Genomic DNA, 144,179 nt, shown 5'->3' with positions numbered 1-144,179 from the left:
AGGAGCATTCGGTCATCTCTGCCTCAGGCGGAATAAACTGTATAAGAACTCTCTGGGCAAAGCAGAATTTGTGAGCAGGGGAGACTGAACAGGGGACACTCTGAACAGGGACACTCTGAACAGGGGACACTCTGACATTTGGGGTCAGGTCCGTGCGTTCACCCAGCGCCGATCCCGGGTTCGACGCTGCCCTTGGCTGGGGTGGTTTTTGACGATCCAAATTCGGTCTCGCTGACAATTTCATAAATCATTGCTAAATTTTCTTATCATTTGGCTCTCGATTTGGTCATTTACAACACTCAGTGCAACCAGAAATGTTGGATCTGTCTACACCAGGTGAGAATTAAACTAAATCCTTCCTGAAAATGTCAGACTTCCCACATTATGTGTTGGCCTGCCACAAACACTCCAGCTGACACCAACCCAGGGGATTTAACACACCAGACTCAGAATTAACTCCCAAACCTAACACAGATTTTTGTGTGAGACCCTGAGAGGAGGCTTCACTTCACCTCTGCATGCCCTCTATCTCAACAGAGGAAAGGCCATGAACCATTTGGAAATAGTTGTCAGCTCTCTGTATTGCCCAGAATATCATTTCCTTGAACTGTTAAACACATGTTTCTGTAGTGGATTCATAAATAATATTATGAAATAGTCAAACCACTAAAAACTTTTGGATCCCAAAGTTAAAAGCAGGAAGTCTGGACTATGTGAGTTATAGTTACACTCACCTGCTTTGGTGTTACCATTTTCTTTGATTTTTAGCACAAAAAAAAAATTACTAGGATTTTCCTTTAGAGATAAGTTTCCAAAAAATAATATTAAAAACAATCATAAACTTTCTGTTGAGCTCCAGTTTCTTGCAAACCTGTTGAACAGCCCAGGTGTGCTTCAAATTGGATGCAGCTTTCTCAGGAAAGGTCATGAACCTTGGTAATACCTTTATAACCATTCCAGCTTTAGAATGATTTCTGGGGAAAATCAAGTGCCTAAAGGCTAAACTACATCCTGTCTCAAAGCTCCCACGTTAAGGTCATATTTAGAGGGTATAAATTAGCTGTGTCTGTTAGTAGCTCTCTGACCTTAAGCCTTAAATGTAAAATCCTGTAGTTTTTGGCTTCAAGTGAATTAGAAAAACACAAAGCAGGTAGTTAAGTGGATAAAATGACAGAGCAGCAACAGCACACAGATGTTGTTATGTTCCTGCAAAGACTGTCCTTTGCACCCTCTAAGCTGTCTTTTCTGCTCATTCCCCAAAATATGCATTCTATTTAACATTAAAATGAGAGCTGGTAGTGCTGGGTATCTTTGCCCATCTGTTTCTCCTCTGAAGTGCTCAGTATTTTAGGAAACTAATAAAAATAACAGAGTGGTAAGAGCCAAGTTTTTTGCCGAAGGGACTCGTTGTTTTGTGGCTGTGCTGGGAGAACTGGCCCCTTCCCAGCAAGGTGCACATCAAAGTTCACCCTGGGCTGGGTTGTGACAATGCCTGGGAGCTGTAGAGGCAATAAAGCTGCTGGATCAGCCTGCAGAGAGCTTGGGGCCAAGGCTGTGTGCAGGGAGCTCCTCCTGAACGCTGCTCTTTGAAGTCTTTGCAGATGATGTGTCTCAAACTGCCTCTGGGACTGATCCACTGAAATCACTCAGAGCTTTTTCCATTTCCTCCATCCTCTTTTTAAGCTGTAAACACATGGCCCAGTGTCTCCTTGGGGGATGGAGGGAAGGGTTTGGCCTCTTCTGAGCTGTTGCTGTCCTCTCACCTCCACACCTGAAGGTGCCTGTGACAGAGGGTCCAGCTGCTGGCTGAGGTTGTTTCTGCTCCAGGCTGAAACCTTGCATGTTCCCAGTTGTGGTTCTTCTCTCTGGCTTCTCCCTGAACTTCTGCTCCTGGCTCTGCTGCTTCCCTCCCCTCTCCACCCAGAGCTGTGTTATCACCTCGCTGACTTCTTCCCAACCCCGGCAAACTCGTCCTCTAAGCACCAAGAGGAGGAGAGCAGATGAGGAGGATGGAGGTGATGAAGGATGGCATCAATTGGTTCCCTGGGTGCCTGTGAGGAGCAGCAGGCACCATCAAGGATGTCCTGCTCACTGTCCTCTTGCAATTCTCTCCAAACCCATGTTTAAGAGCTTGACCCTCAGCCCTGTCTGTAATTTCCTCCTGAGGAGGAGGAGGAGGAGGAGGAGGGGCAGGCACTGATCTCTTCTTTCTGGTGACGGTGACAGGACCCAAGAGAATGGTCAAGAGTTGTGTCAGGGGAGTTTTGGGTTGGATATCAGGAAAAGGTTCTTTCCCCAGAGTATGGTGGGCACTGAAGAGGCTCCCCAGGGAATGGGCACAGCCCTGAGGCTGCCAGAGCTCCAGGAGCTTTTGGACAACACTCCCAGGGATGCACAGGGTGGGATTATTGGAATCCTGGCCCTCCTGGGCAGGGCCAGGAGCTGGACTCGACCTTCTGGCCCCCTTCCAGCTCAGGATTCCACGATTCTGTGCTATCTCCAGCACTAAAGAGCCCAGCGTGGACACTCCATGACTTGGAGCAGGTCAAGTTTGGTAGGTGGAGCTGTTCCCAGTGGCCCTTCAGGGGAGCAGAGGTGCACTTGAGTGGATGCTTCAAATACCTGATGAACCTGCAGGAATGTAGGACTCAGCCTCAGCACAGTCTCATCCAAAGGTCACCAGAGCCACTGGAAAGTCAGACCTGAACCACAGCTGGGGGAGTTTTGCCAAAAGCCAGAGCTGTGCAGCAAATCAAGATGGCTTATTCTGATCTCTGCCATTCCCATCTTGCTGCTTCCATTAACACCATTTCCTCCCCTCTTTTCCCCACTCCTTCCTCTCCTCTTTCAGGATAAAAACGAGCCTGCCAGACAATGCATTCACAAGTTAACACAGTGCAACAGACTGTGACTACATTAGGAGCAGCTCCCAGGCAGGTTTTACATCCAGGCTCCAGGGAAGGAGCAGTGAAATGGGAGGATGGAGCTTGGCACTGCTCTGAAGCTGAGCAGCTTCAGCTATAAAAAGAAGCCTTTTACACAGATACATAAAATGAAATAGCATCTGAAAGCCTCTCTGCTCTTGGAGAGAAAAGGAAGCAGCAGCACATGAGCACCAAGCTGGGCACCTGGATTGGATGGAGATGTGCAGAAAAAAGATGTCCCAAGGCCAGGGCTGCAGTGCTGTGCCTCAAACCAGCCCTGCAGAGGGTGCACTCAGGCTCCATGGGGGTTTATCTGGGCAGGAGGGGTCCCAGGTCTGGCTTGCTCCTTGTGGGCAGGGGCCTCCCACATGGCTTTCCCCCTCTGTGGGTTTGGGAGCTGTTTTAGGTTGAAATGTGAGCATGTAACTGTTTACTGCACTGCTCTAAGCAATTTAATGACCTGTGGAAACTCTTTGTGCAAGCTCCAGCTCCAGCACTGGTGACATTGCCCAAAACCACTCATTTTGTTTGAGGATCCTGGGCCAGGGCTTTGAGTGCAGAGGCTCTGGGAGTGTGAGCAGCAGACAGGGCTTGTCACCCATCAGCCATCACCTGTCACTGCTGAGCATCTGTCATTCCCTGCTGCCCTGGGTCACAGCCCAGCAGCTCCTGGGAGCAGCCTCTCTCACACAGAATGCCTGCAGTTTGTTTTGAGACTTCAGTCCCTCACTCCTTGGCTGAAATGATGATTTTTTTCTTTTTGTTCTGGGGTAAAAAACCAGGGGCCTTGCTGCTTGAGCTTTTCTCTGCCATCCAACACTCGATCTTGCTGTTTTGTGTTCAAATAACCTCTTAAAGACTTTGCTCTTTCTTTTGGAACTTGTAGTTCTGGGTTGCAATCAGGTCACCTCTCAATCATCTTTCTGACAAACTGAAGAGACTGAGCTCATTAAATCACTCACCAAAAGTGCTTTCCCCAGCATCTAATAATCCTATATGTTGCTTCTCCTCCCTGATTAATTTATCCATATGCTGACACCAAAATATATCATGTGGGTTGTGGGAACTCAGCACATCACTCCGGATGTCCAGAGTTACCGAGAGAACCCTTGGGGGGGCTTGGAAATCCTGGAATGTTGCCAGGAGCGTTTGGTGGCTTGATTTTGATCCATCCACAGAAGTGACAGCAGTTTGAGGACATGAGAATCACTTGGGAGTGAAAGGTGTAAAAAAGACACATTTATAGGGTGAAATATAGGTTTTAGGGTTTTTGGTACAGGGGGGTTATGGAGACAAGATGGAGGGATCAGGGTGTGTCTCGTCCTTCTTCTTTCTTCTTCTTGTCATCCATCTTCTGTGGTGATGTTGGCACTTGGGGATTGGTCCATGGTGAAGGTGCACTTGCCAACATGGGTGAAAAGTATTGGGAAATAAAGGTAAATATCATGTACGTAGATTTTAGTATAAAAAGACATGACCGCCCTGTGGGTGGTCACGAGTGCCCTTGGCTGCCTTGCAGATCAGACCTCTGCTGGGCAGACAGAAAATTTTGTAGATAAGAAACAATAAACAATCTGAAGATCGAAAAACTGAAGAGTCCAGACTCGTCCTTTGAAATGCGGGCTGCCCCAGAACCACCCTACCCGTGTCGGGGCAGAGACAGACAGATGGACCGGACAGTGGGTCTGACCAGTGCTCCCAGTTAAGGTTTTGGTTTTTAACCAACTCCTCTTCTCCCCAAACACCTAAAAATTTAATCAGACACCTCCTCCAAACTGGGGTATTTTCAGGGTCCCCAGGACAAAGGAGGAATTGATGAATCTGACTCCATGTTCTTAGAAGGCTGATTTATTATTTTATGATATTATATTAAAGAATGCTCTACTAAAACTATACTAAAGAATAGAGAAAGGATACAGACAGAAGGCTTAACAAGATAATGACTAAAAACTCGTGTCTTCTTCCAGAGTCCTGGCACAACTGGCTGTGATTGGTCATTAAGTTAAAACAATTCACATGAAATCAAACAGTCACCTGTTGGATAAACAATCTCCAGACCACATTCCAAAGCAGCAAAACACAGGAGAAGCAAATGAGATAATTATTGTTTTCCTTTTTCCCTGAGGCTTCTCAGCTTCCCAGGAGAAGAAATCCTGGCGAAGGGATTTTTCCAGGAAATATGACAGTGACACCAAACCACACAAACAACTGTGACTACCAGGGCAGACTGAACTGCTCAGATTTACACCCACAAGATTGTCCTCAGAGTCATTGTTTCCAAAACACTCTCTATTCTCCAAGAATTACCTGCATTCTTAGAGGCAGCAGATTGCATTTGTCTGCAATAGAAAGACCATTTGCAGAAGCCTCCCTGACAAGCAGGCAGAATTGCCCCCCTCTAAATGTCTTGTCTTCATTATTATTTATAGGTGCTTCATCATTTTGGCACCCAGAAATTTTATAGGCTGTGATTGCATATTTACTTTGGGATCATTAATGACCCTGTGATAGTGCTGGGCTCAGAGCCAATCTTGTAAAGTGCCAGTAAAGCATCTCAAAAAGTCATTTCATTAGCTGCAGGGATGCTGTTGCCCTTGTTCTTAATCATTTGAAAGTGTTTCTATGGATAAGAATATCTATTCACATGATCTATTGCTCATTATTGCCCCAAATATTGCTCAATATTAATTAAAAGCATTTGAAAGATGCTTTGGAGTATTTATACACAAATCTTTCCAATTTTCCTTGATCAAGTGTCCAACAGACCCATGTTCAATAAAGCCACACTGGCACATGGGATAATTGAATTGTGCCTTCATTAATCAAATCCCATATCAGCTTTTCCATAATTCTGCCCAGGGCTGGAAATCCAATAAACTGGCATGTAGTTAACCAGATTATTTGATACTTAAACTTCTAAAATTAGGTCCTTGCTGAGTTCTCAAAAGATCCTGTGACACATCCCATTGAATCCCCCCCAAAAAAAGTGACATTTCCAATTGTTTGGGCTTAATCCACTCTCAGAGATGCTCTGACACAGGGGCTCTGTCCAGCTGAGCTGCAGTGGAGCTGCTGAGATTGAATAAATAATGAATAGTTGAATAAAAGATGCTCCCAGCTCCACTTGAACACCTTAACACAAACCTAATTTTGTTTATTTACCTATATAATTCTATATTCTGCTCATCACCATAGCAACCAGAATAGGATATCCCCTCAGAATACCACAAGTAACTGCATTTGGAAAGAACCTTTCCTCTGGAAATGTCCCTGCTTAGCTTTGCATTAATCCCCCATGGCCACTCACTTCACACTAACACTGCAAGCTCAAGGAAGCACAAATGTGTGAACTCACAGCCACAGAAGAGGTTTCAAGAAATATCTGGTGCTTACCACTTGAATTTATGGATGAGTTAGCCCTCTTCTCTCACTGTGAACAGTTTTGTCTCACAGCTTCAGGGAGCTCCGCTCACAGCCCAGGATTTGCACACTCCCTCTCATGAGAGCAGAAACACATCTTGGGAAATTAAAAATGTTTGTCACCTCCTTTCTTGATTGGTTTTTGGTGTTTTTTTTCCTTTTTTCTTTTTTTTCCCTTTTTTTGTGTTTTTTTATTTTTTAACAGAAAAATTTCATCTCTGTAGATTAAATCCAGAGCTAGAGACAGTACAAAAAAAGAGTTATACTACTATAATTGAATTTCACTCTCCTTAAATCCAGGGTTTGTAGTGTGCTCTATTAGGGTCCTGGGCTCTGCTATTTCAAGGCCATTAATGCCAAGATTGTCACAGAATAGTTTGGGTTGAAAGGGACCTGAAAGTTAATCCAGTTCCAAATCCCTTCCATGGGGGTTGGTTCACTATCCCAGGCTGCTCCCAACCCTGTCCAGCCTGGCCTTGGACATTTCCAGGGATGGGGCAGCCACAGCTTCTCTGGGAAACCTGTGCCAGGGCCTCACCCTCCTCTGGGTAAAGAACTTCTTCCTAAAATCCAACCTAAATCTCTCCTCTTTTAGTTTAAAACTGTTCCCCCTCATCCTGTCATTATCTGCCTCTGTAAAAAGCTGCTCTCCTGCTTTTTATGAGCCCTTTTTAGGCACTGGAAGGCCACAGTAATCTCTCCCAGGAGCCTTCTCTTCTCCAGGCTGAACATCCCCAACTCTCTCAGCCTGTCCCCAGAGCAGAGGTGCTCCAGCTCTCAGAGCATCACAAGGACTGAGCATCCTCAGAAGCCACTACACCCCAAAACCCAGGTGAAAACCAAGAGTGGCTAAAAGTCAAGGCTTAGGAAAAAGGGAAGAGGGAAAAAACTTTTTTTGGAACATATTGTTGTAAGAGCTGTAATGAGGGATGCAGGACTCCAGGCAGCTCTTCCAAATGCAGCTTATTGCATCCCAGGTGTTACAGCAGCCCAGGGTGTGGGTGACAGAGCTGTGCCCACAGGTGCCAGCTCCAGCTGCAGGCAGCCCTGCAGACCCTTTGGTTTTGGTTACAATGCATTCTATACTTTCCTTTGATGAGCATCTTCATACAGAAGAACCAATCTATCCCTTAACTTTTACCTATAGCCTGTCATAACTACTATAATTACCATATTCATGTTTCTATTCTCCAATCACTAAAAGTCAGTGGATTACAGTTTAAGCTAGAAGTTGTTTTTCAGTTTTCTTGCAGTGGAAAATTCTGAGACCTTTTTTCTACTTGCAACATTTGCTGACTTGTTTGCCTGTGCTGTTTTTCTGCTTGGTAAAAACATCTTGTTTGAGGTGGGTTTATCCTTTGCTCTAAGCCATAAAACCCCTTCTAACTAACACAGCCTTTGCCTCCTTGGTTATCCAGTGAGACTGGCTCAGCAATTCTTTTCTTCTATATCAAAACTTGCTTTCATTTCTATTCCTTCATCAGATTCTACATTCAAAAATCTTTCTGCCAAGCACACATATCTGTGAGACTTTCTTGTCAAACTTTCATCCTTCCCAACATATTGTTTCTAAAATTCTTGATTCAAACTGCAGGTTTTAATGTAGCCTCTGGCTAATTCAAAAATCAGCAGGTAACCTTTCAGTGCCTCTGAAGGGAGGCAGACAGCACACACATTGCTGGAGTCACAATCTGGATGGGAATCCAGGAAAGGCTCAGTGAGGCCCTACACTTCTCTCTATCAAACACTGAGAAATGCATTTGATCCTACTTAAAGAGGCAGAACTGAAAGTCATCCTCTCACCCCTCCCCAGTCTAGACACAGCTGGCACAGCCACATCCACCAGGAGGAGAAGACAAATCCTCAGCTAAGCCCAAACACTGGACCAGGATTCTCAGCCAAGGTGCTTCATGGTAGAATTTCAGTTCCTGACATCTGTAAAATCTGGATAAAGAGCCTTCCACACTGTGTGCCAAAGCTGTGAGGATTAGGCAAGCTCTGAGCCATGCCCTGCAGACACCTTGCCCTTGCTCCAGAGCTTACACAGCCTTTGGTCCTGCTTGCTGTACCTCTCCAGCAAGCAGTCATATAAATAAATGTCAGGCTGCATGACTGCATGATTATACAGAGCAGGAAGAAGGCACAAAAGCTCTCAGTAAAAGGAACACTTTAAATAATTTGTATTAGCTGGAGTGCAGTGAAATATTAAACTGAAAGAAATGGCCTTTAGAAGTTGTAATCTTGCCCTTGGTGCCAGTCCCTGTGGGTAAGAACACTCTGTACCCTGGTCTGGATTTTGATTTCTGGGCAAACTGCTGGTTCTTCAGCCCAGCCCAGGCCAGTGACCTCCTGCCAAAGGTGGTCCTGGAAAAGGACAGATCTTTGTGCAGTTCAGAAATCCAGATTAACAGCTTGGTTCATAGAATCACAGAATGGCTTGGGTTGGCAATGACCTTAAAGATCATCTCATTCCAACCCCCACAAACTGAACATGTGACCTCAACATTGTTTTGTAAGTTTTGAACAACTGTGAACATGGCTTAGAGTTCTGAACACTGTAACAATGGCCAAAATGAGACATCCAGCACCATGTGCCATCATTTGGTCAGGAAAAATACTCCAGGTCCTTATTCCTGAGCTTGGAAAGAGAGTTCCACACTTGCCATATTGTGACCCCATTTTTTCCAGCATGTTTTTTTCCTCAACAACATCTATAAGCTAGAATAAGTTGTTATAACGGTTCTACATAATAAAAGAGCACTACAAAGGGAAATAATGGGAAAATAAGAGAAGTTTGGGGAATAAAGGATTAAAAAGATGGCTATTAAAGAAGAGGGCTTGCAAGAAGGATTCCAGATGAAATATGCACAGAAAGCAGAGGGATAAGGTGAGGACAGGAGGCCAGAGCTGCTATGGGGAGGGGACCAGCTGAGGCCCTGGCACAAGACCCACTGCTGACATGTGTCAGCATTAACAACCACTTTGTAGAACAAGCACCAGAGGGCATCTCCTGGGTTCTGCCTGGTTCATTCCCATCAGCAGGGCACTTTTCCTGTCAGTGTTTCTGCCTGTAACAGCCAAACCCTCCTGCTTAATTAGTTCCATGCAGCACCACCATGGACAGAGCCACCTGCCCCCCTGGCTGTGGCCCAGCTGGGTGAGAGCTGATTTCACTGTGGGCACATTTCCATGCCAGCACTGACACCCTCCTCCTAGCACTGCTTTCCACCCAGAGACTGCCAGCTCCCTCTGCCAGTGGTCATTCCCAGCAGCAGCAGCCACAGGCTGATGTCCCCTCTCTCTCCTTTGGGGACAGGTGGCTCCATCAGAGCAGCTCTCCATCCCAAAGTGACACATTGGATGGTGATGGGAGCAGCCTGGCACAGGAGGCACTTGGTGGCTGTTCCTCAAGGCTGGCAGGCACTGCCCACTGCCCCAAGCCTGCTCCTGCAGGCAGACCAGCTCGGGGGCTGTCCCCAGCAGTGCCACTGTGCCACACGTGGCTGGGATGGCTGAGCACCTCTTCCCCCTGCAGCAGCAGCAGCAGGGCCTATTTTGTGTCTATTTCCTGGCTCAAATCTTTCTGTTTGTTAGGTTTGGCTCGATGCCACGCTCAGCTGAAGAGCCAAAAAGCCAAGGGCAGAGGGCTGCTGGTTCACCTCTGGTAGATGGGAACTGGGGTTACTCTTGGCAGCTCAACTGAGGCTGATGGGAAGAAAAAAATGGGACCTGGTTGCCACAAGGCAGGGCCCTGCAGGTTCTGGTGATGGGGTTAATTGGGGTTACCTGAGCTTGGCTTTAATCAGCACCAGGAACATATTGTTTTCAGGATTGTTTTGCTGAAGTGTATTTAGAAATGCCGTGGTGGGTTTTGATTATGGTCAGAGCAACTGACAATGGGTTTACATTTATGGGTTCCATAAACGAGTCCAAAAAAACCCCCCAACAACAATGAAACAATCTGATCTCTTCCATGTCATCTCAAATTTGCACTGGAAGTACAGAACTGCACAAAATACACAAGTCTGATGTAAGAAAAGAGTCTGACAAAGTTAGGGATTTTAAATCTTTTGGAGTTTCTTAATTTCAAGATCTCTAGTCCCCAGAGTTGATCAGTCTTTTCCTGCCTTTTGTATAAATTTTAGAAACACAGCAAATATTTAAGGTACACATGCAGTAGTCGCCTGTTGAAGTTTTGTAGGCGTTCACACGCTATGAGAAAGAAATGAAAATGTCATTTAACTTTTATAAGCTGTCTTTTTATCAGACCTCAAAGGCAGCCCTCAAGCAAAGGGCACCATCTTTTGATTTGCACAGGTCAGAAACTGCAGCACCATTGATTTGTGCAGCATCTCCCACCTTGCTCCTGGAAGAGCCACGACCACAAAGGGGGACTGTGGGGTTGAATTTATTGCTTTAACATCACCCAATGTGGCCCCTCAGACACCTCCTGGGTACAAAACTGTCATGGACACATTTTATGAAAAATCCTTATGCTGGGATTTTTTCTCCTGAGAAGCTGAGAGGCCTCAGGAACAAAATGTAAACAATGGTTATCTGCTGCTGTGGAATGCAACAGGTGCATATGTGATTGGGCTTGTGTGGTTGTTTTTAATTAATGGCCAATCACAGTCCAGCTGTCTCAGGCTCTCTGGTCAGTCACAAGATTTTATTATTATTCCATTCCTTTCTATTCCTTGCAAGCCTGCTGATGAAACCCTTTCTTCTATTCTTTTACTATAGTCTTAGTATATCAATATAATATAATATAATATAATATAATATAATATAATATAATATAATATAATATAATATAATATAATATAATATAATATAATATAATATAATATAATATAATATAATATAATATAATATAATATAATATATATCAGCCTTCTGAAACATGGAGTCAAGATTCTCATCTCTTCCCTCGTCCTGGTACCCCTGTGAACACCACCACACAAAACCTGTACCCAGCTTCTATCAATGCTGATTTAGATCTTAGCTGATGGAAGCCAGGATTTGTGCACCATTGATTTGTGCAGCATCTCCCACCTTGCTCCTGGAAGAGCCACGACCACAAAGGGGGACTGTGGGGTTGAATTTATTGCTTTAACATCACCCATGGTGGGTGAGGTGGCCCCTCAGACACCTCCTGGGCACAAAACCTGTACCCCAGCCTCTATCAAACCTGATTTGGGTCTTAGCTGATGGAAGCAGCTCCCCAAAACCCAGTGGAGCCATATCTAGGTTTGCCAGATGAAGATCAGCTCCTGTATATTTCATGCTAATGTATCCCTGCAATTCACCACGTCTGTTCTAAGTGTTCCTTAATCTTTTATTATTTCTACGTCAAGGACTGAAGAATTTTTCTGGCTTTGTATAATTTCTCAGACGTCTGAGAACACCAAAACATTCAGTTTTAATTCCTCTTTCTAATGGATAAGTATTTAAACTTGTTCCTGATCAGCCAGCCTTACTTTGAGGGCCAATCTCTGAATAAGGAGACTGTGACAGGAAGGAGCTCTGCCATCTAAGTGCCACAGATGCCTCTGGGCAGATTTAGACTTAATGACAGACAAACCCAGCTCCAGCCAAATCCATGGCAGGCTGTTTTCATCTCAGCAATCAGCAGGAATGAAATCCCACCGGAATCTGGGGTGGGGGTGTGGCACTGTGATATTTTATGAAAAACTCCTTTGCCAGGATTTTTCTCCTGAGAAGCTGAGAAGCCTCAGAAAAGAAATGTAAACAATGATTATCTGATTGCTTGGAATGTGGTTTGGGGGTTGCTCACCAACAGGTGCATCTTTGATTGGTTCCATGTGAAATTTTTTTAATTAATGCCCAATCCCAGTCCAGCTGTGTCAGACTCTCTGAGTCTGTCACGGGTTTTTATTATTCATTCCTTTCTAGCCTTCTGATGTCTCCTTTCTCTTTCTTTAGTATAGTTTTAATATATCATTTTCTTTTAATACAATATAATATCATAAAATAATAAATCAGCCTTCTGAGAACTTGGAGTCAAATTCTCATCTCTCACCTCATCCTGGGGACCTCAACAACCCTGCAACAATCGGTGACCACAGGGGTGGGACTGGATTTTTTCACTCTTGAAGAAGAAAGAGGTGAAAAGCCCAGAATATTGAAGTCACTTGGGAGTTAAGGTCCACCTTCCAGCAGGCACCTTTATGATCTTTTCCCCTCAAGTTCTAGGTCTAAAACTCCTGTGTGGAAGTGGCAGATCCTGGGACAGGTGGCAGGGACTTGTGTCAGTATGCAGTGGAGATGTGGGGGGAGAATAAACGATCTTTAGTCCCTCAGAGAATCTTGGACTCCACATTAATGCTGGAAATGGGGACTGGCCCCAGCAGGCCCTTATGTGTTAGAAAATTCCTCGTGTGACCCCAGGAGCCTGAACCACACAGGCAGCCCTGTCAGAACCTGCTTGCCCACAGTTCCAGACTCCCCATAACTCAGGGGGTTGTTTTCTGGGTTATCTTTTGCAATTTCATTCTGATATAGTGGCCCAGAGGGCTGATCTAACATCTCCTATGTGGGTACCCTGAAGGAAGCACAGTCCTGAGGGGACACATACAGAAAACAGGCTTAAAAATGTGATTTTCATGAGGTCCCCATTTCTCCTGCCTATGGCAAATTATGCAATATTGCAGGCATTACTCACATTTCACAATTCAACAAATTCAATGAATTTTGATATTGTCAATCTCCTCAGTGCTTTGATTTATGATTAATGGCATTAAAGCCCATGGTAGGGGGGTTGGAACCAGATCCACCCTGGCTAATGAAAGTGTACCACGATCCACTGGGTTTTAGCATTCTGATTTATTCTCCAGGTTGGTTTGATCCCTCCATAAATTCCATGTTCAGTCAAGGCACTGGGCAGCAGTTGCCAGAGGAAGCCTGTGCTTATCAACCCGCTCCTCCATGAGCTCAGCAGATATTGTTTTCAGCTGGAAAAATCTGAATTGTTTCCAAAGGTTTTCCTTCCTGAAATACCAGAAGTTTAAAAAGTTTAATTTGCTGGGCAAGCTCAGCTTTCCCAAATCTATCCATTTCCCTTCTGCAGGTCTTCCCTCTCTCTCACAGGACAAGAAAGCTTAACCCAGAAAGCAGATTCACCCCAGGCAAAGTGGGCTGTGGGAGCAACTGGGAGGTGTAGTTAAAAAATGGTGAGTGGTTCAGATGTGCACAGTGGAAATGAGCATTGTGATACAGCCAAATAAATAACAGTAATAGTAGAAATGATAACAACAACAGCAATAATAATAATAATGAAATAATGAAATAAATTACTCTTCCTTTTCCTCCAGATGTTTTACAAATGAGCTTGCCCGTAGCTGGAAGCAATTTCCCTCTATCTCTGATTCCTCATGCCAACATTACCTCCTGGTTTTCCGGATATATTGGATTTTCTACCATCTGTCACAGGACAGCATCAGGACTTTGCCTTGGGCTGCCCACGTGTGTTAGGTAAACCCTGCACACCCAGAGAGATGCCAGAGTGATGGAGGAGAAGCTGGACCCAGCCCAGTACCAATTATTCCTTTGGAGATGGAGATGGAGATTGATTTCACCTCGCTTCAGCCACCTTTGAACGCACACGTCACCAAGATATTTTCAGAAAAATCCCCTTTGCCCAGGATTTTCTCCTGGGAAGCTGACAAGCCTCAGAGAGGAATGAAAACAAGAATCACCTGATTGCTGCTCCTGTGTTTGCTGCTTTGGAATGTGGCTTGGACATTGTTTACCAACAGGTGAATGTTTGATGGGTTCCATGTGAATTGTTTTTAATTAATGACCAATCACCATCAGCCGTGTCAGACTGAGGAGTCAGGAGCTTTCATTATCATTCTTGTTAAACCTTCTGATGTATCCTTTCTCTTCCTTTAGTATAGCTTTAGATAATATAATATAATATAATATAATATAATATAATATAATATAATATAATATAATATAATATAATATAATATAATATAATATAATATAATATAATATAATATAATATAATATAATATAATATAATATAATATAATATAATATCAGCATTCTGAGAACATGGAGTCAAATTCTCATCTCTTCCCTCATCCTGGGGACCCTCACAAACACCACACACACATCTCAGGATTTGACAGGTGCAGTGACAGCAAGTGATGCTCAGGTAAAATGCTGCCTGCTTTGGGAAGGCTGTGCAAAGTTATTATTCCTTTCCATGTGGCACACAACTTCTGGAATGCTGTGTGTGTCCTCCTGCACAAGGAAGATGTTGAGAAATTTGAGTGAGGGACATGAAGGTGGTTTGGGGTCTACCAGCCTGGGGGATGTGATGCATGAGGAGAGCCTGGAAGAGTTTTTTCAGCCTAGAGAAGGCCAAGGGGGATCTCAATGACATCCTTTAACTCTCAAGTTGGGGAAAATAGAGATGAGGAGCCAAACTGCTGAGCAGGGCACAGCAGATGGACACAAAACAGCAGCTACAGGGTGAGAGGAGGCAAACTCCCAGCTGAAAAATGAAAACTGGTTTTGCCATGACAACAGAAGCAACAGAGCCTCTGAGAGGCTGTGAAACCCCACAGAATCATGGATTGGTTGGGATCAGCAGGGATTTCCCAAGACCTTCCAGCCCAAACCCTTTAATTTTAAAGCAGTGACAACAGGTTGCCCAGGACCATGTTCAGATGGGTTTTGAATATTTGAAAAGACAGAGGCTCCACAACCTCTCGAGCCAATGTATTCCAATGTTCAACCAGCAATCCATCACTGGAGATTTTCAGGACTGGACTAAAACCTTGAGCAGCCTGGTCTGGGATAGAAACCAGGACTGCCCTGGGCAAGATTTTGGGAACAGACACTCTAAGGGTCACCTCCAACCCAAAGAGTTTCATGATTTTCCAAATTATGCCCACAGATAACCACAAAGCTCCAGCTTTATGAATTCAAGAGTCCATTAGATAAGACAGACTCCAGCTAAAATAAAATAAGGCTATTTTTATTGCTATGAAAAACCACAAAATGCAGAGTTAGGGGGTTCCTCTACACTCATTCCTGACAGAAACAGATCAAGAATTAACTCATTTTCCCAAATTTTGCTCCAGCAACTTCCCCGTCATCACCTTGATTCTTAACTTTCCATCCTACTTTTTGTACCAGCGTAAGTTCATGAACGCCAACTTCCCATGTGCCTTTCAGCCATAAGTGCACAGCATTATTTTTTTAAAACCAGAAATGGATGAGAAATATGTGCAAAGTAAGAGAATAATGCAGAGCAGACAGCTGGGGTCCTGCATCTGACGTGTGTCCCACTGTGAGAAACCACCTGGAGGGGAACATGACCTTAAGTTTGTGCATCTAACCAGGGTAAGGCTGGGTGAACATCTGGGTTTGGACTCACCATGACCCAAAACCACTGTAAAATGGGATTGCTGGGAAAGATTATTGTCACAGACATATTTTATGGAAAATCCTTTTGTTAGGATTTTTTTCTCCTAAGAAGCTGAGGAGCCTCAGAGGAAAAGAAAAACAATGATTGTCTGCTGCTGTGGAATGCAACAGGTGCATCTTTGATTGGTCTCATGTGGTTGTTTTTAGTTAATGACCAATCACAGTCCAGCTGTCTCAGACTCTGGTCAGTCACAAGATTTGATTCCATTCCTTTCTATTCCTTTCAAGCCTTCTGATGAAATCCTTCCTTCTATTCTTTTAGTAAGTTTTAATATATCATTTTCTTTTAATATAATATATGTCACAAAATAATCAATCAGCCTTCTGAAACATGGAGTCAAGGTTCTCATCTCTTCTCTCATCCTGGGACCCCTGCAAACACCACCACAGATTATGGTGAGTCTGAACCATGAAAAAGCTACTTAAAAACTGTTACTTTTGTCCCTGCTGCCAGCTGCTCTTGGAAGAGTGGCCCAGGTGGCCACAGCTGCCTTGTTTGTGTCAGTACCAGGCCATTTCCCTAGGAACACTGATAGAGCCAGTCCTTGAATTATTGACTGTTTCCTTCCAGAACAGTTGGGTTGGAAGGTTAAAGACTCACTTGTTCCACCCCCTGCCATGGCAGGGACACCTCCCACTGTCCCAGGCTGCTCCAAGCCCTGTCCAGCCTGGCCTTGGACACTTCCAGGGGATCCAGGGACAGCCACAGCTTCTCTGTCCCACCACCTTCACACTGAGGAATCTCCTCCTAACCCCTCATCTAAACCTCTTCTCTTAGTGTAAATCCTTCCCCCATCCCTCCATGCCCTTGTCCCAGGTCCCTCTCCAGCTCTCCTGGAGTTCCTTCAGGCACTTAAAAGAGCTCCAAGGTCTCCCTGGACCCTTCTATTCCTCAGGCTAAATCCTCCCAACTCTCTCAGCCTGTCCTTGTAGAAAGGTGGAGCTAATATTCCAATTTTTTCTGAGTAATTTTAAAACAAGGACAAGAAATTACACTGACCCCACACATTGTTAGAGCCATGAATGCACTCACTCCTCGAGAATAAGCAATTTTAAAAAGACATATTTAGGTAGCTACTTAGGAGAGAATAGAAATGAAATTCAGAGAAGCTCATTATCACAAGTATATTGACACTAAGGCAAAATTATACACATCTGCTGAAGGCAAAGCCATTGCATTGATTCTTTTTCCATTTTCTAGGTATTTAGCAGCTATTTAACCTGCCTTGCTGAGAGGATGATACCTGGAATTTGCATCATTTCTGTGTCTGTCCAGTACAGTTTGTGGTAGGACTGATTTTTCAGCACCAAGAGGTAACACTGGGCCTTCAGTAAGTGCCTCAACAGCTGCTCTTAGAGCTACTTAGAAATTTCTGTGCAATAAATAGCACATTTTCCCTGAAAGCAAAAGCCTCATCATTTCCATGCTCATTCAGCCTGAAGGTTTTCCACCCATGCTGGTCAGTTTTACACCCAGCACTGGCGCCCTGAGTTACCTGGCAAAACCCCTTTCGAAGCAAAAAAGTTGGTAACAACTGAAATATTTAAAAAGATACAAAAAAACAACAACCACTGCTGGCTGAAGGTCCCTTCCAAAGTGTGCTGCAAAATTAAACACTTCCAGGGAAGGATGAAAATATCCATTAATTCTCCTAATTATGTCAGCATCAGGGGTCCTGCTGAGATGGGGCTTTGTTGCTGGCGTTGCTGTAGCATCCTTTGGAGATGGTGCCAAAAGAAAAGAGTGAAGGAGAGCAAGACAGGGACAGTTATTCTTGTTTTATACTGGGAGACTGAAGGGGCAAAATGATTAAAAAGCTTCTGCAAAGGGTCACCAAAAAATCTTTCAGGCTGAGAACAGAGTCCAGACATCTTTGGTCTCTTCAGAGAGTACCAAACAGCTACAGGTTGTTTGTCCTTGGCACCGACCTGGTAAAGCTTTTTTTTCCTCTATTTTTGCTCAAGTCAGACAGAAAATTCCCTCTTGTACAGCCTGAAGCCTCCATATAATAGGTGGAAGTGTCTGACAGCAGCCACAACACACAGACTGCTCCTCATCAACAGCATCACTACCCCAGTGCTGCTTCCCACACCAGCCACAGCCTCATCCCAAAGTCCTCTCTTTGCACCCACCCTGGGACCCTCTGCGTTTTTAAGAGCCCTGGAATAGCAGAGGAAGCATTTGTAACTGGTTTGTAACTGATTTGGTGCTAATCCCACCCTTAAATGGGAGCTGCAATTGTATTAGTGCTGGTGATTTCCTCTCCTCTTTGCAGTCATTGTTCACCACACAGCCTGGAATTTGATCTTCCAAATTCAATCAGAAATTGGCCACCAATTCATACTTGCAAAAACTACTGGGTTCCCCCCTTCCTCCTTTTTTTTTTTTCTTTTAATGCAACCTGAGAGCTATCTCATCTCACAGCAGCAAAATTGTATGCTGAAATTTGAGTTATAACAACCAATTTCCTCAGAACTGCACTGAAAATCTGATTATTTCTCCCTCATCAGAACGGTTTGAGCAACTATATTCAGAAAAATACCTCAATGCAGACCCAGGCATTCATTTTCTACATCTCTACTCAAAAGTGACACAGCAGCCCTGGAGCAGAATGAGGGCTCATGTGGCATCCAGAAAACCCTGTTTGGCCAAATTAACATCTCACTTGACCACATCCCACCATAAACTGGATTGTCTGAAAGTGATACCACGAGCACCTCCTATTTATTATGTGGGTATGATAATACTCAAACCAAGAGACAAAATATTCAGAAAACACACAGTTCTCCAACAGAAATGTCAGACTTGGGGATGAAACAGTTGAAGGAATTGAAGAAATGAGACATGTTAAGGAGCCTGTGAAAAATACCAATCACTTGTTTTAAAATTTTAAAAGTTTAATAGTAATAAAATAGTTATAAAAATAGGAATAACAATTAGAACAATAAGAATTTGGACAATAAGAGTTAGGATAATAAAGGACAATGAAAAGCAAAGAATTATGGATGTCTGGGTGCTTTCCTCTGCCACAGAAACACATTTTGCTAACAAAGGGTTAACCCTTAAAAGCAGTAGCCTGTTGCATATTCATATATCTCATACATGATGCAAATAAATATTCCTTTCAAACTACAAATTTTTCTGTTAATTGTCAACTTCCCCCCTCATTTTGTAAATCAATCCCCTTGGTCCCCACAAAATCTGGGTTTTCCCAATAAGGAGGCAATAATTCTTCTCTTGAGATCTTGGTGACTTGTTCCTGTTATCTCTGTGTGAAGAATTTCTTGATTATCTTATTCCATACTTTGATCTAGTTACAAAAAGTATCTTACATCACATAGTTTCTATTTTAATATTATGCTATAGCCTAAAAACTATATTTACCACACTACTTAAAAGAGATTAATACAGCATAACTTTCTAACATAACTCATATAGTATTCATTTTAATATTTGCAAAGAGCCAATCATATAATATGCATTTTTCACAGAACCTAACCCCAAATAATCCTCAATTTTTAAAAAAAGTCATTCCTGCCTCTCAAAACAACGTTGAGCATAAAAAGCATTGAAAGAAAAAACATTACAGCCAAAGAAAATTGCAGCAAGGGTGATGAAGCCTGATGTTTTAAAACATTAAAAAAACATGATTTCCCTAATTCCTGAGTTCCCAGGTACAAGCTTTTTACGTTTATGCCAAAACTGATGGCAGTCATGCCTCACACAAAAGAAATAATTGAGAGGATGAAATGGTTCCACTCCAAGTGGCTGCTTTCAGTGCAGTGCTTGAAAACAAAACGAGATCCATCGAGACAAAGCAGCAAAATTATTGCACGGTGATGGGAGAGCATCCAAGTTGTTGTTTGCTGTTCAAAACTCCAGTGCCAATAATGGAATGCAAACATGACATTCTGAGTGAGGCTTTCCATGCTCCACAGCAGCATTCCCACTGCCAGGCCCTTTCCCTGTGGCTGGGTTGAGGTGCTGCTTTGTGGGGTTTTTGGGGTCCCCTGTGGCAGGAAGGAAATGATGAATCTGAATCCATGTTCTCAGAAGGCATATTATATTATATTATATTATATTATATTATATTATATTATATTATATTATATTATATTATATTATATTATATTATATTATATTATATTATATTATATTATATTATATTATATTATATTATATTATATCATATCATATATCATATCATATCATATCATATTATTATGCCATACTAAAACTATACTAAAGAATAGAGAAAGGATACTTACAGAAGGCTTAACAAGATACTAATTAAAAACTTGTGATTCTCTCCAGAGCCTTGACACAGCTGGACAGTGATTGGTCATTAAGTCAAAACAATTCACATGCTGGATAAACAATCTCCAAACCACGTTCCAAAACAGCAAAACACAGGAGAAGCAATCAGATAATTATTGTTTTCATTTTTCCCCTGAGGCTTCTCAGCTTCCCAGGAGAAGACATCCTGGCAAAGGGATTTTTCAGAAAATATGATGGTGACACTGCTGTTCTGTTTGTTGGGAGGCTGGGATGCACAATGGGTTTTTCTGCAGGAGGGTACTACAGTTGATGCAGTTGATGCCTTAGGAATTTTTTGGTGGTTTTTTTTTTGTATTGTACTTTTGTGTTTTTTTTTTTTTAATTTTATTTTTCAGATCTTGTACTGCTTTAGGATATAGCTCTAAAACTCCATAGCCTGTCAGCTGCTGTTCTCTCATTTTATTCAGACAAAACAAGTCCTCTCTGGATCTGAAACTCAAGGACTGTCTCAGGCCCTGAGAGATGTAAATGGCAGTGAACTGGGGGGAGAAAACTTGGAGTAAATTATGGGGGTTTTTGAAAGAGTTTTGAATGAGTTAGGGATGGGACCTCTGAGTTGTTTTTGATAATGTGATTTATTTTTCCTATCTTCTACACAGACAGGAAGGGTGAATTTGGTCACATCTTTACCCCATGGTTCAGAAGGGCACAAGACCCTTAGTTACAAGATCTTTAAAGGATTTATTCACCAATAAAACACTTCCAATAAGGATATTTGTGGTTTTGACCCAATACTTAAATATTTTGCCTCATGGACTTATGCTGCAGGGTAAGCTTTCTTAGCCAATCATGTTATGACACACAAACTTACAGTATTGCATTCTAAACTCTTTGTTTACCTTTATAACTACTTTTATCTTTTTTCTATATCTTAAACTCTAAACCTCAAAACTTTCCTCTCCTTAGCTTAACATGTCTCTGCTTTAAACTATAAATCCACATTCTCACTTCTGTCACCTAATTTTGGAAGCCTTTTCCAAGGTCTCTGATCAAATCCTGGGTTTAATTCTAAGCTTTGGCTTACAGGAAGGCCTAAAATTCTGAGATTTTGGATTCCAACAGTAAATAACTTCATTTACTGAAGCAGTAATTGGAGGATTAACCCCTGGTATGTAAATGGCCTAAATTTATAATTGTGTGAAAAACTTGTGACCATTGTCCATCCTGGGTGTAGCCCCTCTTGGGACTGTCCAAGGTGAACTTATTGAAGGTTCACTTTTATTCACTTTTATTCTCCTAATCTTGTCCAGCCTCTGTTTCAGGTACCCCCTCCAAGCCCCCCAAACCCCTCTGCCAGGGCACTGTGGGGCACAACCACCCACCCCAGAGACCACCCACCCTCCCCAAGGCTGCAGCTCAGTCTTGGCACCACATCCAGCTTGTGACAGCCCACCCAAGAATGCCCTCCTGGCAGGACATCCCAAAGGGCATAACCCACAGGGACAATTTCCTTCTAGCAGGAACATCCCAAAGGGCACAACCCACAGGGACAATTCCCTCCTGGCAGGAACATCCCAAAGGGCACAAACCAGAGGGACAATTCCCTCCTGGCAGCACATCCCAAAGGGCACAACCCACAGGGACCATTCCCTCCTGGCAGCACATCCCAAAGGGCATAAACCAGAGGGACAATTCCCTCGTGGGAGCACATCCCAAAGGACACAGCCCAGGGGGACAATTCCCTCCTGGCAGGACATCCCAGAGGGCACAACCCACAGGGACAATTCCCTCCTGGCAGGAACATCCCAAAGGGCATAATCCAGAGGGACAATTCCCTCCTGGCAGGAACATCCCAAAGGGCATAACCCACAGGGACAATTCCCTCCTGGGAGCACATCCCAAAGGGCATAACCCACAGGGACCATTCCCTCCTGGCAGGAACATCCCAAAGGGCATAACCCAGAGGGACAATTCCCTCCTGGCAGCACATCCCAAAGGGCATAACCCACAGGGACCATTCCCTCCTGGCAGGAACATCCCAAAGGGCACAACCCACAGGGACCATTCCCTCCTGGCAGGAACATCCCAAAGGACATAACCCAGAGGGACAATTCCCTCCTGGCAGGATATCCCAAAGGACATAACCCAGAGGGACAATTCCCTCCTGGCAGGAACATCCCAAAGGGCATAACCCAGAGGGACAATTCCCTCCTGGCAGGAACATCCCAAAGGGCACAACCCACAGGGACAATTCCCTCCTGGCAGGATATCCCAAAGGGCATAACCCAGAGGGACAATTTCTCCAGGCCCCACAGCCACCAGTGACAAGGGCAGATGGAGATGGGTTATTTTGAGCTCACAGAGGCCAGCTCAGGTGATTAATTCTTCTCCTTTGCACATGGGTGCATTCACACCCCTGTTAGTGGGAAAAACAACCTGATGCTGCCACTGGAGGGGAACAGATCTTTTGTGAAGCCTGCCCAGGCTCCCAGAGACTGGAGAGAGCAGAAAACTGATGGGTTTGGGGAAATGGAGGCACCCACATTTCCTTTCCCAAGTGGTGCCTGGCTGAGAGCAGAGCAGGGTGGAAGAGCTCAAAAAACCCCCATGCTAGGGCAGGACGGCAAACAGAGGGAGAAAGAGGCCAACAAACTGTGCAGGGCAGCCTGTGATGCCTGCAGCTCCTCAGCAGGGCTGATCTTTCTGCATCCTGCCCAGGCTCCAGGGAATGAAATGCTGCAGTGTCCATTCCATTCTGCTCCAGCAAGCTGCAGAAACTTAATTTAATAGATTTCTCTTTCTGCCCCTGCCTTTCCCACTTTGTTCTCACTGAGAAGTTATCACAAGGGCAAGGGAGGGTTATCCACAGAATGACGTTCTCATGCAGCCTTGAGAACTGTTCCACCAGGGAACCCAAATCCCACAATTTCTAGTCCACTGTGCCATGCCACAGTTTGAGAGGGTGATAAAGAAGTGCAGATCTCAAGTCTAAGTATTTTGTGTTTCTGTTAGTGCATCTGAGGCTGGTTTATTCTTATTTTTATTTTTTCTTTTCAATTGACTCACTTTCCACCTCGTCCAGCTCCCCTTGTGCTCTCTGTGCTCAGATGGGGCAGGCAATCCCAGTCTGGGCAGTTTTCACACCAAAGAACCACACATCAAGAATGAGAACACAGTTCCTGAGGCTCACACTGGTTTTTGTGTCAGGCAGCTCCTGCAGCTTCTCACCAGGGCACAGATTGGAAATTCTCCAATGTCCCAGTCTCAATTATTATTAAAAAGTAGTAGAGAGAAAGCAAATTCTGATAATGGAGTCAGGAGAGCAGAAAAATTAGCTGCTCTGAGTGATTTATCATCTCAGACCACTGATGTAATCCTTCCCAAATTCAATTACAGCTAATTAAAAACAATTCTCTCATCTGACTTGATCACTTGTGGTTCCAAGTTCCAGTTCAATCCTGCTGTAACAGCGACCATCAAATCAAACACTGCAAGGTCTGCTCCTGATGCAGCCAGGGCTAGACCAGAGCACCCTGAGCTGGCAGCCTGCTGGTAAATGGGCTGGAGCAAAGAAAGATGGAATTACAGTCCTGAGCATCCTTTTGCTCTTCCTGTGCCCCCAGCTGAGGTCAGATTGCCTGGGAGAAGCAGCACTCCAGAAACTGCTGCTGCACTTCACACAAAATTGTGGTGTTGGGAGGTCCCCAGGATGAGGGGAAAGAGGAGAATTTGACTCCAAGTTCTCAGAAGGCTGATATATTATATTATATTATATTATATTATATTATATTATATTATATTATATTATATTATATTATATTATATTATATTATATTATATTATATTATATTATATTATATTATATTATATTATATTATATTATATTATATACGAAAACTATACTAAAGAAAGAGAAAAGGATATATCAGAAGGCTAGAAAAGAATGATAACAAAAACCTGTGACAGACTCAGAAAGCTGACACAGCTGGGCTGGGATTGGTCATTAAGTCAACACAATTCACATGGAACCAATCAAAGATGCACCTGTTGGTGAGCAACCTCCAGACCACATTCCAAGGCAATCAGATAATTATTGTTTACATTTCTTTTCTGAGGCTTCTCAGCTTCTCAGGAGAAAAATCCTGGGCAAAGAAGATTTTTCAGAAAATATCGCAGTGACACACAACTTCACACGGAATCACATCATCCCATTTGTAAATGAGTGCTGCTCTGCAAAGGGTTTTAAAAGCCAGGAATTCCTCTCCCCTGCATTCAGTGGGATCATGTTGGAACCCTGGCTGCTGAGAATTTCAGATTTCTGTGCTGCCAGGCACTTACCCTCAAGAGAACACTGCATTGACCTGAGGCTGTGGAGAAGCTTCCAGAATGGAATGACAGAACTGGGATTGTGGGTGTGGAGTTTGGATAGAAGTGTGTGATATCACAGGGTGGGAAGCTCAGAGTTTAAGGGTTTAGAATATAGTAAATATAAAAAACAAGATAAAAGTTTTAGAGTAGAAGCTAATCTTTCTTCTTCACCTTCTTCTTGAGTTTAAGTAGTATTGTATTATTAAATAAAAAAATCCACATTACCAGTCATGAGTAGTTAGTTATATGAGTTAAAAGTAAAAATAATTTGCGTCATTTCTTCATTAAACAGTTTATCCTTAAAAAGCTTTGTAAAGAAAGAAATATAACTCCATTTTTAATTTATTAGAGTGAAGTACACTAGAACTCACAGTTTGTGAGGCTGTAATATAAACAAAAACTAATAAACATCTAAATCCAAACAAAAAATACTGTCTCATGTGGCACTCATATTTTCTGAAGAAATCCCTTCGCTCAGGATTTTGCTCCTGGGAAGCTGAGAAGCCTCAGAGAAAAGGAAAACAATTCTTATCTCATTTGCTTCTGCTGTGTTTTGCTGCTTTGGAATGTGTTTGGAGATTGTTTACCAACAGGTGATTGTTCCATTGGTGTCATGTGAATTGTTCTGACTCATTGGCCAATCAGTGCCAAGCTGTGTTGGGATTCTGGAAGGAGTCATGAGTTTTTCATTAGTGTCTTTTTAGCCTTCTGTCTGTATCCTTTCTGTATTCTTTAGTATAGTTAATATAGCATTCTTTAATATAATATAGTATCTTAAAATAATAAATTAACCTTCTAAGAACATGGAGTCAGATTCAACATTCCTTCCTTCACACATTTAATCCCGACCTTAACAAAAAAAGAAACAAAGAATCCACCAGATCAGATCTCACCCTGGAATTAGACATCCATGTTCTGCACAGCAACTCAGGAAGCAGCTACAAGTTATAAAGCACCTTCCTCTGATTCCTGCCTGTGGCCATAAGTGTTTAACTCCTGGGAGTCTCTATTAGCAATTCTTTTATTGTGTTATGTGGGTAATAAACCAACTACTCACTGGCTTTTAGTGACAAGAGCAACTAGAGGACTTGGAGCAGCAAAACAAAGCTGCTGTTGGCTTTCAAGCTGCCAAGATCAACACAAGGCAGAACAGCAGTGACAGGAAATAAATCATGGAAGGGCACGGTTCAGGAGGGAAAACAAGATCGTGGTGTTTTCACCCTCAAGCCAAGCAAGACCTGCTAATGACTGACCTTATTAAAATATTGGAAAATGGATGTTTCATCCTACAGGCTTCAGGAAAAATGCCACTGATTGTTTTATGGGTGTATCAGGGCACAGAAATGCTGCTCAGAAATGTGATTTTCCCAGGAGGAGTCACTGTACTCTGACATACCTTCTTGAAAGGATCAGAATATGCTGCTAAGAAGACAACCAGAGTGGATCTCCAATGCAAGGAAATAACACTTCACAGGGGGAATTTCCTCTGGCTGTTGCAGAGAACAATTAAGCCATGTTGCACATGATGTAATTATACACATTTTTACCACCTTTTGTGTCTTAATCACTATTACAGTATGCTTGGCAAGGCAACACTCAGCAGCTCACAATCACAGCCTTTGACTGCATTATTTCATTCATTAAATGATGAAAGCAGCCAAGGCAAGCTGCAAACACAGGCTCTGGTTTCTGGTTTCCAAGCACACCCAGCTGACTGGAGGGGCAGGACTCTTTACTCATTTTAAATGAATTGCCCTCAATTAGGCTGCACAGCATCTTTTTGGCACACTTCTACTACAGCTGAGAAAATGCAAGTATCAGTCCCTGGGTAGAGGCTTTCTTCATTTTTATGGGGTGGTTTTTTTCGTGTTTTGAGATGAGAAGAGGAGGTTCCTGCCCACTCTCAACATGCTCTGTTTACTTCATCCCAAAGGAGAAACAGAAGTAGTTTGCAAGATTATTAAAAAATAAATAAATTAATTAAAAAAAAAAATTCATTGTGATTTTTGCACCTTCCATCTGTTGTCCTGCTCCAAGCAAGGCTCAGCTTTGAACCTCTCTCAGCCCTGGCAGAGCTCTGCTGTCAGGGCCCCTCTGGGTTCCTCTCCCACACAGGATCTCCTGAGGCTGGAAATGGAGTTGGTCTTCTGCACCCACACTGGGGACAGCACCTCTCACAGATTTTCAGAAAGGATACTTACAGAACTTGGAGGAATGCTAAGGATTTCAGGTCTCTTTCCTGCATCATCTTCCAAATCATGTCATCCTAATAAGGATATCAATGATTAACAGATAGGAAATGGGGAAAAAAAACCAACCCCCAAAAAAACATTAACAAGACAGATGGAGAAGGGCTTTTAACAAGGACATTGGAAAATGGCTTTTAACTGAAGTAGGCAGGTTTAGATTTTGGGAAGAAATTCTTCCCTGTCAGGGTGGGAAGGTCCTGGCACAGAGAAGCTGTGGCTGCCCCTGGATCCCTGGAAGTGTCCAAGGCCAGGATGGACAGGGCTTGGAGCACCCTGGGATAGTGGGAGGTGTCCCTGCCATGGCAGGAGGGTGGAACTGGGTGAATTTAAGGTCTTTTCCAACCCAAACCATTCTATGATTAAGAAAACATTACCTTTCCCAAATTATATTAAAAATATTGTTGTATAAATTATAGAGTAAAATAGAATAGAACAGAATAGAATAGTTTCAGGTGAAAGTGATTTACAGTGATCATCTAATCCATCTTCCTGACCAAAACTCATGTTAAGGTCATTGTCCAAATGCTTCTGAAACCCTGACAGTCTTGGAATGCCAACAACCTCTCTAGGAAGCCTAATCCAGTGTTTGACAACCCTCTCAGTAAAGAAACTCTTCCTCCTGTTCCATCTAAGCCTCCCCTGGCACAGCTTTCCATGAGAAATTGTTACTTTTTCACTAAAGGAATCATAATTCTCTCAAGCACTTGACAGCCCCTGGCACATAAGGCCAGATCAGCTTTTCTCCTGGAATCAGACTCATTCCTCCATCTTCACTTTGCTGTCAATTTATTGTGGTGATGAAAAAAAAGGCAATGGAAAGAAATTCAGTCAATGCCAGTGCGATACATAAAGCATCCTAAAAATGAGTCTGAGCCAGAAATATTTTATTTCTGCAGCACAGTGAAGGAGAAGGTGACACCTGGCTGCATCTTGCCTACAAAGAAGATACAATCATCTTACCAAGAGCCCTGGCAGTGGTGAGGTCACCAGCTTGGTGATATTACAAATATCAAAATGACATCTTTTCATGTTTTAGGGAGCAACCCCAGCTGACACCTGATTTGTGACCTTGGAAACAGGAATTAAAAAAGAGCCCACAGCTTCTTAATAGTTTTTTACACCTCTCCACCATTTTGGTTGTTCAGCAGTTTCACCTTTCCCTCTTTTTGCATATCCAGGTAAGAGCAGGTGCTCTCATTTTATATTTCACCCCCAAACCAGCTGTTTCTCCCACTTTCCACATCCTCAAGTACAGCAAATGCAGGGCCACCGACGAGGGGAGAGAATGATGCACCTGACTCCATGTTCTCAGAAGGCTAATTTATTACTTTATTGTACTATATTATATGAAAGAATACTATATTAAACTATACTAAAGAATACAGAAAGGATACTTACAGAAGGCTAAAAGGATAATAATGCAAACTCCTGACTCTTTCCAGAGTCCCAACACAACTTGGCCCTGATTGGCCAAAGAGTGAAAACAACTCCCAGCAGAATCCAATGAAACAATCACCTGTGGGTAAACAATTTCCAAACACATTCCAGATGTGAGCACAACACAGGAGAAGCAAATGAGATAAGAATTGTTTTCCTTTTCTCTGAGGCTTCTCAGCTTCCCAGGAGAAAAATCCTGGGCGAAGGGATTTTTTCAGTGAATGTGAATGCCACACTCAAGTCTTCATGTAAAGCTTCCTCTGCTCCTCCCAGAAGATATTTTCCTAGCAGAAAATTGAGTCACAAAATTATTCCACTCTTGGTTCCAAAGTGTGCTTCAGTATGGTATAAATTCACTTCCCAGTAAACACAGAGGGCACCATCACTGATGTAAACTACAAATGTTTAGACTCAGTTTGATTCTGAGATTGATTGCCAAAACAGAGAGATGCTTGTAAATAAGAAAATTTAACAAATGCTTCTTAATAAATAGTTAGGGGGGAAAATATCTGCAGTTACTGGCCTGTTAACACTCTACAAGTGATTGATTATGGACTTATGATAATGGTAGTTCATTTTAAGAGCCTCCACAGGGATGTAAATCAGCTTTAATTAAAAGATGATATGAAAAAACACTTGTTGAAATATGAGTTTGTGAATAAAATTCAGTGATAAATTACATGGCTGATTTAATTGGAAAGAAAGCGCTCTGCCACACTTAATTCAGCTCTCTTTATTTTCACATAAATGTATGCACTGAAAGCATCTTAAGGGTAACTCTGGTATGATTTAAGGAAAGAGAAGTCTCAGTCTGTGTCTCAGCAGTGGCACTCAGACAATATGGGGTGATTTAAAGGACTTAAAGTGGGGCTGGGGAAGCACATCTAAAATACAGCAGTGTGTTCTGAAGGATTCTCACTTTAGCAATGGCACAGAATTTCCAAAAGGCAACTCTTCTGTTTAAACATTTGGCCTTTAGGAAGTCTGAAAACACCAAGAGGTGTTTTTGGTGGATTTTTTCCCTTTAATCCTAATCTTCCATCTGTGCTAAATGCAGGCACACCAGGGAGCAACCCCGGGCTCTCAGAGAAGCCCCTGGTGAATGGGCAGCTGAAAACCCTCTCAGTAGAGAAATTCTTCCTCCTGCTCCATCTAAGCCTCCCCTGGCACAGCTTTCCACGAGAAATTGTTACTTTTCCACCAAAAGAATCATAATTCTCTCAAGCACTTGACAGTCCTTGGCACATATGGCCAGAGTAGCTTTTCTCGTGGAATCATTTCAAGATGTAAATTGGAGGACACACGATACACAGACCTGTCTCTACTGATCACAGAAATCCTGGAATGAACCAAACCCAGCCTTCACTCCCAAAGGAGCTGATTTGTGCCTCTGCTGGAGGGCCTGGGAATTAACCAGCATGGTCAACAACAGATCAGAGAAAGCAGGGAGCCAAGCTGGTTGACAGAGCAGACTTGTCCCTCATTAGTATAGCAGACTCTGGAGTGATTTTATCCACAAAAAAGTAAATAAGACCATCAGGGATTGAGTGGCCCTGTTGTAACAGGAAGGATTCTTGTTTTTTGAAATATGTTCAATACCTATTTTCTGCAAGTCAATCCTCCTGGGATAACTGGGCATCTAGGACCTGTCATTTTGCCATCCATATATTTCATACTAAACACAATTTTTCAGTTCGTTCTGTTCTGAGTCTGATACCCCAAAAATATTCCTGAGAAAGTATGCAGTCCAATAATGTGGGTAAATAAATCTTTACATGTTTGGGCAGGACTGTTTTTGTGCTTGATTTCTATTGCCATAGCAATTTGCAGTGGGATGGTTGGTACTGAAAAAAACACCGGCTCAGCAGAGGAGCCACCACAGGAAATGGCAATAAAAGAGCTGCAATGTCAGTATCTAAAAGTAAAAACATATAAGGACCTTGTATCAAATTGGTGTCACAGCCTGAGAGAGTTCAAGGAGTGCTTGAAAATGCTCTCAGGCACAGGCTGGGATTGTTGGGGTGTCTGTCAGGGACAGGAGCTGGGCTCAGTGATCCTGATGGATCCCTTGCAACTCTGCTTATTCTGGGATTCTTACTTTAGCAGCAGGCTTAGAGTCTTCCTTTAGGTTCTCCAGAGCAGCTGTGGCTGTCCCTGGATCCCTGGAAGTGTCCAAGGCCAGGCTGGATGGGCCTTGGAGCAGCCTGGGAGAGTGGAAGGTGTCCCTGCCCATGGCAGGGGGTTGGAATTGTGATCTTTCCAGTCCCTTGCAACTCAAACCGTTACAGGATTTTATAATTTATTTTACTTGCTGTGGAAATAGTTGCATCTGGGCCTTTATGCTCAAAAAGCAGAAAAAGCCATTTGGAGTTCACCTTTTGGAGGAAAATGCATGTTTTGGAGTGCCAAGAGGAAAAAATCTTGATGTTCTTTTTAGACTAGATCCACCCAGGTGTGGTCTAGTGAAAGGTGTCCCTGCCCCCGGCAGAGGGAGGAAGGAGATGCTCTTCATGGTCCTTCCAACCCAAACCATCCTGGGATTCCTTTAGTTTTCAGTGGAATATCCTCTATAGTTGTTTAATCATTTGGTCTGACCAAAGATGGGTAAGGAAATTCAAATGTCAGCCAAGAAGGTTCAATTTCATTGATTTTCACTCCTCTTGAGCAGGACAGTAAGCTCCAGCTGCTCAGTTAGCACAGTGTGTCTCACTGGATCCCAACTATTCTTCCAGGCTTCCATTTCCAGGAAATGGGGAGACTGGCACCTCCAGGAAGTGCCTCATCCCAAATTTCTGAGGTCCTACCCTGGAACAGATGGCACAAATCCCTCACCAGATCCCACCTTCCTCCTGCACTGGCAAGGCAACCCAGCTCAGCCACTCAGAAATTCAGCACCTTGTTCCAAGCCAGATGGTTCCTGTTGCAGGAAGAAACCCAACCCAGCTCCCAAAGTCACCTGAGGAATTTGGGATGTCCTCAACCCACTGGATTCACTTTTCAGGGAGAATGCAGCACCTGCATGTCACAGACATATTTCGCTAGGATTTTTCTCCTGAGGAGCTCAGAAGCCTCAGAAAAGAAATGTAAACAATAACAATCTGATGGCTGTGGAATGTGGTCTGGAGCTGGTTTACCAACAGGTGCATCTTTGATTGGTCTCATGTGAATTGTTTTTAATAATGACCAATCACAGGTCCAGCTGTGTCGAGCCTGTGAGCAGTCACAAGATTTTATTCTCATTCCTTTCTTTTCTAGCCTTCTGATGTATGCTTTTCTCTTTCTTTAGTATAGTTTTAATATATCATTTTCTTTCAATATAATATATATCATAAAATAATAAATCAGCCTTCTGAAACATGGAGTCAAGATTCTCATCTCTCCCCTCGTCCTGGGAGCCCACAAACACCACCACACCTGCACAGTTCTTAGATCTTGCCTTCAGGGTCTCTTGGAATAAAAGCCCTCTTGATTTGGTTTTGGTACAGATCTTGTGGACATGCAGAAAATCCCATTATTAGTTCTCCCAGCATGCCCATGGAAAATGGATTCTGAAGTGATTGAACACAATAAAATTATGACTCTGTTAAACCCACCTGGCTCCAGGATCCCTTTTGGTGTGTTGAAAGCAGTGCTAAAGACAGTGAGAAATTTAGCTGGGGGCTGATTTCATTGCAAGGGGAACAAAATGCCACATGTAGGGAGTAACTGGGACCCCTTGCACATCAGGAAGGAACAGAGAAGCCAAAACCCTGCTGTTTGATTTACAGCAGCCATTTTGACATTTTACAGTTGGGAGGAGAGTCAGAAAAATGCTTGAGCAGAATGTAACAATGGCAAGAGACAAATTTCCTATAATTTTGTATTTTACTATTTTGTTTTCCAATAAATGCACTTATTCTAGAGTATCCTACTGTTTAGAGAGCCCAAAAATGCTGCCAGTCAAAATGAAAGAGGACAGAGTGGATCAAATTCAACCCAGGGTCGATACTGCTGGAACAAGAAGTTGTTTTGAATTACTAGAAGTGGAGAGAAAAATAGAAAAAAACCCCAAGAAGTTGGTTGGAAATTGAATTCAGCTGGTTGATAAAGGGTTCATCAAGGTCTTTAAATCATTATTGTGGATCTCCTTACTTGTGTCCTCCCACTTGTCCTACACTTCTCTGTGTACTGAGGGGTTTTAAGTTCCAAGCATCTCCAGGTCCCTGTGCTGCTTCCCTGGGCTGGCTGGGCCAGAATCTAAACTGATTCTTCCCCAGTGCCCAGCTGAACTTCAGTCCAGCTAAACTGTATTTTTCAGACATTATTCAAACACTTCCAGCAAGACTTTCCTTTTCAAGACCTGATTTAAATCAAGAAATCTTTGGTTTTGGTAGTGTTGCATCATAAAATCAGGCAATTAATCTTGTAAATCTGTCAGGGCTCTAAGTAATTATCTAATTTAGAGCAGTTAAAATAAAAAAGGCAGGAAAATTCTGCTCTCTGAGGTGTGTTGCTTAGAGGAATTAACCTGGGGGACAGGGACGAGCTGATGAAATCTGTTCCATGGGGTGAGTTGGGTCAGCAGGGAAATATCCATGAATATGTGGCCAACTTGAAATGAGTGATCCTTTGGCTGCAGTCACCCTCCTTTCCCGTCCCATTTGCACCAAATTAGAAAGATCATTGCAAGGAATCAAATTCCTGCCTTCAACTGTCTAGACGAAGGTTATGGGGAAGACAAAACCAGACTGAAAGGACAAGAGGCAATGGACACAAACTGCACCAAGGGGAATTTGGGGAGGAATAAGCAACAGCTTGTTTTTCAATGTGAGGCTGGGGCAGCACTGGGACAGGTGCCTGGAATGTCTGTGGAATCCCTGTCCTTGAGGATTTTCAGCACTCTGCTAATAAACTAACTCAGGGCACATGATCTGACTGGGAAGTGCATCCTGCTGGAAACCAAGGCTGGACCAGGGAGCTCCAGAGATCCCTTCCAGCCTAAAAGGCTTTGTCTTTCTAACAAGCAGAGATACAGCTCTGTAGTACTGTAATTCTGCAATTCTGAAATTAATTCTATAATCCTTACAACCTTGTGAAGCAGAGGCAAGGTTGATCCAAGCAAGACCCTTCACCATGTCAAGCTGAAACCACAGAAAGAGAATCTCTCCTGCTGGGACTGTGGAAATCCTTCAGCATCTGAAGCTGACCAGAATTTATCAAAGCCATGGGTAGAGCAGGTCTTCAGTGACATTTTCAGAGAATCACAGAATGGTTTGGGTTGGAAGGGACCTGAAAGATGATCTTGTTCCACCCCCTGCCATGGGCAGGGACATCTCCCACTATCCCAGGTGCTCCAACCTGCTCTTGGACACATCCAGGGATGGGGCAGCCACAGCTTCTCTGGGCAACTGTGCCAGGGCTTCACCACCCTGTCAGGAAAGAATTTCTTCCTAATAGTTCTTCCTAATATCTCTTCATAATATCCTCATCTAACCCTGCACTCCTTCAGCTTAAAGCCATTCCCCCTTGTCCTGTCCCTACATGCCCCTGTGAAATTTTAGGCTTCAGTACCATGCTTTCAAATAACTGGAAAAAAAAGGAAAAATAACTACAAACATTTTAGAGCAACTTGCACATGCAATCACCCTTCTCCTCATTCCCCCTCTCTGTGGGGTGTTCGGTCAACAACTCCTGGGCTCAAATCTTGCTGCAAAACCAGCACCTGACATCAGTGAGAGCTTGTCTTTGACAGTAAAGCTGCTGCTGCTGCTGCTGCAGGAAGCTGCCTTTTCACCCATCCATCAGGGCAGCACCAGCCCTGCAGCTCCACACTGGCAGCCACATATATTCCAAAGCATCCCTATTTTTCACAAAGCAGATGCACGGATTCCCAGCCAGCTCTACTTGAGAGAGTCCCTATACCTCCCTCCATCTGCTCCCCAAGCCTACACAGGCAACAAACTGTGCAGCCTTGTATGAGGAGCTTGGCTTGGTGACTCCCCAGAAAAGAAAAAAAAAAAAAAAAAAAGAAAAAAGAAAAAAAAAAAAAAAAAAAAAAAAACCTCCTCCACTTCAGCTAGTTTGAGTATCTATAATTAGCTTCCCTCAAAAAAAACATGAACATAAGACCGTAGATATTTTTGATAAAGCTTGAGTGATGATCCTAAGGACAGCACAGGAATATCGTAGAGCCACAAATGTTTCAAAGCTTCCTTCTGGATGTTTGTAATTTAGAACAGGCTTCTAATATGGAAGGCATGCCTTCAATAGGAAGGGAAACAGGATGAGAAATGTTTGCTAGGGCTGCTGGGAAGGCAGGACACAATTTCCATTGGAATTTTACCTTTCCATTCCCCCCAGTGAAAAATTTTAATGTTCCTCCAGAAGAGCAAATTCCAATACCTTTGATGGCTGGGCAGACCTTAAGGTCTTCATTCAAATGAGATGAAAATGTGAAGTAGGAACAGCCCTCAGGCACAATACATTTTAAATCCAAATTTTAAATACCTCTGAATTTTGAAAGAGGTTCAAGGTCCAGGGACAGTCTGTTACAGGAGGGAAGAACAAAACTGACATTGGAGACAACACAAGTTTGATATCATAGAGGATGAATGCTCTTATCAGCCAATTAACATTTTAATTGTAGGTTAATTGTAGGGGAAACATTTTGGCCTTGCTTCTTCTCCAGAATCTCCATTAGAAATAATTTTTACTTTCCCTTGCAATTTCACTGTACCTAATTTCAATTGGATGTTCCTGTTGCAATCAATCCATTTCCCAATCCAAAACCACTCCCATGAATGTTTTCACTGAACAATCCTGTACCACAAACAAAACCTCCCCACACATCTGGAAGGGGGAAGCAGAGGCTCTAACAATTAGACATTATCATTAAACAACACCACACACATGAGAGCAGTTGTTCAAAAAAAGGAAGAGCATTGTTAGAGGGGAATAAACACCCCAGGAAACAGAGCAATCAAAAGAAGTGACACTCATGCTAGCAACACCTGTGACCTTACAGTCATGCTGGAGTAAATAGAGATTTTCTCATGCATAAACATTAGGAGGGAAACGTGCCTCAATAAATAAAGGATTAAACTTTGAGAACACCCACAAACAATAGAAGAAAACAAAGAGGCCACAGGCACCTCTGTGGAAGCTCGCGAGCAGCGTTGTTCTCCTGCACTCACAGTTTGCTCCTGGGAAGCCTCTGTCACTGGAAGCTTCAGCTCCATGAGGATTTGTCCCTCTTAAAAGGTGGGGAAAGTGACTGGTGACATGGTAACATCCAAACAAGGTACCTCTTCTTGAGGCTCACCTGTGCAGCAAAACCCGCCTGACCCAGGCTGGTGCAAGAGAGATGAGGACAAGATGTGAATTCTACTCCAGCTCAAGTAATGTGCTCTTCGTGGGTCTCATTAAACTCACTCCTTACTCAAATTCTCTGAATCTTTGTTTTTAAGGCATGGATGGAGGTCCTCACCACCAGAACTGTTGTTAAGAAGAGAGTGTCCAATGGAAATGAGGGGTGTTGGGTACCATTAAAATTTGAGAAGATAAGCAAGGTTTGGCCAGGCCTGTGCACTGCAGATTTTCTTGCTCCTTCTTTTGAAACATCCAATACCACAGAAACATAGAATCAAAGAATGGTTTGGGTTGGAAAGAACATTAAAAATTACCTAGTTCCAATTCCACTGTCCAGAGCAGGGACACCCACTAGACCAGACCTGGGTAGATCCAGTTTAAACCCCAAGATTTCATCCTCTTGGTACTCCAAAACATGGATTTAAGTCCAAAAGTTGAACTTCAAACCTGCAGTAAGGTCTGGGTCAGTTAATCTAATTCTGAGTCAAACATATTTTAGAAGACCCTGTGGGAACTTGCCATTCTCCAGGGTTGGGGTGCAAATATAGAGAAAAATTGCCTTGTTTTTGATGGCAGTAATGCTGAGGGCTGAAAAAATGGCCAGGACAACAAACCACAAAATGTTTTTTCTTAAAAATATCTACATACACATGATCACATACACAAGGCCTGCACATTTATGTCTGACTTCAGCCTTGTTTCTCAATCCAAACATTAACCATTGTCAATTATTTTGTAGTTCTGCATCTCTCAATAAACTGAAATCACACAGCCTGGGTACCTAACCCAAACAAGTTTGTAAATTTGTTTGTAAGCTGCTGGGCTGGAAATCATTCAAATTACTGTGTAACAAAAGGCTGGGATTCCTGCAGGAGCCTGGGACAGATAGACTTTAGCTTGGCTCTCAGCAAACATCCAGGCATTCCTTTTTTTAGCAGAAGCACTCATAAGAAATTAGTTTGGAGTTCTCAGGGGTGCATATTTGAGGCTCCAGAGAGGATCTGTACACACACAAGAATGTGATTCATGCCAGAGCTGCTCATTCAATCAAGGAAACGGAAATGCTGCTACTGCTTGTGGTTCATTTACCCAAATGCTCCCAAATACCACAAAGGAAATTTAGAATAGTTGGGACCACTGTGACAGGGAAGATATTCCAAAAATTCATGATCAAAATTGTAATATTGCAGTAAAACTCCTGTGCTGTTCTCAGAGTGGAATAAATAAACAAAAAGTTGTGTTAAGTGGGTTCCCAACACCTGCAACTGTTTCTGGTAAGAAAAAAAAATTGGATAAGCAGCAGATGAAGATCTGTAAAATCAGCATTTTGTTAATTCACTACTGAGAAAATTGTTTAATTATTGTATTAAATTACATTTTAACTTTAACTAGCCACAAATTTGCTATGATATGGAGTAAAAGGCAATACTCTGTTGCAAGGTTCTCTTTTATTTACAGTTAGGAGAACATGAGTAGGTTCAGCTCTCCAAAAAAGCCTCTGGAAAAATGAAAGCATGAATCAGGAGCTCTCCCTAGTGTTTCAATATCATACTGCAGTGAGGAGCTAAAAAACCCTTCATATTTTACTTGATGCTTCCATAAATAATGTCAGCTGTGCACCTCATCTGTATAAAAGCCAAAAAATTCCTTGCCTAAGCTCTGATGTCTTTCCTTTAGTATTTCACAAAAGCTTCCTCATCTCACATTTCACAACAAAATGGACATACTCCAGTGTTTTGATGCATATTTTGGTGTCAATTAATTAATACCAAATCTCTGAATTATGGTTTATTTTGTAGGCTCCAAGGACAGCAGTATTTACCATGGCCAATCCTTAGCAAATTGACAGTGAGGATTTTACTCTAAGACACAAGACAGAAGAAAGGAGAGGGGGGAAAAGCAACAGCTAAAAATCTGAAGCATTTCATGTGGAATTTATACAAAATTCTCAATTAATTCATGACCTGGTTTTTAGAAATGAGTCCATTTACATAAATACAGCCTACATGCAGCTGTCTTTCTAATTTTTCTTCCTCTTTGTGCCTTTTAAATTTTAATTTCCAATAAAATAACGTATTTTAGGCAGAGAGGTCAATGCCAGGGCATGCAGAGAGAAAGTAATTCTCCTAAAAAAGGGAGAATGACTTTAAGCTGAAGGAGAGCAGGGTTAAATGAGATATTAGGGAGAAATTGTTCCCTGTGAGGGTGGGCAGGCCCTGGCACAAGTGCCCAGAGCAGCTGTGGCTGCCCCTGGATCCTTGGAAGTGTCCAAGGCCAGGCTGGACAGGCCTTGGAGCAGCCTGGGACAGTGGAAGGTGTCCCTGCCCATGGCAGGGGTGGCACTGGATGAGCTTTAAGGTTTCTTCCAAGCCAAGGCAAGCAAAGGCAACCTAACCCGATCACACCCAACCCAATCTGACCCAACCCAATCACACCCAACCCAACTCATCCTAACCCAACCTAACTCAACCCAACCCAACCTAACCCAACCTAACCCAACCTAACTCAACCCAACCCAATCTAACCCAACCTAACTCAACCTAACCCAATTACACCCAACCCAACTCATCCTAACCCAACCTAACTCAACCCAACCCATCCTAACCCAACCTAACCCAACCTAACTCAACCCAACCCAACCCAATCTAACCCAACCTAACTCAACCCAACCCAACCCAACCCAATCTAACCCAACCTAACTCAACCTAACCTGATCACACCCAACCCAATCACACCCAACCCAATCACACCCAACCCAACTCATCCTAACCCAACCTAACTCAACCAAACCCAACCAACCCAACCCAATCCAACCCAACTCATCCCAATCCAACCCAACCCAATCATCCCCAACCCAACTCCACCCAACCTAACCCAACCCAACCCAATCACACCCAACCTAACCCAATCACACCCAACCCAACCTAACCCAACCTAAACCAACCCAACCCAATCATACCCAACCCAATCCAACCAAACCAAATCACCCCCAACCCAACTCAACCCAATCTGACCCAACACAACCAAATCCGACCCAACCCAACCAACCAACCCAACCTGACCTAACCCAACCAACCCAACCCAACCCAATCCAACCCAAACTAACCCAACCCAATCCAACCCAACTCATCCCAATCACACCCAACCCAATCACCCCAAACCCAACTCAACCCAATCTGACCAAACCCAACCTAACCCAACCCAACCCAACTAACCCAACCCAACCAACCCAACCTAACCCAATCCAACCCAACCCAATTCAACCCAACCCAACCCAATTCAACCCAACCTAACCCAATCACACCCAACCCAACCTAACCCAATCCAACCCAACCCAACCTAACCCAATCCAACCCAATCACACCCAACCCAACTCATCCCAACCCAACCCAACCCAACCAACCCAACCAACCCAACCCAGCCCAACCCATTCTGTCATTCTGGGACTCCAGGATCACACAGACCAGCCTAGAGGGAAAAAAATAAAAATAGACTCATGTTTTTCACACAGCCTGTCCCCTGTAAAAGGCAAAGTGACCTTCTTCAGGAAGAGGACAGAAAGTACCAGGAGGAGTGGGACAGAAAACACTTCAATTCCAACAGAAATGTGCATTGGGCTGCAAATTTGGAGAGAAAGGGAAAAGATGGAAGGTCAAAATACAACTTTTTAGGGACAGATATAAAATTTTCTGCAGTTTGCTCATTGCTGAGAGAAAAAAAATAAAGGCAATTCACCACAGCAGGTGAATTCCTTAATAGTCAGAAAGTGGTTGGACTATTTTAGGGGAAGAAAAGAATTCTTGCAGCATGCAGAGCACTGAAGAGCCACCCTGCAGGGATGGTGGGGGAACATTGGCATTTACCTGAGACAAAACTGCTCCAAAGATGCAGGAAATTTGTTCTTTCCCTTAGAAAAGGGACAACAGGATTGTACCAGGAAGAAAAACACTCAGTGTGCCGGTGCCTCAGTGTTACTGTGTATAAACCAAACTGAACAGCAACAACTTGGCATAATGATGATAATTCCTGCCTGAATTCAAAACCCACAGGAGGAGGAAAAGCTTGAGATGAACTCAGAAATTTGAGGGCAAAAATTTGATAAGTAAAGGCTTTGGTTCATTCTTAACAGTGTTTTGATGCACATTTTGGTTAATTTTAATTAATATCAAATCAGTAAATTACTGTTTATTTTGCAGGCTCCAAGAATGGCAGCATTTATTATGGACAATCTTTAGCAAATTGTTAATGAGGATTTCACTCTGTAGCTTAAGACACAAGAGAGAAGAAAGGAAGGGGAAGAAAAGCAACAGCTAAAAGTCTGAAGCCTTTCATGGGGAATTTATAAGAAAGTCTCAATTCATGCATGACCTATGACTAAGGTAGGTGGTTGCTCCATCTTAATTCCTTCTTAAAAACCCCTCTGAAAGGCAAAAAAAAAAGAAAAAAAAAAAAGAAAGGAATCTAAATCTCAGATCAAAATCTCTTATTTTTATCTCAGTCAGAACAACTGGACCTGTAAGAAGAATAAAGATTTACAGAGGAGATATAAGAGCAGGGCTAGTCAAAAGTGGGGGCTTGACAGATCCCATCAAAGCCAGAAAAAGCATGATGGGGACAAGGAAACATCTTATTCTGCTGACAGTGATTTGCACAGAAAAAGAAAACATCTCCTGTATTCTTCTGATTCACATTCTTGTATTAAACATATCTTGTATCTTGAGGGAAAAAACCTTAAAAGAGAAAAAGGACATTTGAAATCTGACTTGACAGCCAGAGCGGGTGTTCTGTCCCTCTAATTTATTCTGCATTTTGTTTATTTCTCAGTCTATGTGCCAAAATATGTTATTGTTCACTGCTGGATTGGAGCTAATTATTTTCCTGACAACAGCACCAGTTCCTATTTAAATACCAAAATACATTCTTGATTTTCCATGCAGCCACATTGGCTGGTACTGGAGATAATTCAGGAGCAGTGAAATCTCCCCACAAAGTTTCTGTGGGTCTTTGTGGGGCAGAATGTTATAAAAAAAGAAAACTATGTGAGCCACCAAACTCAGAGTGCTTCTGCTGAGGTCTGTAAGAAGTTGGGGCACTGGGACGAGGTTTAGCCAGATGAACAGACCATGAAAAACTTTTGGACACAACATTAGGAACTGCTGAATAAAAATAACAGTGGAAAAGTGGATAAACAGCACTGTGAGGGATGGCTGGATTTCCCTGAGAGCCTCAGCAGGCATCAGGACAGTCATTCATAAGACAGCATGGAATAAAAACAGGGAGAATACAAGAAAATCAGGCTGTCAGCTACCATGGAAGGGCTGCACAAAGAAAAAGCAGCAAATCCTGCTGCTAGCAGATGCTGTGGGAATGCTCCAAGCACAGCCCCATTGTGCAGCTGCATTCATTCCATATTTCCAACAGGATCATGGCCAACATTTGTTCATATCTATTTTCCAAGCATTAAGGTGAGACAATGATCTCTGCCTCCTGCTCTCTAACACCTTGTATTAGCAAATAGTCCCAGAGATTTTGACTAAATTAGCTTTTAACTGTTTAAAATGCAATATTCATGGGGATATGACAACCTGAAATTAGGAAACTAATAACAGCATTGTACCCAAAAGACACACATGTCATTACACACAGGCTATAGTTAACAGTGATTCAGGATTCCAGCAGTTCCTTAACAACAGGACTCAGGAAGAACAAGGCATCCATCATATTCCTACCTGGAATACTGCAACAACATTATAAATTACACAGCTGCTTCCTCTCAAGGCCTTGGATGCAATTATAAAACCCAGTGGTGGGCAAGTACATATTGTTGGTTTTCATTTCTTCTAAGAAATTTCATTTTTAGCTGTGTTTCATAACTTTTCTGTAATAGAAAGCTGAAATTTCCATTAAACCAGTCCACCAGAGGAGTGAGACAAAAAGATGGATGAAGTTTCAGATTGAAACAGTGCTGCAGCTCACAGTTTATGAGTTATACAAAGGATGGTGATGCTGTATTTCAAACTGTGGCTGGTGCTGCTGTGATTACTTGTTTGCTGTTTGTTATTTTGAAATGCTCAGAACTGCACAGAGATGCAGCCAAGGCTATCAGGCAGTGTAAAAATGAAGGGTTTTGAAGGCCTTTGTTCCCAATCCTCCTTAAACTGATGGGGAGGGAAGAATGGTGGGGAAAAAAAAAAGCCTGGTGCCATGTCTTTTCTTTTTTTACAGAATGAAACAGCTTTTAAATCCAGCATCAAAACAGTTCTTAAGGAAATAATAACCAAAGCACACTGGAGGAATCCAAACCAACACGACAGTTATCAAAACAGGTCTTTTGATTTGTTTTGATAATCGTGTCTAAAATATCAGGGCCATTAATAATAATAAAAATAAAAATAATAATAATGGTTTTAAACTAAAGTGGCTGGGAGAAGGGAACCTCAATCCATCCCATTCCTCCCATCCAGCAGAAGATGCTCAGTGTCTGGAGAGGGATTACAGTCAGCAGGGCAATGGAATTCCATCCACTCCAGACAGTGAGGCTTCATCAGGGGTCCTGCTTAGCTGGGACTGCCCCTGGATCCTTGGAAGTGCCCAAGGCCAGGCAGGACAGGGCTTGGAGCAGCCTGGGACAGTGGAAGGTGTCCCCATGGCAGGGGTGGCACTGGATGGGCTTTAAGGTCCCTTCTACCCAGTCCATTGTGTGGTTCTGTGATTCAACATTGACTAAACAATACACAACAAGATAAACTGAATCCACGTCAAACATTCCAAATCCTGCTGGTTTCAGTCAGCACAGCAGCACAAAATTACATTGATATTGAAGTGTTCAGAGAGTGGCAGGTACTTTAGTATTTTTTTTTCCTTAAGAGTGCATTCTTCACATCTCATTGTGACAGGTTAATTTTTGCAGCACTGATTCACAGCAGCTTTCCTGAGCAGGAAAGCCGTGTAACAGCTTTCAAGCATCTCATCCTTGAAAAGCTTTATGAAATTTCTTGCCATTATTGTTTTACTCCTCCAGTCATTTCTACCTTTGATTTCCAGCACTTAAATGAAGGTAGCTCTGATAAACACAGGCAAGAAGATGACACTTGGAAAATTTTGGAGATTAAATGGCAGATTCTCTGGAGGGAAGAGCCAGAGCAGGCTCCCAGGGCTGGGGCTGCAGCAGCCTCAAACAGGCAAATTGTGCTCTGCTTGAATTCCTAGAGAATTACATATGTTTGCAGTGAAACAGCATGAAAATGTTACAGGAAAAGTGTGGAAGAACCCTTGAGTCAAGGAATCCCCTAATCCAATTCCAGTTTAACACTGGAACTGGATCCCCACTGTCAATGACAGTGATCAGGACATGCTGAGCACAGAAAGGGCAAATTTTGGACTGAGAGCAGTTATTCCCAAAATGGGTCAGCAGCTCTTCAGGATGAGATGCAGACCCAAAACTTCTCAAAGAACCTGTACAGGAATCCACAGGAAAGATGCTGCTTTGGATTTAGGCTCAAGTGGTGCTTGGAAAACAGTTCAAGTGGAATCACTGGAAAAGCAGTTTTCTAGTGGTGCTCACAACAAAATTGGGTTGCTGTAGAAAAGAGCTGAAAGAAAGCACAACATAAAAAAATGTGAAGAAATTTAACAATGTAGAAACAAGGCTGTTAGACAAGAAAATGATGAGAAGAACAGCTCCTGAAGCAGGAACTGTCACACCTACAAACATCCTAAGGACTACACAGGATACTGGGTTGGAAGGCCAGATAAAAGATGGAACAAAGGGGAAAAAAGAAGAAAGAAAATCCAATTAATTTCTGCTTGGCTCAACAGGGAGTTCAGGAGGCTGAAGGAAAAAGTGAGAATTTAAAGACGTTGAAAACTTGCCCAGATGCAGAGAGCTGAAAAGCATAAAACATGGCAGGTCAAAGCTAAACAAGAAATTAAGAGGATGGAAATTAATTTGAACAGCACCTTAAGTGGACACTCAACTGCATGGTAAGAAGTTCTTGAAAAGCATTAAAGCAGGAGGCCAGCTAAGGAATCCCCAGGAATGCTTGATGAAGAAAATGTAGCCAAAACACCCTTTACTGGGCTTTTGTGACACAGACCTTGGGGAGATTCCCACATCTCTGACATACTTTAACTAAAAATAAATTAAAATAAAATAAAAATATTGGAAAAATTTAAAAATTAAAATTAAATTAAAATTAAATTAAAACTTTTTGTTGAAATGACAGAGCAAGCCAAAGCTGTCAATAAACCCCCAGAAGTGATTCTCCTTCTCTGCAATGGGAACCTGCAAAGCTGCTGCCAAGGGCAGGTCACCCACCCCAAAAACACCTTCTCTCTTTTAATTCTTTGTTTTCACTGTATCAGCAGCATTTCCTGTATCCCTGTTCACAGTCAGCATTTTTAAATAAATGTATTTTTATTTGTATTTTTAAATAAAATGTACAATTGCAAAACTGAAATGGAATTTTTTCTAATCAATACCAGCACTAACAAGCCAAGTTCAAGCTAAATGCACCATTTTGCTCAAAACCAAATTCTATACATTGAAGGGGGTGTCACAGCCTTCAGGAGCTTAAGCACCACTTTAAAAGACTCTGTCAATTATTTAACAAAGATTCTTCACTAGTAAAATGCTGCCAATCTATGTTTCACATCCAAGGTTAATTTAAGGCTTGAAATGGAGCATTTCAAGTACTGTTGCATTAAATAATAAAGAACAAGGAGAAAATTCTTCATGTGAATAAAGACCATGAATCACAGAGGAGAGAAAATTGTATCTATAAAATGCAGACATGCAAAGATCAATCCTTTAAATGAAGTGACACAAAGGAAGGAAATTTAAATCGAGGGTGAAACTATAGCTACATACAGTAATTTGTTATTTTTTTTTTAAAGCAGCAAAGAATCTGGTTCACCACAGATTCTGGTGCAATCAGTCAAGGTGCTACCAAGCCATCCAGAAAACCTCTGTAAATCCACTCAGGTGCATCTTTACTGTCAATACACTGAGAATCACAGAATCCCTGAGTTGCAGGGGGCCCACAAAGACTATCAAAGCCCAGCTCCCAACCCTTCCTTCCAAAGGCCTCAAATGACCAAGAACATACACAAAGAACACACACAAGGACACCAACACTTCCAGGTTCCACAGGAGAACCCACCTCTGTGACAATTAGACAAGGGAAGGCCAGTGCCACGTCCAGGGAACACAGGCATCATAGAATCATGGAATGGCTGGAGTTAGAAGGGACCTTTAAAACTCATTTAGTCCAACTCTCTTGTCATGATCAGGGGCAGGTTGATCTTGCCCAACCTGATCTTGACTGTTTCCAGGGATGGAGCATCCACTGCTGTCTGGGCAAGCTGTTCCAGCTTCTCCCATGAGGCCTCAAAGGGCAGTTCCATCCCCTTTCCAAAGACACTTCAGAAGGTGGCCAAGAATCAAACCACTTCTCCGCCCACACTATCAGGGCTCCAAATCATTTCAGAGCTCCTGCACTGGGGTCTGGAACCAGAGCCAGATGACAGAGAACCACCTCCCTGTCCAGGGAGAATTGCTGCTTCCCCTGGCCTTGGCTCAGGGATGCTGAGGAGAAGCTGCCAGGCTCACCCAGCCCTTGGGCACTCGCTGCTCCTTCACATGGGTCAAGGAACACCACGAGAACATCAACACAAGAGGCCTGAACGACTGGAGCTCCATGATGGATTGCAGGGTGCAATGGAGGAATTTAGAAACGCTGCCAAGGCTTGTGGAGATGGTGTCAGAAGAGCCAGAGAACCCACAGTTCATGTTTGTAGAAGATTTTAAGGGCTCAGAGAAGTGCTGCTTCTCTCACACCCATGACTGGGGTCATGGCAAGGCTGCTGTCCAGGATTTTTGAACAGTTGTGGGCATCCAGGGAGGTCCTCAGCCACTGATGAAAGATAAATGTTTCAGCTGCTTCAAAAAGAGGCCAGAAGTTCTACCCAGGGCCACACAAAGTGCTCAGCTTCCCTTCAGTTTGTGGGGAAATGATGAAATGAGTCCTGCCAGAACAGATTTCTGCATGAAGGAAAGGGTGGTGATTGGGAATAGTCTGTGGGAAAGGACGTGAAGCTCTTAGCAGTCAGCAAGTGATGTGTCCTGGCAGCGTCCAAAAGGAGCATGGCCTGTGAATTGAGGAGAAATTCTGAGGGGAATTATTCACCCCCTTGGCTCTGAGGGGTTTAGATCACACTAGGTCACATCCCCATGATCTGTGCAGGGGAAATGTCACATTTCTGGTACCGCAGTACAAGGAAAAGAGAAAGGTCAGGAGTTAGAAGGGGCTGGCCAGTGTGTCTGCCCCAGGTCAGTGCAGTCTGTCCTGTGCTTTATTAAGCTTTTTTTCCAACTACTCTCCCAGGTGAATTACTCTGTATTCTGTGGTTCTGTGTATATTCAGAGGCCTGACTCATCTGCTTCTTTCTCATGCCTTTAACTCATTCCCCCCCCAACTCCTCTGAACAAGCTAAGGGGGGAAAAAAAGAGACAGGCAATAGAAAAAGAAACAACTGTGGACCAAAAAAAAAACCAAAAAAGTTTTGGCAACAAGGTTACATAATACCACTCAAACCCGTGAAGAAGAAGAACCAGCCTCCACCCCAAACCTCCATCTTGCTTTATATCTATCACTGTATTCTAAACCCTTAAACTCTAATTTTCCCACCCTATGATATCACACACTTCTATCCAAACTCCACACCCACAATCCCAGTTCTGTCATTCCATTTTGGAAGCTTCTCCAGGGCCTCAGGTCAGTGCAGTGTTCTCTTGGGGGTCAGTGCCTGGCAGCACAGAAATCTGAAATTCTCAGTATCCAGGGCTCCAACACAATATGAACAACCAATTTTTTTGTTCATCACCACAAATACCAGCCAATTCCTTTCCTGTACAAATCAGCCACTCTCCAACCCCAGTATTTACAAAAATGCCTTTTGTTCACAAAAAGTTGCTGGATTTGATATTTAAATTTCTTTTAATGCATTTCACTTTCTGCTGTTACATACAATGAAATGTTCTGCGTTTCAAAAAACCCATAGGAACATTAACTAGACAAATAAAATCACCTTAAACAGAGCATAAAACATCAAGCTTATGTGCAATTATATTCTCCAAAGCACAGAGCAGGGAACAAAGGAGCCAACAAACTGCAGCACACATCTAGCTGTGTACAATTACACAAGCTATACATAATTACTTTTGTTCTAATTACTTTGCATTAATATCAGGCTTTATTATATTCTAAATTCTCTACCAAAAAGTTTATAGCCAACTACAGGTGCCTCTTAAAAGCCAGAACTATTACACTCATTGAGTGTTACCCACTCTGGAAAATAATGGTATTTACAGATACCACAATGCTCAAAGAAAACTTTAAGGAGTCATTCCAGACCTCCCATTTGCTGGATTGCTGGAACTGTCAAATTTCTGGAAGCACCTCCCTTAGCCCCTAACCAGAAGAATGTTTTAGACTTGATCCAGATTGCAAGGCAAGATGTATTCTATTACCAACTCTATGGCAGTTGTCTTTTGTCAAGTGGGCAGTTTGCCTTATCTCTTCCACAAACACTCCTCCCTCAGGAGGGGACACCTGCTGATAACAGCCATTGAATGTCACTGCATGGCTGATAAGAACTACAGCATCCCATTGGGAGATGTGAGCCCAGAGGGAGGAGCCAAGCATTCCTACCTGGATATAATCTGGAGATTCTGGAACACCAGCACAGCTTCTGCACTGGATTCCCCAGAGGAACAGCAGCTGCCTCTTCTTCCCCTGGATCTTCAGAGGCAGAGACTGCACCTTTCTACAGGATCCCTGCTCCAGCAGAGCCACCCCTGACACTGCAGGAGGGCTGAGCCACAATTCCAATGGTTCTGCTGCCAGCACCCTGACCCACAGGGTGTCAGGTTGGGTTCTGACTCTGTCCGTGTTGTTCTAGTTTACTGCATTGTTTATTTTATCCTTTTATTTTTTTTTTCTTCCCTACTAAAGAACTGTTATTTCCTGCTCCCATATTTTTTGCCTGAGAGCTCCTTAATTTCAAATTCATAGCAATTGGGAGGGGTGGGGAGGGTTTACATTCTCCATTTCAGGGGAGGCTCCTGCCTTCCTCAGCAGACTCCTGTCTTTCCAAACCAAGACAAGACTGCATATGATCAGCAGCTGGTGATGCTGAAGCAACCAGATTGTCCTACAGCTGGTGAGTGACAGGAGGTGAGCTCCACGTGCCTGCCACCACCTTGGAGCAGGGACAGGGACACTTGTGAGCTCCAGGACTGGTTAAAACCAGAAACCCACAAGGCAGCCCCAGTTCCTGTTGATTATCAGACCGGCACAGGCAGCAGTGCCACATCCCCAGAGTGTGGCTGCTCAGCCCTTTGCACAGACAGAGATTTGGAATATGTGGGAAATGCCTCAGGAATCCATCTGCAGCACCTGGGAAACTGGATCAGGTGGGATGCAGCTGGTGGGTTAGGAAAAAAGTGATTTTTTTTCCTCAGTGAAGCCATTGCAATCTGGTTTCTTGTCTGTGGATTACAGAGCATTGTGCTGCCAAATTTGGCTTGCTGTCACTGACATGGAGGAGAATAATCAAATCTTAGCACCACAGGGATGAGGTGGGCAGGCACCTCTGTGCCTCAAGAGCATCATACCTCAGCAGATGCTGCTACCCAATGCAAACAAAAATCATTCTGAAGGCCTTGGAGAAAGGAAATCTCAGAGAATGTGAATCTTATCTCCAAAAAGTCATGCAGGTGGTTAACACCAAGGCTGTAATCCACCACAACAGCTCTGCAGAAAACTGAACACCTCAGACTCAGCTTAACTTGGCAGCAGACTCAGTTCTGATGAAAATCTGCACAACCTGGCCTCCAGAAGGTCCTTCCCAGGGCAGGGATGCAGCCTGCAGGCCTGGAGGCTGAAAGAAGCAGTGGGCCACAGCCCTGGGATAAATGAAACAACACTGGGTGTTATGAGTTGAAAAGCTGCCCATTTTTTAAAAAACTTGCACAGTTCACAGGTTGGGCCAGCTGTTGCCAGGGTGGAGTTCTAACTGTTTGTTATTGTAATCAACTGTTGTTTTCATTAGCTACCAGTTGTTGATGGTTAAGAATTCCCTCTTAGCCGGGTGTCGCCCCACTGCTTCCTGGAGGATGGCACCCAGACGGTGAAGGGGAAGGGACATGGAGTCAGCATGCAAATGACATCAGATCCAGAATGCAATGGGAGAAGCCCCTCACCAAACCTAGCCAAAAACAATGAGCCAACACAAAATTGATGAATCAAAGTGATGTCTAGACCTGAGGAACAGAATCTAGCATCTGCCAAGGCCCTTTTTACCCCTCACCCTAACAGTATGATGTTGGTGAGACAGAGGGCCTCAAATATTAAATTGGAAAACTAAAGAATCTTCTGATGCTCTCTGGAGGACAGAGCCCCTACCTGTGCCTACAGACCACTGGACAAAGCTGCACTTTTCCTCCTCCTCCGAGTTACTCCTGGGAGCAGCAGTGGTGTGAGTGTGGACCTGTCAGTTCTTCCCCCCCCCCCGAGCTGATCACTTTTAATAAAGGCATTAAAAAGGAGAAAAGTCTCTTGCTCGTGTTTATTTCACTGGGAACACCTACTGTATTCCAAAAGTTAAGCAAGAAAAGTAACTGAGCTTAACAACACAGCTGGAATGATTTGTGGAGCTCTGAAGGGACACAGCAAGCCAGGCCAGGTACACTGCAGAGAGAGCCTGAGCCTGACATGATGTTGGAGCAGCAACCACTATAAAACCTCAAACTCTGCCTGATCCCCTGCTCATCAGAGGAATTTGGATGGAGCCTGTGCATAATTCAGTGGAAAACAGTGGAATAAAAATCTTGGGAAGGCTTTACAGGCTGTGTGCAACTATTGACTGTGGGGGAAGGAAAACCCAGAGTAAAACACTCACATCAGAGGGCTCAGCTCAAGGGGTGAGACAGAACGGCCAGGAGCCACAGCAGGGGAAATTTGGAACAGACAGGGAAAATGACCCACATGAGAGGGGCCAGATTTTGGAAGAGGTTGGCCAGGCTGTGGAATCTCAACCCCCAGGGGCACAGGGTACTTCAATCAGCTCCCCAGGCCCAAAAGTGGCACCACAATCTCAGCCTTGATCACATTATGTCACTGCCTGATGCAGGTATAACCTACAAGGAAAGGCTCAGCTGATGAATGTCCCACCTCAGACACTGCCAGGGTCAGAAATTCAGCTTTACTTAGCAGCTGCAATTTTTTATTATTTTCTTTTTTTTTGGTTTTTTTTTTTTTTTTTTGTTTTATACAGCTTTACTCATAGAGCGCCACTTTACTAAAGGCACACACATGGTTAAAACTTAAACAACAGAAATAAAAACGGTATAACAAAGTTACTTTGACACTACACATAAAAAATCCATTTTAATATTTGCAAAATAGCCAATATTATAATATGTATCTATAACAAAAAGCAGTAATTACACATTATTATTTGTAATAATTATTATAATTATATTATTATAATTATATGATAATATTTGCAAAAAGCCAATATTGTAATATGTATCTATAACAAAAAGCAGTAATTACACATTATTATTTGTAATAATTATTAGAATTATATGATTATAATTATATGATAATATTTGCAAAAAGCCAATATTATAATATGTATCTATGACACACACGTATATCAGCTATTTCACTATTATGTCTAACTTTAATTAACAACAGAAATAAAAACTATATTTTTATAACAAAGTTACTTTAACACTACACATATAAAATCCATTTTAATACTTACAAAAAGCCAATATTATAATATGTATCTATAACAAAACCAGTAATTACAAATTATTATTTGTAATAATAATTATTTTTCTATATAAATAAATAATACAAATAATAATAATTATATATATAAAGAATAGAAATAATTTATATTTTATTATTTGTAATAATAAAAATAAAAAAAATAAAATAAAAATCCTAACTCTATTAGGATTTTGGTCATCAATAATGTGAAAAATGACCAGATAATATTGGTTTTTGCATTTATGTGTTAGCCTATGCATAGTTGTTAGTGATTATAACTATTTATAAATAGTATAACTGTATACTAATATGCTATAGTACTACTATACTATAGTATAACTATAGTGTAACTATACACACACATATATATATAATTATAACTCTTTTTAGCTGGATGTTAGTATAATATAATCTATCAGTTTAAGTCTGCACTGTATTGCTCATAGAAATAGTATGAATATATGTATATTCATATACATATACATACATATATATATATTATATATGTATATTCATATACATCTACATATATGAATATATGTATATTCATATACATCTACATATATATACATATATATAATATATGTATATTCATATACATCTACATATATGAATATATGTATATTCATATACATCTACATATATATACATATATATAATATATGTATATTCATATACATATACATATATGAATATATGCATATTCATATACATATACATATATATACACATATACATATATATATATATATATATATATATATATATATATGTAATGAATATAATATCCATGTATCACTTATGGAAATGATGAATTTATTGTGTTATAGGCCTTAGCAAAACATAAAGGAAAAAGAAAAGGCTTTTGTGTACCTCAAACAGTGCAAGCCATGCACTGAGCAACCTGTCCAAGTGATAACCCTGACACAAACCAGAGCACCATTAGAGAACACCACGTTGAATTTCAGGAGGACACACTAAACCCTTATCAGAGGATGTGAAACAGCAGGATGGAGACACAAGAAGAAATAAAATACATTGAGCTGACCCACAGGATGTCATGCAGTAAGCCTGAGTGTGAAGAAGTCAAACAAAGGAGTTCTCAAAATATCAGAAAGTTCCAAAGAATATTTGAATAATGCATGAAACACACCAATATGCTTGTATCTTAGAGAAAAACAGCATAAAATAACAGTGTCTGTACAGCCAGGTGTGTTCTTTGGCTCTTGGCAAGGAGCACCCCAGTACTGGACATATTGTCCTTTTTAATCCAATTAAAATATTATTATTATTATTATTATTATTATTACTATTATTATTATTATTATTACTACTACTATTATTATTACTATTATTATTATTATTTTGTGCAGTGCAGGAGGAGTCTGCCATAGAAAATTCCAATAATAGTAATGTAATAATAATAATAATAATAATAATAATAATAATAATAATAATAATAATAATAATAATTTTTATATTTATAATATTTATAATAATTATAATAATTATAAATATAATAATCATTAAAATATATTTTAATATAATTATTAAGATATAATAATTATAGTAATTATGTATTTATAATAATTATAATAATTATTATTAAAATATAATAATATAATTTATTATTATTATTATTATTATTATTATTATTATTATTATTATTATTATTATTATTGGAATTTTATATGGCATACTCCTCCTGCACTGCACAAAATTATTATTATTATCATTATTATTAAAATAATAATAATAATAATAATAATAATAATAATAATAATAACAATAATAATAATAACTATTATTATTGTTGTTGTTGTTGTTAAACTTTTAAAAACCCTAAGCAGTGAATTCTGTTTTTCACAATTGTAACTTGCAAAACAGAATTTACTAAATAAATATGAAAACCGGTAACTATACTTGTCATTTAAAACATAATTTATCATTTAATTCTTTTATTTCAAATTTAAGTTGCTTTTGGTTTTTTGGGGTTTTTTTTTGTAGATTTTTTTTTGTTTTTTGGTGGGTTTTTTGGTAGGCTTTTTGTCTGGGATTCTTTGGTTTTTATAAGTTGTTTGTTTTCTGTGTGTTTTTTGGGGTTTTTTGTGTTTTTTGGGGGCGTTGTGGGTTTTTTGTGGATTGTTTTTTGGTTTTTTGGTGGGTTTTTGGTGGGTTTTTTGTCTGGGGTTCTTTGCTTTTTTCGGTTTTTTGTTTTCTGTGTGTTTTCTGTTTTTTTTTTTCTTTGTTTTTTGGGGTTTGTTTGGGTTTTTTTTGTAGTTTTTTATGTGGGTTTTTTTTGGTTTTTGGAGGTTTTTTTTGTTGTGTTTTTTTGGGGGGGTTGTGGGTTTTTTTTTGTGGATTTTTTGTGGGTTTTTCGTGGGTTTTTTATCTGGGGTTCTTTGGTTTTTTTCGGTTGTTTTCTGTGTGTTTTTTTTTCTTTTTTTTGTTTTTGGTTTTTTGGGGTTTCTTTGCTGTTTTTTTGTGGTTTTTTTGTTGGGTTTTTTGTGTGTGTTTTTTGGTTTTTTTCTTTGCTTTTTGGAGTTTTTTGTTGGTTTTTTTTATGTGTGTTTTCTTGTTTTTTGGAGTTTTTTTGTTGTGTTTTTTGGGTGTGTTGTGGGTTTTTTTGTGGATTTTTTCTGGTTTTTTGGTGGGGTTTTTTTTCTGGGGTTCTTTGGTTTTTTTTTGGTTGTTTTCTGTATGTTTTTTGGGTTTTTTTTTTGTTTTTGTTTTTTTGGGGTTTCTTTGCTGTTTTTTTGTGGTTTTTTTTGTTGGGTTTTTTGTGTGTGTTTTTTGGTTTTTTTTTCCTTTGTTTTTGGGGTTTGTTTGTTGTTTTTTTTTGTGGTTTTTTTATGTTTTTTTTTGTTTTTTGGACTTTTTTATTGTGTTTTTTGGGGGGTTGTGGGTTTTTTTGTGGGGTTTTTTTTGTTTGTTTTTTGGTGGATTTTTTGTCTGGGGTTCTTTGGTTATTTTCGGTTGTTTTCTGTGTGGGTTTTTGGGTTTTTTTTGGGGGGGGGTTCTTTGCTTTTTTTGTGGTTTTTTTGTTGGTGTTTTAGTGTGCGGTTTTTGGGGTTTTTTTCTTTGTTTTTGGGGTTTGTTGTTTTTTTCTGGTTTTTTTATGTGTGTTTTCTTGTTTTTTTGAGTTCTTTTGTTGTGTTTTTGGGGGGCGTTGTGGGTTTTTTTGTGGATTTTTTCTGGTTTTTTGGTGGGGTTTTTTTCTGGGGTTCTTAGGTTTTTTCGGTTGTTTTCTGTGTGTTTTTTGGGTTTTTTTTTGTTTATTTGCTGAGTTTTTTTGTGGGTTTTTTTCTTGGTTTTTTTTGTGTGCGTTTTTTTTGTTGTTTTTTTGCATGCGTTTTTTTGGGGGGGTGTGGCAGTTGTCGGTTGTTTGCTGTCGTTTTGTTTTTGGGGTTTTTTTTTGCTTTATTTTTTGTTTGGTTTTTTTTTTTTTTGGTTTTTTGTTTTGTTTTGTTTGGTTTGGTTTTTTTGTTTGTTTTTTTCCCCCCGTTTCCTCCAACTTCCCTCCATCCCAAATCCCTCCTCCTCCATCCCTCCCTCCCTCCCTCCCTCCGTGCCGTGGGAGGAGCTCCCCGTGTTTCCCATGCCGCGGGCTCCGTCCCGCCGCGGGGCTGCCCCGGCCCCAGCAGCAGCAACCCCGCACCCCCAAATCCTCCTTTTCCGCCTTAAAACATGGACAACGCCTTGGTGGAAGAAGTGGCCGCATCACTGGTGAGAGAGTTTCTCAGTAGAAAGGTAAACTCGAAAGGTGCCTTTCCTGCCGGCCGAGCCCCGCTGGGGATGGCAGCGGAGCAAGGAGAGCTCGGGGATGCTCGGGGCAAAGGGGGATGCAGGGAGGGATGCTCGGGGCAAAGGGGATGCAGGGAGGGATGCTCGGGGCAAAGGGGATGCAGGGATGGATGCTCGGGGCTTTATCCGAGCTCAAATCAGCTCGGTGGGAACGGGGGAAGCGCCGGGCTGAGCGGCCGGACTACATCTCCCACAGTGCCCTGTGATTGCCGCTGATGGAGCTGCTTCCTCCTCCTCGGGGGAAGCGCATCCTTACCCACGCGCGCCTGCGAGACTGCGAATTCAATCGAGAAACGCGCCTCCAGTTTGGGTTTTCGTGTTGTTTGCAGGTTTTTGGGCTTAAAAAAATGAATTAATTTTTTTCTTTTTTTTTTTTCCTTCGTTAATTGCCTCTTTTGCTATTGTCCTTCTATTTGCAAGAGGCATACAAAGCCTATTTTTAAAAAAGTATTTTAACCAATTTTAATATAATTTTATATAAAATATAAAATATATAATGTAATTTTTAATATAATATATCATATTATATCTGTCTATATATAAATATATATAATATTATATTATATTTATTTATATTTATATATTTATTTATATTTATTTATATATTATATTTATTTATATATTTATATTTATATATTATATTTATTTATATTGTATTATATCTATATATATTTATATTATATTTATATATATTATATTATATTATTTATACATATTTATTTATATATTTATTTATATTATATTTATTTATATATAATATAATATATTTATATATAACATAATATATTTATAATATATATTTATAATATTATATAAGTAATAAATATATATATTTATATAAATAAATATATTATATTTATTACTTATATAATATTATATTTATCAATATTAATATTATATTATATTTATATTTGTAATATTATATTACTTACATATTATATTATTTATATTATTTATATTATATTCTATTACTTATATATTATATTTAAATAATTCTTTATAATTATTTCATATAATTGTATATTTTATATTATAATTTTATTTTAAAATCATATATATTATAAATATAATTATATTTTATATACTTTTAATATTATTTTAAAAATAATATTTATTTCTTTTTTTAATTAAGGCAAAAGGTCACAGTTTTAGAGAAATTGCTAACATGCATTTTTTCCCCCCCAGTTTTCAGTAATAACTCAGCAGAAAACCCATTTTTTGGCAGCAGGGAAAGGAATTGAGAGAAGGGGAGGAAAGAAGCCATTGGACCTGTCACAAATGTAATACCATAAAGCAAATTTTGGATTTTGGACTACACAGGCATGTGGGGAGTGTGGGATTGATCAGACTGGAAGCCACCTTCACATTTCTGTGTAGCACCTATTATTTTGTATTTATGTTCAGTCCTTAGGAAATATCGCTGATGTTGGACCCCCTGTGTCAGGAATGAGTTATATCAGAAATTAAGCAGCCACTGCCTCATTAAATGTTACACAAACCTCAGTCTCATGTTTTGCATCCTGTTTTCCAAACAAGGGGCACTGATAATCCTTTGTGCTTCTGCTCCCCCCAGATCTTTCATGCACATCAGAGCCTACAGGGATGATGATCCTTTATTTACCACAATTTGCCCTCAATTTCATAAATCTGAGCCAGACATTCTGTCAGCAGAAAAAGAAATCCTTTGTTGTGACAATAACCCTCCACAGAAGGAATCAGGGCTTTCTCTCTCAAAATAGTAGCCTGGTGTTGTACCACTCAAATTATTTTGGGATCCAACTCACAATAAATCAGTGCCTCTCCCCAGAGAGTGAGATGCTCATGGGTTTTATCTTTGAGATGCCCATGGGTGTGCTGACCACAAAGCTGAAGACCCCAAAGCAGCTGATGCCATGGAGATCTGACTGATTTCCAACCTGAGGCTGCCTGGAATAACTTCAGCTCAGGGCTTTTCATACATTTCATACATCAATCTTAGGAGGTTGTTTAGCAGCTGAAGTCACCTGCATAGAGGTTTTTGGTTTTTTCTGTCCAGCAATTTCCATCTCATGTAGCCACCTCAATTATTCCCACATCCATGGGCTGCTATAATTCAATTTTCTATCATTACAGCACAGGTTCTGAGGGTTTCCTGGTTACAAACTGCTGCCATCCACAAACCCAGCAAAACCCAGAGTAAAAGCTTTGGGGTCTGACACTTTTCCTTCTCAGGGTTTGAAGAAAACCATCAGCACCATGGACCGGGAGCTTCCCCGCTCCGCACTCAGCATCAACAACAGGAATGAGCTCAGGAACGTCCTGCACCTGCACTCCCTGTACAAACAGAACAAGGTGAGGGAATGTCTGGCACCACCATCTGGTCCTTGCATGCCCATTTCCATTTGCATTTCCATTTCTGTATGGCACAGCAGATGGAAATTACACGTGCAGTATTTGTTATCCTTGGAGATGCAATATCAACAGTTCACGCATAACTCCAGGCACCACAATGCTTTTGGTGTCTTCATGTAAAGTCTATAAATGCCACTTCAAAAAACCCTCTTCCAGTGTAGAAAAGGGGCATTCCCCCACAGTTTCCACATTTTGGCATATTTAGCTAAAATGAGGGTCAGAAATCACTGTGACAGGTTGTTTTTTGTGTCCTGCTTCCTTCACTTAACACAGCTGCACCTTTGAGCTCTTGACATTCTCTAGCTGCCATCTTCCATTTCCCTGGATTGTTTGTACAGTCACTCCTGGGATGCACCCTCAGGTAACTCTAGGAAACAGTTAAAATGTTCAGTACACTCTACAAACCATGCCCTGCAGCCAGACTAACACAGCATTTCAATAGTCACCAACAACTTTACTGTCAGAATATTCCCTTTTCTGACCCAGAGCTGGGCCAACTGAGAGGTGTTTTAAAAACTTTTATTCCGTTTTCAGTCTCATGTGAAGGCTGAGACAATACAGAGGTTATCATTCACACCATCACAATCAGAAGTTAATTATTTCCTAATTACAATACATTATAAAGTGTTTCTTGTCCTATCAGCTTTAACCACACCATGCTGAAAATGCCTTAAAGCCAATCATCTAAAATTACCTCTCATGGGTCTCACTCCAATGCATCTTTCATGATAAAAATAAAAAATAAAAATAAATCTTATTTTTCCTTCCATTTACTTTGCTTTTTGATTCTCTTTTCTCCCATACCAAAAGTGCTGTAACAGCATGCAAGCTGAAGGCATCCTGTACAAACATAGGAGGAAAAATTGGAAGTAAAACTACTGCCAAGCTCTAAAAGAATACCTGGCTGTAAAATATCCTAGGGAAATGCAATTGCACAGCATTTTGACTCACACCTTTTAATGAAAGAAATTACAGGGGTCAATGGTGGTTCTTTATTGCCATGATTATATTTTTTGCCAAGTCATGAAGGATTATTTAATAAAAAAAATAAAAAAAATATATTACACTGTAGAGTTTGCATACCTACCCAGATTCTACAGGTGGGTTTTATTTTAGAATTTTTGTTTTTAATTAATCTATGAGAAAAGCAACATATAGGTGGCAGCAAATCCTCATTGATCCTCAGCTGTAAGCAGCCAGTTCAATTTCTCAATTCACAGAATCCCACAACACCAGGGTGGACCTCAGGGATCAGCTGGTCCAACCTTCCTTGGAAAAAGCACAGTCTAGACCAGGTGACCCAGCAGCCTTTATGCCAAATCTTAAAAGTGCCCAGGGTTTGGGAATTCAACTCTTTTCCTTGGGGGATGGTTCCAATGGCTGATTGTTCTCTTGAAAAATTTTCACAGTTCTATTTCTAAGTTTGTTTCTGGCTCCATTTCTCCCTCAGCAATGTCTGTCCTATTCCATGGCATTTCTAAATCAGCATTTCCCATCTCAGAGTTTGCACACAGATGCACACACACAGTGTGAGCCTTCTGTCAGGCTCGGAGAATTCCCTCCAAATCCATTTCCCACACTCTCTCTCTCTGTTTTGGCCAGGCAAAGGAGAACCCACTGAAGACACTGCTGGAAATTATTACCAGTTATTTCCTGGAGCACCGTGGCACCTCCAGGAGCTCTGGTTCCAGCTCTGCTCTGGCAGCTCCTCAGAGTAAGAGCTCAGCATCCCAGCCCCCTGACACCCTGGATGAGGATCATGGCAGTGCCAGTGCTCTGGATGACAGCAAAGCTCAGGCCTCCAGGTACTGCCTGATTTCTTTCTCCTTGCCCTGTGTATGCACTTATTTTTTTCTTAATGAAGGGGAAGAGTTTTAAATGTTTTATCATTTGTATCTTGAGCTCAGTGTGGTTTTATTAGTTATCCTCATAACACAAACTTAATTTTCTAGATTATGAAAATCTCCTGTGCAAGCTATCCTTCAAAACTTTTCTTTTATGTTCTCTGCCAGTTATGAAGACTGATAACCTCAATTGCATCTTTCAGTCACTGAGGCACATCAAAATAGGAGAATTCATGCCTTTTACATTGGAAATACTCAAATTAAAGAGATTTGGAGGTAAAACAAGCCACTTGTGCTCAAACTACAGGTATATTCATGCCTTGCTTGCCTCCAAAAGCAAGTTTTACTGTCTTAAATTCAGTGTTGTTACAAATAGTGTGGGTTCAGACCTTGCAGAATACCTGAAAATAGCATGTAACCAAGTTTGTAATTTATTGATGCCTCAAAGAGGATTAACAGCCCTGTACCTCCATAGGAGGCTTTTAAAATGGGCACAGAAGTGTAATTCAGCTTCCCAGCCTCCACCCTCAGGGAATTAATCAGGTTTTGTTCTTCATCCTAAATGCAGCATGCTCAAAGCAGCCAAGTCTGAGCATCAGTGCCTGAAAAAAACCCCATGAAGTCATTTCTTATAGGGGCAGAAAGCCAAGATGTTTTAAGTTGAGCTCAGAAGCAACACTTGAAAAGGAGGCAGCGCAAAGGCTTTTTTTTCCCCTTTTCTTTTTTTCTTCGTCTTTTTGGTTTTTTATTCCATTTTTCTTTCCCTTTCATGGGTCTGTCTCACAGGGGAGTTCCTGGCACTGCTCTGGGAGGGCACAGCAGTGTTAATGTTGGAAGGGACTTTAAATATCATCTCATTCCATCCCATTCCTCTATCCCAGCTTGCTCCAAGCCCCATCCAGCCTGGCCTTGGACACTTCCAGGGATCCAGGGGCAGCCACAGCTGCTCTGGGCACCCTGGGCCAGGGCCTCCCCATCCTCACAAGGAAGAATTTCTTCCCAATATCCAACCTAACCCTGCCCTCTGCCCTGAGGCTCAGCCTCACCCTTGCCATCCCCTTTGGGCAAGGGGAAACCAGAGATTGCCAAGATCAGCCAGGCAGTGCCTGAAATCAGTTTTAATTTCAACCACCTGTGTAACTTTTAACCATGCTGTCAGGGGTAGAAAGTTGAATCAGACATGACCCTGCACTGGTTCATTATTAATGAGTCTGTTTTGATTTTAACTTTGCTCTTGGGGGTTGCTGTCAGTGCCTGGAACTGAAAGCAGCCCCTGAGCCAGCAGCCCTTGGCAGTGAGGGGTTATGTGGAGCTGGGTTGGGAGTAGCAGTCCTTGCTTTTCCTGATCATTCCAGAGGCAGATCAGGCTCCCTTCAGTTTACATACATGATGCCTCAGGGTTTAGCTTTTATATTTTCAGATTCTGTGCTGCTTCAGTGTGTAGTTCTGTAGCTCTTCATATCAGGCCATGCTGAGCTCTGTGCACAGAGCAGGGAGACAAAACAATTCCTGCTCCAGCTGGGCACCAAGGACAAATGATCCAAATCTCAGCCCAAGAGCACAAACCCCGTGGGCTGGAGAGAGAAAAACAAGCAGGGTGGGACTGCAGGGGCTAAAGCTGGAATGGGACAATGAACTGCAAGATGCAAATGGAGCAGAACTGATCCCAGGGAGAGAGCCCGGGAGCGCTGGTGCATTTTGGGGCCATTTTGGTTCATCTTGGGTGCAGCCCTGGCTGGGCTCTTGTGCTGCCCAAGGTGCATCCATGGAGGCCTTTTAATAAATCCCTGCTTTATTCTTTAGCTCTGTCCAGCCTCTGCTCTAGGTCAGCCTGCACAAGGCATCATCCACGGCGTGTCCTCACCACACGAGACACACTCCTGGAAAAATGGGTTAAGTAAAAGAAACATGATTGTGGTACAAGATGTTTCAACTTATGGAGCTGCTTTACAGTGAATTAGGATGGAGGAAAACATCCCAGAGGGAAAAGCAAGTTCAGGGACTCGTTTCTTTTTAGTAAGGAAGGCCAGTGTTTTTGAGTTATACAGAATTTATAAATTTATAAACAGACAGGGAACCGGGAACTATTCAGTAAAATAATTTCCAGCACAAAAGTGCTTTTGTTTTTGGACTAAAATAAGTGTTCTACAGCTAAACAGAGAATGAGAGGGGTCAGTAGAGTCAGTCTAAGTTACAGGAGAACAGAGAATGTGAGCAAAAGTGTTAAATTTTCAAACATGGAGAAGGAACAGGAGCTGCTGGTTGTAGCTTAGGACCTGTCTGATATAACAAATAAATTGTACTTTCTGCTATGATATACAATCATGCAATCACAGAAAGGATTGGGCTGGAAGGGAGCTAAAAACTCATCCCATTCCACCCCTGCCATGGCAGGGACACCTCCCACTGTCCCAGGCTGCTCCCAGCCCCATCCAGCCTGGCCTTGGGCACTTCAGGGATCCAGGGGCAGCCACAGCTGCTCTGGACTCCCTGTGCCAGGGCCTGCCCACCCTCACAGGGAAGAATTTCTTCCCAATATCCAATGTAAATTTCCCTTCTCTCAGTTTGAACCCTTTTTACATCAAAATAAGTAATCATGGGATGGTGTTGCCCATATTATAACCAATTGTGACACATAATAATGATGAAATAATATTCTGAAGTCCTACTTCCAAGTGTGTAGGTGAGAAGTGGCTGCATTTGATTACCATTTCAAGGTAAAATTGATCTTAATTTGACAGCAGTGCTCTAATTATCTGGTTTTATTAATTTCCTTGTGCATAACTTTGCTGTTTCAAGCTTTTCCTCTTTCTTCTCTCTAGGTATGACGCTGAGAACCCATTGGATAAAATCCCTCCACCCAGAAAACATCAGCACAGAAGTGAAAAATGCCACCCAGGGCCAACCCACAGCAGTAACTCACCCTGTGCTTGGGACAAGAAGTTAAAAGACAGTCAAGAGGATTTAAAAGCAGCTGTGGTTTCTGAGGAGCTGAAATGCACAGGGAAGGAGAAGTCCAGGCCCAGGGCTGGTCTCATTGCCAGAGGGATGATGGCTGGACCAGTGGCAAGTTCTCCAGAGGTGATTGCCAGCACTGTACAGAATGTTTGGCTTGCCCATGGGTTTTATATCCAGCCTGCTGGGATAAAAAAAAATCACTTGCAAATAATGTTCAACTGTTAACATTTACATGTTCTGCATGTTAATGCATTATTAAATCTGCAGGCTGAAAAGAAGGGCTAAGTTAGGGAAATTGTTCTGCTTCATTCAGAGTTTCAGATAAAACCACTGCAGGCAACCACCCCCTGCATGTCTGTGATCTCAGGTCACTGAATTCCTGTATAATTCTTGCCCACTCTTGAAACCTCTCGACAGATTGGGTTTTCCACTTTTCCCATGAAAATGACTTTGTTACCTTCACAGGATCTGTTTTACTCTGGTGTTTCCAAGACCCCAGATTTAATCAGTAGTAGTTTGGAACTGAAAATTGCTTTCAGTTGAAAATATGTTTCTGAATTGATCAAATCAGACCATATTCCATCAAGAAGTGCTTTCAAAGCACAGTTAAAAATTTCTTGCCTATTTTTTTTTTCCTTTATGCTTCTTTTATATAATGACAGGGACTTTTCCAATGTAAAATTAAGCTCGTGATAATGAGAAATTAAAATATTTAACTGTGACATTTAGGTAGTGCTGAAGAGCATATGGAAATTGAATTAATTAGTTGGATATTTGTAAATATCTCTGATTCAGAAGTAAAGACTAGATACCTGTAGGGTAGATACCAGCAAAATATCCTTTATGTGTTGATTTCCTGAGCTAGATACAATACCAAAATTAAACTCTTAGGAGGTAATTTGTTGTTCTTCCTGGTAAGACCATGGAAAACATGTTTTAATGGTAGTCAGCATCTTTAATACTGGTCAAATTTTAAGTGAAAGCGTTTGTCTTATTTATTACTGGTTTTTTAAAAAAATCTGATTTACTCTCTAAGCTGGTTCCTAAAAATGAAGGAATAGGTCCTGGTTCCTAAAAAGGAATGAGTAGGTCAGCTCAGAAATCAGTGTTAGAGCTTTCCTTTGCTTTTTGGGTTATTTAAAGATCAAGGTGAAATTTTAATCTGTGGTTTTCATGGCACTTTCTTCCAGGATCCCCAAAAAAGGAGGATTTCCAAAAGATCCACGAGCATCAGCAGCACAGCCCAGCCCAGGGGTGAGGAGCATGAGGAGCATGACCTGAGTGTCCCTGATCTGCAGGAAAGCAAAGCATCTCCAACCAAATCCCACTTGGAATTTGCATCCAGGACCATGCTAAGCTCACACACCAGTTCTGCCTCTGAAAAACCAAGGAACAGCCCCAAAGATCCAGAGGACTTTGTGTCCAAGCTGCTGTCTGAGAGAGAGAGGGCCAAGACAGAAGAAAGGAAATCCCTTCCAAGCTCTGGTGCAGACAGCAGTGAAAAAAGCCTTAAAGGGAGTGTCCCTCACAGACATTCAGGGACTGGGAGAGAAAAGAAGGAAAGATCCCTCAGGAAAACTGAGAGTCGGTTGTCAGGCCACAGGTGAGAGTATTTCTGGGGATATTATGCTAAAACAGAGTTTTTTATTATTTTTCTGCACTCTTTCGTGATATAAAAGTTTTAGAAGTGTCTCCCTCCAAATATATATTTTTGGCTTTTCTCTATCTTATGTTCTTAATTGATATTTTAATTTTTTTTGCTTTTTCTGCATAAAATGTAAGAGTGGGAGCATTTTTTAAATTTATACACTAACACTGATTTCTTAAAATTATTATTGCTATTTTGTTTTCCAGTTTAATTTCTTATTGAGATACCATATGTGAGGACCCTATTGAGAAGGAAGCAATTACACATTATAGGTATAAGTACATTTATAAGTTAGGGGCTGTGGGAATTATCAAACTGGGGATCTGCTGGAGCTGCAGGTGGGCCAGGAGTGGCACTTGCTTCCTATCTGACCAAACATTTGCTGAAAAGAGCATTTCACAGTGCCAGCATTCCACATTCATTTAATTTGTAAAAGATTAATGTGTAATAGGCCAAAGTACCACAGTCTAAAGTCTTAAAGCTCTGGTTTCATACAGCTTGGCTGATCCTATAAGGTAGTGCTGCCCCACCACTTCATCCTTCCCACTCTTAGGATGATTTTTTCCTCACACTCAGCATTAATTGAGGTAGAGAAGAAAGCTTCAGTGGCCTTTGGCAGCTCCCCAGCAAAGCTGAGAATATTTTAAATTTTAATATTAAAATCTATCTCCAACCAAATCCCACTTGGAATTTGCATCCAGGACCATGCTAAGCTCATACACCAGTTCTGCCTCTTTATAAAAAAATATTTAAATATTTTAAATTTTATTTAAATACCCCTGAGTGTATTATTCCTGGTATTGGCTAATCAATGAATGAAGAGTTCATTATGGATGAGCCTCAGAGGGGTGGTGGAATTCCCTGTGTGGAATTCCCTGGAAAGACTGTTGCTAAAAACCAGTGAAAAGTCTGATACAAACCTCCCTTGTTGGCAGCTGGGTCCTACGAGGGGGTCACAACAACCCCAACCAGCACCACAGCTTTGGGAAGAGTGGTTGGAAAAGTTGGAAAAGTGGGAAGGGACCTGGGGGTGCTGGTGACAGTGGCTGAGCTCAGCCAGGAGTGGCCAAGAAGGCCAATGGCACCTGGCCTGGGTCAGCAACAGGGTGGCAGCAGGGCCAGGGCAGGGATTGTCCCCTCTACTCAGCACTGACTCAAGTCCTGGAGTCATTTTTGGGCCTCTCATGACAAGAAAGACTTTGAGGGGCTGGAGGGTGCCCAGAGAAGGGAACAGAGATGGGGAAGGCTCTGGAGCACCAGGAGAGGCTGAGGGAGCTGGAAAGGGGCTCAGCCTGGAGAAAAGGGGATCAGAGGGGACCTTGTGGCTCTGCACAGCTCCTGACAGGAGGGGACAGCCGGGGGGATCAGGCACTGCTCCAAGGGAACAGGGACAGAGGAGAAGAAATGGGCTCAAGCTGTGTCAGGGGAGATTTGGTTTGGATATTAGGGAGGATTTCTGCACTGAAATGATGGTCAGGCATTGGAACAGGCTGGAGTCACCAGCCCTGGAAGTGCTCAAAAGCTGTGTGGATGTGGCACTTGGGGACAGGGTTTGCTGGTGGACAGGGCAATGCTGGTTGGACTTGATGATCTGAGAGATCTTTTCCAACCTGAACAGCTCTGTCATTCTGTGGTTCACTCGGATGTGTTTGGACACTGGCACTTCCCAGCCTTTGGAGAAGCTGGGCTGCAAGGGGGGTGACCCACAGCATGTGCTGCCATCCTGTCTGTGCTCCAGCCCTGCAGGCAGGGAGGGATTTGGGAACAATTCCCTTCCCTCTCAGAGCTGCTTTGGTCTCAGCAGGAGCAGGAGAGGGAGCCCTTTCCTAAGCAGAGCCCTCTCTTTATTCATTCCTGCCGGGCAGGGGGAGCTGCAGGCAGCAGAGCATCACCCTGATATTCGATGAAAAATCCCTTTGGCAGCATTTCTTCTCCTGGGAAGATGAGAAGCCTCAGCTTCTCCATGTTTTGCTCCTCTGGAATGTGGTCTGGAGATTGGTTATGAATTAAAAACAATTCACATGTTTGGATAAACAGTCACCATCAGCTGTGTCAGACTCTGAGGAGTCAGTCACGAGCTTTCATTATCATTTCTTGTTTAGCCTTCTGATGTCTCCTTTCTGTTTCTTTTGTATACTTCTAATATATAATATAATATAATATACAATTATATATAATATATATTATATATTATATAATGTATTATAATTATATATTAAATATATATAATTAAATATATACTAATTAATAATATATATTTAATTAAATAAATTAAATATAAATCAAATAAAATAAAGATATTTATATAAATAAATAATATATAAAAATATATTATATATATTTTATAAATAATATATTTATTAAAATAAAATTAATAAATTTTTATATTTATATATTTATATAAATTTTTATATTTATATATTTATAAATAATTTATATATTTATATATTAATTTATAATACATATTTAATAAACTAATAAAATAATATATTTATTAATATATATTTAATAAATATTATATTTATTAATAATGTATTATATTTATAAATATTTATAATTAAATATATATTAATAATATATATTTAAATAAATTAAAGAAATTAAATTAAATATAATTAATTAATAATATATATTAAATATATAATATATAATACAATTATATTATTATATTATAATTATATATTATAATATATTATAATTATAGATATATTATTCTGAGAACTTGGAATCAAATTCTCATCCCTCACCTCATCCTGGGGACCCTCATGAACATCACAGCAGAGCATTTGGTCCCTGCTGAGCTCGGAGCTCCTGGAAGCACCCACAGAACCCAGTGGGGCTGCTGGGACTCCTGGAGGTCAGAGGGAGGAATAGAGGCTCCAAATAAATACCCACAATATCAGGCCTGGCTCTTGCAAAACTTTTATTTCCCTTCAGTCAAATCCTGCAGGTTTTGGTCAAAGTGATTGAGCATTTTAAAGCATGAAAAATTGTGGTAATACAGTGAAAAATTGCAGTGTAAATACAGCAGGTATTTGTCTGGATCCTCTTCCACTCTCTGTTACTAAATCCCAATCTAACTATTTAGATGAGCAGCTGAAAACCTCTGTAGGATTAACCACAGCTGGCTCATTCACAGCATCTGCAATTCTGGTTTTGATTCCCATAGAAAACTAAAGATAAATCTTATTTTTCCTTCCATTTACTTTGCTTTTTGATTCTCTTTTCTCCCATACCAAAAGTGCTGTAACAGCATGCAAGCTGAAGGCATCCTGTGCAAACATAGGAGAAAAAATTGGAAGTAAAACTACTGCCAAGCTTTAAAAGAATACCTGGCTGTAAAATATCCTAGGGAAATGCAGATGTACAGCATTTTGACTCACACCTTTTAATGAAAGAAATTACAGGGGTCAATGATGGTTCTTTATTGCCATGATTATATTTTTTGCCAGGTCATGAAGGATTATTTAATAAAAAAAATATATATTATGCTGTAGAGTTTGCATACCTACCCAGATTCTACAGGTGGGTTTTATTTTAGAATTTTTGTTTTTCATTAATCTATGAGAAAAGCAGCATATAGGTGGCAGCAAATCCTCATTGATCCTCAGCTGTAAGCAGCCAGTTCAATTTCTCAATTCACAGAATCCCACAACATCAGGGTGGAAGGGACCTCAGGGATCAGCTGGTCCAACCTTCCTTGGAAAAAGCACAGTCTAGACCAGGTGACCCAGCACCCTTTATTCCAAATCTTAAAAGTGCCCAGGGTTTGGGAATTCAGCTCTTTTCCCTGGGGGATGGTCCCAATGGCTGATTGTTCTCTTGAAAAATTTTCCTCTTGTGTCCAATTGGAATGTCCCCAGGAGTGGTTTGTACCCATGACCTCTTGTCTTTTCCATGTGATTCCTTGGAAAAAGGGAGTTTCCATCTTATTTGGAGCCAGGCTTTAAATGCTGGGATGTGGTGATGTTGTGCAAGCAGTGCACACACTTTTATACAGGAATATGTCAGTCATTCCTCCCTGCTCCTTCTCAGCAGTTTTATTTAACAAATTAAAAATGACATTTATGTCTCAGTGCCACTTCAGTGGAGAATTTGAAACCCCTTTCAGGTAATTTTGATGCTCTTGTTTATTTTTCATCTTCTAAGGAGTATTCCCCTTTTTTGTTGAGTCTCTGTTCCTCTTATTTGAGTGCAAGGCCAAATAAAATGTGGATTATTCACTACCTTTTTTTTTTTTTAAAGAGATTTTGAAGGGAATAAAAACCTAAATTTAAAGGTACCCAGTCCAAGATTCCAAATAAAAATTGCTGTGTCTGTGATTTCTTAAGATTTATAGGGACTTGGGAGAGATGATGTTGAGGGAACATAACTCAGGTCACAGGGAGCAAATTAATGAAGACTTTCCTGAGTATTTTGTCCTGGGTAGAGCCTGGAATGGCAGCAAGGAAAGGTTCTCTGCTTCCTTTAATATCTTGAGGTGACCTCTGAATCATCCTGTGGTTTTCCTTGGTGCTGAATCCCCTACTGGAGGGGAATATTTATCATTAATCTCAGCACACAGAATAAAGAATGAGTGGAATGGAATTCACCATCTTTAGAAATTATAAAAAATAAATGGGTGTTGAAGTTGATGACTGTCTTTGCATTAAAGACTTGGTATTGCTTTTCCAGAAATAAAGCCACAATGAATAATGACTTTTTTGGGAAGGTTACCTGGGGTTAGAAGGTCAAGATTTCCCCATTTCACAGCTTGAGCAAACAAAATTGGGAAAAGTCAAGAAAACCCCACTTCAGAACAGTTGAGAAACAGTTCTTTTGTCTTGACTACAGTGTCATGCTGCAGTTGTTGCTCCTGCAGCCCCTGAAGTGTTTTCCTAATTTTCCATTAAGTCTATCAGTGCAAACTGGGGTGGTGCTGTGGAAACCCTCCAGTTGTCAGCTGAATAATTTCTGGATGAGTAAATCTGAGCTGGCAGTTCTGCAGTGGGGTGCAACCACCTTTTGCTGAGTTAGAGGGGCAGATTTGGTCTCTACAGCTCCATTTCTCTTCTGGTAGTTACAAAGAAGAACATGTGATGCTTGAAATTCTGGGTTTCACATACAAAGCCAACCAACTTCCCTCCCCCAGTTCCAGGAAAAACAGCATAAAATTAAAATCAGAGCACTGAAATCAGAAAAAAAGGGTAAAACTGGACCAAGGGAACAAAAGGACCTGAAGTTAAAGATATTCTCTAGGAACTCCAAGGGAATGGCTCAGAAGCAGAAAGGCACAAAGAACTGGGAGTATCGTGACGTCAAAATAGAAATTTCCTTTTGCCATTGGTGAGCAGAGGGATGCAGCAGTGAATCCCATTGTCCAGAGGCAGACATGGGATGTGTGCAGCTCCAGGAGCAGGGAGGATAATGGATTCTGCACTCATCCTTGCATTGTGAGCAATCCCCTGGATTCAATTACCTGATTGTGCCTGGCTGCAGCCTGGCTGTGCTGCTGCATTCTGCCAGGGCACAGGGGTATTCCAGGCACCAGGGACTGGGCTATGGCTGTGGAGATTGGATTCAGGTGCCTTTTCTGATGCCTCAGGTTGTAGCTTTTATATTTTCAGATTCTGTGCTGCTTTAGTGTGTGGGTCTGAGCTTCACATCAGGGCATGCTGAGCTCTGTGCACAGAGCAGGGAGACAAAACAATTCCTGCTCCAGCTGGGCACCAAGGACAAATGATCCAAATCTCAGCCCAAGAGCACAAACCCCGTGGGCTGGAGAGAGAAAAACAAGCAGGGTGGGACTGCAGGGGCTAAAGCTGGAATGGGACAATGAACTGCAAGATGCAAATGGAGCAGAACTGATCCCAGGGAGAGAGCCCGGGAGCGCTGGTGCATTTTGGGGCCATTTTGGTTCATCTTGGGTGCAGCCCTGGCTGGGCTAAAGCTGTATTGTAAAAGTCAGGACCCCTGACAAAGGAAATGATTGGCATCTGCCTCCATTGATTCAGAAGGCTGAACAATTGCTTTATTAAACTATATTGTGTTACATTAATACTCTATTAAAGAGATATCACACTATGCTATACTAAATTACATACTGAAGAAAACTTGTGACTGTCTCCTGACAGTCAGGACACAGCTTTGAGTGATTGGTTAATTAAACATAATCAACCATCACCAGAATCCAATTACCAAATCACTTCAGGTAAACAATCTTCCTAACACATTCCTCATGTACAAAACCAGCAGGAACAGAGAATAAAAATAAAAATTATTTTCTCTTTCTTCTATACTTCTCCTGAGAGAGAAAATTATGTCTCTCTCTATTCAAAGAATGGGAATACCACAAACCTGGAATGGGACAATGAACTGCAAGATGCAAATGGAGCAGAACTGATCCCAGGGAGAGACCCCGGGAGCGCTGGTGCATTTTGGGGCCATTTTGGTTCATCTTGGGTGCAGCCCTGGCTGGGCTCTTGTGCTGCCCCAGGTGGATCCATGGAGGCCTTTTAATAAATCCCTGCTTTATTCTTTAGTTCAGTCTAGTTTCTGTTCCAGGTCAGCCTTCACAAGGCATCATTCCCAAGCCAAAGCTGAGCCCCTCCCATGCACTGTGGCTCCAGGGCTGTGCCAGTGAGCTCAGAGCCAGGGTTTCTCCTCCTGCCACGGTCTCTCTGCTGAGTTCACCACTGCTCAGTGCTTCCCATCCCCAAAATATCCCTCCTTGTTTGGTGAGAAGCCTTTTCCTAGCAGTGCCCTGTGTTTTAACATGGATGGGGTTGGGTTAGGGAATTGCCACAGACACCAAGTGGAACATTGCTCATATTTCATAGAGTCTTAGAAATTATGGATGGAAAAGAACTTCTAGGGTCATTTCTTTCTATGGCAGATTAATCACTGCTATGTATATTTATATGTGCTGAAATACTTTTTCCATTTTGTCTGCTTCAGTCTTAAGTGACTCAGGTGGCATCTCTCCCCTGATAATACATTCACTTTCTAGCAGTTCTTATAAGGAATTTTTTTTGTTGCATTCACCTTCCATTTGCTATTTTTTGTCCATAGCTGAAGTTGATTTTTGACTGGTGTTTCTGTTCCTTGCTACATATTCACCTCTTTTAAAATACTCTAAATATTTCTCATGTTCCTTTAGGCATTTTTTGTCTGAAGCTTGTACTGTCTGCTAAATATTTTTATCTTTGCTGCTCTGAACTTTTGCTGTTGTTTTTCTCTCAGGTTTTACTGATTTGTTTTATATTTCCCCCATGTATTCAGGGGTGTCTCTGGCATTGTCACACTGTGACTCTCAGGTAACAGGGCAAGAGCTGCCACCTTCTGCTCTTGGCCTGGTCCTCAGTGTTATAAAATCACAATACAGGTAAACCCATTGTGTTAGTGAGAATTCTGCTTTTTCTCTTTCATATATTCCACAAAAAAAGAGCCCTGAAAACTTATTTATAGAAATAGGAAATCCCTAGAAGAAAAAAAAAATACAGATCTTTAAACAAATTCCTTAAATCCTTTAAAAATATATTCAGGGGTGTTTAGCTGTTTTGGTTTTTTGTTCTTTCAGATATCTGACACTTACAAAATATTATTGTATAAATATTATAAGGACCATAATGCTTTCAAAATATTATTTTGAAAGTCTTATGGTCCTTAAAGGATTGATATTCAATGCTCTCTGTTATTAGCAGGAATAAAAAAAGCTTATTTTCCATGTGAGGGCTGAGCCAATACCTGTCAATTATAGATGGTTGAGTGCCTAAAACTGTAAATATCCTCTCCTATCCTTTTATCCTGCATCATCCCCAGCCACAATCTGGGCTGATCTGCATTAGGAGATTGGCAGAGAACATTGGCCATGAGTTTCTGAGCAAGTCCTGAGCAGGATTTGGTGTTCCCTCAGCCAGTGTAAGCAGCAAAGCAGAGCACAAGCAACCCAGGAGGTTTCTGGACTGCACTGATAATTTCTGGACACAGTGAAACAGGAGAATTCAGTGCCTCTTGAAGGTTAATATGTGAATGTCTCATTTCATAAAGAACACTAATTAACATTCCAGCTTTAATGCTATTTTTAAAAAAATAAAATTGAATTTCCAACTGAAAGGTAAAATAGTTCCAGCAAAGTTCTGTAATGTACATTATTTACCTAGCAGATTCGCTTGGCTTTAGTCTTTCCTACTGTGAATTTTGGTGTAAAAGTTTTTTTTTTTGTAGGTTTTCTAGGAATATTCTGTATTGTTTGCCTGGTGGGCTGCAATATTTCAGTGTTACTCACAAAATCGGTGTGTGGGATGGGCTGGCACTGTCTAAAGTAATACCTGGCAATGAAATTTTGATCCTGGGAGGTGTTGAGCAGTTCCTGCAAGTCCTGAGCACCTGGATAGCCAGTTCTGTGGAATGAGGGCTGGGCTCCCACAGCCGGGTCCTTTTGGGTCTAATCTCATTTAAAAGCAGCCAGAAAGCCCCAGATTATTCCAGGATTCTCAGTGTGTGTGTGTGTGAGCAATGCCTGAGGAATCAAATCAGTTTTTCCCACTATCAGAGGAAGGGGATGCAATGGGCTGGGCTGGTGTTTCTAGAAATTGGAGTTGAGTCAGAGTCTGGCTGGAGCAGCCCAGGAGTAAATGACGTTGGTGCATTTCCTTCCACCTTTGTCTGGGGTCTCTGTGTTGTCCTTCAGCCCCACTCTGCATCATCCCCAGTGCTTTGGGGTGGTTTTGGAGGCAGGAAACATGGTGAGAACAGTGCTGGAGCAGCCCAGGAGTATTGGATTTGCTGGGAATGCCTCGATGATGGCAGGAGTGATGAATCTGACTCCATCTTATCAGAAGGCAAATTTATTGCTTTATAATTCTATATTATAGAATTATATATATATATATATTATATATATATAGAATAAATATATAATAAATATATATATTATATGTACATAGAATAAATATATATATTTTGTATATATATAGAATTATATATCTATATATTACATATATATATAATAAACGCTGTGCATTTTTAAAGAATGCTATACTAAACTATACTAAAGAATACAGAAAGGATACTTACTGAATGCTAAAAAGATAATAATGAAAACTCCTGACTCTTTCCAGAGTCCTGACACAGCTTGGCCCTGATTGGCCAAAGAGTGAAAACAACTCCCAGCAGAATCCAATGAAACAATCACCCGTGGGTAAACAATCTCCAAACACATTCCACATGTGAGCACAACCCAGGAGAAGCAAATGAGATAAGAATTGTTTTCCTTTTCTCTGAGGCTTCTCAGCTTCCCAGGAGAAAAATCCTGGGTGAAGGGATTTTTTCAGAATGAATGCCACACAGGAGTAAATCACATTGGCACATTTCCTTCCACCTTTTTCTGGGGTCTTCAGCTACACTTTGCATGATCTCCAGTGCTTGGAGAGGTTTTGGAGGCAGGAAGCATGGTGAGAACAGTGCTGGAGCAGCCCAGGTGCATCACATTTCCTTTCATCTTTGTCTGGGGTCTCTGTGGTGTCCTTCAGCCACACTCTGCATCATCTCCAGTGCTCTGGAGTGGGTTTGGAAGCAGGAAACAGTGAGAACAGTGCTGGAGCAGCCTAGGAGTAAATTAGGGTGGCACATTTCCTTCCACCTTTATCTGGGGTCTCTGCATTGTCCTTCAGCCACACTCTGCATCATCTCCAGTGGAGTGGGTTTGGAGGCAGGAAAAACAGTGAGAACAGCCTAGGAATAAATTAGGGTGTCACATTTCCTTACACCTTTGTCTGGGGTCTCCGTGTTGTCCTTCAAGCCACACTTTGCATCATCTCCAGTGCTTTGTAGTGGTTTTGGAGACAGGAAACATGGTGAGAACAGTGCTGGAGCAGCCTAGGAGTAAATTACATTGGCACATGTCCTTCTGCCTTTGTCTGGGATCTCTGTGTTGTCCTTCAGCCACACTCTGCATCATCTCCAGTGCTTTGGGGTGGGTTTGAAGGCAGAAAACATGGTGAGAACAGTGCTGGAGCAGGCTTGGAGTAAATTACATTGGCACATTTCCTTCCACCTTTGTCTGGGACCCCTGGTTTATCCTTTAGCCCCACTTTGCATCATCTCCAGTGCCTTGGAGCACTGGAAACACAGTGAGAACAGTGCTGGAGCAGCCTTGGAGTAAATTACATTGGGACATTTCCTTCCACCTTTATCTGGGGTCTCTGCATTGTCCTTCAGCCACACTCTGCATCATGTCCAGTGCTTTGGGGTGGGTTTGAAGGCAGAAAACATGGTGAGAACAGTGCTGGAGCAACCCAGGAGTAAATCACATTGGCACATTTCCTTCCACTTTGTCTGGGATCTCTGTGTTGTCCTTCAGCCCCACTTTAAATCATCTCCAGTACTCTGGAGTGGCTTTGGAGGCAGGAAACATGGTGAGAACAGTGCTGGAGCACGCTTGGAGTAAATTACATTGGCACATTTCCTTTCACCTTTGTCTGGGATCCCTGGTTTATCCTTTAGCCCCACTTTGCATCATCTCCAGTGCTTTGGAGCACACAGTGAGAGCAGTGCTGGAGCAGCCCAGGAGTAAATTACATTGGCACATGTCCTTCTGCCTTTGTCTGGGATCTCTGTGTTGTCCTTCAGCCCCACTTTGCCTCATCTCCAGTGCTTGGAGTGGGTTTGAAGGCAGGAAACATGGTGAGAGCAGTGCAGCCCCACCTTCCTGGAGAGAGGAACCAAAGCCTCCTGGAGGGGCTCTGATCCCGTGTTCCAGGGGGTCAGCCTGGATTTGACTCACCCAGCTGGCAGCAGAGGAATGTCTGTCACACAAAACTGGCTCACCCATGGGGAACACGGATTTAACTCACCCATGGGTGGAAAGAGAGGTTATGGTTGCCAAATCAGGAGTGAAAACCTTCAAGTGCCTGGAGTTGTGTAACACCTTTTATAATGTAATGCTTGGACCGGAAAAAAGGGCCTAAAATAAAATTATAAACTATTGTGACTTTTGTGTGGTGCCAATGGATTTATGGCAGCAGAGCCCACGGTGTAACATCTGTGGGGCTGCCATTTGCCCTTTTAGTATTTTTCCTGCACTCCATAGGAAGAGGGACTTTGCAATTACTGGAAATGACAAATGGCTTCTGTATCATTTCTTTATTTTTGGAAAGGAGGTAAATCTGGAGAGGTCCAGCCTGTTGCCTGAAATGCAGTCAGTCAGTTGAGAATTTGCATTAGAGGATCATGGAGGTGTGTTCCAACTCAAGCTATTCCATGACTCTGTGGCATTACTTGCTCCTAAAAAAAAAATCATTTGTGTGCAGGTGGCACAAGGAAGTTTTTTACCCCTTTTTACCCCTAAAATTACTTTACCAGGAGGTAAAATCTCTGTGGGCTCACCAGTGACCTGTTTTTTGAATTCACCTTTTTTTAATAATAAGATAAGAGAATACCCCATCCTCAGTGTAAGCTTTTGTCTCACAGTTTAACAGTTGATATTAATTTTCAGGAAGATAATTTATATTGTTACAATGGTTTGGACTGTTAAAAATGTGAGGTTTCTGACAGGAAATGGAAGACCAAATATTCCACATCCTTAAAAATTAAATGGCCTAAGAGTTGAGGGCCCAAACCAGACAGAAAGGGTACTTTATGGATGGTGAACAGAAAAGAGGGTTGGATTCATCTCCAGTGATGTGAATTGAGTGCTAAAATCTGGAAACCCTTTTCTGTGCTCTATGTAGTGTCTTGTGGGTGCTGTGCATTTTTATTTAGTGGAATTTTATCTCCTTCTTTTTTAAATTTTACTGATTCTTGTTTATTTTGCTGACAGCAGTTTAGAGCTGCTGAACACAATGGTGAGTTCACACTGAGCTCCTTGGAAGTTCCAGAGGGAATTTCACATTCCAGAATCTCTGGTGGAGAACAGTAGGAACCAAGCAGCTCCATTTTTATTATAATTCTGATTTTGTAGCTGGAGATAAATATTTACTCATAGCCTATGGATGAGCTTTGTGTTCAGGTGAGCCCAACTTATCAGGCACCTCAAACCACCTTGTAGCTCAACCTGTGATTATAGTAATTCTTTTTTTATATACAAACCTTCCCAACAAAGATTTCACATTGTCACAGTTAGTAAAATTCAGCAGGACAAATGCAGACTCATGTATGAGGATTCTATTTCTATCAGAAGTGACCACTTCTATTAGAAATTACCCTTTCAATGCCAAGTTTCTCATTTACCTATTTTATATCTGTCAGTGTTCACAAATCTATCTGTTCAGTTAAAAATTTCAGTTAAAAATTCAGTTAATTTTTCACATTGCAAATGTTCAAATCAAATGCAGGTCTTCACTGAAAAGGAAATTAGAGGAAATTAAGTGCACGAACCTCTGTTACCTTTGCCAACCAGCCTTGCCAACAGGATAGAATTTATATTAAATTCTCATGACAAGACCTTTTTCCTGTAGAAAAATATTGTCTGGCATTGATTGTGATCATGTCCTTTGCATCTTTACAATTTCTTTTAATAATTCTGATTTTATAATTGTGCCCCAAAGCAGTGACAAGCTGCACCACAGAATGGCCTTTTTAACCCTTTGGCAAACAGCATTAGAGGCTATTTTTTAATTATCTACTCTGCAGATTTTGCTCACTATTCCAAGAATATCAGATATGTCTGCCTATTCTACATCCAGTAGAAAAGCTGTTGTGATCTGGCAATGAAAATGGGTTTTACCACCACAGTCACCTTAAAGCCACTGATGTTTAATTTTTAGGCCCCTTTGTTTACTTGACCTCTTGTGAGTGTTGGTGTAAATAGGAAATGGTGGAATGCACATCCATTATTGTGCCAAGGAGCTCCCTCTCTGCGAGTTCACTTTTCTCTGTAAATCCATTTTCCTCCAATGCTTGGAGGCCAGAGAGGAATGTTCAAATATTTAGAGAAAGTACTGTATAGTGTGTTTAGAATGAAACATATTTTCTTCCTGTCCCAATTTCCTGCCATGATGGATGACTTCCCCCTTCCCTAAGTGCTCCAACCAATTGGTTTTACACCTACAATAAATTTTCCTGGAACAGCAGCCCTGTGCTGAAATGGAAATTGCAATAAATGTCCTGGCTGTTTTGAGAAACACAAATTCCCCTCAAGGAGGGGAACCTCCACCTGCAAAAATACCCCACTTAAGCAGAAAACACCCAACATTAATCTCGGATGTCAGTGCTTTCCTCAGCTTGATGGGAATTCTCAACTTTGAGAATTCCGAGCACTTTGCATCCCGGGCTTGGTTCTTCCTGGAATGGGTGTAGAACCAACATCTTTTAGACTTTCCAGAGAGAATTAACACTACAAAAACTGGTGCCAGGAGAGCTACATGTGAATTGTACCATGAGGGGCTGGATTTTCGTTTAGAAATGGAAACTCTAGTGTTGCATTAAAGTGTCAGAATCACAAAATCACAGAATCACAGAATCACAAAATCACAGAATCATAGAATCATAGAATCACAAAATCACGGAATGGTTTTGTTGGAAAGGACCTTAAAGATCTTCCTGCCATGGGCAGGGACACCTCCCACTAGACCAGCTTGATCCATGCCCTGTCCAAGCTAGCCTTGGAAGGTGTTAAAAACTCTTGCAAAATTAGATGGAAATGGATTGACTGGGAAGAAGACCTAGAAAAGAAGAGAGAACAGTTTGCAATCTCAGGCAAAACGAAAATGTGGCTTTTGGTTATGCCTGAGTGACGTGACTTGGTTGAAAAGTATTTTATTGGTGAATTTATTGTCATTAAGACCCTTTCCTTGACCAGGAGAGAGGAAAATAGCAGCAAGCAGCTATGGGAAGGGAATCTCAGCTGAAATTCATGCCAGGAAACACCAAGGGGAGATCTGACTGTGTTGTAAAATGCACCACAATCAACTCTATTCAATTCTGTATCACATACAAATACAGTAATACTCAATGGGAGCTCAGGGCTGCTTATGCCACTGTACAAACTTGCTCTCAGTCTTCTTATTTTTATTGACCTGCTGGGCCTTCCATTTATTTTTACCTGAAATTCCTAGAATGTGGGTGATTCATTTCCATTCTGTCTGGCCTGAATCAGGGCCACCCACATTTCATTGCCTCCGTCCTTTAACTTATTTATAGCTGAAAAGAGAAGTGTTTCTGTTCTTATAGTATCAAATAGTATCTGTGAGAAAGCTGCCAAAATGCCTTTAAACTGGGCAAATCCTGAGTGTGATATGTCTGTATTCTGGTTTTATTATTTCATTCTCTGAAAAGGAAATTAAGCTCATGGAAAGTATGTGACATGACAGCAGTTGTTGCTGTAATATCGTGCCTACAAAGAATGTTGCTGAGGAAACTATTCCATTCTATTTTTGAAAGGATTGTCAGTGCAATTCCTTTTTTTCCAAAGCAAAAGCCAATGATACAGTATTGCTTTTTTGGGAAAAAAAAAAAGAAAAAAAAGGGTCAATTTTTGCCATTTTTAGAAACGATTATTGAAAAGTTTTCCTTGATTCTGAATTCGTTTTGGTGTGATTTCAACAGGAAGAATAAAACCCATTTTGTTTCCAAAAATCAAATGTTTTATTTCAGCTTTGGCTTCACAGCCAAGTTTAAATGCTTAGTCCTTTTATCAGTTATTCATAAGAAATTTACTCTGTTAATTGTGTAATATACAATTAAATCACAAGAGGAGTTGAACAACTGATCCCTCTTAAAGGATTAAAAATATACCCTGGTAAAGGAGCCAGCCTAAGGCCTATTCCCACTTTTATTATTTGGATATTTCAAGTAGTTTAAGGACTAATTTGAATCTTACCCTGATCCCTGTCAGGGATTTAAATTTCATTTTATGATCTGATCTGTCATATCACACAGATGAAATGAGATTGATGCTGGAACAAGACTGAAATCCCAAATCAAACACAGGGTATTGCTCTGTGCTGGCTGCTTTTCCTGATAAACTCCTGGAGTGCAGCTTTCTTCCACTGAAAAAGGCTTTTCTCTAAGACCACTTATTTCTTAGACCATATATTTATTTTTTATAGAAAATAATAAAAAAAATTTATAAATAAAAAAATATGTATATAAAATACCGAGATATATGTGTATATATATATATATATATATATATATATGCACACACACATGTAAAAGTTATATCCTTGTTTGTGTGGGAATGCTCCCTATTTCTTATTGTTTACTCAAACACCTTTTCTCATTTAAAATGAACATTTTGTCATTAATTTCTTGATTAATTTTCGTGTAGGAGGTCTCCAACATCCACTGGCTGTAAAGAAGACCAGATGAAAGAAGCCCTAGAATTGGGTAAGTTATTGGGTCAAGTTTCAGATTGGATTTTGCCATCTTTTGTATTGTTCAGAGCAGCTGTGGCCAAATAAATACATAGGAGTGGCTTCTTTTGTAACTCTTAGTTGATTTAGAGCAATTTAATTTCCTATAAACTTTTAAATAGACAAAGAAATCATTAAGAAATAATCAGACAAAGGCTGGCTCGTGTTTTTTTTTATCTGCCCTTTCTGGCTAAAACTATTTTCCTTTTTATAAAAACAATAAATGTTAATTTTCATGTTGATGAGCCCCTAGCACTGAGTGTGCTGAGGAAAACAATTCTTTCCATCCAACACTTGATTTTTTTTTCTTTCAGTTGATGTTGAGGATGAAGAGACAACTGGAGAAGTCAATAAGACCCCAGATCTTTCAACATTCTATATGCTTCAAATAGTATCAAAGGCCATTGACATTTCTCTTGCAAAAGTAAGAGTAATTATGGTAAATATAAACAGATTTGTGGGGTTGTTATTTGAGTTGCCTTAGCCCAAGCTGCAGTGGGTTGCTCTGTGTTGTATTTTTGAACATGTGCTGTATTTCTGAGTCTATTCCTTGTCCAGGTGACAGAGTAATTTAGGGATGCCTAAACTCAGAAAAATACCCTCATGCAATCAGCCCACTTGAAGCACAGATAGTAGCTTTAATTAATTAAGCTTGTATTATTTCTTTAATGCCCCGTGTCAGTTGTTCATGTGCTTATTCTGCAGCCCTTTCACTGACAGTGGTTTATTATTCCCCTCTCACTGTTCCAGCTTTTCTTATCTCCCCTATTTTGAGCAGAGATAAAATTATTAAATATTTTTCCTTCCCATTCAGACTGAGGAGAAAAAATCCCAGAGCAAATAATGAAGATATCTTCCAATTTCATTCTAGACCACTGAGCTTGGAGTAACTCTACCAGCCCTGAGTGATTTTTTTTTTAAATTCCTGAGTTCTGCTTTAGCATGAATGCAATTTATTCAGTGTGGCTATTGCTGGCCATGGTCTGCAGTTGTTCAAGGCCAAGGTCTGGATTTGTGCCACCTGAAATACAGAAATCAACGATTTAATTAACATTTATCTTGTAGAGGGTCCTCTTCTCCCTCATGTCACCACTGGTTGCTCTTCCAGCTGTTAAATTTCAGGCAGTGTACTGGGATGCTTTCATGGGAAACTGTGCCCCAGACATTAGACATAAATATTTTCCAGTGCTGAGCAGCTCCCAGCATTATGAGTGGAAGGAATATGGCAGGAAAAGGAAAATATTGCTCCTTTTCATTGGGGTGTTGCTATTTACAGTAGGCATAAAACAGGAGAGGATGGTTGTACAGTTAGTCATTACCCTTCCACACTCCTCCTTTCTTTTCTGCAAATTACTGTGTTTTAGATTTGTTTTTAAAATCAGAATTTTTTTTTCTTTCTTTTATAGGAATTAAAAAATCTTCTGTTTGGCTCCAGTCTTTGTTGCTTCAGTGAAGAATGGAAAATCCAGAGTTTTACATTTAGCAATATCCCACAGCTAAAATATGGCATTGTGCAGAAAAAGGTACTGTAAATTCCTTCCTAACACTGATCTTTGCTTTTTACACTGACTTTACAAAGGCTGTGTGTTTCAGCAGTGAAAAAAATTAGTTTTCTAAAGACTTTTCCTTTAAACTCTGGTTACCAGTGGATGTTGTCACCTTGTCAGGTCATGATGGGAGACTTTAATGGATGGAGGAAAAAGTGAAAAAGCTGCAGAAAATGTGCAAATGTTTGTGTGTGTGTGTGTGTGATGGGGAATTATTGTGTGTGATGGGGAATTATTCACAGGGAGGATGAGGAGGAGCCACTGCAGGTGAACGCTAGTGGTGGTAAAAGAATAAAAGAGCATAAATCAAGGGTGGAGTATAAGAGAAAAATGATATGTGGGGCCAAACAAATTGAAGATGCAGCTTGACCTGACTCAAAATGAGGTGTAGCAAGAGCTGGCTGGAAAATCACATGGGGATTTTTACTTCCTGAAGATACTGGGGTCAGCTGATGAGGTTCATTCCTGAAATAAAAGGGACAAACACCTTGCAGGCACCCTGGGACACTGGCACTGCTGGTGGGCTCACCTCTCCTGCAGCCACAAGATCCCAACTCCTCCCTAAAACGAGTACGGAGGAGTTGGGATCAATCAATCAATTCCCTGGCAACATCCAGCAGGTGGACAGATCTAGAATGTCCAGCAGGGCAACACATCTGGAATGTCCAGCAAGGGACAAATCTGGAATGTCCAGCAGGGGACAAATCTGGAATATCCAGCAAGGGACAAATCTGGAATGGCCAGCAGGGGACACATTTGGAATGTCCAGCAGGGCAACACATCTGGAATGTCCAGCAAGGGACACATCTGGAATGTCCAGCAGGGGACACATCTGGAATGTCCAGCAGGTCCCCATGGTGACCACAGCTGGTAAAACCACCCAGCCATGACTTGGGCCAGCCTGGCCAGCACGTGCCCAGTTGTGCTTGTTTTGCATCAGAGAACATTAACAAGAAAGACTCCTCTCCCTAAGTGAAATAAGAAAGACTATTCTAGAGGTGGTTAACTGACTGAAAATTTTAAGTTTTGACTCTTTACACTGTCAGTAAGAAAGAAGTTGTAGGTGGAGGAGAAGTGTCCTAAAGTTTGTTCTGATTCTTATTACTCTTTCTTTTTGTTACTGTTCGTAAATTTTTCTTTATAGCCTTTTAAAGTTTTGAGGCTGCTTTGCCTTTCTCCTAATCCCACCTCACAGCAGGAAATGAGTACATTCTAGCACATTCTAGTGATTGCATGGTGCTTGGCCAGCCCTGAACCCACCACACTCATTGGTGCATTGGCCAGGGAATCTCAGATTGGTGAACCAAACCCACTACACCCATCCAGAGAGATTTTTGGTGCTCTCTGATTCAGTGACTCCTCTGAGCTCTCCCTTTCAACCCTGCCTGAGCACCTGGCTCCCAGACAGTGCTTCACCCCTCTCTGCTCTGTGTTCCTCATCAGGCTCAGCCCAGGGACCACCCTCGTGCCACAGGGTTGTGGAGCTGCCCCCAAAATCTGTCCCCAAAATCTGTTCTAGATGAGATGGTCATGGTTGAGATGGAGACAATACAAAACAACACTCCATTTTCAGAAAGCTTCAAACTCTTTTTTATTATTGCATGCATGCTCCTTATACATTCTTTAAAAACTCCTAACACTTTACTCATTGGTCTGAAGACACAAACCAAGGGCTCGTTGCAGGTTTCTCCTATTTATCCTTCTCTCTTTCCTGGTTTCCATGTCAATGACCTTGGCAGGAAACTCTTTCAGGGGTAAACATGGATCCTCCCATCAAATTTCTGTCTGGCTCACAGAGGCCACTGTAAAACCTCCTCCACAAAAATCCACCAGATCTCTTGGAAGAATGGATCCTCCCCAGCTTTGTGATGCTTTTGTGCCAGCCCTGGGGCTGTGCTTCTGCTCCTGGGGTGTCCACACAAGGTCTCTCCCCTCAGGAGCAGGGATCTGAGGAATTCAGTAAATACTTGCAGGCTCCTCTTTCCAAAACACTCATTAAAGCCTCTGTGCTGGTGCAGAAAATCTTTATCTGGCTTGAGAGAAGTAGACCATTGTCACATTCACATTTTCTGAAAAATCCCTTCGCCCAGGATTTTTCTCCTGAGAAGCTGAGAAGCCTCAGAGAAAATTTGAAAACAATTCTTATCTCATTTGCTTCTCCTGTGTTGTGCTCACATGTGGAATGTGTTTGGAGATTGTTCACCCACAGGTGATTGTTTCATTGGATTCTGCTGGGAGTTGTTTTCACTCTTTGGCCAATCAGTGTCAAGCTGTGTCAGGACTCTGGAAAGAGTCAGGAGTTTTCATTATTATCTTTTTAGCCTTCTGTAGCATTCTGTAAGTATCATTTCTGTATTCTTTAGTATAATAGTATAATATTATTATTATATAATTATTTTATTTTAATTTATTTTATTTTATTATTATATTATTATTATTTAATATAATTAGTATAGTATTCTTTAATATAATATAGTATTATAAAAAATAAATTAGCCTTCTGAGACCATGGAGTCAGATTCATCATTCCTGCCTTCATCTGGGGGGAACGCAAACACAATAAACCATTATACAGAAATGAGAGGACGAGAGGCTTTGAGGCAAGGACAATGGCTAATAAACATGTCATTAAGATGTTTAATTAACTTACCTCATCTAGTTAAATATTTCATTAGGCTGGTGATCTCGGAAGAAAGCTGCTTATCTCACAAAGCCTAGTGGAAAAAGAAGATATTAAATCTTAACTTATGCTCCAAAAGGAACCATGGCTGTGGTGGTCCCTGGTCCACAGTAAATGTTACTTTGGTGTTTCCAGCCTGCAGAAAGGATCTCATCACTTCCAGCCCCTCACTGGCCATTAAATTCCCCACCATGAATTCCAGTGCAGGAATGGTGTTTTGTTTAGATTGTGCCTGTTTCAGCTCGTTCATATATTTCCTCCTCACTTCCAAAATTCAATTCAGCTGAACAACTGTTCACTTCTTTCTTATCTTAAACTTTTGTGGTGCTATAAGAAGATATTTAGAATGAATCCTGTAATTTCTTTTTTGAGTGGGAGGTTCTCCGTGATAGACTGACACAAATCTTGCTTTTTTCCTTGAAATATTTCAGATTATTCACTCATCAGTTATTTAAATAAACCTACAGAGGCAGAGTATGTATCATACAAATGAGAAATGAGAAGCTGTCAATATCTAAGCTGTTCTAATTTCCATACTGCTAAAATTTACCTGCAGGTCCCCTTCCCTTGGTGCTGCACTTAGGACAATCAGAGCATTAAACTGATCCTTTAATCACATTGTGTGAAAACAGCAGGGCTGGCTGCCCTTTCCCTTCTTCCCCCTTTCTCCCTTTCTTCTGTAGGGTTTCTGAGGAGTTTGGTGGGTGGCATTGTGGTGTCTGTGATGTCAGCTTTGTGTCGTGCATGTAGCCCCAAACCAGCTATAAATCCATAAAATTTAAAGTTAATTTGGCATTTCTTGGTATTGTGATCTATTTCCTCTGAAACTGATAATTTTAAAGAATCACACTTTTTTTAGTTTTCTTTCTCCTCCCAGAGAGAGGGAGAGAGGGAGGATCAGAGGTGCAGAGGGCTTTACTGAAACCTGAAATCTTTGTGGAGTGATGCAGGTGGAGGTTGCTGAGGGGAGGTACAAGAGCAAGGCTTGTTTTCAGTCCTTGAAAAACACTCAGATTTGATTTCTCTCTGAAAATTAAATTCCAGCTCAGTAGAGATCAGGAGGTTTTTAGTTCATATATCCCAGATTTCAATAAAACCCCACATTTCTTTTGACATTATAGATGTCTTGGTCTTTTCAGGAAAAATAGGCAGGAACCACAAAAACACTTAAACCCCCTGATTTTCCTTGGCTTGCACAAAATCCCAGAGCCACAGAGAGCACTGTAAAGGCCTGGCTGGAGAGAGGGGGATGAAAGGATGGCTTTGGGCTGGGTGGGAGCTCCCAGGGCTTTTCCCCAGCATCCAGCAGTATTTTTGCTCATGGAGTGTCCCATCTTCCCCCAGGGTGGCCCATGTGGGGTTCTGGCTGCTGTCCAAGCCTGTGTCCTGCAGCAGCTGATCTTTGCAGACACCAACAGGAACAAAGACACCCGGTAAGGCACTGAAACTTCAGGAATTTTGCCTACAGAACTAAAAAAAAAAAAAAAAAAAAAAAAAAAAAAAAAAAAAAAAAAAAAAAAAATTAATTATAAATAATAATTTTATTATTGTTAATTTTATTTCTCTGCTGCAGCCACTCAGGAGCCTTTTGAGTTTGAACTTACTGAACTTATTTTTGTTTCAGAGAGAGAGAGAGAGAGAGAGAGAAAGAAAACAGCATCTGATTTACTTGTGTTTGCTTCCAGTGGAACTGTAGGAATGTACAAGTTGGTGTCTTATTTGTATAATTGCTTGTGATTAACCCAAGAACCTCTACAAAAACCAAACAGCTTGAATTGAGGCCAATGAAAATTATTTAGCCTCGAGGTCCTCATGGAAATTGGATTTCAAGCAAAAAAATAATCAAGGTTTGAAAGACCATGAAGTTCATCCAGTGTTCGACACTAAGAACCTCAACAGGGTTGAAAAATTAAAGTTATAATGATTTTTTTTTCTTGTAACTGCTTTTGATTATTCCTGTTTAAACTCCTTAATGGAATTTGAATTTATATTCTGTGTATTTTCCACTTGCTTTAAAGGAATTTTGTTAGGTGTTGCTGCTGACAAGGAAATTGCTTGGACTGCTATAATAATGATGTGCTTGTCACATTGCTAAAGGCAAATGAGTTACTGAATTAAATTCTGGAAAATAATGCCTCAAAAATTACTTTGTTACCAGTTTTCATGTATTTGCCTCTTGTTTTCAATAAGAATTTCAGTCCTTTACAAAAGACAAATTCCACAAAGCCTCCCTGTGCCTTAAAGGAACAAAATGTTTAAGAGGGAAAATTATTTTCCTGGTTTATGCTGCCACCACCTTCTTTTATTTGTGACCTCCATTAGTCTGACTTGGATTTAGTCTGAAGAGAAGCTTTCATGCTGAGATCCTTCATTACCTTACAATATAAAAATGGTCCTCTTCTATTAAATTTTGGCCTTAAATTCCCATTTTTCTGCTTGGAACTGTGTAGGAAAGTGCTGTGGTCTGTGTTGATATTCCTTAGTGCTGTCTGCCTTACCCTTAAATTCATTGTTTGGGCTGTTTTTCATCAATTTTTGAAAGAAACAGGTACCTGTAGAGCATCATTATTTGTTTTCAGCATCCAGGATGGAAGTGACAGAAGTTATCCTGCAAAACTTTAAGATTCTAATTCAGATTATAATGAGGGCAGACTTTTCAAGGTTCTTGTCTACATAAAAGAAAAACCCTCAGAAACTCTCTTGCAGGAAACTCAGTGCATACTTAGATTTTATGACCAGGAATCTCCACAGAAGGATTATTTCTGGTTGTGAAAAGCAAGAATTTCTTTCAGCTCTGAGGACAGCCTTTGATCATCTGCTCCTTGGTCCCTTTGTGTCTCAGGTCATCCTTAGTGAAAACAGAGATGATAATTTCCCTCTTGCAGCATGGTTCAGAGATCATACATGAAATAAAATGATGTGGCACCCAAAGAAGTGGATGGAGGCCAAGTTCTTTAAACTGTGTGTCCCAACTCGTGCCATCTCCAACAAATCCTGTTTACTTGGCAGAATTTGCCTCTCCTGTTTTCCTCCTCTTCTTATCCACGTGGTTTGAAAAGATTTTTGGTTTTTATTCACGAGATAAACACACTTTTCTTATGCTGTGTCTGCCATGGGCAGAAACTTTCAGCAGGCAGAAGGAAAGGGAAGCCTCAGAGCTTCAAATGAGAGGAGAAATATTCCTGACTCTAACCTGGATTTTCGAATTATCAACCACTTCACAGGAAGTGTTTGATTTCAGGCTTCTTCAACATTCAAGAAATAATTATCATGTCTCCTTCTTCCTCTGCTGCCTCTCTCAGACACAGAAATCACTTGTGATTCCCATGAATTTCTGGGTGAACACAGGCAGAGAAGATAATACAACAATAAGAACAAGAGAAACTTGTGATTATAATTATTTTTTTTCCACTTGAAAACTCTCACCAATTATTTTCCATATCTCACATCCGTCAGAGAGGGAAGCATTCTCTAAATTAACATTATTTTCAAGGCAGACATTGAACTTGAAAGTCTGTTTAATTTTTTTGACATTTGGTGTTTCTTGTTTAGTCTTTTGAATTATTAGATCTTTTACTCAAACAGTGGGAATAGGTTTTGTCCTCATCTCCCATGCTGGTAACACTCAAAAACTGATTAAATCTGAATTTCAAAGACTGCCATTCTTGGAGCCACTAGAGAAAACTCCAGTTATGTTCTTCCCAGGGGCATGGGATTTTTGGCCACTTCTTCAGTCTCATGGATATTGGGTTTATTCTCAAATCTGCCAGTTCTCCGCTTTGGGACTTTCAGCCTCCTGGTCCTAAAATGTTTTAGGTCCTGATTTTGGGGTACACCTTATTTAAAAAAAAAGCAGCATTTATTGCAGATAATATTTAGGAGCAAGTTTAATAGTAGTTAAAAACATTATGGTGTAGATTTATTTAAAAGGGTTAAGAAGTAAAAACTTTGGAAAGAAATTAAGTATGAGTGCCTTTAGAAACTAAAAATCAAAAACAGAATAATCCTGTTGGAGAATATTAAAAGCTTTATTACAGATTTAAAGATGAAGTAGCTTCTCTTGTCCATTATTTGCCAATATGTTTTTGTTCCCTGAAGCATTTACCTGCTTTTTTGTCCAAGCAGTTAAAAATCTGTTCTGTGGAAGAGGAACTCCTTCTTTTAGAAGGTCAGGGTGTGATAACAGATCTGTGCTTAACCAGTTCCTGTTGTTGATCATACCTTATTTACTCTTCTCCTGATTTTCATTCATTGCTTTTAATGACAAAACCAGTTTTGTTTTAATCATTCCTTATAAATCAGACACCACCTGAAGTAATGATCTCCTGGAAGTGAAGGCTGTGAATTTCATCACTTAAATTCCCCTGTATGACAGGAGCAGTGTCACAGAACACAGAGACATGGCAAGTTTACAATTATTTATAACCTTCATTAGGAGCAACATGAACTCATAGAAATCCCCCAGAAAGCAGCACAGAGCTGTTAACATTTGATTTTGGTGAATTAATGTCCTTCCAATGCCTGTTTTCCTTCTGACTTGAGAAGAAGCCCACCCAGTGTACCCAGTTTGTTCTGCAGCAATCTAAAGAGAGAGTTTTTCCCCCTACAGCTCCCTTCACTGGGTCTGATTATCTTCAAGGCCCAAAGCACCTTCTTAAATGCCTGAAATGAGGTTTCTCCTCAGAGAATGGTTCCAAAGAGCCCAGTGGTGACATCAATGTCCTCACCCTCTGCAGGGGCTGAGCAGTCTCAGCACAGGGTGCGCCACGGGTGCTCTCGTGGTCTCTCATTCCTGGAGAAAAGTGGGGTTCAGCTCTACCTTTACCCCTGGAATGTCTCCCCAGTGGCAATACCAGCTGCCTCTCCAGCTCACAGCATTTTTGGCCATCCAGGTTGTTTCTTTCTCAGCTGTAGAACTGAAGTACCTAAATAATGATTTTCTGACACAGCTCGCCGGAGCCATGTTATTAATCGTCACAAAACTCTCTCTAAAGATGCTTTTGTTCTTTTAAGGTCAAACCTGCCCTGCATATGTTTTCCCTCACATTTTGGTGCTTTCTCTCTCCTTTATTTCCTGGACTGCAGTTGTCTCCAGCCTTCAGAAGCTCACAGGACCAAGTGCCTCTCCCTGGCTCTTGCTGACATTCTGTGGCGTGCAGGGGGCCATGAGAAAGCCCTGGTGGCACTGTGAGTAGAAAAACCACTTTTAGTCACTGTACACTGCCCTTGTACCTCTATCTGTCCCAAATCTACCTAATTTACAATAGAAATGTGTCACTGTCTTATTTTCTGAAAAATCCCTTCGCCAGGATTTCTTCTCCTGGGAAGCTGAGAAGCCTCAGAGAAAAATGAAAACAATAATTATGTGATTTGCTTCTCCTGTGTTTTGCTGCTTTGGAATGTGGTTGGAGATTGTTTATCCAACAGGTGATTGTTTGATTGGTTTCATGTGAATTGTTTTGACTTAGTGACCAATCACTGTCCAGCTGTGCCAGGACTCTGGAAGCACTCATGAGTTTTTATTATCATTCTTGGTGACCTTCTGTCTGTATCCTTTCTCTATTTTTAGTATAGTTTTAGTATAATATAATATAATATAATATAATAGCCTTCTAAGAACATGGAGTCAGATTCTCAATTCCTTCTTGTCCTGGGGACCCTGAAAATACCACAGAAATTCTTTGTAAGCTGCGTTTATGCCACCCAAAGCAGCCTAAGGAGCAGTGCAGAATGTAATTTTTGCTGCCCCAGTAGCTGGGACAGAATAGACAAAACACTCTGAGGTTGCTGTGAAAGATCCTGGATCTTTATTTAATTGATGGATTGGATTTAATTGATTGTAGGGATTCCCCAAAATCTTCTTATTGAGAGTTATTTTTCCAGATGCAGCATTCTGCCTCTGTATTGCAGGATATTCCATTATGGCTGGAATTAAGCTCATTTTGCTCTATTTGCCTGCTTGGTTTATGCAACGCAATGAGGCTGCTTGGACAGAAACCATCCAACTTTTAGATCCCTAGCTTTGGCTGCACTGAAACCTAAAGGACATTTTTAAGTGAGTCAGGTTTTGTGGCCATAATTAATTTCCTTTATTAGATTAACTAAAATTATTCTATTTGCAGGGACCTCTGTGGCAGGAAGGAATGATGAGTCTGACTCCATGTGCTCAGAAGGTTAATTTTTTGTTTTATAATACTATATTATATTAAAGAATACTTTACTAAACTATACTAAAGAATACAGAAAGGATACAGACAGAAGGCTAAAAAGATAATAATGAAAACTCCTGACTCTTTCCAGAGTCTCAACACAGCTTGGCCCTGATTGGCCAAAGAGTGAAAACAACTCCCAGCAGAATCCAATGAAACAATCACCTGTGGGTAAACAATCTCCAAACACATTCCATATGAGCAAGACACAGGAGAAGCAAATGAGATAAGAATTGTTTTCCTTTTCTCTGAGGCTTCTCAGCTTCCCAGGAGAAAAATCCTGGGCGAAGGGATTTTTCAGAAAATGTGAATATGACATAAAATAGCTGCAAAATAACAGAGAGGCTTTGGGACACAGAAATCCTTCATAAACCTGAAATAGAAGCAGCAAATTCAAAGACATTTCAAATGATATTTCACATATTTTACATCTCAAACCTATTTCCTCTGTGATATTTTACGTACGTTCTTCTGCTTGTTTGAATGTCGTGACTCTAAAAATATTTTTCAATAAAAACTGTCATCAACATCTTAAACTTATATTTATCCTCTTTCTGTGTGGAGAAACTTCTAATTCATGTCAGACTGAGAGAGCACAGCACAGATAAAGTTTTTGTTTCACTGATAGAAGCTTGGTTTGCAATGTAAACCTATCTACAAGAAATCTTTTTTTTTTTTTTGAAGTCATAAAAAAAATAATAATGTAAATCTTTGGCACATCATTCAGCTCATACAACATGTTGATTTCTCTTGAATGCCATTTTCTTCCTTTTAACATGAGTTTTGTCTGAATATCCCCTTCAGGCCATCAGGAAGACAGCAGTTCACTCCCACAGGGAAGTACAAGGCAGATGGAATCCTGGAAACTGTAAGGCTCTGTGTGACTCCCATGCTCCAGATCCTCTTTCTTGCTTTCCCTGTCTCAGCTCAATGAATCTGATTTCTGTTGCGCTCCTAACATTTTAAAATCAAATTAGTTATGATCCAAAACCCATGAAGAGATAAAATCCCATAGCCTGCCTGGCCCTGAGTTGTCCCAGTGGCTGTGGGCAGTTGGGCTCTCTGAAATCCTTTTTTTTTTTGTATATTTACCTTCTAAACCTAAAAACTCTGCCTGCTTTTAATGACATGCAGTAAAAATGAACATGGGCCCCTCCAATTGACCATGAGCATGAAAAGGCTCTATTTTCTTCTTGTCTTACACAGAATTCTTTGCCTTTTTTCCCCCTTCCAGAAGCTCCAAATGGCAGAACACTTTCCAGTTATGCCTTGTTTCCATCTGAGGCTCTCTGATGGCTTTGCAAGCAGTGCTGCCTCCAGCCAGGCTTTAGTGGTTGCAGGAAATGTTTTTGGCCTCCTAAACAGGGGAATGGATGTCTCAAAAAATCTGGAGATGGAAAAACAGGCAAAGAATATTGAAGTGAAGGCCTGGATCTGTTAGTTCTCCTGGATTTCATGTTAAATGGGAATACTCATATATTCTCTGGTGGTAAATGCCTCACCATATAGATAGAAACCTCTAAGCATGGGGATTTCATCTTAAATAGGAATTTAATATAGATTTCATGTTAAATGGGAATACTCATATATTCTCTGAGTGTGGTAAATGCCTCACCATATAGACACAAACCCCTGAGCATGGGGATTTCATCTTAAATAGGAATTTAATACAGATTTCATGTTCAATAGGAATACTTATATTCTCTGAGTGTGGTAAATGCCTCACCATATAGATAGAAACCCCTGAGCATGGGGATTTCATCTTAAATAGGAATTTAACATGGATTTAATCTTAAATATGAATACTCATATATTTTCTGAGTGTGGTAAATGCCTCACCATATAGACACAAACCCCTGAGCATGGGGATTTCATCTTAAATAGGAATTTAACATGGATTTAATCTTAAATACAAATACTCATATATTCTCTGAGTGTGGTAAATGCCTCACCACATAGGTACAAAGCCCTGAGCCTCTTGCTCCTCCTGTGTCTTCTAAAGCTGCAATATTCCTCTGTCCTAGGGGTTGTTTTTCGTTGCATAGACAATGCTTAAAACGGAATCAAAGTTGTCTGTTCAAGAAACTTAAAAATCATCAAATGAACTTGAAAAATTTCAATATATATTGAAATTTGAAATTGAAAAATTCGGAATATATCAGGTTTTGAGGTATAATTCCATGCCAAATGACAACAGTAAGAGGTAAATTTCATCAGATCTTTATTTTTTTGGTTTGTTCAGATCTTTCCAGGCAGTTTGAAAGTTTTGGCTACTTCATTTCAGCTTTCAGGTTATAAAACTGAGTTGCTGTTTTTTAAGTCATCTTTTCTCCTTCTTGTATTTCTTCCCAGCTAATACTTCACAGTGCCACGAGATATGAGGACCTGATTGTACTTCTACAGCAGAATATTCACCAGGTACTGTGTTTAATTATATATTAATTAATCAAATTGTGGTTCAGCTGCCAGCCTTTGTGTCTATTAGTTTCACACAATGTGTTCTGAACACTGTTTCTTCCACTCTATGGACATGTTTTCCATTTTAACAAACACAGCAACAAATTTTTAGCATAAATCCCAGCAATTCCATCAGTTCCATTTGCATTTCTGGAGAATTGGGCAAAAAATTTTATACACAACAAACAAAATAGCACCAAAATCCTAGACAAACAAACTGAATAACAGCAAAATAACACCTTTCCTTTTTCAGTTTGAAATTGGTCCCTATGGCTGCATCCTCCTGACTGTGTCTGTCATCTTATCAAGATCCATCAACCTGTGAGTGCCTCTCTAGCCTTGTTTTATAACCTGCAAAGTGAGCTGGGAAAATGAGGAGAAATCCATGTGTGCTTCAATCTCTGGCCTTTTTAATCTGTCCTGCTGTTTGCTCTGATAAATATGGGGGAGTTGTGCAGATTTACCCACCTAATCTTGGCTTTTCTTGTTGTGTAGGCACACTTTGGTGTGTATTATTATAATTATATAATAGATATGATTTTATATTACTATAATATGTTAATATGTATAATTCTAGGTATAATGTATAACTATAGATATCTATGTATCTATATATAATATAGATATAGCTAGATATATATAGATATATATATAGATATATATAATATATAATTATTTATATCTATATATCTATATATAATATAGATAATATATAAATATAAATATATATATATAATTATATATATATATATATATATATATATATAATTATATATAACTATATATATCTGTTGTAGTGGTCACTCCACCACATCTGCTCCATCTGAACATTAGGTGTCATGTCTGAAGTTGTTTTTTGTTCTCTCTACCTTGACAGTTTAAGCAAGACTTGTTTAAAGGGTTATTTATTTCACATACCCCAGGTATCTTAGGTAAGGGGGAATAACCTGTGATGCCTTCCCAGTCTCTGTCGGTGAAAATGAAAAGGAAAATTCAGAGTAAAATGGGTGAGGCAGCTCATTTTTAGGTAGCTGTATGGAATGTACGACAGATTTGCTCTCAGTTTATTGCTGTCATGAATATTCTGACTCTTAACTCATGGGAAGTCACCAGAACCTCTTTAAAAACTCCCTGAGGCTTGCCCAGGCACAGTGGCATTGAATTTTTATATGCAGTGGCACTGAGTTTTTCCACAGACTGAAGGTGTTCCTGTGGTGCTGTGAGTGTCAGTGGGTTTAGAATATAAAGTCAAATTTTCACTGCTGTGAAAGGCCCCAGGAGCAAGGGGAAGCTGCTCCCTGCCAGTTTGCCATAAACAAGTGACAGCTGCACTTGAAAGCAGCACGAGGCTGGTTTATGGAAGCTTTTATTTCTTACAGCTCTGCATTGTCTTGACAAAAAACCAGCAACTTAATCCAAATTTGGGATCCACAATCAGTGCTCACCTGCTGGGATCCCAGCAAGGGTTTGCAGATTGAGTTTTTTTGGTTTTATTGTAATTTCTTCCTTTCTTTTGCTTATAGTAACACTACAGCCCTTGGCTCAACTCCACTTTTGTGCTCTTAACACAAATTATGTGATAATTTCAGGGCACATGCCATTTATTCTCATTTTTCTGAGCTGCTTACAACAGAGGGGTTCAGATGAGTAAAGTTACTTGTGCCATTAATGGTCTGTAGGTTCATAAATTGCTGCTGTCTGCACTGCTTTGCTTGCTATGAAGTGATAAATATTCTTTAATCATTTAAGCACGGATATATTCTCCCTCATCACCTCCAGATGGATTATGACAAGGCCAATCAATCATCTGTGGTTTTATTTGGGGGAGCTGTGCCTGAAGTGAACATGACAATTCCTTTTGGTGCCTGTTTGCATTTTAAAATGTCTAAATATTTTTACAGATCTGATCCAGAATGTCAGAGCAGTTCATGAAGTGCAGTTCTATTTTGAGGAATTGCCATGATTTTCTCACAAAACTTCATTTTAAAGTACTGTTTCTCCTCTAGCTTGTACTGTGTAAGACACTGCATTGGTACCTTTTTTTTTTTTTACAAGAAATGGGAATTTTTCTGTTTTTTAAACACATTGGAAAATGGGTTTAGACCTTTCCTTTGCACAATTCCTTTTTTTTTAAGTGCAAACTGAATCTTGTTGATGTAATCTTCAGCAATCGATTTAGCTGCCTATGTCACCTTGCTTCTCTCGGGATATTAAAAATATCAAGACAAATAACTCAGTGCTGATATCCTCAAGAAATATGCACCATTCAGAGAGTGTTACCAGCATGGTAAGCAATTATTTACATAACTGGCATAGTTCTGGATGAACAGCTGAAGACAAACAAGAGTTGCTTTAGATAATGGAATTTTCAGCCAGTAATAGATCTCCCTGGGATTGTTCTGCCCCAGTTTTTGGTTTTTTTGTTTTTTTGACAGAAAAACCAGCAGGTCTTTACAACAGAAAACTCCATGGAAGTTTCAGTTGTCTGGATTTTTGTGTGCATATTACACTGGAAAAAAAAAAAAAAAGGTTATTTAATTTTAGTTGAGGAGTTGACAGCAGTTAGATTTTTCCTACTTTGAGTGTAATTATCTATTTTAATGATCTTTATTACCCAGAGAGGTTGTGGATTCCCCATCCCTGGAAATGTCCAAGGCAGGCTGGAGCAGCCTGGGATAGTGGAAGTGTCCCTGCCATGGCAGGAGTGGCATTGGATGGGCTTTAAGGTCCCTCCCAGCCCAAACCATTCCAGGATTCAATGATTTATTTAATTTCTGTGTAATTATTTGCATTTAGGCCTTTAAACTCAAAAAAAAGAGAAAAAAACCCATGATTAATTTGACTTATTTTCAATATCTGTCTTAGAATGATATAAATAATCTCCTGAAGTGCTTGGTTATCTCCCCTATAAAGTGAGAAAATCTAAATAACCTACTCATAAAGAAATTTTACACTGTAAATATCAAATTATGAAATGAAATCTGATTTTTAGTGACAGGTCAGTGAAAAATGGGAGATTAAATGTTCATAATGCAGAGCATTATTCATGACAAAAACACTCTTACAACTGTACTCACCTAGTGATGGGCTTTAAATAGGCTGTTATAAAAAAAGGAGAGAAATTCTGTCACTACCATTAGAAATTTAATTATCTGAACACATCAGTTCAATTTTCTGTGACAGATGAGAGATAAATCATGTGTTGAGAGTTGATAACAGAATAAAAACACATTAATGGCTTCATATAAATATATGATCTTTCATATTTTATCTTGCATGTAGTCATGTCTCCCCAGGCCAGTAAAGTCACATTAATACTGGAATAAAGTGGAAGAAAAAAGCAAAGTTTCCCATTAATTTGCACAGATTAAAAAAAAATCTTTCTTCTTCACCAACAAAGAGGAATAACTTGGAAATAATAAAAATTCAGGCACTCATGACAAGGACAAATACATTATTCCTCAAAGTCCAAAAACTTGGGGGCTCTCAGGGTAGCACTCAGGCTTTGATGTTAAAACAACCATAATTCTAATTTTTTCCACAGCATAAACAACTTTCAGGGAGACGAGGAGGCCAAGAGGTTCAAGTAAATTTAGAGCAATTAATGGAAGGTGCAAGCTCCAGCATCCCTAAACCCCCTGGCCTTGATGTTATCCCCATGTCCCCCCATTTTTGTGTTCTGCCTTGATGTTTCCTGCTGCTTTTGCTGTTTTTTTGGTCCAGCTCCATAATTTTTACATTGTTCCAGATCTTCCCCTGCAAATGGAAATTCCAGCTCTCAGCCAGGTCTGCTGGGCAGTTCTTCTAAGATCACTGGCAATCTGAAGCATTTTTATTTCAGGGGGGACGCATGCCAGGAAATGCAGGAGTTTGTGCTGCTTTGTAGATTTTGGGTAATGAGTTTTTCATGCTCCAGGCACTAATGATCATCACTGCCTGAGCTGATAACAAATGGCCAGAGAGGAGTGAGAATTCCTGAGGAAGTTGCTGAGAACGCGTTGTTGCTTCTGGTACAGGAAGGAATTCTGGTTCCTAACAATTGTTACCTGTTTTTTTTTTTTTTTTTTTTAATTTAAATTTTGTTTTTCTTTTTAAACAACCAGCAAAAAAAAAATTAAAACCAAAAAAGCCATATTATAGCAGCTCAAGGGATTAATCTTTCTGAGTGTGCAAGGATCTTCACGTTGATGAGAGCTGCAGGATATTTTCCATGCACAGGAGAGAGAATGAGCTCAAAATTTGGGCTGCAAGCCCCCACTGAGCCTCACCCCTGAGAGCAGGAAAGTTGTGGATTCCCCATCCCTGAAGTGTCCCCAAGGGCAGGCTGGAGCAGCCTGGGACAGTGGAAGGTGTCCCTGCCATGGCAGGGGTGGCACTGGATGGGCTTTAAGGTCCCTCCCAGCCCAAACCAGTCCAGGATTCAATGATTTATTTACTTACTATGTAAATAGGAATATTCAGGAGTGCTTTTAGTGACAACTCAAGTGATCCCCACAGTCTGACTGTGTGGGGTTTTGAGCACAAAATGCCTAACTATCTCTTCTTACAAGCTCTTTTAAGACTAAACTATTTAATAAGAAATGACACTTAGATTATTTTCTTATTTAACTCAATTACTGATCCCTCAAAGCCTGCAATGCAGATGTTTCTAATTACAAAACATCACTGAAACCTATGAAGAAGAAGGAAGAAGAAGGTAAAGAAGAACAACTTGCCTCTTCCTTAAAACTTCTATCTTGCTTCATATTTATGTCTATATTGTAAAACCTCAAACTCTAAGTTTTCCACCCTGTGATATCACACACTTCTAACCAACTACACACCTGTAATCCCAGTGCTGTTAATCAAATTTGGAAGTCTTCTCCACAGCCTCAGGTCAATTGCAGTGTTTTCTTGGGGGTCTGTGTCTTTAAGCACAGAAAATTTAAAATTCTCAGCATCCAGGGCTCCAGCATGACTGAATTTCCACCCAGCTTTCCCTGCCTCATCTTCCCCAGCCCCTGGTCCCTTCCTTGCTGTGCTCACTCATGCAAAGCCATTCCTGGAGTGGGATGTGGCTCCTTTGGATGCACCCACTGGATCTTCAGCTTTCTTTAAATTCCAGCTCCTCACCAACGCTGTTCCCACATTTTTCCTAACCACTGCAATATCTTGTTTTTATTGTTAAGACAATACAAAGCAACACACTCCATTTTCAGAGGGCTTCCAAGTGGTTTTATTCTCTCGTGCATGCTTTTTGTGCATTCATACAAAACTCATTTTACACTTTAATCATTGGTCAGAAGGGACAAACAAAGTGCTCATTGGAACAGGCAGTTGCAGCTTTCTCTTATTTATCCTCCTTTCTTTCTTGGTTTCTGTGTCAATGACCTTGGCAGAAAATTCTTTCAGGGCTTTACATGGATCCTCTTATCCAGCTTCTCTCTGGCACACAGAGGTCACTGTAAAACCTCCTCCACAACAACTTATTGTATAAAATCATCATTACTAGAACCCAGGAGAGCAAAGAACACAGGGAACAAGAACATTCCTCAGGTGGAAAACCAATGTATTGCCATTTGCAGGCAATGGAGACAATGCAGAGAGCCTGATCTGAAACACAGGCTCATTGTGCCGCTCACAAATCAAAATGGGGATATTTTATCAGTTACTGGTAGCAGGTCATGTGTCATTCTCCAGCCAGGATTGGCCACTGGGGGTGTCTTTTCCCTGTTTTCTCTGAGGTGTTGCTGTGAGAATAAGTAAAACAATGGCTTTAGCTGTGGGAAAAATAAAAAAGGAGACTGATTTTGTGAGTCAGGAGGAATCTGTGGACTTCATTAGGGTTGGCTGCTCATAAACCTTGGAAAATGCATGTCAACATCTTGCTCCTTGCTGTGATCCCACAGCTCTATTAACTGCATTTCTGTAGCCCTTGCTGCTGCAGAGAAGGGTTCAGACCTGTTTCCAAGTTATCTGTGCTGTTCCCATTTTGCTGTTGTGGAATTTTGGTTGTTAACTACTGCATTTCTGTAGCCCTTACTGCTCCAGAGATGGGTACTCAGACCTGTTTCAAAGTTATTTGTGCTGTTCCCATTTTGGTGTTGTGGAATTTTGGTTGTTTGGAGGTGCATTTCTTTATTTGATTTATTTATTTCAAAAGCCAGTTGTTATTAAATCAAATAAATCACATCATGGCTCCTTGTCAGTGTAGGATTTCTCACAGCCAGTGACTCTGTCCTTGATTATCACCAATTCACCTCATTCTCTGAAATCTATTAATGAACAGTTTTTCACTGGAGGGAATCAAATTATTAAAATTACGTTATTCTGTGCACTTACTCTTCATTCCTTTGGTACTACTTTACCTAATTGGAGAAGTTAAATCTCCTTAATCTGCCATTGTAATTCATCTTTGAAATAAAAACATGCAGAAGCACCAAATCAGGTTAAATGCTGCCCTTTATTATGCCCTTTATCATGGTCAAATATCATCTTATCAAATATCATATCAAATATCATTTGTTCATCATCTTGGGTTTTCTTCTGTAATCATTTATCTGGTTGCAAACAATCCTACAAGAATCTTCCTCTTCTGGCCCATTGGCAAACTATTTTTACTCTTTTCTTTTTTTGTAATTTTAACAGTTCTGTCTGCCTTTATTCATCAAGAGAAGTTTTTATTCTATTACTTTTTATTCTATTTTATTTCTATTCTATTTATTATTTTTAGTAGCAGGAAATGATCATTACTGCAGTAATAATTTTTTTTCCCTATATCCTTTCTGTATCATTTACTGTAAAATAACCCCAATTCTGACACATTACTCTTTAAATCTCTTTCAGTCATGCAGAATTTGAAAAGGAAAGTGGTGCTCTGCTGGCTCATGAGCTGTGGGTGGAACAAAGGGTCCCCCACCCTCAATCCACTTTCCTTTGCTGACACCTTTTCCTGTGCCAGAGCCAATCTCTAATTTGGAGTTCCCCTGAAATTCACCTTCTCTCCTGATGCTGAAGAAAGGTTTTTTGTGAAATATCCTTTTGGCTGGGCCAGGGGGAAGATCCCAATTCCAGCTTCTCATGAAGGTTCCCATCACTTGGGGCACTCTCAGCTCTTGATGGAAGTAGATTTTCCTGTGAGCCAGTTTTCTGGGAAAACCTTTTTAAAGGTAAACTTGAGAGTGCCTGGGAGAGCAGCAGCAGCAGGGGGAAGTTGTGTCTGGGAGCACTTTGCACTCAGGGCTTGCAGTTATGTCATATAAATAGATGTCACTGTGGTTTTTTACAGCTTTTGGTGTTTGGAAAACACAGGGAAGCTGCTGGTTTTGAGGGGAAACAGCTGTCAATTATGTTACTGGGCTAAAAAACAAGGAGCTGGACACAACTGAAAAAAAAAATAATATATATCTGAGAATCTCAGAGCTCCCCAAGAGGCATTTGTGATTTTGCAACATGAGGAAAGCAGGTTAGATTTACCAGGAACAGGGGGAGGAGCAAATAGGGGAGATTTTGTGGGATCCAGACCTTGGTAGGGAAGAATTGAGCCCTTTCTTGTTGGGGTGAGTGAACTTCTGTGCCTCCTGCTCCATGGGTTGTGTGCAATTCCTGATTTTCAGGATCTTCCCTGCCATTCCTGTGGGAATTGCTCAGAGGCCCTTGTAGCCAAAATGTTCAGGGGGCAAAAGCTACTTGCAATATGAATCAATTAATAAATGCAGGATAATGAATGCAACTGATAAAGGGTAATAAAGAAGGGAGTTTGCTTGAAAGAATTTACTGTTTTTCCTTCAAAAAAAGGCAAGAATACAGGGATAATCAGTGACAGCCTCAGCAATATTTGTGGGAGGATGTGACACCAAGATTTGAAGCTTTGTGCTTTCAAAAGGGGAGCAGATTGATGTGTGAAATGTCACTTTCTAATGTTTGAGAGAGGGGGGACCCAGGGACAAAAGGTGGTGGGAAAAGGGGGTTTGGAAGAGAAAGTAGAGGAGAGTAGGGTCTCACTCTAGAGAAATGTGTAGGATTTGCCAAATAAAATGTGAATATAAGGAGGCTATTTAGCATTGTAAATAAGGAACGTGACCCAAGTGGGAATGTGACCACAAAGGCAAAGAAGAGGAAAGGTTGGATTGGGTTTGAGGTGTTTGCTGCACTGGAGGACAAGGGACAAAGGTTGGGGGTAAAGAAAAATGAGTGATGAGACTCAGCTAAGAAAAAAAGGGCTGAATCAAGAGGACAAAGATGTTTTTATGCTGGTTCTCTTTGTTATCTTGATTGGTAAAAGACTGGGGAAGTGGGAAACAATGCCAAAAATAATAAATAGGGGAAAATGTGGAGTTTGCCCAGATAATTGAGACACGTGACTCTTGTCCCCTGGTAAGGAAATTCAGGAATTTCCAGCTGGGTTCACAGAACAGAATTGGAGAGCTAGAGGCTGAGTGACAGCAGATTTGGTGTGGATGTGCAGCAGGGGGAAGGGATGTGCAGTCACTTGTGGGAATAAAACCAGATTGCTCCCCTGACACATCCAGCTCCCTGTGGAACTGATCAGGATAAATCAAAAAGCTGAGGAGCTGAAGAAAGGGAAGATTATTATCTCATTCTCTGGGGAGTTCTCTGACTTCTTAAAATAGTGCAGAGGAATGAAGAAAGTGTGGTGAGCAACAATCTTTGTCATCAGTGGTCTGAGTCCAGGTGTTGGAAACTGGAGAAAAAATGTGGTTCAGATGAGGTCACACGTGAGGAAATGACAAACAAGTGATTTCCTTATCATATTAATAGAAAGATACCAGGAGAAGATGTGAGGTTTCTGTGTATGGTGGAGGTGGCTGATATCAGGAATAATGTAAAGAATGTTCCAAGTCTAAATTAATAAATTAATATTCTGCCTTTCAGTAAAGGGAGCACCACAGAGCAAAGCCAGCATGGCTGCTTGGAGTTCATGCATAATAACTGCATCAGATTTGTGGCAGGTGGAATTCCACCTGAAAATGTGCTGATGGCTACACAATGGGAAGGAAAAAATAAACCAAGGATCTTTGTACTTACACCTCATTCCTAAATTTATTCAGCACTTCCAAGCTTTCTCTTGCTTTTCCAGACTTTATGAATGGACCTGATCCTAAAGCTTACCTTTGTCATGCCTAATTTAAATATTGAGTAACTTGACTTGCAGTTGTAGGAGCAAGTGGAGAATTGGTAGTTAAACTAAAAAAAAAAAAAAAAAAAAGAGAGAGAGAATAAAATTAGTTAATGGGGACCTAATAATAGATTTTTATTTGATATATCAAATGAAAATATGAAAATTCATTTATTAATGTGAAAATAACACATCTTTTAAGAATTCTAAAGGTGATAAGGAAAGAGACTCAGAAAGGTGTTGTTAGCATAGGCAAGGTGACTGTTGGAGTTTCTAAATGATCAGTCTGGGGTTAAAAATGTTTTATTCCTTAAAATAATATCAGTGATGAAGAGGGACACGGGGACTTGGTGTGATGGTCAAAGAATCTGATTTTATTGTGGACTACAAATGCTTATATACTGTTCTATGAAGGCCAGTGATTTATTACTGCAATGATTGTGTTAAAGATCACATAAACAAACTTGCACATTTTAAACATCTCTTGCTTGCAGAAGTCTGATGTAATTTTCTTTTTTTCTGGTAAATCCATCTCATTTATCTTCTTGCAATCTCGATTTAATTCTCAAAGTTGTGTTTGCTCTTGCCAAAGCATCCTGGTACCAAATCTCTTATGCTAATAAGGTCTAAAGTATTCTGTGCTTTGTGTACCCCAGCATCTCCCCCTTTGCCTTTCCACCAAAACCACTCTTTTAATTATTAATCTCTGCCTTATTAATTAATCTCTGCCCACATTGAAAAGTATCATGATTATTAATTTTAATTATTAATTATTTATTATTATTTAAATATTAATTAAATATTAATTAAATTAATAAAATTAAATATTAATTATTAATTATTATCATCAAAAATTATCACATACATACCTATCTTAGAAAGAATCTTTTAGTTAAAAAACTCCAGCCATTATAAGGCCCAGGCTTGATCTTTATAAACTATAAACATTCCTGATTAATGCACAGAGGGGGCATTACTGGATTTAGAAAGGCTGCCAGAAGTTTAATTGCATCAAAAACTTTGATTCTTATACACAGGGGTGGTAGGGAGAAACTTTTGAAAAGTTTGAGACTGATTCCTTCCTGTGTATTTAAAAAAAATCCAATTTCACAGAACCCAGGAGCTCTCATTCTTGGGGTTCCAAGGGTGTTTCAGGAAGGTAAGGGGCCAAATTTGATTTGATTTGATTCCAAAATTTTTAGTGTAAATATTAATGTAAAGTTCTGGAGGAGCTATATTCACCCCTATTTATTTTTTATTTTTAATAACATGTGGGACCCTGAGCTGGAAAAAGGGAGTGGTGTGCTGATGAAGTGACCTGATGACTGAAAAGCTGAAAGGCCCTGTCAATAGAGAGAACAAATTGTGCTGTAACAAAGAGTTGGCTCAGCCTCCTGATGAGGGCAATAAAAAAGGAATTTATTTTCACTGCAGAAAGTGCAAGGTCTTGTAAACAGAGGCTGCTCACTACTGTGCTGGGGGGTTCATCAGCTGTAAATGGCAGCATGAGGAGCAGCAGAGCACACAGTGACTCTGAGCCAGCATTGAAAAAACAGCCCTGGATCTGCTCTGAGGGGGTATCAGAATAGTTTTAGGAGGTGAAGAAATGTTAATGGATTGTGCAAGGCACTGATGTGTCCTTAGAGAAACACCGTGGCAGGCTGGGCTCACACATCAAATATGGGGGAAGTGTAGGAGAAGCACAGAGCAGGGGAAGAAGGAATCTGTTTTGTCAAAGGAGTCTAAAAGAACAAAAGGTTTTATGTTTTCTAGCCTTAAAAGAAGCCAGTTTTGAGGTGGGACATAAATGTTTCCTAAAAAACTGGGATGGTGGTAGTTGTAAATAAACAAGAAAGGCAGAGTAAGGGGTTTAATTTAAAGATCAGTGTTAGTTCAGAGAGAAAATGTACCAGTAAACCTCATCAGAGTGTGAGCAGATTCCAGAGTCCTGAGCTAGCACTGAGAAAAGTGTGGAAAGCTGAGAAAACAACCAAGAAATGTGAATATCTGTGAGAGAGAGTAACTGGGATGGCTGGGTTTCACCTGCCAGATGCAGAGAACATCATCTCCTCTTCTCCCTCTCCACAATTCTGCTTTATCCCAGCGTGGATGTGGCTGTAATCCACACCAGGGCTGATATAAACATGGAATATTCTTCTGGGGAGAATCTGAGTGTGGTGGTGTTCACAGGGGTCCCAGCATGAGGGGAGAGATGAGAATCTTGACTCCATGTCTCAGAAGGCTGATTCATTATTTTATGATATATATTATATTACAGGAAAATGATATATTAAAATTATACTGAAAGAATAGAAGAAAGGAATGATAATAAATTCCTGTGACTGCTCACAGCCTCGACACAGGTGGCTGTCATTGGTCATCAAGTAAAAACAATTTCACATGCTGGGTAAACAATCCTCCAGATCACATTCCAAAGCAGCAAAACATGGAGAAGCTGAAGTTTCCCAGCTTCTCAGGAAAAAAGTCGTAGAAAAAGTATTTTTCATAAAATATGTCTGTGACACCTGAGAGATTTGTGGGTTTAGCTGCCCCTTGTTTCCATAGGACTGCCCCTATAGGATCCAGGAAAGGTTCTGCAAGCCTCATAGCCTGTGTTTGATAGGGGAATGCTTCGGTCTCTCTGGGAGCCTCTCAGGAACCCTCGGCCAGTCCCGAGTCGGCAGAGACCGGGGGGCAGCCCCGACACGGCCACAGCGGGGAGACACTGTCTGTGTGTGCCCTGAGGGTATGAGGGCACCTGGGCTGGGGGCAGACACTCTCTGTGCCCCGAGGGTGCTGAGGGCACCTGGGCTGGCAGGGAGACACTCTCTGTGTGTGCCCTGAGGGTATGAGGGCACCTGGGCTGGGGGCAGACACTCTCTGTGTGTGCCCCGAGGGTACTGAGGGCACCTGGGCTGGGGGCAGACACTCTCTGTGCCCCGAGGGTACTGAGGGCACCTGGGCTGGGGGCAGACACTCTCTGTGCCCCGAGGGTACTGAGGGTACCTGGGATGGGGGCAGACACTCTCTGTGTGTGCCCCGAGGGTACTGAGGGCACCTGGGCTGGGGGCAGACACTCTCTGTGTGTGCCCCGAGGGTATGAGGGCACCTGGGCTGGGGGGAGACACTGTCTGTGTGTGCCCCGAGGGTGCTGAGGGCACCTGGGCTGGCAGGGAGACACTGTCTGTGTGTGCCCCGAGGGTACTGAGGGCACCTGGGCTGGGGGCAGACACTCTCTGTGTGTGCCCCGAGGGTACTGAGGGCACCTGGGCTGGGGGCAGACACTCTCTGTGTGTGCCCCGAGGGTACTGAGGGCACCTGGGCTGGGGGGAGACACTCTCTGTGCCCCAAGGGTACTGAGGGCACCTGGGCTGGCAGGGAGACACTCTCTGTGTGTGCCCCGAGGGTGCTGAGGGCACCTGGGCTGGCAGCAGGGAGACACTCTCTGTGTGTGCCCCGAGGGTACTGAGGGCACCTGGGCTGGGGGCAGACACTCTCCGTGTGTGCCCCGAGGGTACTGAGGGCACCTGGGCTGGCAGGGAGACACTCTCTGTGTGTGCCCCGAGGGTACTGAGGGCACCTGGGCTGGGAGGAGACACTCTCTGTGTGTGCCCCAAGGGTACTGAGGGCACCTGAGCTGGGGGGAGACACTGTCTGTGTGTGCCCCGAGGGTACTGAGGGCACCTGGGCTGGGGGGAGACACTGTCTGTGTGTGCCCCGAGGGTGCTGAGGGCACCTGGGCTGGCAGGGAGACACTCTCTGTGTGTGCCCCGAGGGTGCTGGGGGGGTACCTGGGCTGGGGGCAGACACTCTCTGTGCCCTGAGGGTGCTAAGGGCACCGGGGCTGGGGGCAGACACTCTCTGTGCCCCGAGGGTACTGAGGGCACCTTGGCTGGGCCCCTGTGCAGCACAAGAGACACCAGAGACATCGGTAGATGATAAAGGGCCGACTCTTAGCCGGGGTTAATCCAAGGTTTTATTAGGATCCCAAAGGAGCTCCTGCACCTCAGGGGCCTCCTGCCGAGAGCCCCGGGAGATGTGCCAAGGTTACATTTAAAGGGAGGTGGAAACCCAAAGTAGATAACATTTTACCAACCAATAAGTGACCCTAAGGGATGGGTACTGGGGGATAGACATATAGGACAGCGTATGGGGCAAGGCTTGGGGGGCTGACCCCTGGCCTCTGGCTGATCACTCGACGACCTGGACTGAAACTTCTGGATGGAGGGGATGGGATCTGAGTGATTGACAGAGAGCCAGGGTGGGGGATTGGGGATGATCTCATCCAGGGAGAGGGATAACACAGGTAAAGGGAGGGGGGTACAGTCTGGGATAAACCATTTGGGAAAAATATGGGAATACAAAACAAAACTACTTCAAAGTATTACAAAGTATAAAAACACACTACAACAGGAGAAAAAACAGGAAACTCTCTGAGAAATGCAGTGAAGCATCACTCTGCTGGAATATTCTCCATGTTTCCAGCAGTAATCCCAGGATTTCCCAAGCTGCCAGTTGTGCCCAGGTCACTGAGTTTATTGGCCCTTGATGAAACCTCTCCTCCACCAATTTCTCTAAACCCTTTAATCCTTTTGGCTTCCACAACCCCTGTGGCAACGAGCTCCCCACTGCAGAAATGTGTTTTGTGAAAGAGTTTTTCCTTTTTTTTTTTTTTCTCTTGAATTGCCCAGTAAGTTTAAGTGTCATTCTAATTTTTTAAGGTTTTCTAAATTTTCTGATGTTTGTATTCCTGTAACGAACTTTTTCACGCACTTTCTGTGAATAACTTTTTGTTTTGTGTTCTTTTATGGAAGAAGAAAAATTTGATGGACTGTGGGTTGGTTTAGTGTCATTGGAGAGGTGGCACTGTCACCCTCCAATCCACTGTGACTTTTGGAAATTTATAAATGTTGGAGTCAGAAATTAAAAAGTCTCTTTTTACCTTGGAAAGAACAAGGTGTCTGCATTGTGTTATTTCATGTCCTACAGTGATATTCAAGGAGTGATGTGAAATTCATGTTTTGAAAAGCAGTGAGGAAATTTTCCTTAATCATCTCCTTCCCTTGGAGTCCACCAGTTGTGTCCTGCTGTAGTGAAATGGTCCCTGCAGCCTCTTCCCACAGGAAAACTGCTCCAGTTTTGACCTGTCCTTCCTTCTGACCATCAGAAATTCCTCTCACCCTTCAATATCTAAATGCTCAGGTTCTGTTGAGCTAAAAACTGTAGCAAGTTAACTTAAAGAAATTGAACTTTTAATTGTTTTGTCCAGTTGAGGAGTCTGCTTCACAGAATGGCTACAGGGTGTTTTTATTTCTAGATCAACCTTATTTCTCACTTCTCAGCTTTTAATCTATAAAAATAAAAAAATAGGCTCAGTCTGTCTTCAGTGCCAGCATATTTGTGATTTGTCCCTCCAGTCCTTGGTATTTAGAAATTTGATGGCCATGGCCAGGTTGTGTCAGGCTCCTTTTACTGTGTGGTCATCAGATGGAGAAAAGGAATTTTTTCCTGAAGTTACTTCCTCTGCAAATTACCTGAGCAAGGTCACCTAAATTCTCTTCAGGATGTACCAGTTTCTCTCCATGCACACAGATGTAAAGAATTCAGAGGGATTGCTTGTTTATATGTTCATATTTAGATATAAAAATCAGTGATATCAACCCTGCCCTGAAGTGATTGATCAGCTTTTTCATCTTTCCAATCTTGTTTTTTCCCTTTTTCCTTTCCTTTAGCAAACCAAAGCATTTCAGAAATTAATTCTTTTGAGTTTTGGGAAATAATTGATACTGATTAAAAAACTGCAGAGGTGTGGAAAAATAAGTGTGATTCTACTACAAAATGCAGCAGTAACAAATAAATGGTCAGATTTTGGCCAAATTTCAGCAGATTACTTTCACACATTCAGATTATTCAGGGTCAGTGTGGTGAGATAAATACAGATTTAATATCTTTGCTTGTTCTGTTGCACTCAGGAGGACATTGCATTCAGTCAGCAAGATAATTCCTTTTAAAAAATTAAATAGTGGCTTGAACATGCCAATAGATTAATAATTTTCCCATCAGATCTATCCCTGTGAAATATAAATGCTTCCCATATTTTGTCAGCAGTGTGGAATAGCAGAACTGATGAATTAACCTGCATGGGTACCTCAGACCATTTTAAGAACTTGGTGAAATTAGCAGGTATGTGGCAAAAGTGATAAATAAAGAATGGAGCCACTTCCTTGCTTCCCCTGGTCTGAATCCCAAACAATATTTTATATTTTTTTAGAGAGGCTCTTTCCTTCTTCTTTGAACATTCATTTGAAACCTTTGCCATGTGCCAGTATTAAAAAAAAAAAAAAAAAAGAAAAAAAAAGAAATATTCTGGAACATTTACACAATAAGGCAGTCACCCATCCTGTCATTTTCCATATCCCCATTGTAATTATTTGAAATCCTTATGCTTGAAGATGAGTTTTTTTCTCCCTGCCAGCCCCAAATCTATTTTGGGAGTAGACTTGTAATTGTGTGTTTGTTAATGTGACTGTCTGTTGCCATGAACAAAGTGAGGTCACCAATTCTCTGTGGCAGCTTTGCCTCAGAGTTCAGGACTGTAACCCAGCCAGCACTTACTGAAATGCACTCTTTTTTTCTTTTATACTATTTTATTCTTTTCTATTATTTCTCTTTTCTATTATTTTATTTTGGTATCAAGCCAAGTGTGATACCTATGGCATGAACTGACTCACATTGTGATAGCCTGGGATTGTTCCTGTTACAGATTGTATGGGACTTTTCTATTCAATATTTAATTATTCTCCATTGAGGACTTGTCAATAATTTTCCTGGAAGTAAGTTGAGAGTAAATGTATGTGAAACATTGGAAAAACATTTATTTCACTTAGTTTTTGCAAAGGAAAAGTTCATCTGAGTGCAGGTTATGTTATATTGGAGAATCTAATGCTCAAAAATTTTATATTTTTGATTTGTATTTATGAACTTTTAAAACTTTTTTGAGTCCAAGCAGATCACTGAAGTGTACTTTATCAATGCACCATCACTGCTAAGGTTTTTAATGACATTACAGTTTCTTCTATCAAGTGTGGTTTGGTCCATCTGTCTTTAACTTTTAGATTTTTTTTTTTGGTTTTGTTGTTATTTTTATATCTCAAAATGGATTGATTTCTAGGCAGATTTCTAATAACTGCCTGGAAGTCAGCAAATGGTGTCAGTATGGCTGTGACAATTCAGAGCAGTCAAAGGTTTGGCTCAGAACATCTGTCCACCTTCAGTGCTTAACACCCTTTATGAACACTTTATTTATAACTTGAAACAAGCAGCTACAACCAGGCTGAAGATAAACACAGATTCACCAACAGCAGCATGGAGAGGAAATTAATTTATAATATAGAAATATATTTTCTGGAAGGAGTTTCAGGCATCCCTTCCTTAAACCCAGCAGCATTAAAAAACATTAAAATATAGGTATAATTCACACCAGCTGTATTTTGGTGACTTCTGTCATGAGGAGATTTCTCCAGTTGCTATGAATTAAGTTTTTTACTCTGAAGCCACCTTACAGATCTTTTGGTTTCACCACATGATGGTGTTCATTTTGTGTGATAATAATGTGAGAAAAAAATGTTTGCTTGCATGAGGACTGAAAGGACAGTTAAGCCTCAGGATAACAGCTCACAATTACTCTTTTTTTGGGGGGAAAAAAAGCTTTAATACAAACATTTTTTTAAAAGAACAGCTCAGAGTGAATAAACCAGGTGGAGCTGAATTTTGCCATGTTATTTAAGTTCTGTGAGCATTTTAAAACACATCCACATTCTGCACATATTTTAGAATCCAAACTCTGTCTTCCCTGGTTTCAGGCAGGCATAAAGCACATCACACACCTTACAAGTAGAACTAAGAACCAAGCTGGGAGATCTTACAAGTGACCTGGAATTTAGCAAAGTCTCGTTGTCAACTTTTGTATTCATACCAGCACAGGGAATGATTCCTGCTGAAAAAAGAATGGAGCCCGTGGAGCACATGCTTGATTTAAAATCTTTATCCAGGAGATTTTAAAAATCAGTATCCTGCTTTCTGTCTGGATATTTATTTTTTTTTAACAGATTTTATAATATTACCAGGAGAGGCAAACCCCACTGTTCTGCTCTAGTTCTGTTCTCCTACCCCACTCTCCAGCTAGGATATGAACTAGCACAACACTTGAAAATAGTGATAATACAGCACAAGAAAGGACTATTTACCATTAAATTTATTTACTGTTGATTTTTAGTGTCTGTTTACTGATCTGTGATTCTGTTGCAGCAGCACGTGGCATGTTGGGCTGTAAATTAAAAAGGGATTCAGGGAGTCAAGCCTTAAATCGTTGTCTGATGCTCATTGGGATTATTAAAAGGCTCCTGGCTTCAAATTAATGGGTTTTCTTTCTGTTCTAAAGTGATTTAAAAATTAAAAATGGAAAAATCCATGCTGGGGGATGATGGATGATAATGATTTATGGATTATGTCTGCATTGACATCTGACAGCCAGGGCAGCAGAACGAACAAACTATTCAGATTTGCCTGTGCCCAGGGAACATCTCCACACCCCAGCAAAAACCACCCACAGAATTGTGACCCTCTGATATTTTTACAAAGCACGAGGTGCCCTTGCACCTGGAACACCACAAGCACACCTGCAGAGAGGCTGGGGAGCCTTGGGCAGGTGGGAAGAGGAGCCCCAGGCGCGTTTTGAACCGAGGTGTAAATCCCGCGTTGAGCGGAGGTGTAAATCCCGCGGCCGCGTGCCTGACGTGGGTTTCCTCAGCGGCGGGGCTGATTGCAAAGGCAGATGTTGTCCTTCTTCTGCAGGAGCTGGGATCCACCTCCAGACTCCCAGATTGTTTGTGCCTTCAGATGGAATTAGAGCTTCCTGCCATTGTGTGTGGCGTATGTCCCCTCGTCCCCGACTGACGCATGTTGGACATTCTGCCCGCGGCGCTGGCGAGATGAGGCCGTTGCTAAAACTGAAAAATGGCCAAAATCCAGAGATTTTTATCATCCCATCCATGCCTTGCAGTGGTGCACGAGGGAGTTTTCCGTGTCACGGGCACACTTTCCCCAGCCTTTCCTTTGATTTCACGTGGGCAAGAGACGTCAGTGGCACTTTGTTATGTCTGACACTAACTTGTGAATTGTCTTTAAAATAGGTGTTTTTGAAAGGGGTGAAATATGTTTTTATAAAAGGGATAAAATGCATTTTTCAAAATGGGAATTGTGATTTTGTGACTATGACATTTTTCAGAATTATTTTAAATACTTTAAGGGCTGTAAACCTTGAAATTATATGTTACATCTGAAGAAGTCCTATGAGAAGATAATTACCTAAAGTTTGAGAATTGTGATTCCATGACTTTGGCTTTCTTTAAATTACTTTAAATACTTTTAGGGCTGTAAACCTCAAAATTATTATGTTACATTCTGATTTTGTCATCCAAAGAAATCCTGTGAGAAAATAATTACCTAAAGTTTGGGAATTGTGATTCCATGACTGTGACTTTCTTTCAATTATTTTAAATACTTTTAGGGCTGAAAACCTCGAAATTATATGTTTCATTCTGATTTTGGCATTCAAAGAAAACCTATGAAAAATAATTATCTCAAGTTTGGGATGAAGACAGGAAATGTCCTGGCTTTTTACTTAATAAATACATTTTTAATGGAGCATGTGTGTCAATTTTAAGGGGAAATTTCCAGCTTGCATTACCCTGACCACATCAATTCAACTCCTGCTTTGTCAGAAACAAAATATTTTCATTTTTAAACAAAATTAATTGTGCCAATTGTCAAGAAACATGGATATTTGTATGCCTAGGTTTGGCAAGTCAAATGGGAATGAGGAGCCTGGATGTGTGTAGAATAACTAAGTTTTAATTGATTATTGATTATTATTCAAGTATTCTCTCTACCTCAGTAGCAGTATCAAAATAAGGATGGAGTCAAAACAATTGAGATCAGCATATTTTATACTGAAGGAAAATAGCTTTTTTATGACCCATAGAATTAATCAGTGGGTTTTATTGCCACAGCTCTCCCAGAACATAGTACATTGATTTTCCTCAAACCTAGATTAAACATTTATTCATGTGTAAAATAATGTTTGCAATTCCATTATATCTGCTGGATAAAAAATGCTCACAGTTACAACCTTTATGGTTTAGGCTATCAACCAATCACTAATTCAGTAATTCCAGGGGTTATGAGATAGTGAACTTAGGTTGGGGACACATTACTCCATCATTATGGGCAATGCAGTTTCACAGACTTTTCTCTTTGGTGTCACAACATATAATTAGAGGCCACACAGCACCATTATAAATGTGTACACCTAGAAGGGTTTTTGTTTTTTTTTTTTCTTTCTTTTTTTTCACGCTCAATGTAGTGTATAGATTGTATGGGTATATTACAAGTATTGATGATAGGAAATAGCAAATAGCAGATCTTATCTGAGTACTGGAATACTCAGGTACTTTGTGGAGTCTGTCTCCTTAGAGAGAGGCAGAAACCATCCAGATGTGGACCTGGGAAGTTTGCTTCAGGTACCAGTGGTGGGGTGGACAAAGGGACCTCCAGAGGTCCCTTCCAACCTCACCCATTCTGTGATTCTGTCACACAAACAGTGCAGTAGTTCTAATTTCTAAAATTCTAACTAGTGGTGACAATAACTTTATTTCTTTCTCTACAGTTGCTTCTTTCAAGCTCTACCAAATTTCTGCTTCCCACAGGCTCAGTTGAGATTTTCTTTTTTTTTTTTTTTTTTTTGCCATGTAAAAAATCACCTTGAAAGGACTCAGAAAATACAGGGCTATATTTATGGCTGAGAAACAGTTTTCATTAAGATTTAGAGATTAAAAGAATGAAAAGAAGCAATTGTATTGACATTTGATTGGTTTTGAATTTGTGTTTTCCTCTGCAGAGTACGCAATGACTTTGACGTGCTCACAAACCGCCTGATCGGCAGCCACGGCTACTGCACCCAGGTGAGCTAAAAAACCCCACAGTTTTGGGGATGTCCTGTGCCTCTGCTGTGAACTGACCTCTGGGGAGAGATGGATTTCTTATTTTTGAGTCATAGAGTCACGGAATCACAGCATGGTTTGGGTTAGAAGGGACCTTAAAGCTCATCTTGTTCCAGCCCTTCAACCGTCCACTATCCCGGCTTGCTCCAGGCCCCATCCAGCCTGTGTTGAACATTTCCAGGGATGGGGATCCACATCCTCTCATGGCAGCCTGTTCCAGGGCCTCAGCACCCTCACAGTAAAGAATTTCTTCCTAATATCAGCTAAACCTACACTCCTTCAGCTGGAGGCCATACCCCCTTGTCCCATCACTCCATGCCCTTGTGAAAAGTCCCTCTCCACCTCTTTTGCAGCCCATTTAGGTATGGGAAAAAAATGATTTATGGAAATAAATTGGTGGAGATTTATGCTATAAAATCTCCACCAATTTCCTTTTGTTTTTTCCCTTATTCCCATATCCTCAAGCACCTTCATTCTTTATTATTTTTTCCTCGTGTTTTGGCACATTGTTGTCTTTGCTTTCAGAGGTTCTGCTTTACAGGCTGGTTTTTTAGCCTGCAGGTGCCTGTACCTGTGTGTCCATGTCCTCCCACTGCTCTCATCTGCCTCTTTGGGACTCCCTGGCTAATTTCAGTGCTGAAATATTGCTGTGCTCCCTCCCTGCCCTCTCAGAAACATGCCCGAGGTTCCATGTCTGATCCTGCAGCTCCTCAGGGATTCCAGGATCCCATCTCTTGCCCTTCTGGCTGCCAGAGACAAACTGCACGTTCCTCTCTTGTTTCTAGAGGACTTTTGTACTGTGACCACACAATGGTTTCTCAAGAAGGTGGTAGAACATCAGTGATGGTGAATAGAAGTGCTAAAAATATCAGTAAAAGCCTCCAAAATCTGGGGAATCCTTCAGGAGAAACACAGAGCTGTAATTGTGTGCAGTATTTTTAAAACCAGTTCCAAACTGGCCATACCAGAGTTATTCATGTCTTTGGGCATGGTAATTTGCAGTATTTTTTCTGGAAACTTTCTCTTTGTTATTTCCTCTCCTGGTTTTAGCCATGTGTTATTTATTAATAGTGAGCTGGTTCACTGCTGCAGCACAGTCTACTGTTAGCTCTGCTTCCATGCACCCCAGCTGGCCCTGGTGGGATGTTAGCTGAGAAAAATATCCCATGTTTCTGTTCTTGAACTTCAGGCACACTCACATGTGCAAATGCCACCCACCCTCTCACAGGTATTTAGCCTCTGACACCCCCCTGCTTCAACTGGAGAGGAAATAATCAGCAACCATCTCTAGGAAATATCAATATCTTAGTGATCAAGGTCCATATTGGGTAAATGTTTTACTGAAAGAGATTATTTTCATCCAGAAATAATCAGTGAGAAAGAATCATAATTTAACAAATCTTGTCCAACATACAGAATACATCACTAAGCACATACAGAAATGTCATGTAGTACTGGACAGGCTTTGAGTTTATACCATTCATGCTGTACTTTTCATTGTACAGAAGAGGGGACAGCAAAATGTTTCCATTAAAAAAAAAATACCCAAAACAACCCTTACATGAGATGTTTGAGAGTTGGATGTGAGAGCAAATAAATTATCAGCAGTTTGCCTCCAGAAGGATGAAAATTGAAAACTCCTCTAATATTTGGACTTCAGCAAAGCTTCCACTACTGTCTCTCACAGCATCCTGATGCCTTGTGAAGGCTGCCCTAGAGCAGAGGCTGGACAGAGCTAAAGAATAAAGCAGGGATTTATTCAAAGGCCTCCATGGATCCACCTTGGGCAGCACAAGAGCCCAGCCAGGGCTGCACCCAAGATGAACCAAAATGGCCCCAAAATGCACCAGCACTCCCGGGCTCTCTCCCTGGGATCAGTTCTGCTCCATTTGCATCTTGCAGTTCATTGTCCCATTCCAGCTTTAGCCCCTGCAGTCCCACCCTGCTTGTTTTTCTCTCTCCAGCCCACGGGGTTTGTGCTCTTGGGCTGAGATTTGGATCATTTGTCCTTGGTGCCCAGCTGGAGCAGGAATTGTTTTGTCTCCCTGCTCTGTGCACAGAGCTCAGCATGCCCTGATGTGAAGAACTACAGAACTGCATACTAGAGCAGCACAGAATCTGAAAATATAAAAGCTAAAACCTGGGTTATCAATCCTTTTGGACAAGAAGTCCAACCCACAGCTGGAAAAGGTTTTCCCCCAGAGGGTTGGGCACTGCCCAGGCTCCCCAGGGAATGGGCACAGCCCCAAGGCTGCCAGAGCTCCAGGAGGATTTAGACAAAGATCTCAGGAACAGGGTGGGATTGTTGGGGTGTCTGTGCAGGGCCAGGAGCTGCACTGGATGATCCTTGTGGGTCCCTTCCAACTCAGGATATTCTGTGATTTTATAATTTCCTCATTTTACTTCGGGAGACTTCAACCAAAATATCTGGAATCTTTTTATAATCAATTTTAATTCCAACTATAAACCTAAAGCAAATCCATAAACTGGGGGTCATGTACATGTGTAACTTCACATCAATCCTGAATCAGTCTTCTGCTGCTCAACTACTGTTTTTTTGTTGGTTTGGTTTTTTTTTCTTCTTTATTTCAAACATGTCCCAAACAGGAATTGGTGAACTTGCTTTTGACTGGCAAAGCTGTGTCCAATGTTTTCAACAATGTGATTGAGCTGGACTCTGGGAATGGCAATATCACCATTTTGAAAGGCATCACGAGTCGCAGTGATATTGGTTTGCTGTCCCTGTTTGAGCACTATGATGTCTGTCAGGTATGCTTTCCATGAAAAATGTAATTAAAAAGAAAACAATTTCTTTTAAAATCAGCTTGGAGTAGGTAAAGCAGCAAAGATTACTGGCTTGGTTCAGTTTGTCATTTCTGTGCTGTAGTAGTGGTTCTATTACCAGTAAAAAAAATTAAAGACAATTAAAATAGCTGTTAATGCAATGGGATTGTTCCATTTAATTGTTTTTGATAGTCATATTTTAATTGTAGTCATCATGAAAATGAGAAGATTGATGAAACCTTTCAAAGGAGTGACAGGTATTAATTTACCTCAGGAAAAGCTTGTGTAATGATTTCTCTAGTTCTCCATCAACAGGAGATGGAGGATGGCAGGATGGACATCTTTCCTAAGACAAGTTCTGTCCTAAACAGCCAATCCTGTGTTTGATCCAGGAATATTATTTGGAATTCTCTTCCTTTTGTTAGATACTTGTAGCAGTCCCACCTGCATTTGCAGCAGCAGCGCCCCTATAAAAGTTTGGAAGTGATTACCAAAGGATGTGTTTTTACTGAACTGATATAAATGTGTGACAAAACAAAGCTTGATTTTAACTCCTTCCCATGTGGCTGAAGTCAGCTACATCCTCCTGCTACTGGCAAACTACAAATTTTGTTATTTTTAATTAACACAATCATTTACATTATTCACAGGATTACAAAAGGCTTGAATTCAGTCAAGGCATCTTATCAGTGTACCCAAATCAGATTAATTCAGAACAGAGTGGACTAAAAATAAATAAACTTCTCTGTCTAGTTCACACTTCTTTTTCTTTTCTATAAACAATGTGACATTTAAACCCTCAAAAAATGGTTATGCACCACTCCAGCATTTTTTCCATTCTCCAGTGAGGAAAATGACTCGGGAGTAGCAAAATGGTAAATGAGGTCAGGGCAGGTAAGAGCTATTTCTTACCCACCTGCCCTCTAAAAATAAAATAAGTTACCCAGAGATTCCAACATCATTTTCCACTTATTCTGCAAATTATATGGTAGAGGGGATCTCTTTCCACTGCTGGGCTCTTACATGGGAGCTGGACCCATGAGCAGGGATCTGTTTTTCCAAGCCAGTGACTTAATCAGTTACAGAAACTCCAGTAGACATAGTTTCCTTTTTGTATTTTTAAGAGTCTGCACTAGTTGGGCATCTGCTGCAAATTGTCCTGGATTTTATTAAGAACATCTGGGTGTTCTCTGCATTTCAGTTCAGAGGCAATGTCTGCTTAGGACTGGGACAAAAGTCAGATTCTGGTGGATTTTGGCCCAAAACTGGGGAGTCTCCACTGTGGCTTCTGCGTGAGGGGCCAGATTCTGCTTCCTGTTATAAACTTTAAAGCAGTTCAGGAAAAAGAAATGTCAGTGGCAGTTTGCAGAGGTGGAACTGAGAATAGAATTTGTCTTTCAAAGTGACTCTTTTATTCCTCTCAGCATCCAATTACAGTGTGGCTCTGAGGCTGGTAACTGAAGCCAGCCATGGAACAGGACTGTCATTTTTGGTTGGGTTTATTTTTTGTTTCCAGGAGTAAGAAAATCCTGAGCGTGCTACATGGTGAATCATAGACACTGGAGTCAGAAAACTCCCTTTAGGTCACATCCAGCCAATCTCTCAGGGGATAACTCAGGATATTTTTGTGTCCTGTTATATAGCAGGGTTTCTTTTAAAAATCTGCATCCATCAAGTTCCCGCCTTTTTGTTGAGATGACCATTTTTGCACTGATTTTAGTGCATATAACTTTGATCTTACAGTTTTTGTCATCCATCTCTAAAACATGAATAAATGCAAATAAAGATCTGCAGGTCCTTGTGAATTTGGAGATTTTCATATCTACTACACAGCCTGTGCTTGGAAATACTATTAATAAATCAGACTCTTCATTTACTTAGTTTCCTCTAATTATAATTTCACTCATAATCCAAGCTGCCCCCTGAACAATTGATCCCCATCCGCTGGGCATTTGCAGCTGATGTAAGAGTGCCTCCCTTTTTTATCAGCACATCCTGTCCAAAGCTTGTTTTTATTCCCCTGCTCTAGACTTGTTCCAACTTACCAACACATTTAGGATATTCAAGACTCCAGGCTAGATGCAGTGAATCCACATGGAAGAAGACTTTTCTAGCATTTTATCTTATTTTTCTAATTTTTGGAGCATTTGTGTGTAATCCACAGCTCCCTTGGCGTGGCGTCTGACTTACAAGATATTGTGAGGGCGCTTGAAATAATCCTCAAACTCCAGCAGTGGCAAATGCAAAGAAAATGATCCATCCCTTTTTTTGCAGCCTGGAGAATCCCTCTGTTCCTCATCCATTCATCTCCTCCAGTGGATCCTGTGTTATCTTTGCTGATGAGAAAAACGTGTGCCCCGAGTCATTTGGCTGCAGTTGTTCATGTTCAGTCATCACTCTCGGTCCTGACATATCACCAAACCCTGTGGAGGTTTTGCAGTGTAATTACTTGCTGAAAATTGTTTCACAATGACAGATGGAACCATTCCATCTGTTTCATGTGCAAATGTTTAGTTTCACAGTGAGATTTTGGATTTTAATGGGGGGAAAAAAACTAAAAGTCCAATTCTGCTACTATTCAGCAGACAAGTTACACATCTTGGGGTTTCTTTTCTTTGTGCTAAGCAACATCAACTCCATGTGATCTTACACATTTAACTTAGAAGCCCAAATTGAGATTTTTTAGGTTTCCTGGGATTTGTTTAGAGCATGTCAAGCAATAGGAACTTTTCCACATGAAATTGCTGAGGGTTTGCTCTGTCTGCTGAGCTGCAGCATGCAACAATTCAGTCTCAGGGAAGCTGAGTGGTTTCTCAGCAGGGACAAGACCTTGGAGAAGGGGATGAGACACAGGATCAATTTTAGCACTCCTGGGTGAGAAAATCCCTGTGTTTGGGTCACAGCCTTTGGCCTAAATGCCACATTAAAATTGCAGGTGAAAAGGCTTAGAATGATGAAATTCTTTCTTTCAAAATGTTTTGAGATCAATTTTAGCACTCCTGGGTGAGAAAATCCCTGTGTTTGGGTCACAGCCTTTGGCCTAAATGCCACATTAAAATTGCAGGTGAAAAGGCTTAGAATGATGAAATTCTTTCTTTCAAAATGTTTTGAGATGTTAAAAGTAGGAAGAGGTGGAAGAAGAGGCTCCTCATGTTCATGCCAGGTCATTAAATAACGGTGAAAAAAAGGAAAAATAATCTTAATTCTCAGGTAATAAATTTAAATAGATTATTATCATTATTATAATTCATGACTTGCTAATTCTTTAATAATATTAACAACCAAATAACAAACACCACAGTGCTAATTAACATGAATAATGATAATAATGACAATAATAAATAGCATTTACATGCCATTTCCTATTAGCAGATCTGTGCTTTGCAGGAGTGGCAGGTGTCATTTCCACTTTACACAGAGGGGTAATGGGTGAATAAAGTCAAAGTGAGCTCCTGGCTGAACTGGGATGAGTACAGGTCTGAATCTCTCATTTTAAAGGCAGTGTGGTGCTGGCTGATGATTTTCACCATCCTTCTGAAATGTTTTTTGAAACTGCTTCAGGTATGTGCTGTTATATGTGAAGAAATGGAAATATTCAAAGTTATTTGTCTCTTTTGAGCCTTCCCTCTGATTTGTCTTTGTTTTCACCAATTCTCTCCTGCTTTAAGCTGTCCTGTCAGTTAAATCTCCTCTTGTCTGACCTCCCAAATTCACCCCACTCTTGATTCCTGACTGTCCCAGCACTTCCAGGGACCTGGTGCTTTTCAGTTTTTACTTCTCTGAAAATGAGGAGGGCATTGACAAAGAAGCTGCACACATTTTCCCTGTTTCTTTTCAAAAAGACTGAGCAAAGCAACAGAAACAAACAGAATTTATTCATTAAAATTCCACAGATGGGAAATATTATCTTTGGTCCTTTTGAAGAAACCACTCTGTGCTATGCCAAGGCCTGAATGATGAAATTCAGCACACATGCTCTGTCTCCTGGCACCTCACCTGTGTTTTTGCCCTCCTATAACCTCCTCCCCAGGGAAATGTGTCCCCTGAAAAATCCCTTTTCCCCATCAGATGGGCTGGATTCAAGCCAGGCCATTGGTGGGGTTGTGGAGGGGAAAGTTTGGAAATAGGGTTTTAACCACCTCCTTTGAGAAACCAACCACAAAAACACACAAGTGCAAAATGGAAACTGATGGTTGGCTCCAATTTTCCATTTATTTGTCAGGAATAGGGGTAAATGTTGTGCCCTGTAGGTGCAGCAGAGGAAGCTGCTATTTCTGTAAGACTTTAGTGAGCATCACTGTGGGCAAAAACATGGAGTACATTCAAATTTGACTGAAACAAGGCTGACCAAGTCTTTGAGAAAATCTGTTCTTCATTCCTTGTTTTTACATCTCCCTTTCTAGCCTGGAACTGAAATTTTCTTTCATGAAGTCCCATTGTCCTCTGAGTTGTGGCCAGTTGTTTTCCCAGAGGCCAGTCACTCCTGCTGGGGTATTGGCATTGCTTCCCTGCCAACATCCTTCCAAATGAAACAGAATCACAGAGGTTCTGTTTAGGACAATAAGGATAACAAAGCCCACGTGTTTAGAAGAGCTCTGTGTGCTTTCCAAACAGGTAAAGCAGAAGATGAGCAGTCAGATATTTCCCACATGTCTCTCTAGATCATAAAGACCTGCATGTGGATCTGTGTGGGAATTTACCTCAGAACCAACAAGACTTTTTTGAACAGTGACTTGTAACTGTTGTCAGGCTTGATTTATGCCCTTTCAACTGACTAGACTTTCACAGCATTCAATTGCTGTGTTGTAATATAGCAATGCTTAGTACAGGCAAGAAAATGCTTTAAGCAGGTAATAAGCAGAAATATTAATATTATAGTAAAGCTACGAAACACAAGTAATAAACGACACGATTATGAAAGTTTCTTTTTAGGTGAACAGAGAGGGGGAATTGTGGGAATCCACAAAATTAGTGCATTTTGGGACAGCTGCAAAAGGCAGGCCCCAGAGACAGCAGAACTGTGATTGGAGCTAAGCAGTACCATGAGATTGGTCAGCAGAAAAATTACTTAGACTGTAGAAAAGTGAGGACAAATAGAACAATGGTCTGTGTATTAACACTTGTCTAGAATAACTCCCTAAGCTACAGAAAGTTTATCTAGCAATATATTAGGAAGGTTAAAGCTTAATAATGGAGCTCTGTGCATTGTGCTTTAAGGCTCACAAGCAGGTATTGTATTTGAAATAAGCAAGCATTGTTTAACCAAAGGTACCTGTGCTTACAGTGCTTGGATGGAACTACTGTCAATGTGCTTTTGCTTTGTGTGATTGGTCAAGAAACTTTTAAAGTGAGTTGTAACATTAAGTTCTTGGTCTGCTGCCTGGGATGTGAGCTGCTGCCATCTTCCCATTGTCATAACCATGGAATGAGACTGATGCTGGAAAATAAAACAGCTCAAGGCACGTTCCCAGCAGTCCCGTCCCATTTGTGATTTGTAAATAGCCCCCTGCTGGTGTCAGATCTGGATTTATCCCATCACATTTCAGGTGCTTTTTAGGATGAAAATTCTTCAGGTAGGAGTTCAGCCAACTCCCAGCATCACTGATGAATGGGAGTGTCTAAATTTCTGACAGTACCCATGTCTTGCTTATTTGATTTTACAGCCAAAGCCCAAGGGCTAACGTGCATTAGAGGGCCTAGAAATAAATGCAGAAGTGTTGTGTGGGCTGAATCCTGCTCTGTCTGTGTCATTGCAGTGATGTAACTCCCTGAAGTGGGCTACAGACTTTGTGTGTAGTGAGGAAATGGCAAAATGCTGAAATCTGAGGGAGGGTCTGAATCTCCCTCAAAATTTCTTCATTTTTTGAGGCATTCCAGAAGAGCAGCTGATTGGGACAGGGATAAAGAAAAGCTCTTGAGTCTGCCTGGCACCCTGAGATCTCTTTTCCTTTTTACATCTGCTGCTTTTTACACCATGGCAGTAGAAGGGAACTTTAATCAGAAGCCAGTGCTTTCCAGGAGTCTCTTACTTGCTTTGTCAATCCTAAGATCTAACACACATCTCTTTCTGTTCTTCTCCAGTCATGTCCTTTTTTTTTTTTCCCAGTTCATTATCAGAAAGATTTCCTTTTCTACAAAAGAAAAAAAAAATAGAAAAAGAATCCAAAGCTGCAGAGAAATTACTTAAGGCTCCAGTGTAGCAGTAGTGTCTGCTATTATTTTATATTATTTTCTATGGCTAAATTGATTTTTTATGGCTATTATTATTTAATATGGCTAAAAATTCTTCAATTTCTGTTTCACCTGGCATAGTGCATACTCTGAATGTCAGATCTCATAAGCATTAATTTTATTTTCCTCAATCTGATTGAAATCGAGTATTTGGCAATGGCAATAACTTCACCCTCACGGTGTCCCTTAATTATCTGCATTTATGTGGCTGAGCTGGTGTTTCAGGGGTGCCCTGGGTCAGTGGGGTCACTGCTCCCCCAGGGGCTGCTGAAAAGGTGTTTGATTTTACACCACTGACACTTCCCTCTGAACAGCCCAGGAACATTGTTCAATATTCAATATTCACTCAGAAAAGGTCACTGCAGCTGTGGGGAATAAAACCCTGACAGAACAAACAATGGGCTGTTGCCTGTAACTCTGAAAGCTTGGTGTAATTATCTTTTTGCCTGTCAATCCTACCAGAAATCCCTCAGTTTGGCAGAACCCAGCCCTCTGTGGAACCATGACATGCTGTGATTGCTTCTCAAATAAACATGTCTAGCAGCTGTATTCAGGGAAAGAAACGTAAAGCAAGGAATGATTGATTATAACTGGAAAATCAGTAGTAAAGTCCTACAAGCAAGGGAGGGGGGGAATTATGTTAAGTGATAAAACTCCTTGAGAAAAATGCCATCAGATCCTATCCAGTTATCCTGCTTGGTTTTGCTATTACATTCTCTTGTTTTTTGGGGTTTTTTTTGGTTTTTTTTGAATACACATGGCAAAAGTTGGCCTTGTTCAAGGGAACAAATTAGGGCAGAATGTTGAGGTACCATCCACTCGCTCTGGCAGACCTGTTGGGATAATTCTCCAGCAATAAATGCTTGTCTATAGGCTGAATTTCACCATTGTGTGAATACACAGAGATATCAGATGGAGAATGAGCCCTTTGAAGGTGCTTGCTTTTGAAAAGACCTCAGGGTGCCAGGCAGACTCAAGAGCTTTTCTTTAACCCTGTCCCAGTCAGCTGCTCTTCTGGAATGCCTCAAAAAATGAAGAAATTTTGAGGGAGATTCAGACCCTCCCTCAGGTTTCAGCATTTTGCCATTTCCTCACTACACACAAAGTCTGTAGCCCACTTCAGGGAGTTACATCACTTCAATGACACAGAGAGAGCAGGATTCAGCCCACACAACACTTCTGCATTTATTTCTAGGCCCTCTAATGCACGTTAGCCCTTGGGCTTTGGCTGTAAAATCAAACAAACAATGGGCTGTTGCCTGTAACTCTGAAAGCTTGGTGTAATTATCTTTTTGCCTGTCAATCCTACCAGAAATCCCTCAGTTTGGCAGAACCCAGCCCTCTGTGGAACCATGACATGCTGTGATTGCTTCTCAAATAAACATGTCTAGCAGCTGTATTCAGGGAAAGAAACATAAAGCAAGGAATGATTGATTATAACTGGAAAATCAGTAGTAAAGTCCTACAAGCAAGGGAGGGGGGGAATTATGTTAAGTGATAAAACTCCTCGAGAAAAATGCCATCAGATCCTATCCAGTTATCCTGCTTGGTTTTGCTATTACATTCTCTTGTTTTTTGGGGTTTTTTTGGTTTTTTTTGAATACACATGGCAAAAGTTGGCCTTGTTCAAGGGAACAAATTAGGGCAGAATGTTGAGGTACCATCCACTCACTCTGGCAGACCTGTTGGGATAATTCTCCAGCAATAAATGCTTGTCTATAGGCTGAATTTCACCATTGTGTGAATACACAGAGATATCAGATGGAGAATGAGCCCTTTGAAGGTGCTTGCTTTTGAAAAGACCTCAGGGTGCCAGGCAGACTCAAGAGCTTTTCTTTATCCCTGTCCCAATCAGCTGCTCTTCTGGAATGCCTCAAAAAATGAAGAAATTTTGAGGGAGATTCAGACCCTCCCTCAGGTTTCAGCATTTTGTCATTTCCTCACTACACACGAAGTCTGTAGCCCACTTCAGGGAGTTACATCACTGCAATGACAGAGACAGAGCAGGATTCAGCCCACAGAACACTTCTGCATTTATTTCTAGGCCCTCTAATGCAAGTTAGCCCTTGGGCTTTGGCTGTAAAATCAAACAAACAATGGGCTGTTGCCTGTAACTCTGAAAGCTTGGTGTAATTATCTTTTTGCCTGTCAATCCTACCAGAAATCCCTCAGTTTGGCAGAACCCAGCCCTCTGTGGAACCATGACATGCTGTGATTGCTTCTCAAATAAACATGTCTAGCAGCTGTATTCAGGGAAAGAAACATAAAGGAAGGAATGATTGATTATAACTGGAAAATCAGTAGTAAAGTCCTACAAGCAAGGGGTGGGGGAATTATGTTAAGTGATAAAACTCCTCGAGAAAAATGCCATCAGATCCTATCCAGTTATCCTGCTTGGTTTTGCTATTACATTCTCTTGTTTTTTGGGTTTTTTTGGGTTTTTTTTGAATACACATGTCAAAAGTTGGCCTTGTTCAAGGGAACAAATTAGGGCAGAATGTTGAGGTACCATCCACTCACTCTGGCAGACCTGTTGGGATAATTCTCCAGCAATAAATGCTTGTCTATAGGCTGAATTTCACCATTGTGTGAAGACACAGAGATATCAGATGGAGAATGAGCCCTTTGAAGGTGCTTGCTTTTGAAAAGTTGATGTTTCCCAAAGATCAGAATGTTGTTCCTGAAATTTATGAGCATTCTTGAGGGCTTTTTAAGGGAGAGGATCAGGGTTAGGGAAGTCTCCATAGGAATTGAAGAAGTGCAGCATGAAAGGACACCTCATTCATTCCCCATTTATTTTCCTTTTGCCTGAAAATGAGCAATGAGCCTGCTGGAAAACCAATACTTGAATAGTGATAAAAACACAGCTACTGAGCTCTTATTTAAAAAAAAAAAAAAAACATAAAAAGGATGCAAGTCACATATCCCTGATTTTCCTTTGGAATTCAGCCCTACAAATGTAGGGAAGACACTGGGAAGAAGGAGTCTCTGTTAGCCCTGTTCTCTGCCAGGCTCTTGTTGGGTGGCACAGACACTCTGATGAGTTTCAGGGGTTTCCTGAGGTGTCCTGGGTGTTCTTCCCTGTCCTGTTCCCAGGTTTTATTCCAGGTTTTATCCAGTATTACTGCTGCCAAGCAGGCTGGTCAGGCAGCTGAGGAAGCACTCAGGCCTCACCAGCTGGAGCAGAGAAATGAGGCCAAAATTGTGTGTATGGGAAGGGTCTGGAGTCTGTGAGGAGCTGCTGAGGGAGCTGGGGGTGGTGAGCCTGGAGAAAAGGAGGCTCAGGGATGACCTTACTCCCTCCAAACTCCTGACAGGAGGTGTGGGGAGGTGTGGGGAGGCTCAGCCTCTTCTCCCAGGCCACAAGTGACAGGACAAGAGGAAACAGCCTCAAGCTGTATCAGGGGAGGGTCAGGCAGGACATCAGCAGGAATTCCTTCACTGGAAGTGTGGTCAGATGTTGGAATGGGCTGCCCAGAGAGGTGGTGGAGTTCTCATTCCTGGGAGTACTGAAGAAGCCACTGGATGTGGCACTCAGTGCTCTGCTGTGGTTGTTGAGGTGATCTTCAGTCTGAGGCTGGGCTCGATGCTCCTGGAGGTCTTTTCCAACCCAGATGACTCAAATGATTCTGTTCCACACCACAACTGATGCTTGAAGAAGCAGCCAAAGGAATCCTCACAGTGAGGGTTGTCCCTACCTTGTCATCAGCATGGATCCACATTATATTTTGTACAAAATATGTTCTGCATCTTGGTGTCAAAGGCAGCAGCTAATCCTCAGCTGGTTAAATGGATGTGACCAAAACAAAGACTTCTCCCTTCTTCTGGGAGAGGAGGATTTGAGCTACAATATTTTTAGACTCTCTGACTCGTCTCAAAGTTCATGCCCTTGCCGCTTTCTGCAAAGATTGTAATTGAAAACTGCACATTTTTGGAGAATGTTCCTGCAGCCCTCAATCATCTGAACAGTTTGTCCTGGCTTCAGGGGGATGGTTCATGGGAGTGAGAGCTGGAGTGGACGTGGCTTTGAAAGTTCTGCATCTCTCTAATCTTTGTCAAATGTTGTTTGATGAAGCTGGGAAGTTGCTTTTGCAGACAAACGTAGGAAGAACACATTTTTAGGAGGAGACTGGCTGTTCTTTTTGGCTTTGACTTATCTGCATATTAAAATATGCATGTTTGTGAGACTGAATCTTTTCATCTGTGTCCCTCTAATTTGCCATCTTTTGTTGAAACTGTGTATTTTCTTTCTTGATAACTCCTGTTACGAGTGTTATTGGAAGCTTGTAAAAAATTCTTTACTTCTAAGCCAAGAATTCACATGAAAAGCAAAACTGTTGTATAAAAGGCTGTTTTAAATAGATATTAGCAAAGTAATGAGTCAGGGAACAGTTACTTAATTAGCTGGAGACTTATCTAACATCAGAAGAAATTCTCGTTGTGTAAGGCAGCTGAATTTGCACTTGTAACACTTCAGATATAAATTCTAAATGTCCATCAAGATGAAAACACAAACTGCTTATCACTCAGTTTTTATTACCACAGAATTAATGTTGGCTTCTGCCTTTTGGTTTTTTCCATTTGCCCCTGTACCCAGGGTGAAGAACTGAGGAGCTGCTTCCACAGATCTATATCTAGAAATCATGTATGAAAATTTTTCTGTTAAATTTCCTCAGTTTCCACTAGGAAACTTTCTTCTTTTTCAATGAAAAGCAAAATGACTGAAAGCAAGATGATTTCACTGAAAGCAAAATGTTTAATTTCAGATTTCAGTTTCCCTAAGCAATTTCTCAAAGGTACAAAACCCAGCTGCAGTGCTGCTGGTATCCTCTTCCTCCATCCCTTACAGATTAAATCTCTTGAGTATTCTAGTTTAAAACATCTTTAAATGAATATGAAAGCTTTTGTGCGCTTCCTTAGAGAATATTCAGATTATTTATAAATACACTTTCAAAAGAAGGACAAAGGCTTAGAAAAGGCTTAGGTGGAAGTTTTCTTTTCCCATGAGCATATTTCATTTTTAAGAATAACGAAGCAAAACAAATGCTTCTGTTATTGCTTTCTTCTCTAGCTGAAAATGCATGTTTTGTATTTTGTATCACCTCCTGTGAACTACGAGGTGATAAAGTGAAGGGAATACATTGCTTTCTCTACTCAACACAAGATTTTGGGCTCAGTTGAGTTGCCCAGGCAGGGAATGTCTCAGGGCATTTGAGATCCTGCAAGTCTCTTACCTAGTTTCCAGTCACTGTTGAATGACAGCACAGCCTCCCATTGATCCAATGTTGTATTCCTGTGGTTTTACAGCTTTTGCAGAGGACATATCTCCTGTTGGTTCAGCTCTTCTGGGGTCTGATCTTTGAGCTCTAAGAGCACTACAACTGCATTTCATTACCTGCCACAACTCAAGGCCCAATACTTCCTTTATAATGCTCCATGATTTACCAGAGCTGTACTGGTCTGCTTCATCAACAGCCTCTAATGAGCCTTCATTAGTGTCTGTAGCCTAGAATAAATAAATGATCTTCCAAATTTTATGTTTTCCACAATGAATTGTTTCTCCCGCCAACCCCAGTGATGTTCTGCTATTTTGTATTTTCCCTCTAGGTTGGTTGTTACTTGAAGACCCCCAAGTACCCAATTTGGCTGGTCTGCAGTGAAAGCCACTTCAGTGTGCTCTTCTGTTTGGAGAAGGATTTACTCAGTGACTGGAAAACGGGACGGAGGTTTGATCTCTATTACTACGATGGCTTGGCCAACCAGGATGAAGAGATTCGCTTGACAGTGGGTATGAGCAGCTCCCTGAATCTGCATTTCACCTCTGGGGGGGAAGAGAGGAGGACCCAATAATACATACAGTGATGGTTGCTGGCAGTGAGCGTTAATTTGTGTGCTGTTGCCTTATTTCCATAATTAGTTTTGGTGATTAATTGCATTTCGCAGGGAAGTTTTGAGGATAAGCTCTTGGAAGGGTTAACACTGAGCATGTGTCACTTTATACACACTGGGAAAAAAATTCCAGTGGTACTGATTCCCAAGGAAAAGGTTGTGATCTCTGGCTTATTCATACTCCCAGGATTACAAAATATGTTTCTCTACTCCCATTCTCCTTCATGTCATCTCACTGTAGTAGAAAGTGCATGTCTCCAGTTCCTCACCCTATATGCCTGTAAGAAAATGAGCAGAGAGGGTGAGGAAACATGAAATTCTGCCTCCAAGGCAAGAAGATGCCAGTACTCTGCTAAAAAAGTTTAGTCTCTTACCTGCCTGGAAGCACAAGCCTGCAAAAGATCTTCCAACTTGTTACACTCCTTCTTTCAGGAGGCCATGCCAAATTACACAGCTGCTTTTACAGTAAATACTTCTTCAACTGGAAGGCATTTGGATGAGTATTCTGATCCTTAGAAAGCACCTACTTCAATACATTCTCCACCACTAAATCCCTGTTTGCTAATAATATCCTACTCACCTTTTGTTTTCTTTCCTTTGGTACATTTATACAATCTTGCCTGTGATTCTTTGATAACCAAATTCCTTCTCAATCTTAAGGAGCCACTCTACTACAGTCTGCTCTTTAGAAACAAGTTGTCTCTGTTCCTTATTTGCATCAACATCCAGGTTTTTGCACAGGCTGGGTGTTGTATGTTCTGCTTGAGTCCATGTGGCAAAGTTGTTTCTGTGCTGGGAGTTCTGGGAGTTTGAGCCCCTCATGAGATTTGGTAGTGAGTTCAGTCATCTTTCTGCCTGTTATTTATCCTCTTACTTTAAAGAAAATCCCTGTCATTCTACTGCAGGGGTCACATGATATATTAGCTCCAAAACCAATCAATTTTCACAGGACTGTGGTTGCCAGCTGGTTCCCACATCCCAGACAAAAGTGACATGGATGATACAGCTCAGCACAGGACTAGAGACACATTTTTTCTATTGTGTTGTACCACATAACATCTGGTCCAAAACAGGTGTCCTTATGTGTCTTTCCATCACCAAGAATGTTTCCAAAATCATGAGCTGCCAAGCCCTCTAAGATCCCTGGATGAGAAATTCCCCAGAGCACATATAAATTTTTCCCTTTGCTGTCCAACCTGTCATGGCATTCCTTTGTGTTTCTCCTCAAAGCCAAAATGTGCATGGAGTTGTAGATATCTCTTTGTTGTGGCCATAGACCCTTCCAGGGCTGTGTCCCAGTAAATTCTTTGTTATCTGTGAAATTCTGCAAAAGGCAGTAAAAATGCAAATACTTTCATCATTCCACAAAAACGCTGCCCTGGTTCTGGCTGTGCAGTAATCCCTTGCTAGGTCTGGAGAAAACTGTAATTACTTTACATCCAAAAAGGCAACACTGGCCAAACATCTAAACCCAGCACACAGGAGCAGATGGAAATATCAGAATGCTAAATATTGCTGGAATTTCCCTTGTGGAAATCCCAGCTATGGGTGATTTTTAGGCAGCATCACCTGGAGATGCAGCATGAGGAGCTGGGTGCTGCCCCAGGGACATCTCCCAGCAGCAGGAGATGTTTTTGCTTTATTTGAGCAAAAAGTTGGATTCCTTAAAATGGGACTCTTGATTATAATTAGGTAAAATTACCATCAAGGTCACATTTCAGGAAATATTAAAGAAATTGCACTGGACAAGAAAGGCAAAAAAGACAGAAGAGTAGAACTATATTTTGGGAGTAGCAGCAATTGAGAATCTGCTTCTCATACTTAACCATTTGCCAAAATGTAGACAAGAAACATAAAGTTCCTTCATAAAAGCAGATTAATGATATCAACATACCATCATAAAGAGAGGAAAATAACAATAAATCTTTCCATTGGGGTAGAAATTTTAGATAGGCAGAGAAGAGCTGTAACAGTGCTGGCACTCAGTTTCTCAGTAATTAAGGGTAGAATATACATATTCCTTTTCTTTTATTCTTAGATACACCTTTATATTTTTTTCCTGTTTCTTTGAATGGAGACACTCCATTCAAACCTTTTGATTGGAAGAATTCAAGTCTAAAAATTACAAAATTCATAAAAGTTGGCCATGAGTGGGAAAAGCAGCCACCCCAAGTGCCTGTCCTGCTACCAGGGCTATGGTCAGGACAGTGGCTTAGGTTGCACCTGGAGAGGTTTATAGAGAAAAATTTCTTCACAGAAGGGGCTGTCAAGAACTGGAGCAGGTTGCCCAGGGAAGTGGTGGAGTCACCAATCCTGGAAGTGTTCAAAAAAACCTGTAGTTGTGGCACTTGAGGACATGGTTTAATAGTGTACACAGTGGTGGTGCTGGATCTATGGTTAGACTTGATGATCTTTGAAGTTTCAACTTTTATTATTCTAAAATTCTGTGTTAGAAACTCTTCAAAATTATGATTAAAAAAGGCTCTTTTAAACTTAAAAGATTTCTCTAAGTTCCTGATGATCTAGAGGAAAACCACCAGTACTTCATGTACTTTTAAATATTGTCCGTTTCCCTCTGCTCTGACCTTGCAGTCATCCAGAGTTTTCTGCATGCGTTTGTACCCATCAGATCAACACACAAGGGAGAGCCAGGTCCTCTCTGTGACATGAGAGAGCCAGCTAGATCTGAGACTGGCAGCTGTGAATGGCCAGGACAGTGCCCTCCCATCCTGTCTCCATCAGTCTCACTGAAGCAGACCCAAATCCTGCACGCTGCCTTGGCATCGTGCTCCATTGGCTGGGCGACAGACAGAAAAAGAGAAAGGAAAAAAAAAAACAAACCAACCTTGGGCTGCTGCAGTTTAAATGTCTGACTCCAAAACAGGAAACAGCTGAGCAGACTGACATCCAAGCTGGTGGCAGGATGTTTTGTCCCTGGGAAGTTCAGCTCTACTTTCACTGGTGACAGATGCCGTGGCTCAGACAGTGACCTCTCTGTTTTCCCTGGAGCTGTGATGGCCTCTCTGCCCCCAAGGAATGGTCACGGCCTGGGGAGGCTCCCTGGAGTTCTGTAGGAGCCATGGGGGGTTAGGATCCTGGGGATGGATGGAGATGAGAGATCTCTGAAGGCAGGGCTTGGAACTTGGGGTTTATTGCAAAGGGCCTGGGTGCAGGGCCCTGCTGGGAGCTGCCAGACACAGCTCAGAGCAGGGCTGAGAGAAGAGAAGAGAGTGGTAAAGAGAGAGAAGGCAAGAACGTGGTAAAGAGGATTAGAGAGTAAAAGAGAGGATAAAAGAGAGAGTAAAAGAGAGTAAGAGAATGAGGTTCCTGTTACCATACCATAAATCTTCTTTGCTGAATATTCTAATTCTCACTAACCAATTTAATTCAAGATACAAATCCTATAGCATTCCCATACAGCCTATAAGAATCACTACATTACCATACTGTGTTACATTTTAAACCCTAAAAACTCCTCTTTGGGCCCCTTCTGCCAAGCTGGCAGGGTCTGCTCTGACCCTTGGGCCTGTCTGCAAGCAGAGGGTGTTGTTCCATCAAAAGGGGATCACCTTCAGCTGGCCACACCATTGTTTTCCTGTTGTTCAGTAACTGAGGTATCTCAAAGCTTGATTTCATTTCAATCTCACTTATAGTTTCCATATTCTCAAAATCTTTTGCCAGGCAATCATATTTATAAGGCTTTCCTGTTTTATCTTCCCCAACAGTGTTCCACACAGCATCTTCTTCTCCTGTCTGTGCATTGCTTGCTGAGCAGTAAAGGGAAAATCTTCTTTTCCAGGGTGGAATGGTCCTAACCCAGTTCAAACTGGACTCGGGGTTTCACGTTCAAGTGTAGCACCATCACTGTCTTTAGCATTTGACTAACAAAATTACTCAGTAATTACAACATCAATTGCAAAATAAAGGCCTCATGACAGCCCTGCAGCACATTTCAATCATTTTCATCAGAAAATGATTTCATTTTCTGATCTGTGGTTTTTCCTTGAAACCTAACCTGGCTCAGTGGTCAGTGGTGGATGTGGCAGAGGTTGGACTCAAACCATCTGAGAGGTCTTTTCTGTGGGGTTCTGTAGGAAGAAAAGGTTCCCCAGGCACTAACAATGTCTGTTTTGTCTCTGCAGATACAACTCAGGTGTGCCCTGAAAATAAAGAAAACGATCTTACTCCTCCACTTGAGCACTGTATTAGGACAAAGTAAGTGAAATTCCAGTTTTTCATACAGATACATTCAATTGTTGACACAAGTAAAATATGTGAGGAATCTCAAAAAAAAATTCAGCAAGTAAAGCTGAAAAATTAATGCTTAAAAATCAGAAAGGATCTGAATGGGCCGGGCTGTGTTAATATATTTTACACATTTAATTGTGTGCTATTGTAATTAACACTGAACTGTCCAAGGTGTTCATTCTTAGAGGAACCTTCACTTCCATCACCAAGAACTGACTGAGCCAAATTCAGTCTGAGAGCACAACTTGGTTGCAACGAAATCTAAATCTAAATCTAAATCTAAATCTAAATCTAATATAAATCTAATTCCCAAAAGTGCTTGATTGCAGAGTTATAATGAGAAAAGGAGACAATTCATTCAATTTTCATCAGTCTTTTCTGAAAAACAAAAGGGGGACCTGGGTGTTATTTTCAATGCATGAAGGCCCATTGAAGAGTCTCAGTTTTCTGTGGAGAGCACAGGGTTTGTCAGGTTTTGTGCAGTCATTCCTGACAGCCCTTAGCTCCTGTGCTCTCCTTACAGACAGGGATAATTCCTCTCATGTTGGGATTTTCATGGCCATTTGGAGGCCTATATAAGCAATTCATCCAAATCATACTGAAGTTATTGGGAACATTTTCAGCTCAGTGAGACATGAAAGAAGCAAAATGGAGAAATTTAACTGGGCAGAAAATTCAGCTTTATATCAATTCCAGCACGGCTTTGGAAGTTACTATCTGAATATCTCTGGAGCAAGAAGTGAAAGCCTCTTTGCCAGAGACCATAACATTTGTTAAATCAGCCAGCCAGGCAGCTTCAGGTTTCTCTTGCAGTTTCCCTCCTGTCCTTGCTACAATTTGCTCTGCAAAAAAAAACCCCAAAAAACCGGTAGCAAATAAATAAATAAGAACAGTGGCTGCCAGTGTGTTGATCAGAAGATCACTGAAAGGTAGAAGAGGCATCCTGCAAGGTGACAGCAGTGACATCAGTCCAGCCTTCCTGCACATACAGATTTTATGGATTCCTCATTTCCAGTGACACATCAGCATGATTGCAAACTAAAATAAATAATGTATAACCTCAGAAAGCCCCACAGGGAGAATAATGCATGCAACTACTTAAAGTCTTAGTATATCTTCCACTCCTGGCATTGTGTCAGAATTACACAGTGGTGGTGGTGCTGCTGTTTGTTTATTTGAAGTTCCCTACTTTCATCTGCTTGAGAGGTAAATTACCAGCAAATTCCAGTGTCAATTTATTTTGTTTGTAGCATTCTCAGTCTGATTTACCCTGAGCAGGCTGGCTCCTTGTTTTCAGTGTGCTCCTTTTGCTTTGAGGGTATTTATCTAAGCGTGGCCTTGCTGCAAGAGGTTTTTCATGTTAAATTTTTTTCCTGTTTTTTTTTTAAGAACTTTTTCTTCCAACTACAGAACACCATATAAGTAAAAGTAAGAACCAACCCAAATAACCAAATTTTTAGCAATTTAGGGGATTAAAAAATTTATTTTTTTAAATGATACAACTGTGGAAAACTCCCCTAAACTAATTTTTAATAAAGCAAAGAGCTGTTCCTTATTTTGATGAAGAATTCATGATGAAGACTTCTCTCTTCAAAAAAGGCAGGATAATTTCTCAGGCAGAGTGGAGAATTCCACAGTCTGGACATTCAGAGCTGAGACAATAAGCTATCATTAATTGGTTTTAGTCTTAATTGAGAGTTTTGCTTCTATTCACATGCCTCAGTTCTGTTTTAATCCATGACAATGGATTAAATTAAATTGATTAATTAAATTCATTTAATTAAGCCCATTGCTTACCCCAATACCTGAGCACCACCATCCTGTAGCATACTGAGTTCTGTGCCTCATATCTGCCTGATCTTTGTTCTCTTACCCTCTCCTAAAGGGAAAAACTGCACTGGTAATAGACTGGTTTTGCATTTAGATAGTAATAATAATAATAATAATAGTAATAATAATAATAATAATATCAGAAGAAGAAGAAGAAGAAGAAGAAGAAGAAGAAGAAGAAGGGTTATTTTGCCTCTGTAGGAGGAGGAGGAGGCCCCTGTTTTCAGTCCCTGTTGTGTAAAACATCAGCAGAGTTCAGTTCTGAGTTTAGAGCAGGGAACCCTTCAGCTGGCTCTGGAATAACCAGTCACCACCAAGTACCAGTGTAACTGCAGGTCCCCAGAAAAAGGACAAGTAAAAGTGAATTTTTTGTGGCATTTATTTATATAATAATAATAATAATAATAATAATAATAATAATAATAATAATAATAATAATAATAATACATTCTATTTAGTTTTTAATAATAATACTACTCATCATTATTTTTAATAATAATAATATTATTATTATGAGAAGAGAAGGGTTATTTTGCCTCTGCAGGAGGAGGAGGCCCCTGTTTTCAGTGCCTGTTGTGTAAAACATCAGCAGAGTTCAGTTCTGAGTTTAGAGCAGGGACCCCTTTGGCTGCCTCTGGCATGACCAGTCACCACCAGGTACCAGTGTAACTGCAGGTCCCCAGAAAAAGGACAAGTAAAAGTCCTTTTCTTGTGGCATTTAGTTAATAATAATAATAATAATAATAATAATAATAATAATAATAATAATACATTCTATTTAGTTTTTAATAATAATACTACTCATCATTATTTTTAATAATAATAATATTATTATTATGAGAAGAGAAGGGTTATTTTGCCTCTGCAGGAGGAGGAGACCCCTGTTTTCAGCCCCTGTTGTGTAAAACATCAGCAGAGTTCAGTTCTGAGTTTAGAGCAGGGACCCCTTTGGCTGTCTCTGGCATGACCAGTCACCACCAGGTACCAGTGTAACCTGGTGGTCCCCAAAGACAGGAGAAGTAAAAGGGCTTTTCTTGTGGCTCTGAGCCCCAGACATCTGTGGCAGCAGTGGACTCTGCCCAGGGATGTCTGGAATGTGCATCCCTGTTTTGTTTTGTAGATGCCGTGCAGACAACTTATCCTGTTCTTCCCTGAGGAATACTCTCATATCACAGTGCTGATCCTCAGCACTGGAGGAAATAACATCTGTTAGCTCAGCCTGAGGGGGACCAAACTCTCCTCTGCTCTCAGAACCTGAATTTAGCAGGGTTTTTCATTAACCCTCTGTGGTAGTGAGGCTGTGGGATCCACGATTTCACCTGCTGGCTGTGAACTGAAACACCCAAAGGGGATTTGCTGGATGAGAGAAGAGCAGAGCCTGGGCATTTCATCCTGAATTATTGATGTGCTCCTGAACAATACCAAATTGTCAGCACAGGAGATGCTCACTGAGTGCTATTCCAGACTGAGCATTGTTCAGGGCCTGACCTGTTCCTCCTCAGTTCCCGTTAACTGCATGACCCTTGGGTGAGGTTGTACTTGAGGCAGGTGGGTCAAATGTAGTTTTCCTTTTGCTAATCTGATAAATTATAATTGAATCAGCAGCTAGAAAATGCCTCACATTGCAATTACACTGTGGCAGGATAGTTTGGGGAAGTGATCACCTGCATTGTCCAGGAAATTTTGTATCTGTTTGGAAATAAAAGACTTTTTCAGCATCTGTGAGTGAGATTCCTCACTCTTTGACACCTTTTCTTATGCAGATGCAAGAGGGGGAAGAACATTTTGGACCTGTCTCATAGAAGGAAACAGAGAAGGCTGCTTTTTTTGGTCTAAAAAATGGTTTGAAAATAAACCCAGGAGATGAGGCTTGTTCTGAAAATAACCTTCAGTCCTGCTTCAAAAATTCTGCTCTGTTTAAGCTCTTTATGGAAAGCCAGTTTAAATAAAAGCCAATTCCTCACTGCACAGTGATTAACAACTCTTACTAAAAAGTAAAGAAATGGTGTCAGCAAGGTGAACAATCCCACAGGGCACAGTGCAGGCTCATTTGGGGTTTTTTGGTCTCTGTGGATCCCTCTCAAAGCTTTTATCACCCTGGTGAGATAGCAAATTGCACCTTGGGAAGATTGTACTCAAAGATAAGTGAGTTATCTTTGCAGACTTTATCTAAGCAGACTCATATTATGATGGCATTACCTGACAAACCCAATGGGGACAGAAGGTGGCAGTTGTTTTTTCCATTTGGTTGTTTAAGGGTGACATTGAACTCTCTGACAGGGACAGCTCTCACCTCTGGCAAATACCAGATTTAGGTTGAATAACCCCAGATGAAACAAATTCTGCTTTTAATTAAGATGTGGGGCATCTCTGCTGTGTATTCCTGCTCTGTATTCCTGGGATGGAGGCAATCTTTCTGCAATTCTCAATTTGAATTTTCTCAGCGAAGTAAAAAACAGAAGGAAAAAATTTCACAACAGCCCTCAGATGGTCACTTCCTTTGAGACATTGCCCTGAAGACTGCAAGAATTCAGCTTTTGGTTTTGTTTTACACTTAATTGGCTTGCTCAGCTCAAGGACTGAGCTGCCATACTCCTGCTGACACATCCTGTCCTCGGTGACAGAAAGAATGTGGCACTGGCAGCTCACTGCTCCCTCCACCCCCTCACCAGTGCCTTACTACTCTGAGACAGATTTTCAGAACAGATATAAATACTCAGCACTGGGAATGCAGCAGTTTAGTTCCCAGAAAATGGGGACCATGACCTTGCAGATGAGAAAAGCCACAGGGCAAGGGTGAATCCATGCCACGAGGGGTGAGCTGACTCACTTCAGGGAGGTGACTGCAGAGCACCATCCTGCTTTCACCAGGTTTTGGGGCAGATCTCTGTCTTTTGCCATGGTTTGAAGACACTTTTTGTGGCAGATTGAAGATTGATGCCCCCTTTGCATTCAGTCACATTGCTGAGGTGGGCAGCTGAGCTGTGGCAGCCAGTGCAGAGCCAGGAATGAGAAAGGTGGAAGGTTCCAGAATCATTCTGTTCTCAGTGTCCATCTTCAGGGTCATGCTGAAGGAGGAATAAGGGCAGAGAAAAGCAGAACCTCAGCACAGGAAAAGCAAAACATCACCATTAAAGTGAGCCATGGAGTGCTTGGAGGAGCCAAGGTCAGGAGCAAAGGTCGGTGCTCAGTGAAGTGATCCAGGCACAGGATCTCAGAGTCACAGAGTTCCTAATCAGGGCTAAACAGAAATAGCAAAATAAGCAAATTGCTTACTGACAGCTGAGAGTGAGTATTTTGGGTTAATATTTATTTAGGGTTAATTCTTGTAGCCATCTTGGGCATTCCCTAATTATTCTGTCCAACATGAAGGTCTCTGTTGTGAATCAGCTGCTGCTGTGTTGCCCAGAGAGGCTGGAGAAAGGGTCAGGACAGAGACATCCAACCTTGGCACCTAAAATCAGGGTACAATTCCCTCACTTGTGCTGCATTCCCTTTGGGATGGGATTAGTTACCTAATTATTCTGTCCAACATGAAGGTCTCTGTTGTGAATCAGCTGCTGCTGTGTTGCCCAGAGAGGCTGGAGGAGAGTCAGGACAGAGACATCCAACCTTGGCACCTAAAATCAGGGTACAATTCCCTCACTTCTGCTGCATTCCCTTTGGGATGGGATTAGTCACCCTAAACAAGCCCATCCCAATCTCTCCAAGCTTCCCTGGGTGGATCAGGGGTGTGGGTTGGCCTTTCAGGTGATGAACTGATGGATGTGAATGATTTCATTTCTAGGTGGCAAGGAGCTGTCATCGACTGGAACGGCACAGAACCCATCTTGTGACTGATCTGAGCTGCTCTTTATTTGGGAAGACCAAAAGGAAATGACTGAATGAGCACATTCCTATTCCCACCAATACAGGAAATAGGGCAGTGGGAGATGAGGAAGAATGACAAGGTTTGCAGGCTGGCAGAGTTTCACCTCAGTCACCTCGTGCTTCAGATATTTTGCTTTTAATATAAACAACACTGACGTAAATTCCTTGTCACTGCCCTCAGCATAAAGCTCCTGAGGGCAGGCTGGGTTCCCACCACCAAATCAAGGTTACAGATGAAGCTCTGAAGTCATCAACGTCCCCTTGAGGTCTCCTGCTGGATCCACTCTGTATCCTGCAATTGTTTGGAAGCATCTGATGGGAGATGCTGAACTCAGATTTCTCTCACTTTACAGCCTTCTCTGTCCTGCCTTGTTCTTCCTTGAAAAAGCTGCAGTGCCACTATAAAACATCATCCAAGGAACATATATCCACCTAGTTACCTGGTGTTAGCAAGCCTAAATAGGCTGGTGACCATCTGGGCTTTTTTTGGGGAAAGCCTGGCCTATACCAAGTTCTTGTTGTGTCATAAATTTGCAGTAAGGATTGTGGTTGTGTGTTTCCAAAATAATCCCATTGGTAGTTCCTAGGTGCAGCTGGTGTGCAACAGTGCCTCATGCTGATATAGCTCATTTTTCTATCTGGTAAGAGGCAGCTGTATCAGTGTCTTTACATGGATGCCCTTATTTCTACACAAGGGTTTACTCACACCCAGGTGGCAGATCAGAGCTGGGGTTTTGCTTCTCCATAACTACAAGGAAACAGGAGATTTGTTAGTTTTGAAATTCAAATGGTGCCTATCTGTGATAAGTACCAGTTTCCATGGTTAAATAAAATGCATGGGCTGGAATGAGGTACTGTGGAGATGGATACTGAGGTACTGAAGCCACAGGTTGTACTCTGATTAATTCTGCTTTAGCAACACTTTACCAAAATTGGGGCAAGTTACTGTGCAAAAGGTTGGAAAAAAATGCCTCAGGGAAAAAGGCAGATAAATGGTGTTTCTAGAGGTATTCTTCTCTTGAGAGTGAATATTTCATGAGAGTTCAATAAAGGACTTTTACTTCCTGATGCTTATTGTAGCACACCTTCTTCCTAGGCAGTGTGGAAACTGCTCTGGGTCCTGAAAAATGGGTGGAAAATCAATTTCCAGCAAAAATTCTATGTTGTTCTGGGTGTAGGGTGCAAACTGACTGTGCAAATGGAGATCTCAGGGAATTAGCACTGGAGTTTGATTTGAAAACCAACCTGAATATAAGTTACAAAGGAGTGCCAGAAAGGTTGAGATGGCCTTTGGAAGATCTGCCTCCCCCTTTGCTTCTCATTCACATCAAACTGTCACAGAATGGTTTGGGTGGGAAGGGAAATTAGAAATCCTCTTGTGATTTCTAATTTCAATCCTGCCATGAGCAGAAACACCTTCCACTGTCCCAGGCTGCTCCAAGCCCTGTCCAGCCTGGCCTTGGGCACTCCCAGGGATCCAGGGGCAGCCACAGCTGCTCTGGGAACCTGTGCCAGGGAAGAATTTCTTCCTAACATCCAGTCTAAACCTCCCTCTTTCACTTTAAAGCCATTATATGCAGTTATGGGTTGCAGTTGTTTTAATTTTATTCATTTCAGCGTAATAAAATGTTTGGTGTAGATCAGACAGATGAACTTAAATCTTTGGGAGATCCAGGTCTGCCAAAGAGATTCAGCACCAGATTCATGCTCATTCCTGACTGCTGCCTCTGCCATCCCTGTGTATTTGGGGATGTGTGTGCTGTCAGCTGCAGCTGGATTCAATAATGTCTTTAAGATACCTCAGCCTGAGCTTCAGTGTTCATGGCAAGTCCCAACCAGCCAAAGATCCCAGATGTAAAACCTTTTTTCACCTCTTGGAAATTTCTATATTCTACAATCCACATTTTGTTTCATGAAACAAATACAGTTTGATTTTCCCACCTGCCTCACAGGACGTCCATAATATAAAATTTTGAGGGGTGCATTTGGACAGAAGATACTGTGGAGAGGACAAATGTTGGAAGATTTTTGGAACCAAAAAAATTCCTTTCTGGTTTTTCCAGCCTAGTAAACCCACACCATTTATTTCAAGGCCTTAAAGTGTATCAGGTTGGAGATAAGGCAGAGATAAGGGCTGCTCTGGGGCAGGAGGAGCTGCTGTGGGACAGGCAGATTTGATCTGACTGAAATCTGGATGTCTGCAGTGCAGAGGTGTTCAGGGGATCTGTTCTCTGTCCAGAGGAGGGGAGATTGCCAGGGTGTGGTGGAGTTCTGTTTTAGGACGAGAGAGTTGCTCATATAAAGGGATCCCAAGAAGATTGTCTCCAGTGCATCACACCCATGAAGATGTAAAGATTTTTAGGGTATGAGAAAGAAAATGTGTTTGGAAAATGTGGTTTTTGGGTTCTTGTGGAGAGTAAACAAAGATGAGGAGAGGCCCTGAACTCTGTCCCTCTGTCTAAAACAGACTTCAAAGAACTTTGAGGCTCCTTCATCACTGGTTATGGAGAATATTTTTTGTTAAAACAGATTTTCCTTACCTATTATCTGTCATTGTGCCCTTGTATATTTGTTTGCTAAGTCCATTAACCACCTGAGAGTGAATTAACTCCAGATTCACCCAGGCCCTCACTCCCAAAGAAGGAAAAAGTGAACCTGAACCACCTCCCCAAGCCCCAGCTGGGCAGGGCACCTCAGCACTGCTGAGCTCCTTGCACCAGCCTTGCTCCTGGAAGGAATCTACAGCCAGAACATTCATTTAAACCGAAATACTCTCAAAAAGCAATGCCAGAGCATTGCCTGGTCGCTGCCTGCATCAAGGTTTGCATATTTTTATTCAACGTAAAGCAGCAGAAATTATTTCCCTTAAGACATGATTTTTTGTGTCAATCACACTAGGCAATGCAAAATGTTGTGTGGCAGTGAAAAATGTGTAAAAATACATCCTGTGCACAACATGCATCCAATTTTTTAAATTATATTTTCCTCTTCCTTGTTTCTCTTTGTTTTTTTTTTTTAATTTCCCAAATAATGTGACTTCCTGAGCTGAACAAAGCAGTGATCATTTGATAATTGAGCTTTAAAAGGCACCAGTGATGTTGGCACTTAGGTCTGCATGGTGTCTTCATTTCATTCTCTCTTCTGTGGAATAAAAAAGTGCATTCTGTGCTGAAAGTTGACCCCTTAACTAATAACAAACATGGATTATGGAGATGAATATGGAAGCAGAGTTACTATTTTGGCAGGGTGTCATATCTACCACCTTTTTACAAAATGTTTATTTAGCTTTGTCTTGTACAGAGTGTCTCATACAAAGAAAACATTTAAAGCAAGGGTCAGGCAAAAGCCCAGATTTCCTCCTTATTTTTTAATAATTGATTTGCTAGTGGAAATTAATCTGGGAGACTGAGTTGTGAATGTTTCATGGGCCTCATCAGCTCAGTGGAAAAATAATGGCAAGAGCAAAAAATTATGTTTGTGGGTAAAATTTCACTGTTTTATAGACCTTCTGATGTTTGTTTTTTACATGCCTGTCCTTATTCTGGTTAGATCTAGGAAATGTTTAAGATATGATGGCTGATCCCATGAATGAATCCCTGCAGTCACTGTGGGTTTGGTTCCCAGGTAAACTAAAAATGACAGCTTGAGTCTCTTGCTTTCAATTTTTCACTTTCCTGGGGCAGATTTTGATTTGTTGGTGTCTGCCATGTATCTAATGGGCTAATTTGAAATGGCAGGAAATGGTCACTTCAGTAATCAAGGAAAGCTGAAGAGCTTGGAAGAATGACACCATCAGAAGCCAAGTTTTCCATTAGGGAAAAGTGATTTAGGGGCTCTGAGTATTCAGTTGCTGAGAGTGAAGTACTGGGAGAAGACAGGATTTTTTCTGGGAGCTGCATTAAAAATCCAAAGACATCAAACCACTGTTTTTGTCCTGAAAATACTTGCAACAATCTTTTGAAGCAGTAAAATAGTAATTTTTCAGAGAGCCTACATGATTTGGGGTATGATTGCAGTGACATAATGCACTAAAAAATATTAATTTCAATTCTTTTGGTAACTCTGCTTTATTTTCCTGTCCAAGGGTAAGTTTACTTTGAAGGGAACTGCTCTAAATTTCACATTGTCAATATGTGGGGTATGCACAGTTATGTTTTAGTTGACAAAAACTTTACCCTCTCCAAAGTTTGCCCTGTGATTAATTTGTCTCTTCAGTTTGTGTTTTCAGAAATGTCAAAATTAAGAATCAAGCATCAAAGCCTTAATGGGCATAGTTTTATTTTATTTTTTCATCAAAAAGATCATGTTGGAAACAGAGATTTTTTTTTAAATGGAATTGTTGCTCCTGCATCTCTGCCTGATCCCATCTGCTGCACCTCCTAAGGAAAAGTCACTCCATGAAGGACACTTTGTGTACACTCATACTCTTCATTGATTTGTTTTCATTGGCTTTCAAATCATAAATTCAACACCAGCTCTGAAATAAGGAAGCAGCTCCTCCTTAGCAGCCTTGTTTATAAAACTAGAAAAGGAAAAAGGGCTTAATCAGGTATTTTATTTGTCATTTCAAACAGGATTGGGGGGTATTGTTGGTACTATGGAAAACACCCAGATTTTGTGACATCCCCCACTAATAGTTGCTGACTATATCAGCAAGGAATCAAGCACAGATTTTACAAGGAGAAAGTTGGGTTTTTTTCCCCAGGATAAATCATTTTTTGTCTCATCTACTGTGAGTTTTTTTTCTTAAATTACTTTTTTTTTTTTCTGAAGGAATTATGGGTAACTCCAGTTTAAAGGCACGACCCAAATATCCATACAATGATAGCCCTGAGACTCTTCCAGACCCTCAGCTTAAAACACTTCCTCTGATCTGTTCCTCTTGGCCCCACAGTGAGTTCCAGGTGGTGTTTTCAGGTGGTGTTTCAGTGTTTTCCATGGCACTGTGCACATCCCATGCATTCCACATCCTCACTCAACACTGATTAAAATGTCCTGTAGCAACCCCTGGGTCTGGGAGCCTCGATTTTCAAGGGCAATTTGTGAAAAAATAGAGCACAATGAGTTGGCTGTGGACAGCCTGAGCTGAGATGGAGTCTTGCAGAGATACTCAGAGGTGATAAATCTGCAGGGTGACTTTAACATGGCTCTGAAACTGAATTCCAGCTGAGCTGGAGTGAGTCTGGAGCAGGTCCATGAGGATGGTTAGAGGAATAAAACACCTCTCCTTTGAGGAAAAGCTGAAAGATCTGAGGAGAAGAGAAGGGGAGACCTCAAAGCCTCTTCCACTGCCTAAAGGGGCTCCAAGAGAGCTGGAGAGGGATTTTGGACAAGGGCATGGAATGACAGGACACAGGGAATGGCTTCCCACTGCCAGAGGGCAGGGATGGATGGGATATTGGGAAGAAACTCCAATTTCTGTGAGGATGGTGAGGCCCTGGCACAGGTTATCCAGAGAAGCTGTGGCTGCCCCATCCCTGGAAATGTCATCATCATCATCATCATCATCATCATCATCATCATCATCATCATCAAAATATCTCCTCACAGGTGTTTACAGGGTGGGTATCTCCATCTAAACCAGTGACCCAGGAATACCTTGAAAGCCACTGGTGAGAAACAAGCACTGGTGGAGTTCAGTCACCTGCTCTGGTTTAGGTGCTACAGAAGAAATTGCATTTTTCTCTTCCCTGCCTGCTGCTCTCTGGATCTCCACAGGTTATACTGATTATTAGAGGAGTCCAGGATGACTGATTCAAATGAATCTCACTGTGTGTGAACGATAAAGCCTGGAAAGAAGGAAGTTGTGTTTATGGAGCTTGGCAGAAGAAGTGAATGAGCTGATGGGTCAGAGACTCCTTCTGCACCTCTGGCTTCCACTTCACAGCTTTCACCTGTGACAGAGAATCACCTCTGTGGAAGAAAGCACAGGCTGAGTAGCAGGAATTTGCCAGCTTTTGGAAAAGGAGTTGCTGATAAATCAGGTTACCCTCGTGGGCACACAGAAGCCATGTCAGAGGTGGGGCCTGGAAGGTGTCCTGGATGTGGGAATTTGTAAGCACAGATTTCTTGCAGAACAGCACTGGGGCTGTGTCACAACCCTAAATCCTGATAAAACACCCAAGATAACTGTACCTTGTGTGGGTGTTCTGCTTACTTCCTTATCATCATCTTATCTTTTGGCAAGGCCTTCTGAATTAATCTAAGAAATATTCTGGGCATTTGTAAAAATACTCCGTGCACTGGAATTCAGCAAATATTTATTAATTGACAGAACACCGGTGAAGAATGTGTAACCAAAAAAAGAATAAAAGTGTTCAGCTCCTCTCTGTAAAATACACAAAGAATAGGAGGTTAAAAGTTACATTCCACTAACATACCTTTGGCTGAGCTGCACTTGGTTTGGTGAGTGGTGTGGACGGCAGCCAAGGTCTCCAGACCCTGAGCTGAATCATTGCTGCAGGGAGAGTGGAAAAATGTCCCTTGTGGCTGGGGAAAGGGAGCAGTGCAGGGTCTCCACCTGTGCAGGTCTGTGGGGGCAGTTCCCCTGAGGATGGATGGGTTTCTGCAAGGCTGTTTCCCCAGAGATGTGCAAATCCAAGCTGAAGATCCCAGGCAGGGAGCAGCAGGTTGTGGATGAGCTGTGAACGTGTCATGGGTCACATTAGTGGGGTTTTGGTATGTATTAAATCCCAAATATTATAAAAGCATCATTATGGGGTGGTAGGTGGAAGGTGCAACAGTAAATTAATTTTAGTATCTCAAGTAAGAAATAAAAATCCACCTTAAATATTGAACATGGAAGATGATACAAACTGTTTTACTCTGAGGTACAGGACATCACCAATCACTGACTTCTGTGTTCCTCAGATTATTTTTCATTTGTGATGCAGTTTTAGGCTTGTGCTTCATTTGCCTTATGATCATTAAAGTCAGGATAAAAGCCTACTGAGGGCCAAGCTCATTCCAAGTGTGGATCTGGAGATATTCCAGAACTGTCTGGACACAATCCTGTGCTGGAGCAGGAGGTTGGACTCACTGTGCTCCCTTCCAATCTGACCCATTTCTGTTGAAATCAGCTAAACACTGTGTTCAGTGGGCTCTACATTTTTCTCTTTCTGGTGGAAGATCACCTTCTTGCATGCTGTGACATCTTGGCTGAGGAAAACCTTCATGGTCCATGCCTTTCTGTTTTATTGTCAGTGACACATGGCCGTATTCCTGTTTTGAAGTGGCTGCAGCACGCTGTTGATGCCATCTCAGAGCTGCTGTCAAGAATTGTTTACATTTGGTCAATGGAAGCAAAAGGGGAAAACTATCACAATGGCAAATTGCAGCTGGTAAATGTCACTCCCAGGCAGGGTGACAAATGAGCAATGAGTGCTCTGCCATGGCGTGTGAAGAAAGCCGGTCTTTTACGAGCACTTCAATGCGGAGCAGTTTTATTATGACTGACATCCTTCTCAGGGCTGGATTCCTACCACCATATCCTTCCTGAGTCTCCCTTGCTCAGGTCAGTCCTGTGAAACAATCCAGCATTTCTCAAATTGTTATTCCAGTTTGTAAACTTGGCAAACACAGCACGAGCAGTAGAATCTGCTCTGGGTTCCTTGGGGTGGGTTCTCAGTCAGTAGCAGAGGAATATAAAAAGTGAAAATCTGAAAATTAGGCTTTTGGAATTTATTTTTTTTCACTATGAAATATAGCTCTGGATATGCAACTGTTGAGTCATCTGAGAGAGAAAATAGGTTTTTAATATGTGCACTTGAGAAATGCATAAAATCACAGAATCACAGAATCACAGAATATCCTGAGCTAAAAGGGACCCACAAGGATCAAGTCCAACTCCTGGCCCTGAACAGAACACCCCAAAAATCACACCACATGTCTGTGTGCATGAGTAGCAGGGGTCACAGAAAGAGGAATTAGAACTATAATTATTAT

The 144,179-nt window shown here is 41.2% G+C and overlaps 1 protein-coding gene across 2 annotated transcripts; it reads left to right on the top strand.

The window, feature by feature from the left end:
* Positions 1-53,901: 53,901 nt before the first annotated feature.
* On the top strand, positions 53,902-137,303 carry MINDY4 (MINDY lysine 48 deubiquitinase 4). Of its 2 annotated transcripts, none has more exons than XM_077186748.1 (18): positions 53,902-54,058; positions 56,348-56,467; positions 58,130-58,332; positions 61,194-61,452; positions 62,520-62,932; positions 78,228-78,286; positions 78,627-78,736; positions 79,719-79,835; positions 83,884-83,972; positions 87,625-87,726; positions 89,553-89,616; positions 91,101-91,166; positions 91,459-91,526; positions 111,281-111,344; positions 113,991-114,152; positions 126,006-126,186; positions 130,430-130,502; positions 136,153-137,303. In XM_077186748.1, the coding sequence occupies exons 1-18, from the start codon at positions 54,020-54,022 to the stop codon at positions 136,199-136,201; spliced, it is 2,238 nt and encodes a 745-aa protein (XP_077042863.1). In that variant the 5' UTR covers positions 53,902-54,019; the 3' UTR covers positions 136,202-137,303. The 2 variants fall into 2 exon arrangements, with proteins under 2 accessions (XP_077042863.1, XP_077042813.1); XM_077186698.1 differs by having other exon boundaries at positions 53,902-54,082.
* The last annotated feature ends 6,876 nt before the right edge of the window (positions 137,304-144,179 follow it).

This window comes from Agelaius phoeniceus, chromosome 1 (assembly GCF_051311805.1).
Source record: "Agelaius phoeniceus isolate bAgePho1 chromosome 1, bAgePho1.hap1, whole genome shotgun sequence".
NCBI classification, from domain to species: Eukaryota; Metazoa; Chordata; class Aves; order Passeriformes; family Icteridae; genus Agelaius; species Agelaius phoeniceus.
This window is presented reverse-complemented; position numbering and strand designations above follow the sequence as displayed.

Coding starts and splice junctions, on each gene's coding strand:
- MINDY4 (XM_077186698.1), top strand. CDS start 54,020: ATGGACAACGCCTTGGTGGAAGAAGTGGCCGCATCACTGGTGAGAGAG. Junction 58,333..61,193: donor AGCAAAGCTCAGGCCTCCAG/GTACTGCCTGAT, acceptor TCTTCTCTCTAG/GTATGACGCTGAGAACCCAT. Junction 78,287..78,626: donor GAAAGAAGCCCTAGAATTGG/GTAAGTTATTGG, acceptor TTTTTCTTTCAG/TTGATGTTGAGGATGAAGAG.